General features: G+C 41.6%; 1 protein-coding gene and 1 long non-coding RNA gene across 2 annotated transcripts; one reads left to right on the top strand and one right to left on the bottom strand.

Annotated features, from left to right (window-relative positions):
• Positions 1-41,317: 41,317 nt before the first annotated feature.
• Positions 41,318-130,166, bottom strand: LOC142012130 (uncharacterized). Its single transcript, XR_012645270.1, has 3 exons — positions 130,048-130,166; positions 126,679-126,777; positions 41,318-41,378 (listed from the first exon to the last, which is right to left on the bottom strand). It is a non-coding gene; the product is annotated as an uncharacterized LOC142012130 (long non-coding RNA).
• Positions 130,167-134,652: 4,486 nt separating this feature from the next.
• LOC142012128 (profilin-1-like) lies at positions 134,653-135,075 on the top strand. The gene has a single exon (XM_074991958.1). The coding sequence runs from the start codon at positions 134,653-134,655 to the stop codon at positions 135,073-135,075; it is 423 nt and encodes a 140-aa protein (XP_074848059.1).
• Positions 135,076-144,179: the final 9,104 nt, after the last annotated feature.

The following is a 144,179-nucleotide window of genomic DNA, read 5'->3' as shown; positions in this document are numbered from 1 at the left end:
TATTTCAGCTGAAGAAATTATTTTAATGTTATACACTATTATTTCTAACTGCTTCATTCTTATTGCTACTTACCACAAAGTGATATTGACCACTGAGCTATCATGCTCAAAATTATCTTTTGGATTGAATGGAAAAACTTGGGAGCTCCATTCTCTAGTATACATCAAGTAGAAAGGTTATTGGATGAGATTATGTAAGAAGGTGGTCTGGGTGGGAAATGATTTTCCCACATCAGAAAAAATGTTCACACCAAACTGAATGAACAGTCAAAATATGAAAAATATTCATAAACTGATGATTTAGAAAAAAGAAATATCCCTGAGTCAGTTATTTCAAATGTTTTGACCTTTTTATTTGTGATTAGTAGAATTTTCAAGTTCAAAATGAAAAGTCTTTTCAAGCTAAATAAAAGGGAACGTGATATTTTGAAAATGACAAACAAATTACTTACAATTTCAGAACTTTTTTCAGAATTAGAAATGTGTCAAAAATTACTTTTTCCCCATCAACAGTTTTGGTCTCGAGAAATCATTTTTTAATGAAAAAAATTAGTTGAAATGTTGCTGATCAGCTGTACCATGTTTCATGTTGTCTACATTTGCACACTTCACAAATCTGTGGAATGAGTACAACTCTTCAAACTACTGAGAAAAAAAAACTTTAGTTTACAGTACATGTTAATGATTTCATTAAGATATTTTAATATTTTTTTCAAATAAAAACATGAACTGTGTGATACACAAGAGACAGATAATTGCAGGAAAGGGTAAAAGGAAATGCCATGAAGAAAAAGAATGCAGTCCTGGGACACCCGTCAGAAATGGCCCAGTCCTATAATATTTGCTCACTAAAATAGTCCTATTCATTTCCTTGGTTCTGCTCCAGGTATTATGTGGCTAAATGTTATTGGGTAAGGACTTAAAACTATATAACAGTCAGCATAAGAATTAATATTCACACTAGAGAGCACACACAGACACCACAAATTATTTCTTATTCTAAGTGCAGAAGACACCAATATTTCAGATACCGTAATTCGGTGGGTACTGGCAAATGCTGATAATTTAGTGGCAATAATTGCATGCATACAAAATGTAAGGTAATAGAGGTTGAATGTCTCTAATCTGGAACTCTCTCACCCAGCAAACTCTGTAATCTGGCATGATTTTAGTTGGCTGCATGACCACTTCTCATGGGTGTGGCCAAGTTTCCCATAGTCCCATAAGGTTTATTTACAACCACCAGTCCAGGCTATCAGTGTTCTGTGCTGTTATTTAGCTGTAAATTTACCTCTAAATGTCTTCTAAAAGCCCCGTAAGCAGTGGGAGTGTTGGTAATATGCAAGTAATTGTTGACCTCCCTTTGTCCTGCAAATTCTCTCATCTAGTACCAGTCAGGTGCCGAGAGTATCGAATGAGAGAAGTTCAATCTGTACTGCTAGTATATGAAGTGGCTTGAGTGACAAGAAGAATGCTTCATCTTGTTGACCTTCAGTCTAAATTTAAGCTGTTTTATATATCTTTCAAGCGGTTCACATAGTCCACTATTTTATTCTATTCCATTCACTATCTTGTTCTGCATTTATTACCACTCTAGGAGTTCAGTCTCTCTAAGGGGTTCACCCACAACCCTTTAAGAGCAATCAGAATTTTTCCATTGATTTCACCAGACTTTGGATTAGGGCCTTCTTGGTTTTGTGTAACATGTAAAAGCTATTATTATCTCCTCCCTAAAACATTCTCCAGGCATGACAAACAAGTCTACCAATCAATATCTTAAAAAGAAAAACAAACCACACACCCTGTACAGAAAATGTTCTAATTCCTCAAATGCATTATGAAATTTACTTGCAAATAGCTATTAAGTAAACTGCTCAAACTTTTTAATATGTCTCTGAATGTGACATGTCTCTGTCCCAGCATATTCATGAGGATGTGACAAACACTTCAGATTTTAGCATATGACCCATATGAGCTCAGCTGGTTTCTGCAATTTCAGAATGTTTAAAATGATCTGGTGCTACTGTGCCTCAGTAGTATGATTTTTCAAACTATGCTTCATTCTAAGCTTTAAAGAAAATGACAAATAAACTGAAGTTGCCAAAATTTAGTGGGATATTCTCCTGGCCTAATTTATCATGACCAGATCATCTAAACTCCATCTGCATGTTCACACCATGTAATGGGTAACTCTTAATGACTTTTCATAAGATGGTGGCATCATTTGTAATACTGTTATGACGCTACATATAAATCATATGCTATCAACAAGTCATTAAACAATGAGTTGTTAATAACAATGGCAAGATTCACTCTTTGTTTCAGACTAAGGCTACATCTACGTGAGAAGCCTCTGTCGACAGAAGTGACTGTCAGAAGTGACTGTCAGACTGTCAGAAGTGACTGTCAGATTTCTCAACAAAACTTCTGTCAACATTTTGCATCTACACATAAAAGCCAATCAAAAGAGAGTTGACAAAGAGCAGCCAGACTGCCGATCCCTCTCTTGACAGAACAGCTGACTGGAAGCTCTGCAAATAGGGCTGCCTGGGGAACTAGAAGCCCTGTCCGTCGACAAAAGGGCCCCAGAGCATCTACACGGCTGTTTGGTTGACAGAAAACTGTCAAGAGAGGTGTTCTACCTGAAAGAGGAGAGATATAATGGTGACAGTGGACATGCCGGGTTTTGTTGACAAACTGTCAATGAAGTGCATTTTGCATGTAGAGGTTCCACAGTTTTTAGCCCTACAAAAACCCTGATTTGCTGGGAAAAACCTCTTGTGTAGAGGTAGCCTAAGTGTAACAGTCTTTCCCAAGCAGAGGTGATAGATTTACTTTAGTTTGAACACAAAGTTATTATTGGTCACCATAAGCAACTTAATCTCATAACAGTGAAAGCAGCAGAAAATGGATCATAAACATTGAAATAATAACGCTATTCTTAAAAATCAATGATATAACCACCTGGAATTTTGAGTTCAATTCTGGTCACTCTATCCTTAAAAAAACAACAGATTAAGAAACTGAGAAACTGGTAAAGAAAAGTTCTGCAATGTATCCAATATAAAGTAAGGCTGAAGGGATTAGGATGAATCAAGACTCAAGAAAGAGGAGTGACAAGAAAGTGGTATGATTGGTTCAGACGGGGCAAATTTCTTGTTCCCATTTATCCTGTCGTGATTCAAAAAAGGGAAACAAAAACAACAACAGTCCTGTTGCACCTTATAGACTAACAGATTTATAGGAGAATAAGCTTTCCTGGGCAAAGACCCACTTCATCAGATGCATGAAGTAGAAATTCCAGAGGCAGGTATCAATATACAGGCACATAAAAAGAAGAGAGTACTAATCAAGAGGAAGGTCAGAGTTAATTAGGTTAATTCAGTAAGGGATGATGTGGCACACTCCCAGCAACTGATGTGGAGGTGTGAACACCAACACCACGCGTACACTACAGCAATATAGTTACTGTTGGAAGCTATCTTCCAACAGAATTTCTGTCTACAAATCGCAGCCACACACTGTTGACAGAGAGCAGCCAGACTGCCCAGCCGCTCTTTCAACAGAATGACCAACCACAAGCACAGCAGACAGGGCTTGCCCCATGACCTGAAAGCCCTGTCTGTCAATAGAGGGCCCCCTGAAGCATCCACATGGCTTTTTTGTTGACAGATTCTGTTGAGAAAGGAATTCTGCCTCATGGGGGAGAAGCAGAAGGCCAATGAAAAAGTGTGGAGTTTTGTCAACAGCATGTGAACAGAACACATTTTTAGAGTGGACGCTCTGTGGGTTTTGTAGACAAAACTTTCTAGTGTAGATGTAGCTCAAGAGTGGAGAAACTACTTTTATAGTTTGACAGCAAAGGGCAACAAAGAAACTGATGAAGGGAAATACTTTAACAGCATACAAAAATAATCTATGGAACTCATTTCCAGGTGATACCATTAACTTCAAGAGCTTATTGGGCTTCAAAGAAGATTAAATGTTTCTATGGCCAACAAGAATATCCAATAATAATAAATATTTTTTTTAAAAATAAGATATATAAGGCATCGTAAACTTATATTTCAGTGCATTAACCACCCTTCTCCTACAAACAGATTAACCTGTAACTAGCAACTGATACTGGACAGTTTTGGAGACAGAACACTGACCTATTTCAGTACAGCAATCTTATATCCAACTGAAATCAGTACTTTTTATGGAAAGAGGTACTGCTCCTTACAAGGAAAGGTAGAAGAATCTGGTTGACTCTGAATTATAATGATCTCCTTGGGAAGGTTGTTCCATAGGAAGATCCCCTCAGAGAATGTATTGTCCCCTACTTCATCATGGATCTGAGATCTGCAATGTCCTAGATCAGGTAGTTCACAGAATTTAGTCTTTGGCATAGTGGTGTTCTTGATACATTACTTGCTTTGAAAATGAGAATGAAGGACTTAAACTGGCATTAGAAAGCTGACAAAGGCAGTGGACAAATTGTAGCTCAGGGCCCATTGTACTCACAGTCGCTGGAACCCTGGAGCTGTTTCCTCTAACATATGGAACATGTGCAACATTTTTACATTCAGCGTCACACACAGTAAGTGACAATAGTCACGTATTACTGCAGCTAGCTCCTCAATGGGAGATATATTTGCAGCAAGCTTAAGGGGAAGAAGGGCATTTCTGGGAAATTAAACTACCTGTCAAACAGGACCCTGAGGCTTTGCACCACTTTGATAAATGGGGTCTGTGCCTCTTTCATGGAAGCTGAGGACAACGCCTTGGGTCAGAATTTCAAATCATTTCCCTTTTCCAACCAGAATCACTTCCACCTTGCCTAAGTTCAGTTTGAACCAGCTGCTCCTGATTCAAGAGCTGATTTCTTGTTGGCATTTTGACTTTTTAGAAGTAGCGGTGGTTACAACATTATCTGAGAATAATTACATAATTGAGGGTCATTGGCATGCTGGTCGCGTCTCAGTATCCCCCCCGCCCCCCGTAGAAAAATACCAACAGAAATTTGCCATTTTACACTAGATGAGGATCTGGCATTTTGGGGTTTTTTTCCCCTAGTATGTGTGGTTCATCATCATCAATAACCATGGGCTCAGCATCCATTGATGTCCGATGCATCTCTCACTATTTCCTTTCATCTTCCTTTAGCCAGTGTGGGGTGTGTTAGTTTCTGAAGATTAGCTCTGCACCAATCTACCCATTCTCTGTGGGGTCTGCCTCTCCTATTCAAACAATCCATTATGCCAAATACCAGGGTCTTGACATTTCACTTGTCATTCATTATGCAGATATACCCAAATAGCTATAGCATCCTTTGTTTAACTTTCTGCAGTAGGTTCTCTTTTGGCTGTATATTCCTATATAACTCCCCACTGATGACCTTTTGCATCCATCCTATTCTCAGGATCATTCTATAACAACTCCTCTCGAACGCCAATATCCTTCTCTGATGTGTGGTTAGGAAAATAATATTGGTCAATGTCAGTGATGCCTAATTCCATCATATGCAGCATAATATAATATGACTTATACAAATGGATTCACTGGGTCCAGAGTGACATATCATCTAAGAAATGTGTTTTTCATAGCACTTCTGAGAAAAATTGCAGTTTCATTTTAAAAAAAGCTGCTTTAAGAGATTAGCTAAGAATTGAAGAAGGCTAGCTATTGCCTGAAGATTAAGATCAACCATTTCTGATCCTTCAAATATAATTAGCAATTATAGGAACTAGCATCCTTCTCATATTCTGTACGCAACAGTTGCTTCTGCTTTTAAATTATCATGATCTTAAATATGTCGGATATAGCACTATTGTCATGTCCACTGCAATCTACACCAGTGAAACATGGAAAAACACCGCAAGAATATCATATAAGATGAACATGTTCCACCAACTATGTCTGCGTAAGATCCTTGGTGCTACCTACATTGATCGCATTACTAATGAAGAGATTCTACGAAGATGTGGTCTCCGGAGACTGCAGTATATTGTGGCAGAGCATAGATTGTGTCTTGCTGGACACATCTTGCGTCTTTCAGATAATCTTCATCCAAAGGTAGCAATGCGATGGACACCAGCTGAAGGAAAGAGAAAAAGGGGATGACCACTGAAAATGTGGGGAAGCATGGTTAAAGAAGATTTTGAGAACATTGGCATAACACGGGAAGAAGCAGAAACAGTGGCATCAGACCGGAATCTCTGGAAAGCACTTGTTGCCCATTGTGCCCAGACGCACAGGCGGACGGACCTAAGTCGAAGTCTAAATATGCCGGATAGGCACAGTCCACATGGAGGGTAGTGTACTACTTCACCACCTTTGCAGGAGCTGTGGGGGACAGTCTCTTAACCATGGTTTCCAGAGCTTTGCATTCCATACACAAGCAGAGAACTACTAGCACAGCCTGAAATGAGTTCAGTATGTGCTAGTCCATGCTGACAGCCAGTTCTGCTGGCCACTGCAGAGATTGTGAAGGAGCCATGGCTTCCTCCCTGCTCTTTTTGAGACGATGTGACGGCTCACAGTCTCAACCCAACACCTTCCTGATGAGCATGTGATCATATGAGCAATATCTGTAGCTAACGTCCCCCCTTGCCTCTCCCCAGCCTCCTATGTGCATTTTCACACCTGACAATCTGTGTGTGTACCTGCACGTGCACCGCAGGAATGAACTCTACATTCATCATCTTTAATGTTGAAAATGAAAATAGCAGCAGAAAGAGCACAAGACTGGGACTCAGTATAATTCTGTTTTATCCTGAGCTCTACTACTGACCTGCTAGGTGACTTCGGTTTCCCCATTTATACAGGTGGCTTTGTTCTTTTGTGAAGACCTTTGAGAAGTACTGAGGAAATATCACTATTACAGCAAAGCATAAATATTAGCACTACCCTCGTGCATTATTAAAAATCCCTCTCCTATCAGCAGCTATAGATTTTTTTTAAAAAATGTTATAAAACTTAATCAAATTTAGTTTAAGATGGATTTGAGCAGCTATTCATTTTTGACAGGAAATCCAACACACACATCTGAATTACAAACATGGTGTCTCTCTCTCTCTCTCTCTCTCTCTCACTGGTAACTCGATAACAAGTAGAGCATCTTCATGTCACCCTCCTATTTGTGAGTCTGTTGATGGCTGATCAGCCCAATTCTGGAGCTGCAGATCTTATCACAGAAGGGGCAGATTTTGGTAGCTGTTGGAGGGGCACAGGACAGTTTATGACGTTCTTCTCTGCCTCTCCTCGTCTGCACTGTGGTGGGACCTCTCAGATTGCACCACCTTCTCCAGGATTACTGTTCTCTACTGGGGATGGTCTTGGGCAAGGTTCTCCCAAGCGTTGACACCAATGCTGTACTTTTTCATGTGTTCCTTCAGCATGTCCTTATATCGCTTCTGCTGGCTACCAACACTCCTCTGTCCTTCCTCCAACTCAGAAAACAGAATCTCTTTTGGGAGGGGTGATCACAATCTGACTTGGAACTCACAAGACTATGAAATGTCAGCACCATTTTCAAACCAAGTGTCTCACTGTGTGAAACCTGGGATCTACAGCAACAGCAATGATCAAAATCAGTTTATGTGGGGTATTGAGAGTGGTCTGTGAATTTCACCAGTTTAGATTTAACTAAGCATTCTTTAGAGATTTAGAGCATTATTGGAGATTATTTCAAAAGCAAGCACAAAGTGATGTGCAAAGGCATCATTTTTAAAGTGTAGTATAAATTGTCATAATGCAAAAGTGCCATTTTTTTGTCTGTTGCAATCAATGCAGGAAAATCTCAAATTATATAGCCTTTTATAAATGATGTGCAATCATGATGATGTTGTCCCTTTCTGAAGAAGCAACAGGCTGTCTTTTTATTCAAGACAAATAAATCCCACCACAAAGATACTGTGAATTTTTACCCTACTTAGCAATGCTGAATGTGAACAGTCTCCTCACCTCCAATACAATATGCATGTTCACCTCTGTGATCTGATTTTTCCTTGAGTGCTCTTTTCCCCTCTGAGCCTGGTCCCTTCTAACAAGGCCTCAGATGACAATTTGCAGGGAAGGATTTAATGGATGAATGAAGGCTGTTTTATGCTCATGAATTAATCCACGAACAGATTTTGATTTTTACTGGTTTTCTTGTAGTTTTTTTTAACATATTTTAGCTCACCAAAACCCATTCTTTCACATGGCATATTCTCCATAACTTGTGTTATCTGACTGGCCACTTAAGGGATGCTTTATTATTTCTGTTGCCTGATTGGGTGAGTCCCAAATAGCTGTCAGGATTTAAACATTTTCTTTAATACTTATGCCAATTTCTATTCTCACAAAACTTTTCACAAAAAAAATTGTGCATAAGTATTTGCAGTCAGAACAAACGTGATTGTGCATTATAGCACAGTGAATCTATATTTTTAGTCTAGTCAGTGTCTGCAACACTATTACAGTAATCACACAACTCTGACTGACAAATGCCAGAAGTTCATGACTGGTATAAGCATCTGCACCACAACAGTCTTGTGCAGTTACATGAGCTAAGAAACTGACTCCACAGATTGGCCACTGAAGACTGACAACATAATAATTTTCTTGCTTTGTCTCCTGCTAGCTGATGCATTATGACAAGGAGAAAACTTTAGCCAAATGCATGTATCATATTTAGCTGTCTAAATAATCACTACTTTCCATGTTATTTAGAAAATGGGTAATTCTATGCATTTATTACTTTGGATGACAAGAGGAGTATAGAAATTTTATTTTCTTGTATGCCTACCATCTCTGGGCTCCTATAAACAATCACCACTTTAATGAAACACAATTAACAGATATCTATGTCATCAATCTAACATTTAAAACGTATCAGAAAAATATATTATTTCAACATTTCCCTACTGGATCTCCTTGTCTCACACTTCTACTCATTCAAAACCAACTTCCCAACTCTCTGCACATTCTTACTGCTGCCTCCACATTGTCACTGATATCCTTCAACAACCGTATCAGTCTGCTATCCATCCCATATAACTCCAACACTACCCAAATCACTTTCACCGAGTATCTTCATCATGCACCTAGAGAGCGCAATGGACAAAATCAAGGAAGAGATTGAAGGAATATTGGTCCATGGAATGAGAATTAACAACTTCAGGTTCATGGATGATATACTTACCAATGAGGAAGATGAAGACAAGCTAGTATAAACGGTGCAAGTTCTAAACGAGGAAGGGAAGTGGTATGGATGGATTATGAACACTGATAAAACAAGAACAATGGTATTTGGAGATATGGAAACAGGACAGAAGATCAGTATAGACAGGATCAAAGTAGAGAATGCAGAGAAGTTCACATATCGGGGGAGCAACATGATGTATGATCTAGACTGTAAGAAGGAAATATTGACTAGAAGAGCGAAAGCAAGAGTGAGTTTAAAGGTGACGGATAAGGTCTGAAAAACAAAGCGATTAGCTTAGTAATGAAGCTGAGCATCTTGAAAGAGTGTGCATTCAGCAGCATGTTGTATAGACTGAGACCTGGGTGATGATAAAATATTCGAAGAAGATACTGACATTGAAGAGCGTAGGGTGAAAATACCAAGTTCGTGATGCATATTATGGTTTCTGGTAAGAACCCTCACTTTTATGCCCAAATTTCACAGTCTGATATAAGACCTAACTAACTCACAACATGTGTCATGGTTCACAAATACAGCTAGTGTGAGGAGGAACTTACAAGCAAGGCCATAGCTTTCTCACAGTCTGGAGAAAGAGATAATAACCATAGTAACTGTGCTCCAAGGCCAAGGGCTGTGAGACAAGCCTGAGTTGCCAGGGATGAGATACCCTCCTCCCTTTCAGTATCCTCTATAAGACATTTCCCTAGTTCATTAACCCAGGGCCCCAGATACCAGAACAATGTGTTACAAATAAGTGATGTTTGTTAGGTACTCTCATTGTTTTATTTAACCCCTTCAGATATGGGCCTGTAGGTCATACCTAGTCGAACAAAGGCACCATTACTCCCATGGATGCATAAGGGGGACTAGAATCAACTTACATGTTGTTCAAACAGATGACGAAAGAAAAAAACATCTGTATATCGTTTAAAATGTTGCATGTAAATTAAGGGCGGAGTCATTGTGTAACCTTTTATATTATTGGCATATTATGCTCATCATGTCTTGCTGCCAGCACCTATCCAGGTGCTTGGGACCTCTCATCCAGTCATTTCTCACCACTCATTGATATTCTATATAATCACGTGTAACCTATTGCTTGATAACGCCATCCTTGCCACAATGGACATAGAGGCTCTGTACACTAATATTCCACATAAAGACGGATTACAAGCAATCAGGAACACCATCCCTGATGCCACCACAGCCAATCTGGTGTCTGACCTCTGTTACTTTGTTCTCACACACAATCATTTCCGTTTTGGGGACAATTTATACCTCCAGATTAGTGGAACTGCTATGGGCACCCGCATGGCCCCACAATATGCTAATATATTTATGAATGACCTGGAACAACAATTCCTCAGCTCTCGTCCCCTATTACCACTCCTCTGCTTAAGATACATTGATGACATCTTTATGATTTGGACCCATGGTACAGAGGCTCTAGAAGAATTCCACAGAGACTTTAACCACCTACACCCCACCATCAACTTATGCCTCGGTTACAACATGCAAGAGATACATTTTCTGGACACTACAGTACTAATCAAGGATGGCCTGATCAGTACAACACTGTACCAAAAACCTACTGATTGCTATACTTATCTACACCCTTCTAGTTTCCATCCTGCACACGTGACTAGATCCATTGTTTACAGTCAAGCTCTTAGGTATAATCGCATTTGCTCTGATCCAACTGACAGAGACCAAAACCTACAAGAACTTTACCAAATATTCATAAACCTGAATTACCCACCAGCTACTCCAAGATCAGCCCAAAAAAGCCAAGAACAGAACACCATGGGTCATCACATACAGCCCCCAACTCAGACCACTGCAACAAATTATTAAAGACCTACAACCTATTCTTAATCAGGATGCTACACTCCAGAAGGCCCTGGGTGACATGCCTGTTCTCTCCTACAGACAACCTCCCAACTTCATGAGGATCCTTACTAACAGCCACAGTCTACACCCCAGGCACACCAGTCCTGGAACCTTTCCCTGCAACAAAGCCCACTGCCAGCTTTGTCCACATATCTTCTCTGGAAATACCATCACTGGACCTAACCAGGTTACTCACAGAATCACGGGCACTTTCTCATGCTCCTCTACTAACATCATATATGCCATCATGTGCCAACAATGCCCAGATGCTTTGTATATTGGACAGACTTCTAATCCCTTAGACAAAGGGTCAACGGGCACAAAACAGACATCAAAACACTCTAGATCCACAAACCAGTTAGTCAACATTTTAATGGAATGGGGCATTCTGTCAATGACCTCAAGGTATGTGAGTTACTGAAAAGAAATTATCGCTCCTTTGTAGAAAGGGAAGTGGACAAACTGATATTTATATTCAAATTCGGAACATTAACACATGGTTTAAATCGTGATGTGAACTTTCTGAGTCACTATAGGGGCTCGTCTGCATACTTAACTCAATCTAATTCTTGATCTTCCCCCCCACCCCTCCACTCTCTGATTTGCTCACCTTGATTATCTTTTTCTGATTTGTCCTCCTTGCTTACTGTTTTTGGTTCTCTGTGTCTTAAATATTGAGTCTGTTCTGGTCTGGATATGGTCTGAAGAAGTGGGTCTGTCCCACGAAAGCTCACCTTATAAACTATTTTGCTAGTCTTTAAAGTGCTACTTGACTGCTTTTTGTTTTGATAATGTATAGACTAGCACGGCTTACTCTCTGTTACTATTGCTTGATAGTGCTTCATTAGCCTCGCCTGACAGGCAAGGTGGCACTCCACCAGAGCTGTGTATAATACACCCTCCTGCTTTATTTTACATGGTGTCCAAACATTGTTCCTACAATCTGGGGGCTCATCTGGGATCTAAACTTGTGACCTGCATGGGAGCCAGACACTGACATCCAAGAGAGGTGATGTAGCCAGACAAAGTCTCCCCCTTACAGGCCAGCTTGTTCGCTGCCCCCCCCGCACCGAGAAGCACACAGGGCACGGAAACGGCTGCTGACAGCACAGTCTTTGATGCCCTCATTGAGGCCCAGATGTGCTAGCTCATCGTGACCCTGAGAAGCAGAAAGTACAGATAGAAGGCTAACAGGCCTAACTGTCAACATGAGGGGGGGGGACCCTCAAGAAATCACCCCAGCTGGCATTGATCGATATGATGACCACACAACCACCCCAGAAGGGGAAGTGCCCCGCCCACACAAAAAGAATGTCCTGTACTCTCAAGTTGCTTATATCCTGTCTTACAAGTGCAAATTAAGTAAGAAATGCCCTTGTAACAAACTGGCGTCACAAAGACAGACCAGTGTGATTTGGCACCATAGATAAGAAAGAGAATACGTAACCCAGAGGGGTATAAAAGATGGGTCCAGCAGAACTCTAACTTTGAGTGCATTCCACCAACTACCTGCTGGTCGGGTCAGGTGATTGCCTCCCAAGGTCCACAACTGGGGACGCCCAACCTCGTATTCGTCTTTCCGCGGAATTGAGTGACCGATCCGGCTTGGCTACGCTGGTATCGAGAGACGCAGAGAGGGTAAGATACACCCATGCTAGGTCTCCGACTTTTTTGTGCACAGCTAAAGAATTAGAGCTCTGTACCTAGATGTCATTGTATCAAGATATCGTGTTAGATGGTAACAGATATCTTTGTATTGGATTGTAACGTAACTTGTTAACACCTGTACTTTGCTAGCATATAAGAAGTAGACAATAGCCTTTTGTAACCGCACGCTTATAACTGTAGCTTAAATAAACTTGTAACTAGTTAAGCTCTGAGCCTGACCCGGTTATCCTTTTGTCACTACAACACAGCCGGCACAACAAAAGAACTTTGACCGTTTGGTTACTACAGCCTGGCCGTGGGTGAGAGTGCTAGGAGCTGCCTGCTCTAACAGTAAAAAAACTGGGTTGCTTAGGACCCAGGGGAGTACCTCACCACACATTACCCGGCCACCGGCTAACAGGTGAGTATGTTTACTTTACCACCTCAATGGGTTAGGGATAGAAGTCTCCCTCCCTCCCTGCAGACAAATCTGGCTCCATTTTCCAAATTTAAATAAAGAGGAACCTGGACATGTGGATCCAAGCATAGGGGTCAGAATGGGTATCCATGTAAAGGGGACAAGCACAAGAGGAATGTATACCATTTAGGCTAAGGGGTGTGTTACAGAGGGACTGCAAAAGCCACCAGCGAACAATTGAGCTATACTTTAAATCCAAGACTGGCTAGCTATGCAAGGCAGCAGGCAGTGTGAACTGGAGGTCCCACTTCCTCCTTGCACGTAACATTGTAAGTCCTAATGGAGCACCCTCCCATCATGCACATAATGTATATACTCTCGAATAGCACAAGTCCCCATTGAAGGTGGCATTGTGGGTCTGTGGATAGTTAAGACCACAGCATAAGCTGTATATAGGAGGGAAAGAAAAGAAACAGAGAAAGACCCTAAGGAACACAGAGGGAAGACACACTTTCCCTAAAAAGAAAGGAAAAGAGGAGGAGACATATATCCTCAGGTTTCAACCAAGGCAATTTAACACCATGGCATCTAACAGGGAAGCGAAAGCCGACCTACAAGAGTATTTGGAGTACAAGCCCATAAGGATTTGGCAGGCAGCAGTCAAAAGGACATGCAATGCTGCCAGTGGACCAGAGGAGGAACCAATTAAATGGTGGAATAACCGGAAAAGTGGCAAAGCAGATAAGGCAGCGATAATGTTACTGAATATCATCAAATCAAAGGAGAAAGAAAAGAAAGCCTTAAGAGGTGACAACAAAGCTTTAAAAAGTAAATGTTTGCCCCAGAATGAGAAGACCAAATCCCTAGAATCACAACCTCTCAGTCTGGAGAACACCCTAAAGACAGGAGAGAGGGAATTCTCAGCCAGTACTTGCCCACCAACTGCACCACCACTCCATTATCCCTGGGAAGATTTGACAGCCATAGCCAACTCTCTCGCTCCACACCCAGCTCTATATGAGCCAGGAATTACTCCAAACCCCCTCAGAAATAATGGAGAGGAGGCACAGAAGATAACAATCATGGGGGGTCAAGTACAGTGCATGGCCCCAGTTAAAATCCAAACTAGAAAGATAAGGAATGCTGGGGAAAACGGCACAGCTGGTCGGGGATTCCATACAGAAACCACTTCAGTTTATGCTCCACTCAGCCCCTGAAAAAGCAAGCACTTCTAGCAGATCTGCCTGAACTGAAGCATAATAACAAAAACACTGAGTTTTGGGACAAACTGAATAATTTAACAGAAATACATAACTTACACAAGAAGCATACCCACACCTTGGTCAAATTTAAATGTCCCCAAGATGAACAGGACAGCCTAGCCAACCAGTGGAAATTTCGTCACTGGGTCAAGGATACCATCCCAAATCAGGAAGGGGAACCTCTAAGAACTCAAAGACAGGTGATGTAGCCAACCTCAGGGTGGCACTCTCCACAGTCTTAGCAGCCAGAACCACCAACTGGGCAGCCCTGCAGATGGTAACCCAGTAGAAAGACGAGACAGTTATGTCCTATGTGGAGAGGAAATGGAATATCTTCCATTTATGTTCTGGTCAAGATGGTATAACAACCAGAGACCATGAGTGTTCCTCCAAATCATGAAAGAAGGGATGTCCACACATCACCTGGCCATTTTGGCCCTACGTGTCTCCTTGGAGACACCTATGTGGATGTCATGAAGTGGGCTACTGACTTAGAGAGCAAAAAGAAAAAGAAAGTAGCTGCAGGCACCTCCTTATAGGATGTTATGACAGTCCATGAAGTCGGTAACCTTTCCTGTTACACTTGTGGGAAACCCAGACATTTAGCACGGGACTGCAGAGGCCCAAGGAAGCTCAAATCTTGTAGCATCTGTAAAAAGAAGGGCCACACTAAAGATGACAGCTTTCACCCTGGAGGGGGCCAGGAAGGGCAGTGGCCAAAGAAGCCCAATCACTCCAGAAGGAACAGGGTAAACCCTATCACTCCAACACCAAAGATTAGAAACAAGCCAAATAACTTCAACTACAGGAGCTACTCAAGCTCCTGATCAGCAAATAGGTATCAGCGACCTCACTGGCTGGAACCAGAGGCAACCCAAGTGAGTTTCTTTACGCATGAATGGGGGACCAGCCAGCAAAATGTTAGTAGACACTGGAGCCTCAGTTTCAATAACCAGCCAGGACCTCCCCTTACCCGCCAAACCATATGACTCAAAGGGGTGAGGGGAGGGAAACTCAAAGCTACCTTAAGCCAACCACTAGAAACAGAATTTGAAGATATGATCACTGTAAGCCAAATTTGGGTCTGCCCTGAACAAAGAGAGACAATCTGTGGTATAGATCTCCTTAAAGAACTGGGAGGACTGGTCAACCCCAGAGCCAGCAGCATGGAATAGACTTTAAGGGAACCCACACAGAAAAAGTTGGCCCAGAGTTTTGCAATAGTTGCAAGTAGTAAAGTAATAACCCCAGAGTGGAAGGAGATTCTAATAGAAACTCTCTGCTCCTTGCACTCTGAAGTTTAGGTCACGGATAAACAAGATTGTAGGCAAGTAAACATGGAGCCTGTGATCATTGAAGGCCCCACACATAAAGCCCATAGGTAGTACCCTATTGAACCAGAAGCCTTAGAGGCAGTTAAAGGTACAATCAAAGACTTGGAATCTAAAGGAGTGGTTCAGAAAATTACCTCCACAACTAATTCTCAATATGGCTTGTCCAAAAACCAGATGAAACATGGAGACCAACCACAGATTACACTCACATTAACTGAGGGACACCTAAGGCTCACCCTATTGTGGCAAGCCCAGGCACTGTCCTTAACCAGTTAAGTCCAAGCCACTCAGTATTCACAGTACTGGATGTAGCAAATGGCTTCTGGAGCATTTCCCTTGCAAGGGAAAAGCAGGAGAAATTTGCATTCACTGTTGGGGACCAGCAACATAAATGGACGCATGTGCCCCAGGGATACCCTGGCTCACCTTGTATTTTTCACAGAGCAATGGCAGAGACCATCGCGCAAGTCCCACTTGCAGGAGAAACAGTAATATTGCAGTATGTGGATGACCTGTTAATTGCCACCTATAATGAGAAAGATCACTTAAAAACCCTCAACAATCTATTCATACACCTTCAGGAAGCTGGATTCAAATTGAGCACCAAGAAGTTACACTGGCCAACAGTATTGTACCTCGGTCATGAGATATCACAGGGGGAACAAAAAGCACTTACTGAGAACAGGAAACAAACTATTCGAGAGTTAAAGGGGCCATGAATGGTTAAGGAAGTCCGGAAGATATTGGGACTCTTAAATTACTACACAATATACATACCTGTACATACTGTACATTCAGACTAAGTGGAACCCACCCAAGCCCTCACTAGGGGAGGGAAGTCTACAAATAAGCTAATGCAGTGGGAAAAAGCACAAGAGGAAACATTTAAGAAGGTAAAGCAAGCTCTAGCCTCTGTTCCTTGCCTGGATTTACCACATAGGGGAAAACCATTGCACTTGTGCTGTAACCACAGCAAGACCCAATATGCTGCAGTGTTAACTCAGCTCCATGGTGACCAACAACACCCAGGCTGCGTCTACACGTGCACGCTACTTCGAAGTAGCGGCAGTAACTTCGAAATAGCGCCCGTCACGTCTACACGTGTTGGGCGCTATTTCGAAGTTGAAATCGACGTTAGGCGGCGAGACGTCGAAGTCGCTAACCCCATGAGCGGATGGGAATAGCGCCCTACTTCGACGTTCAACATCGAAGTAGGGACGTGTAGACGATCCGCGTCCCGCAACATCGAAATAGCGGGGTCCTCCATGGCGGCCATCAGCTGGGGGGTTGAGAGATACTCTCTCTCCAGCCCTTGCGGGGCTCTGTGGTCACCGTGGGCAGCAGCCCTTAGCCCAGGGCTTCTGGCTGCTTCTGCGGCAGCTGGGGGTCCGTGCTGCATATACAGGGTCTGCAACTAGTTGTTGGCTCTGTGTATCTTGCACTGTTTAATGAAAGTGTGTCTGGGAGGGGCCCTTTAAGGGAGCGACTTGCTGTTGAGTCCGCCCCGTGACCCTGTCTGCAGCTGTGCCTGGCTCCCTTATTTCGATGTGTGCTACTTTGCCGTGTAGACGTTCCCTCGCTGTGCCTATTTCGATGTTGGGCTGAGCAACGTCGAAATTGAACATCGACGTTGCCAGCCCTGGAGGACGTGTAGACGTTATTCATCGAAATAGCCTATTTCAATGTCGCAACATCGAAATAAGCTATTTCGAAGTTGGGTGCACGTGTAGACGTAGCCCCAGTGGCACACCTGTCCACGCCGAGACTGCCTGTGTCACAGGGATTACCAGAGTGCTTGGCTGCCCCGGACTGTGCCACTTAGGCTGTAAAAGCTTGTGAACCATATGCCCTTGCAGGCAACCTGGTGCTGCATATCCCACACATGCTTATCGACCTCCTCAATACCAGGCGGCTAAAATCAGTAACAGATGCCCTCAGGAGTCAGTAGGAGTCAACGCTGGGTATGCGAAGCCCCAGTTTTTTCCATAGTAAGAGACAAAGGAGTCAATGTGGCTGAATACTTAAACACAGATGGAAAGGTACAAGAATGGCGAGTGAATAGGGAAGAGGAAGTGATGGGAAAAGTTAAGGAAGAGCCTTTAGAACAACCAGACATGGTCACGTACATAGATGGATCAAGGAAATAGGAAAATGGGGTGCCAGCCACCAGCTGGGCAGTGGTAATCCGAGACGGGACAGTGGTAGCTAGAATCTGGTCAGCTGGAAAGTTCAAAATCAGCCCTGGAGGTGGAGTTTACTTGATCTCACAGAAGCTCTCCGAGCAGGGGAAGGCAAAAGAATTACAATTTACACAGACAGCAGATATGCATTTGGGGTAGTGCATGACTATACAGATGTGCAGTCACACAGAGGATTTGTAACAACTGCCACCAAGCCCATTAATAACCTAGATGCAGTAAAGAAGCTAGCAGAAGCTGTCAAGTTACCCTCAGAATTGGCTGTGATTAAAATAAAGGCACGTCACAGAATTACAAGTGAGGAACAGAAGGGGAACTATTGGGCAGATAAGTGAGCTAAGGAAGCTGCATGGGTGACACCACTCAGGATTAGTGCAGCTACAGTAGCAGAGGAGGAGGTGACTCTAACAAAGCTATATGCAGCTATGAGTCCAGAGGAAGAAAACAGATTAGAGAAGAAAGGTTGCACGTATAAAAATCATCTTTACTGTGCACCTGGATGTAAACAGCTGGTAGCCAGAATGCGTACAGGGTTTGCTGCTCCACATCATCCACTCTCCAGCTCACCTAGGATGGAGACAAATGGAAGCCACTTTGGAGTACTGGTGGTGGCCATCCATGACAAAGGATGTTGCACTATTCCTTAAAAGGTGTAAAATATGTGCGTAAGTGAATGTGGTCCCCCTAAACAACCATCCACAACCAGAAGGTCCATGGTAGAATTTGCAAATTGATTGCAGCGGGCCGCTGCCACCAAGCCAGGGATACAAGTACATCTTGGTGATTACTGACACATTTACCAGATGGGTAGAAGCCGTCCCTGCTAAAAGCTGCATTGTTACAACAGCAGCTCATGTCCTAGTAGAAGAGATAATACCCAGATGGGGCCTGCCCTTGTCAATAGACTCAGATCAAGGCACCCACTTTATTGGGCATGCGATGAAGGAGACATGTAAAGCACTAGGAATAAAACAGAGGTTTCATACACCGTACCACCCTGAAAGCTCTGTAATGGTAGAAAGAATGAACAGGACAATGAAAGCAGCTCTAACAAAGGCATTGCTGGACACCGGAGATGGATGCATGTTGCCTGCTGTGCTCTACCACTTCTGAGGCAGCCCAAACAGAGTAACTCAGCTAATGCCTTTTGAACTAATGATAGGGACGGCAATGAGAATGCCCAGTGATGCAATCCTACTTGCTGACAGATCAGGACCATTCGCAGACAGACTACAGAATTATATTAAAGCACTGGACAAAAATTTTATGTTCAAATGTTTGCCGAGATTGGCAATTTGACTGCAAATGTTTCATTACCAATGGAGGTAACATCATCAGTGTGCAAAAAAAAAAAAAAAAACACCCTATTGCGCATTGACGATATTACCTCGATTGGTAATGAAACATTTGCTTAAATTGCCAAGCTCAGCAAACATCAAATTGAATCTCCTGAGCTACCAACTTTCTCTTCTATTTTAAAGCACTGGACAAAAAACTAAAGAGTTTATACAGCCAAGCAAATGAAAATCAAATGCAACCAGACAATAACAACAGCCTGGATAAACCAGCATTTGAAGCTGGGGATCTGGTAATGTGTCGCATTTATCCAGAAGTTAAAGGGTTCCTAAAACCACTGTGGAAAGGTCCCATGAGGGTCCTGCTAACTACAAAACTGGGGGGAAATTGGGGACATTTTGGAGGCACCCAATCAGTTGAAAATGCTTAAATCGGCAACTGCAAATACTGCAAATATGGATATGAGGCATGGGTGATAACAAAATATTCAAAGAGGATACTGACCTTCAAGAGGAGTTGTTATACAAAGATCCTGAGAATTGGATGGATGCACAAGGTCACCAATAAGGAATGATATATGAAGATGCAGCCAAAAGAGAACCTACTGCAGAAGGTGATAAATGGAAGTTAAAGCTATTCAGGCATATATGCAGAATGAACAATGAGCGAAAAGTCGAGACTCTGGTATGCAACATAATGGATGATTTGAATAGGAGAGGCAGATCCCACAGAGAATGAGCAGGTGATGTAGTAGATTGGTGAGGAGCTAGTCTACAGAAACTAAGCCACTCTGCACTGGCCGCAGGAAGATGGAAGGAGGGAACCATCAGCCACCAATGGGTGCTGATGATGATGATGATGAACATTTTCCTGCATAGCAGCATTCTTGATATTTCAAGGATAAACATATAAATGTTGCTTCCCAGTCTTAAAATCATCAGTATACTATGTAGCACTTCCCTTCTACTAATATACCTGCCATAACTAAGCATTTTGTAAATTTCAGTGGAATTGTTCCCACTTATATCTTCTCTGATTTCAATGCTGCATGTACAGTTTATTGTCTTGAATCAAAGTATATACTTACCAAGCATGTCAATTGCCACATGGAAGTCCATCAGGCAGCCGACTATACAAGTCATTAAGGACCTGCTTCGGTGTACATGGGAGGTCAACTTAGTTTTAAAACTAAAAGTCTTAGATGTACTATATTTAACTTTGTTAATGTAATAAGAAGATTTTTTAAAATTATATTTAGAGGTTATTTATGTGAGAAGAAAATCTAGTGGGTGATGCTGTTTTTCTATTCTATGTTTAAGTTCTTATACTGCATTCTCTTACTAGTCAGTCTAAGTTTGATTAGGCAAATTTCTGAAATAGTGTCAGTTAGTCTGTTGCTCAAAAATAATAGTTAGAGACTTGCTCCTGGATTACTAAACAAAAAACTGGAAACTCAATTGAAAGTATGTCTTTTCAACCGAGGAAGGAAAAAAAGTTCCTGAAGCATGCATTAAAATTTCAACATTCTGAATGGAAGCCTCAGGCAGACAATTATATATAGATGGATGGGAATAGACTACTGAAAACACATACTTATCAAAAATTGATGAGTTGCTACACATACCATAAAATATCAGTTGCACGGGTAACTTTCAGAACATGAGGAATTTCAAAACACTGACATTGCTGTGCAAAGCATAGCAATATATTATCAAAAACAAAGAAAGCTATGAAACTGGAAATACACTATGAAAAACTAAAGTTCTGATGAAAATACTGTTTTTGCTATTTCCTCAGTTTGCACTTTATTAATGTAAACTTCTGTAAAATCTGCTTATGCATAAAGATAATCACAATAATTATTTAACAGACCTTACTGCTCTGTTACAACTTAAGGCTAGTTAGTTGAACTGCAGCCACAGGGGAATCATCACAAACAATATGACATCATTTTAATTAGGAGCAAGAGAGATAGTGATTCAAATTTGTCTCAGAGATATTAGACATTTGGGAAATGGGAAGAAGATCTCTAAAGTACCTAAAGCAGGTAGAGAGGGAAAATCTGGAACAAAAGCTTTGCCTGAATAAGAACTGCAAGATCAGAACTCCAGTAACAGGCAGAAAAGAAGGAAGGTTGTATTATTACCAGTGTTTTACATACAGGAATTATGGGTTTCCTTATCTGTACAGAAGCAGCACAGAAGCAGTGTCACTAACGAACAGAACTGGGCAACATTACGCTAGGATTAAATTGCTTTGTGCATCAATGGTATATAGGAGCCGGTAGGGTTTTGCTGGTGTTCTCAGCATGTCCAGATAATAGTTTGCTCTTTTTCTTAGAAAGATAGCTCACAGAAGCATTATGATTTCAGTTGTAAGGCATGTCAGTCAAACCGCTAAAGAGTAGAGAGTTCGAAATATGTGCTGGTGAAGGGGGGAAAAGAGTAGCTCAGAACTGGTTAAGAACTCCAGAAGAACAGAAGCTCCACAGAGAGGGGAAAAACAGTGTCTGTTGCTTTCTCTTGGAGAGCAAGGGAAAACAACAGGCCTTATTTGGATATCAGTTACGTGATGATTTGGGAACATTATCACCAAAGTGCAATTAAAGTTGGGGATAATAAAATACAATTATGCCTTCCAGGAATTAAAAGGACAAGAGAACTGCACCAAATGAACCTAGGGCAAGGAGCCACCCAGACCAATGTCTCAGTCTTCCTGCATTGGTTTGTGGACCTGCAGAAGAAACAGAAGCAGAGGAAAGAAAAGAGGGGCTGAAGCTCAGGGTACGCATTCCCAGTGGCAAGATCTCTGTTCAGCGTCCTACATGCCACAGATCCCTCTCCGAATACTTGGAAAGATAGCAGAGGAAGCTTTTGCTGAGATGCAGAAGGCAACAGTGTAGTTCAGTGACAAACAGTAAGCTGGGGTTCAGTGGAGGAGAGAAGTGGCTATTGGAAACGCTACCAGCAAAACAATTTGTTTTAAGACTAATGACGAGGCATCCCAGTGACTTGGGAGTCTTACATCTTTCTCTCCTGAGAGAGGTAGCACAGTGTATACACATATGGTTGATTAATTAGTAATGGCTTTCCTGAGTTTATTCTGTGCTCTTCCCCCCTACACATTTTTGTTTCATACAATGGACTCGGTGCTTGCAAGCAGGGAAGTGCTGCCTGGCATGAGTGTCTAGGATGTATATAGGTTTCACAGGTTTCCAATAGGTGCCTAAGAGCATATTATTTACTGCATTTTCAAAAGGAAGACCTAGATAATTGAACCTGGACCTTATTGCTACCAATAGCACCTGGTAGAAGGGTTTTACAGGGATGAGAGCACAGTATCAGTGCTTAAAAATATATATATGTGATTAATCAAACTGAATTTATTAGTAGTATTTAAATGAAGCAGTTGTGTACTTTAAACTAACTATAGCACACCATTCTTTCTAGTGAACAGCGAATTTCCAGATGTTCAGGAAATGTCTAGGAACTGATTCCATACAAGTAGTTTGTAACTGACTTTGATTCCCCACCTCTTTGAAACAAACCTAACACTTCTAATTGGCCAGTGAAATGCAGAAGACTGAGTCAATGAACATGGTAAATACCATGAATGCTAATCACCCCAGTTGGTTTAGATGATTAGCTGACATCTAGTTTAGTCTTAAATTCCTGAAAGAGATGGAGTACATAGAAATAAAACTTGTACAGAAAGTATGGCCAGAAGCATCCCAATTTGTAAGTTTAAGATAGGCTTTTTGGTGATGCAATTAAGATCCAAGGGCAATAAACACATATGCATCTATTAATTAGCTTTAGAGGTGCAGGAGCACATTATGGGAGCTTATGATGTAATCTCACAGCAGTATTCATATTTCACATCATTAACCTTCACTTCTTCTCCTTGAATTCATGCTTGGTTTCTCATCATATTGACATACCCAACATCTCCAGAAGGTCAATAAGGAACTTTCCCAAATCTGTGAGCATCAGGAGAAAAAACAGAACAAGCATTCATCAATGAAATGAGCAGAAGTCTGGAAGGCCGTCCCAAATTTGCCCAAGGTATTGGATTTTACTCAGTATGCCATCATCATTCTCTAGCCAATTTACAGGTTACTGCCTTTACTCTGTTGCTCAAACCTGTAGAAACGGAGAGCACCAGTACAGAATTTCAGCCTCCTATAATATAATGTGCACCCTGCAGAGATTTCTGAACCTTTTCCTGAGGGCTCAGACTGCAACCAACAATAGAATTGAACTATTGTGCCTGGGCGTCAGTTTGATCATTTTGTAAAAATGACACAGCCTCAAATACAGAAAGATGTTTGAAAGCTTTATGGTGGACAAAAATAATGGAATATTGAAGAAGAGGTTGTCTCTCAAAGTCTTCTCTTAGACCTTTGTAACATGACTGGTGCTTGGTTTATACAAACAACTTACTCTCTCCCCAATTCTGTGCCATTATGGACCATAAATATACTAGCAATATTACTTCCAGTATCCAAAGAACTGTACTACCTCATCCCTTTTCCCCTCCCAAAAATGAGAAAAAAGAAAACACTTTCAGAGCAAAAGCACAACTGACCTTAGCAACACTGCATAGAAAAATCTCATTTTAAAGATACAAACTGTAAGAGTAATTTTGTCTTATTGCCTAAATGAAGCTTTTCTTTTTAACAATGCCTCACACCCTTGAATTGGCATTGAGATTTACTATACTCTCAGCTGTACATTAAACCCCAGCTATCTGCAGTTTTTATTCCACAAATGGTGTGGTATGAGTCATACATTTTGTAAATTTGATGTAGCCTAACAAGAAGAAGAAAACAATCAGTCACCTGCATAACTTGATTAACCCTAGATAATCATCAAAAATAGCTGTGGCAGAAACTGAAGGAAAATGCAGTTCATTTAGTCTTTCATAAATTGGTAAATGCTTGCAGTTTTAAAAGAATGACCCTTTCAAAGTAAAATAATCAAATCCATCTTGTCACTTTTCAAGAGATTTATACAAGGATGCTGATGATCTTTTAGCTGCACCATCAGCATGCTTTTGAGATCAATGCCAATGCGAATGAAATATTTTGTTTACGATTAACCTCCATTTCTCCACAAATTTGAGAGTTTTAATGCCAATAGTAGTTATGCTTCACTCTATTGATCTAGTGCTAAATTAAATAGTGAACAAAAGCAATTGCACTGTTCCATCAAAACAGCACCTATAGGGAGCCAAATTCCTTATTAAAACACAGTGTGTTGCACTGAAATAAAGGAAACTTTCATTTAAAAATGATGTTCAACAAAAGCAGAAAAAGACCTTCAAGTAGATAGATCTACTTTACAGGCACACTAGAAGCATAATAAAAGTGAAATAGCATATTGAATTCTTTTTCCCTGAAGTGAAGCCTGCAGACCCATGATTTTTCTTCTGAATGAATTTAAACATAGAACATACAAAGCAAACATTTAAAGACATATATTAGAGATGTGCTTTATTTTATATATGCTATACATAGCATATGATTACATGTATTCGTAGTGTTATTTATAAAAAAAAAATAGCTACCAGTATTTTATATATCAATGGAAAGACCATCATGAATCAGATTTTCAAGCTGTGATGGACAAGCAACTGCAAAGTTCAATTCAATAGAAAACAAGGCATTGAGTAAGATGCCTCAAGACATGTAGGAATAAAAATGCTATTCCTTAAGTGACAACCCACTTCAGACAAACACTAAAATGATCTGTGACATTTCCTGTAGGTTGAAGAATGATTAGGCTAGTTACTAATCATATTAACTCGACCTCAATCTGCACTTCATCAGTCAATGTAAATTTTGCTACTGATTCCAGAGGGACAAGATCAGGTCCTTAGAATATTGGAAATTGTTGCATACAAATTTATTCTCCTGAAAAAGCTAGTTACTTCTGTTGAAGGGCCAAACAGGTCTTATGGAACCTAAAACTAATATCCAGAAAAATCTTATTGAAAGTAGAAATCATTCATCAGTTGAAGGGTTATTGAAGCAGGAAGAGCAAAGAAGGGTCCTGTGGCACCTTACAGACTAACAAAAAAGTTTTGAGCATGAGCTTTCATGAGCACAGACTCAGAAGTGAGCCTGTGCTCACAAAAGCTCATGCTCAAAACTTTTCTGTCAGTATATAAGGTGCCACAGGACCCTTCGTTGCTGTTACTTCCAAAGGAAGTGGCCTGTGTAGAACGGCCAATGATTCAGGGACATCATTTTATTTAGGCTCTCCCAAGCCCACAAAATGATAAGCAGCATTTGGCTCTATGTACAGAATACATCAAGTACATCACTCACCATTGCTGAGCAGCTGTGACCGTCTGTACCGCCATGTTTTCCCCTTTAAAAGGGCTATGATAAATTTTGTACAAAGTATGTCGCCTGAAGTACCACTTAAACTGATAATTTGCTGATCATTAGCATCCTAATAAAATATGTGAGGCAGCATTGCATATAAAGTTATAAGATTCCTCGCTATGGTGTTACTAAGACACATGCCAAGTCTGGGTAGCCACAAACCAGTTCCTCAGAGCCAAAAGGAAAGCTGATGCCTCAGACAAGTGTTAAAAAAATTACATGGATAATAACCTAATTAAGTGACAGAAAAGAGGGTGGGGCAAAAGCCTACATTTTCGAATAGCTTGGGGTTCCACCCATCAGATTTTCTATCTCCTGAACCTCAGAGAAAAATCTCAAGAAAGAACTATAAGAAGAGAGAGTAGACACCCCAAATTACCCATCCCTTTCTCTCCACTCAAGCCATCAACAACACATGAACAAAGTCGGACTGGTAGAAGGATACTGACAGTAAAATTCAGCCAGGAAGACTCCTGAAACAAGTAGTGAGAAAAACTTTGCTTTGAAGTCACTTAGCTTGTTAAATCAGGCTTTAGCTGTGTTTTATTTTTTTCTTTTAGCCAATTTTGATTTACCAATGAGCTTGTTTTATGGTCTTATCCAAACCAGCGTACTTGAATGGAAGTATTTGGGAATCTCCATTTAAGATAAAAGGATTTGCGCATGATATTTTCTCTTACTAAAAACAAATCTGTTTACACTTGAGAGAGCCAGGCACTATCACACAGACATTTCTGGGAAAAGTCTGGGATTTGGAATTTGCTGTTGTTGCTCTGCTGTGAAATTCAAGCGTGGCTGACTATAGCACTCAGACGATACAACTGGGAGTTATTTACATGCTGAAGGTTGTTTGTGAGCAGACCAGAAGTGCAAGCTCTCCCAGCAAAGCAGTATAATAGGCACCGAAAGCTGGAGAACTGAAGGGGGACAGCTGTTCCTCATTCTAGACTGCACCCTGGGTAATGTCAGGGCAGTTATCTAGGGGCACACACAGTTGCTGTTTAACAGTACACAGCAAACCTACATAAGAATGGAGAGGAGTAAAGGAAGAAGAAAACAACATTAGAACTGGGGAAAAAGCATAACAATTACCTAATATTGAAGGAGGCCCAGCAAGCAGGGTTAACATCACTGAACTTAATAACAGAAATAATCAGACTCTGAGATATAGTACACAGTGACATACTCCCAGTAAGCATCTTAATGAACCCCAGCAAAATTGAATTTTTAATTGCCAGTAAATATTCTTTTTCTTCAGCTGAGTCTAGGTTGCTGTGAGTCCCTTTTATTCATCTTTTACACACCTCACCTACAGTTGCTATATCTGTGGCTCAAATAGCAATAGAGACTGTATGACAAAGAACCTGCAGACCTTTAGCTAACAACAATGCAGTCATTTGTCTTTTTCAATTTAAATTCTTCATACCCTTAACAGAAAGTAAATTAGTGCTGTGTCAGTGTAGGTAGAAAAAAAAACAGAAGTAGCTAAAATGCATGCTGGGAAAAGAAAAAATATGAAACTGACATATTCACTGTTTACCCTTTCTCAGGCAGCAGGAAGAGACTATAACACTTAAGTGTTTCAATAATAATATGGAAATTAATAAAGAGCATTGAGAAATGAAGTTTTGAACAGCAGAGTTCATACAGATTAATCTGTCAATTAAGATGCTGATCAACCGGTTTGAGTCCTTCCAAGGTTTAAGAAGTTCTAATCTTTTGAACACTAGATTTGACTTATTTTAGGAGTTTTGCAAATCAAGTGAGATTGATGTCCTCATAGCAGCTCCACCGGTTTGTCTTTTATCTAATTAAATAAGACAGAGTTAGCTAAATTGTATTTTCTATCTTCACTCCACAGACCAGCCACGGAAGTATAAAGCTGTCATTGATGTGCTATGAGCTCACAACTTTAGTCTATCCAAATAAATTGGACAACAATATATTTTATGGCAGTCAGAGATGCCAGCCTACAGAAGTTGCTTGAGAAGCTTAATTTAAGCACATTTCTAGGTGTTCCATTAACAAACAGCTTAACATGAACACAGATTATGCTGAATATAGAATTAATGCAGTAATAATACTTTGAGAGGTGGCCAGCAGTGAATTTTCATTCATAAGATATTAAAATTATTTAAAATTTCTACACACAATATAAAGGGAGAGTAGATATTTTTAATGCTCAGCTCCTCAACTGATGTCAATCAGCATGACATCACTGACTTCACTATTAATGATCTGGCCTGAGATCTCAGTCAGTGCTCAAATACATGCAAAAGAACACAAGAATTACCATATCATCTTGGCCCAGATTATATTACCTCGGGTTGTGCCAGTTACTATGAAACAGTGAAACCACTCCTCTCTTCCCCTGGTACCCAAACCCAGGCTCACATCTTGGGCAAGATTTTCAGTTGAAACTGCCACATTACACACAAGTGGGAGCCACTTGCTTTCATGTCTTAATGGAAGATGAGCTCTTTTGAAAGTGATGCCTCAATTGTAGCCGCAAAGCATTTGAAAATCTGTCTCTGAGCTCCTTTGAAAATGAAATGAAGTATTTTGTATATTAGTGTGCACCAATCCCTTTAAATTAAGTATATATGTTTATAAGTCTCTATAGACCGTTGCCTGTAGTTATCTTAAGTAATTTCAAAGTACCAATTAAGTTATCTTAAGTAATTTCAAAGTACCAATTATTACCAAGTTAATATACCAAGTGCATATACCAAGTTAATAACCAAGAAACACATTAGATTAAAATGGCCTTGCTTTTTACCCAACTATCTGGATTTGGAATTAATTTTTTTCCACATTCTCTCTCTCCTTTTTTTTTTTCCTTCCTTGCCTCATCTTTTTTGTCCATCTCTATGGCTATGTCTAGATCAGAGCAATTTGTCAACAGAAGTTTTTGTCAGAAGATATCTTCCAAACTGCCCAGCCACTCTATCAGCAAACCAGTCAACCAGAAGCACAGCAGACAGGGTTGCCCAGTGTTCCAAGAAGTCCTTTCTATCAACAGAAGGCCCCTCAGAATGTCCAAAATGGCTTTTTGTTGACAGATCTCTGTCAACAGAGGCATTCTTCCCCATGGTGAGCGGGGTACAGCTGTCAACAAACGTGCTGTGTTCTGTCACCTTACTGTCGACAGAACTCCCTTGGGAACCTGGACATTCCATAGGGGTTTTTTTTTTTGTTGGTTTTTTTTTTGGACAAAACAACCATTTTGCCAACAAAACCATCTAGTCTAGACATAGGCCATGTGGGTGAGTGTAAGGCTACAGGAGTCTCATTTTTCTCTCTTTTAGGACACAGTTTAGGCCCCAATGCTGAGAAATGTCTTGCCTCCAGCTTTTGAAATTTTATCCCAGCCAATCATAGCTTCAGATTCAAGTCGAGGCATGCGAAAACTACAATCATCCAAGTGTATGCACCAACCGAGGATGCTGACGAAGCTGAAAAAGACGCGTTTTTTGACGCGTACCAGTTGTGACGAAGTACCAGTTGCTGGATCGTAGAGTTAAGAAAAGCTGTTGCACTGACAAGAAAGAATGGTTAGAATGTAAAGGTGCTGAAGCACAACAGGCAGAGAAGAAATGCGACACCAAGACACTATATCATATTGTCCAGGAGTTAACAGGAGCAAGAAGCAATAGCAATACTCCCATCAAAGAAAAGAATGGAAAGATCTTACTCAGTAAAGAAGAGCAAGATGTGCGCTGGATATAACACTTCAAAGAAACACTGAATCAACCAAACCCAACCACAACTTACAACTTCAGTAACTTCAATCTCCCTGATGAGCTGGAAGTAGACCTAGACATGATCACGGTTGAGGAAACACACAGAGCGATAAAGGCGCTAAAGAACAACAAGGCTGCTGGCCTAGACCAAATTGCAGCTGAACTATTGAAGTATGGTGGAAACTCCATGGTGCAGGAACTGACAGGGCTGTTGAATGAATGTTGGAGAACAGAGTGCATCCCAGGTGAGTGGAGGTAGGGAATGATTGTCAAGTTACCAAAGAAGGGGAATGTCACTGATTGTAACAATTGGAGATGTATCACACTCCTTTCGGTCCCAGGTAAGGTCTTCTGTATTGTCCTACTCAGGAGGTTGCAGAGCATGGTGGATAAAACACTGTGTGAAGAGCAAGCCGGATTTCGCTGCGGACGATTGTGTAGTGAACAGATCTTCATGTTGCACAACATCATCGAACAGCATATCAAGTTCCAAAGGCCGCTGTTAATTAACTACATTGACTTTAAAAAGGCATTTGACAGCATTCATAGAGAATCACTACGGAACATAGTGCAAATGTATGGTATCCCATAACACTACATCAACATCTTCCGAAATCTTTATCTAAAAACTCTAGTTGCTGCATGAGGACCGATAATGGGATGACAGATTTCTTCAACATCGACTCCGGAGTGCATCAAGGGTGTGTCCTGTCTCCACTCTTGTTACTTCTGGAGGTGGACTTCATTATGAGAAAGGCGATGAGCGACACACATCTCATGGAAAGAACAGCGTTGACTCACGGATCTGGACTTTGCAGACAATATTGCACTGCTAGCAGAAACGAGTGAATGCTTGCAAGGCAAGACGAAAAATTTAGAAGCAGAAGCTGGCAAAATTGGGCTGAGGTTAAATAGTGATAAAACAAAGTTCATGTGGGTTGGGAACACTTAGACAAACACACCACTAGTGGTCGGACGTCAACCCATAGAAGTAGTACAGCGGTTCACCTATCTTGGCAGCACTCTGTCTAACAATGGAGGTGTCGAGGCAGATGTTAACTGCAGAATCGGTAAGGCGTCAGCAGTGTTCCAAAGACTGCGCCCAATTTGGTCTGCACCAACAATCGACACTGCAATAAAAGTTCGACTGTATAACACCATCGTCATGCCAGTCACCATTTATGCTAGCGAAACGTGGAAAATAACGTCAAGAGTAGCGCTCAAGCTCAATGTATTCCACCAGCAATGCTTATGAAAGATCCTGGATGTCACCTACCGTGATTGCGTTACCAATGAGGAGATACTACAAAGATGCAGGTCACGGGCACTGCAGGATATCATGACAGAGCGCAGAGTGCGGTATGCTGGACACATTCTGCGTCTGCCAGATCAACCGCACCCAAAGACTGCAATGAGACAGATACTGGCAGAGGGAAGAAGGAAGAGAGGCAGGCCACTCAAGACCTGGCGTACCACATTTAAGGAAGACTTATTAAACACTGGTATATCATGGGAGGAGGCCTAATTATTTGCAGCCGACCGAAATCGCTGGCGAGCACTTGTTGCCCAGAGTGCCCAGATGTACAGGCAGACCTAAGTAATCATAGCTTCAGTGTATGTACAGAGTACAGTGGCCCAGGTGATCTGAGAAACTGGAGTGATGCTGTTGCAAAAAAAAAAGGCAAAATGTAATTCTCATTTGTATTAAAAGGGGTGTGTTTTATCAGATATAGCTGAACTTACTTTCTTATCAGTGATAAATTCTCAGCTGAAGTAGTGTGTCCAATTTTGGGCACCATAATTTAAGAAAGATGTTAAAAAACAAAAATAAGTTTATAAAATATAACTTCTGAGGAAAGGGTGCAAGAGCTGGGTGTGATTACCTTAGGAAAGAGACGGATGAGAGGGGACATAACGATAGTCAATGATTATCATGATCTGCTGTTCTTCATGTCCACTGAGGGCAGGACAAGGAATAATTGGTTCAGTTTGTAGTAACAAAAGTCAAGCTAGATATTAGGAAAAACTGCCTAACTCTAAGGATAATTAAGCATTAGAATAGGCTAACTCGGGAACTTGTGGAATTTCCATAATCAGAGATTTTAAAAAGAATATGTTAGACAAACACCTGTGACAAATACCTTAAGTACACTTAATCCTGCCTCAGCATGGGGGGAGGAAACCTCTCGAGCCCTATCTTTCTATGATCTAATAGTCCCTTTTGGCATTAAATTCTATAACTGTTGTAGAAATATGCCAATGTAATTTGCTATTGGCTATATTCCTGGAGGAATTCTGCACCAGTGTGCATGCAGAGAATTCATGTCTGCTGCAGAAAATACATTCTGAAGTTCTGCCTTTCACCAACCAGAGACTTTTGTGACACCAGAAAAGCCAGCAGTGTGCTGCATTCATCACAACACCCTGACTGTAGAGCCAAGATAGACTAATAGCATATGAGGGAGGGGACACACTGGGCAAAAATGGGCTGCTATGGGGGGTCTCAAGAAAGTGTTCAGAAAGGCTAGTGGAGGTGCAGATTCAGACAGGCTCAGGAGCTAGTGGGGTGACAACACTGAGCTGGGGATGAATGGTAGAGGGCTTCAGGACCAAAAGGGGGGGACTGTAGAAAGGGCTTTAGGGTTCACACAGGGAGACAAACATTCTGGACTGAATGAGAGTGTTTTGGGGTCAGACAGGGTCTGCATGGGGTCACTCCCCAACTCCCTAAAATCCCTGCTGCTTCCCTCCAAAAATGCTCCACGCTTCTCTCATCTATACCCATCAACCTTCCAAGTACACTCCCAGGCTCTTCTCTCACCCTCAGTTCTTTTACTCACAACTCCCCCGAGCATTTGCACTCCCTCTGAAAGGTGCAGGAAAAACATGTCTGTATTGTAGCTTAAACAGATTACTCTGAGTTCTCCGTTCATATATCTAGGAAAGCATCTATTAGTCAAAAAATATTTCCAGAATCTTTTCTGTCTGTATTGTGGCAGGTAATATTGCCAATAGGTATGTTTAAAACGAATTACAAAAATAATTCAACCTGACATGATTATACAGGTTGAACCTCTCTTGTCTGCCAACATCTGTCATCCAGTACGATTTGAGTTAGCCAGATGTCCACTTACTATAGGTGTGGCCAAGTTTCCAGTGGTCTCATAATGTTTGCTTACAGCCACCAGTCCTGGCTCTCAATGTTCTGTGCTGTTAGTTAGCTGTAATTTACCCCAAAATGTCTTCTAAGAGCCCAGTAAACAGTGGAAGTGTTGGTCATGCTGCTACACAATACTGACCTCTGTGGTTCAACAAATACTCTGGTTCAGAACTAGCCAGGCCCCAAGGACTCTGGACTACAGAGTTTCAACATGTACTGTAATTCTGAGAAGTAAAATATGAAGAATTTTAAAATATAATGTATAGGTTTTTGTTTTATTTTTGGTAAAGAATTCCCCCAGGAGTATGACTAGATTTTAACCAGTACTAAGAGTGTGCAGAATGGAGAAACAGTCTTCCTTTACTGCTTTTTGTTTTCCTTATTCCTGTTTCTCTATTCAGACCTTGATCTAGTCTCTTAGGCATAAGTGGAGTGAGTACTTACCTACTTTTTCCCTCCCAAACACAGGTCAGCAGGGTATGGGGAGAGTTTGAGGTCCAACTAGCTAAACCAGACTTAGGCCGTGTCTACACAAGCCCAAACTTCAACATGGCCACGCAAATGACCATTTCGAAGTTTACTAATGAAGTGCTGTAATGCATATTCAGCGCTTCATTAGCATGTGGGTGGCCGCGGCACTTCGAAATTGACGCAGCTTGCCACCGCGCGTCTCGTCCAGACAGGGCTCCTTTTCGAAAAGACCCTAAGGGGACTTCGAAGTAGGTGGGGTCTTTTCAAAAAGGAGCCCCATCTGGACGAGACGTGCGGCGGCAAGCCGCGTCAATTTCAAAGTGCCGCGGCCGCCCGCATGCTAATGAAGCACTGAACATGCATTTCAGCACTTCATTAGTAAACTTTGAAATGGCCATTCGCGTGGCCATTTCGAAGTTTGGGGCTCGTGTAGACGTAGCCTTAGAGAGTTGGAGGCAGACCATAATTCATGGTTGGTGTAGGTCAGTCCATGATGTTTCTTTTTCACCCATCCTCCCTCTTTAAATTTTGGTTGCATCAGTTTCCATAAATGGAGACCAAGCAGAGCATGTAGACATTTTCTTCTGAAAAATATTTCTTGACAGTGATCAATAGGTTTTTTTTACCCACTCTGTTCTCCTTGACTAGCAATTGTATCATCAGTATGAACACCACATCACAAAGATATCCTTTTCATTTAATATGTTAAAGGCTTGCATTTTTACACAAGCAACATAATTTATTTGTGGGAAAGCAAGAGATCCAATATTAAAATAAAAATAAGACACAGATCTGTCTTAATGAGGAGTTTTATTTTCATTCAAAATCACAAAAGCTTCCTTTTGAAAAGACATTACTGCTATTTATGATTCATATATATTTATGTCAAATATATGATTTCCATTAACACGCCTAATGACCCCGCAAAAACAGGGAGGAACATTTATTTGCTCCATTATATTAAACTAGAGAAAATTTACAGAACTTCAGCAGCCAATTACTGAGGACCACATAGCAATGGTACTTGAAAATCCACAATGATCTCTCTCATCTCAAAAGCGTGCCAATAAAATGAAAGCCGTTTTTCCATGCATTGCTTGCAATTTAATAGTGTTATCCTGGATTACAGTATAGCATGGGTAGCTTTTCCTACTTCTCTGTATGATGTTAAACAATGCTCTGCCCTACCTGGGGTGTCATTACTGGATTCTAGCTGCCTTTTAAATGTAAAACTCTCTCAGACAGAGATAGAGACATAAAATTTGACCAAGACAAATATACATTTTCATTTCAAAAGAAAGACATTGTAGTGGGTCTGAAAATTCACAGCAGAACTGCTTGCAGCAACACAACCTAGAACAACTGCAGTTCCTTGCATAATTACCAGGATAATACCCCCAATATTTGTTGGCAAGTATAGGTACCTCAAGCTGAGTCCTGTCCTCTTCTTCTAATTGTAGCAAATGGGCCGTGAACAAAATTAAACACTACCTTAACATTCACAATTTCCTTCTGTCTGCCAAGCCCAAATTCCACAGCACTTCAGTGCATACTGACCAGCTTGGGGAACCAAAGAGCACTCTAGTGAAACAAGTGTGAGTGATGGGGAGTCAGGAAGACATTGACACTTGTTCTATTAATTTACACTCATGCACTGCTTGTGCTTTGCTCCTTGCCGAGAGACTCAGTTTATTTTAAGCAGCCTGGAGCCCAAGTATCAATGTAGAACCTGGTAATGAGGAACAGACAAATTAAGCTCTGCGTACTGTTAGATTATTATTTCCTTTTATCTTCATTTTAGGATTTTGATGAATAATATTTTTATTTGCTAATGTGTGCTTGGTGCTAAAGTTAAAAGTGTTCTGTGAATCTACCTAGGGAGCTCAGCCTAAGTAGGTAGAGGGGTCTTTGTTGAGTATCATTTTGGCTAAAGAGAGACACAGCATGAACACAGAAACTGTGAGAAAGGTAGAAAAAAGCAAGCAGCCAAGTCTGTAAGTAGTGTTTCTGACGCTGAAAAATATCCAGGAAGAGAGATGCTGATATCTGCCTTTTGCAAGAGAGTTGAGGCTCTACAATGATTTAAAAAACAAAAACCTAACAAAGCGCCACCACCTTCTTATTTGTTGTTATTTCTGGTTCCCCCTACATGTAGGCTATGTCTACATTTGCCCCCTTCAATGGTAATCAGGGTGATGCAAGATTACTAATGAAGTGCTGTGATGCATATGCAGCACTTCATTAGGCAAATTCTACCCCGTGGCAACACCTAAATGCCATACTTCAAAGTGCTGGCATGCCGTGTAGCACAGGCACTTCGAAGTGCCCACACTAATTTCCTAGTGCCTTTACTCCCCCAAATTCTGAAACACAGGACTTTGTACATCCAAGAAAGCAGAGACACTCTAACATTAATTTCTACCCCCATCTGAAATATTCGTCAGATCCCCAAATTTGACTAGCCACTTGTATTGACTCAGGGACAGCAAGAGCAAAAAAGCAAAGAATTCCAACAATCTTCATCCCATTTGTGAAAATCTTTGGGCAAAATTCCCATTTCTGCAAGCTCTTATTGTGAGAGAATTAGGAGCACCCCCTGTGAAGACATCTGTTGCACAGCTTCTACCAAATCCGCCCCATAAGCCATTGGAGATAACAATGGGAAAGCAACATGGTGCCTGCCGGATACTATGAGAGTAGGTGTACCTATGGCTGTTTAACAGGCAGCTTAGAGGAACCTTAAGTGGACCACGAAGCTTGAGACAAATCTTCTGGATGAAAGATATGATTGGATCTATTAACTGAGAGAGACTGAGAAACCCAAATGGATGAAGAAGAAAATCAGCTCTACAGCATGTAGGCAGTGTGGAAGGAAGGAAAATTATGTCCAATTTATTTAAAAAATATAAACCTATTAAACAGATAATACAGAGATTCTAATTTAAAGATGGATGAGAATTTCTCCCATCCTGTTACAACCTGAATGAATACTTCTGGACACTCAGTAATTTTAAGTCAAGTCATTTCTTTAGATGCCTCAATAAGAAATTAGAAACCTAAATTCAGGGTTTTCCCCCCAAAAAAATCTTTGGCTAACACTGTATAGCTGTTCTTACACTATCTTAGATAGCTCTACCCTCCATTACTGTATGCGCACCTCACAATCTTTAATATATTTATGCTCACAACAGTCTTGTGAGGTAAGAGAGTGATATTGTCCAAATTTAAGTACAGAACTGAGGCATGAATGGCAAGATTTTAAAAGATGTTTAAATACCTAAGGAGGTAGGCTGCTAAATACACTTCAAATCTTGCCCAGGGAAACTAAGTACCTTTGTCTATGTCTGGACTAGAGGGTTTTTGCCGTTTTGTTGATAAAACCGTGGGAGCATCCAGATTACCAATCACGTTCTGTTGACAGCAAGTAGACAGAATGCTGTGCTTTTTGTCAACAGCCATACCCCACATGGAAGAACATCCCTGTTGACGGTGATCAGTTGACAAAACATGGATCTGGCCATTCCAGAGGGCCTTCTGTCGATAGAAAAGGCACCCATGGTGCCATGCAGGTGCCAGGGCACCTTTTTCCACACAAAGCAGCGCTCTATGTTTCCTGCCAGTGGCCCCTCCTAAAACCACAGGGAGCCCTGTTGCAGGAAGCTGAGAGTGTTGAAGTAGCAGAACTACAGGCATCAGTCCCCTGCACCCTCGCAGCCACACCATTGGTGAGAGCCTCACAGAAGGCTGAGGAGCAGGCACCCTGAGACCACCCTGGGCCCTCAAGGGACCAGCCAGAGGGGTCCCAGGAGCCACCCCGGGACAGCAAGAGGTAGGCCCTACCCTGGACCAGGGCCAAGGCCCTGTTGAACCTGTGCGGGAAGGGGACAACCCTCTAAGACCCCAAAGCAAGATGCTGCAATGTCCTGAAATATGCCCGGATGGCTGCTGCTCTGGCCAAAAGGGGCCACACACACCCTGACGCACAGAACACATGTGGGCCAAGGTCAAGAAGCTTCAACAAGGCTATGTCTGGACCCGGGAAGTTGCCCAGTGATCCAGGGCAGAACATACCCCCTGCCCCTATGACCGTGAACTCCAAAACATCCTGGGGGTTGGGGGGGGAACACTTTGCCCCATGCCAAAGTGTGGCCACAGACCTCAAGGCTCTCCCACCACCCTCAGGAGGGGGAGGCCTCCGAGTCTCAACAACCACCAGAGCCAGACCTGGGGACTGAGGCCAGCAGCAGCCTGTCAATCATCCTGGAGCCAGTCCCCGCCAGCCAGGCCACCTCCTAGGTAGTGTGTGCCACTCAAACCCAGCAGACAGCTCCTGGACATGGGCACCAGCCTGCTACCAGCCTCATGGGCAGCCAAGAGGCACACCCATAGGCAAGAGGCAGCACACGCTCCCACAGACAGCGCTGCAAGCCACCGGTGTGGGGGGGCACTCGTGAGGGCCAGGCTGCTCCTGCCTCACCTGTCACCCATGAGAGGATCCCTCTGCAGCCAGACACCCCCTTAGCCACAAGCCATTAAGTGGGGGGAAAGGGAGGCACTGTGATCAGTCCCATATCAAAGGCACTGCAGAGCCCCCATGCAGCAGGGTCCATTTTGCAGACCACACATGGCTTTTCTCTTGGAACATCCCCATCCCTTGGCCAGAGTTTGTCATTGCTCACACTGGGGAGCAGGGCCCTAGGAGTTGCACTGTGTGAATAACTCAACATCTCTCCTTGTCTTCCTTACAACTGCACCTACACTGTCTAAGGGCCAGGCCAGCCCACCTCACCACCAGGGCAAGACCGCAGCTGGAAGGGCTATTGGGGCATCCAGGAGGACCTCCACTGGGACCATGATGCTACCCTCTGGAGGACAACAAATTACAGAGCAGCTGCTGCAGGCATACATGGAGTGTGGTCGCAGGCCTCTGACCAAATCACATCCTGATTTGATGCTGCCACCAACATCTGGCAGGACATGATGGCCCAGACACGTACTGCTGCTGCCCCTGATCCCACCCACACCAGCCATCCTGCAGGGTGTCCTGGACCTGCTCCAATGCCTGAGGGCCATGTCTGCCCCTCCTCCTTCTCAGTCCCCCATAGCTCCCCAGGCCTACTTAGATCTTGCTGCAGCCCCACCTCTTCACCCGCACCACACGCCCATATCTCCTCCTGGTCCCAACCCTAACCCAGACCCAACAGGGGCCTGGAACCCATGGCAGGACAGAATCCCAAGGCCGATGCTTCTTGGGATCCTGGTCCCCGTCAGGCTCATAGCCCCACACCCCCACTCCATGTTTTGAGCCCCTCCAACACCTCTCCTTTCCCCCAAGCTTTCCAGAAGCCCCCCTGCCCTGTGAGACCTCCTCTTGCCCCAGAAGCAGGGCTGTGAGAAGGTGGGATGGCATGGTCTCACAGTGACGGGGCTTCCCATCTCCAACCCTACCTGTCACACCCTGAACCCCAATTCCTATGGGCCCTATTTGGGCAGGACACCCCCACTACATGCAGAGACTGCAGACCAAGAATACTTTACCTCCATGAGGATGGTGCACTTCCCCATACTAACCTGGTTGCCCACAGAGCAGTAGCTGTTGGGGGTGGCAAGCTTCCAGAGGGTGACTGTAACCTGCTTCTCCGGGGTGGGTGAGGAGGGGGGTGGCAGGCCACAGCCGGGTGTTCTGTCTGCAGAAGGAGGGGGGAAGCCAGGAACAGAGCTCCGGGAATGAATCCTTCTGCATTTAGACATTCTGGAGCCATTGCTGGTTGTCCCACTGCCCTATGACCAGGTGGTCCCACCAGCTGGAAATGATGCAGTGCTGCCAGATACACCTGTGCACATGGGGAGTGGGGTGAGCACAAGTGTGACCATCCTTCAGCCAGGATAAAGTCCTCCAAGGTGATCTTGGGCTCACCCTTCATGAGGAAGAGGTGGATAGCCATCAGGAAGTGTAGCAGATCCTGAAGCACCTCTGTGTGAGGTCAGTGCAAGCAGTCCAGCCACTCAGTCAAGAGAGCAGATCACTTTTTCCACCTGCTTTGCTCTCTAGATGTGATCTGTCAACAGCAGTTTTGTTGTAAAATATCTTCCGATTTTAGATCACAACAAATTGTGCTAATCTAGACGCAGTCTTACATAAGAGAGTCTGTGGCAGAACAAGGACCTGAATCTTGTTTGCCTAGTGGTAAAGGTGAGTGCACTAACAAACAGTCCTCTTTTGAGTTCAGAACCATGCAATTATTATAACAATATTACCCCCAAGAGAGAATACAATTTTATTCTCACTGAAAACCAGTGTAATAGCTTTACAATACAATGGTCTTCATGACATCATTGTTCTGGTTAACATTTGGATTAATTGGTAAGATTTTATTGGATTTGTGGTTTATAATATTTTATATAAAATCCAAATAATAAGTATTGTAGGGGTAGCCATGTTAGTCTGTATCTGTATCTGATAAGTTCTGTGGCACCTTACAGACAAACAGAATTTTTGGAGCATTTTTGCATGCATCTGACGAAGTGGGTCTTTACCCACAAAAGCTTATACTCCAAAAATCTGTTGATCAGTAAGGTTCCACAGGACTTCTTGGCTGTGTCTACACAGGCACAAATCTTCAAAATAGCCATATTTCGAAGATTACTAATGAGGCACTGAATTGAATATTCAATTACATATTCAATTGAAAATTGAATTGAATATTCAGCGCCTCATTAGCATTAGGATGTTTCTGGCCGTGGTGCTTCAAAAGCGCCACTTTCAAAAGCACACAGCTCGGCGCGGCTACATGGGGGTCCTTTTCAAAAGGACCCTGCACCTTTCGAAATCCCCTTATTCTGATCAGTGAGTGGGATAAGGGGATTTTGAAAGGTGCAGGGTCCTTTCAAAAAAGGACCCCGTGTAGCCGTGTCAAGCTTCATGCTTTCAAAAGCGGCGCTTTTGGAGTGCCATGGCCAGAAGCATCCTAATGCTAATGAGGCGCTGAATATTCAATTCAGTGCCTCTAGTAATTTTCGAAATGGCCATTAGCATAGCTATTTCAAAGATTTGTGCCCGTCCAGACAAACCCCTTGATGTAAAGGCAAAATCATAGATACATGGGAAGGTGGCAGATACACGCTTCTGAATATCAAGCCACTTATTTGTATACTTAATCAAGAAATGGGAGCCTAAATACAGGGATGACTTTTTCTATGTCTTGACTTTTAAGAACCATCCGTTTTACTGGTGCTTTAATTCAGCAATACCTTCACTGAACATTCTAGCCATTATGTGATATCTATTTAATACTTTTCTAATTTTTCCCCTAAACTCTTCCAGTACAATAGTTATATAATTGTTTGACTGTAGGGAGGGGAAATTATAAGAGAGCAGAAAAAGACAAATGTTTTGTCAGTTCTATGACTTGTGTGATTATCCCAAATGTGACATTATTGTGCTTTAGTACAAATCATCCTCAAATAAGATTTTTCATGATCCATTTGGACCAATGCCAAATTTGCTATAATTATTGGTAGAGTGACAATCAAAAGATACTAACAAAGAAAAAAAAACGAGGATATTTAATTATTCCATTAGATCGCAGTGTTTATTTTGAGATCTATAGAGTCTAACCACTTGAAAAAGATATGTCACCTACCTCGTATTCCTTTTGTACTTCTGAGTACCTGCAGTTAGTTGTCAGTTTTTAGGTTGTTCCCTTCTCTCCCCAAAAGTGGAAGAGGAGAAGAAAAATAACCTCTAGAACGAGAAAAAAAATCAAATATTTACATATTTGAAGTTTTAATTTGATGTAAATTTTACAAACTTTTCTCCAAAAATTAATCATGAAAATTAATTACCATCTTCAAGTATAAATAACTGACAAACCTGGGAGATAAGTATAGCAATATAAAAAGCTAAGTGGTTTACTCTATCTCGCTACTGTTCCTTAATCATGACAGAATGGAGCAGCCTGCTGCCTTCAATACTTCTCCCCACACTTTCCGCAGGCAGGGTAGTTGGGTTTAATTGACTTTATGCACTCTTCTGATTTATATATTGTGCTTTTTATGTATTTTTTGTGAAACTTGGGGTCCATGGCCACCATTTTAGTATGTCGCAATTTTGAAATTGATGAACTTATCATTCAGATACCATTTTGTGAATCTTTCTTGCTGGGACTTTAATGTAGTAAATCTATATGTGTCCAAGTCTATTTTAGGCAAGAACACTCAATACCACACATTGACCACTTGAGAGGAAGTCTGTGTCCTGATTATTTGCACACACATGGTGAGTCAAGATTCATCTCAAGATACCTGCCTGATGACCACTGGGTATATTGATCCAGTTTCATTCTGTGTTCCTTGTGTCATCTCAAGACCGCTGAATGTCCCATATCTGCTAACTACTGCAGTAATAGGAGACATAAACAGCTGTATGTCATTTGTCTGTATTGTCAGTGAAAGTCATCTTCTGCAAGTAAAACATTTTATTAGCATATGTCCATAGTTCATCAAGCATATAAGGGAGCTATGCTTCATGCCCTTCTAAGGTCAAACCTCTGTTGTCTTTGTTAATTTGTTTATTCTAATAAATCAAACTTTTGTGTGCATCTTTACACTAAGATTATGTTATTTATCCAGTGCATTAACAGAAATATTTATCCCAGTCCAAACTTTAGTCTATTACAGAGTTTTAAAGTGACTGGTGAGGGATGAGATAGGTACCAGCAGCAGCCAGGATAGTTCTCCATATAGTCCCTCTGGTTCCCCCTTTTGTTCACTTATATTTGCATTAGGTATGTAAAGGGGGAACAGCTTCTCCTTCCCCTTTGCACTTCCACGCTTTTGTGCTTGGGAGGGAGGGGGTTCACTGCTTCAAACCCATTCTTCCTATGTTCTTATGAAATTGGGGGCTACAACAATCATGGTGGGGTTTTTTTTTAAAGTTCAGAAGAATTTTTTTCCCCAACCTAGCAAAACTGACAAGTTGCTATGTGAGATTCAGCTTTCATTCAGTATCTTGCAGGTCTGGTTTCCTGATTTAATCTGCAACCATCACAAACTTTGAAAAGTTCCAGTAGTTGGTGAGTTAGAAAGTGTCCAGCAGAGGTCCCTGTAAGTCTGTGAGCTATTTGAACAGAGGTCCTGGGCATAGCAATGCACTGTGAAAAGAGATGCTTCTCTCTCTCCTACCTCCAGTATGATAAAGGGAAGTCATTTATGACTTTGGCTTCCAGTGAGCGTTTCTGTAGGGACTTAAGGGTTTAAGTGCCCTTAGGATCAATCATCAGGTTTATAGTCCACAGTGCCAGAACATGTCAGTTGAATGACACAGCCATGTAGTGTAGGGTGGTTACTCCATTTGGGCAATGTTGAAATAGTTCTAGCATCCACATTTAACTTTATTACGGTGTACATGTTTTGAGTCAACATTAATTAGATGAATGTCAAAGGTGGGTACTTTTATCTTACTCTTCCTACTTTTCTCGAATAACGTTGCAAACCTCCCACCTTCAAATAAGTAGCACAGGACAAAAGAAAACATTGCAATTTGCACTTCTGTCAATTTTCCAGAGGAGGAAAAGTTCTGAGTAGTTATAAGCAGAGGAAAAAGAAAAAAAGACGACAAGAAAGGCAAAAGTGAAAGGAAGTCAAAATATAATTCAGTCGGTTGCACTCAGTGGAAATAAAGTGATGGTGGGTTGAACCAAATATTCAGCATTTTAAAAAAATAATAATCAAATGGAAAAATATGTTCCCTTTTGAGAGCTGGAAGCTGGTACTACTTTAAATGGAAAAAAGCTAGGGGTCTTCTTTATAGGAAAATAAACATTAGTGACAAATAAAACCACCAAGAAAATGCAAAGATTTATGCAAACTACAATCATCTCTACTGACTTCCCTGTAATATTTACACATGGCACAAGCCAAAACAGAGGAACCACTATGGCCTGTTGGAAACATATTATGCATAGGGCTTCAGTTTGTTAGGATTTATTTTTAGAAAAAATTAGGTTCTACCTATATAGACCTAAAAACCTCTAATTTTGGCTTTCTGATAATGTGATGAGAAGATTTGGTGTGTCTGATGGGGGGAGAGGAATTTTCCAATTTTTTGTTTAAATAGAATCTCCTTTAATTTCTATTACATATTTTAAAATTACAGAACTCTTAGTTAAAGCTTATATTCTTGTTACTGAACCCAATTTAGAGTTTAGTGCATTTTTTCCATATCATGCTTTAATACAGTACTGTTTCAAACGCCACCACATTAAAGTACCCTAGAAACCCTTTAGTGAGCACTAGCAGGGTCTACACAGACAAATTACCATGCATCATGTTAGTGCATTTTAGAAATCAATCCTGCTTTACTACCCCAGGTGGACAAGACTTTGGACACAGCCCAGCGATCAGAGATAATGCCTGCATTAAAAAAATGGTACTAGAAAACGGTGAAGTCAGTCTTTAAAAATTATGTTCATGCATTATTTTTTCCTCAGGGGTGTTTACCTGTTAAATCTAAAATATGAGAAGGTCTACATATGTTCTCCTATTCCAGTGAAGTTCATTGTGTAGAGTAAAAAACCAGAAGGGAACATAGAGCCTGGTGTTCAAAGCATTGAACTACAAGCTGCGACTTATTTGCCTAATACAGCCCACAAGTGCCCTTTCATCCCATTTCAAGCTCTCTTTTCTAAACTTGCGTTTTTGTGCAAGTCTTTGAAACTACACCTTCTGGTAGCCTCAACTGTGTATACTTTAAAACTGTTTTACCTATATTGATGAATGGATTCGTAGGGATGTCCAGTGAATGATACTGACAGAAGTGACATATCATACCAATTCATCATCTTCCTGGTTACTTTACCATTCGAATGAAAGAATACTGAGTTTTAAATATGACAAATAGCCACTGTAGTATTTAGTAACACAAGATTTGCTGCTTGGAGTGTTTAAGACTCAGTTAATTCTTGGTTTTAAGTAAAAGATTTTGTTGTTTTAAGTTTCTCAGTATTTGTGAGATGTAACAATATCTTTGTATCTGTAACACCATAATTTTCCCTGTACTTAGGAAGGATAATAACTGGTCGCTAACAGGTGTAAATCTGGAACTTAAATCCTACAATATGTCACAAAACATCTGCAGACAAAGAGTATTTTTGTTATTATGAAGATGAAAGTTAAGGCTTTCTAAACCATAGATGAAGCTATAAGCACTAAATAATTATACAGCTCTTCAAAGCTTGGGCTCTGAGCTTTGTTTGCAATTAAAATATGAGCTTCAGTGGTAACATCAGAAAGGCTGTCCAAAAATGATATCCGTGTAGACACAAATAAATTCTATTCATGCTTTCATCCTGTATCAGACCTCTCGGCTTTTCATAATTTGCAGATGGATAGCATTGTAGATACACAGATTAATTAGAGCCATGAGGAGAAATATACAGCTTTGAAATAAAAGATTGTACGCAGGTACACTGAGCTTCAAAAGAAAGATATGCAATACCAGAAAGATTGCAACTTAGGCTTTATGGACTTCAGATGATAAAGTAGTATAAAAAAATATCACCTCCCTGTATTTTTACAATCCAAGCACAAATTAAAAATTCTCTCTGTTCCTAATCAACATGCAAATTAAAAATAAATTTGCTTAAGTGAAACACAAAATGTTGAACTAAATTCAGTATTTTTTCCGGAGGGTAAACGATGACTCAGATTTTCTTCTCTGACCCCCAGTCTGTCTTACAGGGACAAAGTTAAATTAAACTAAGAAAGCTAAAGGCTCCCTTTCTATCTGTTCATTTCAAAGTTTCACAGGGTGCATCTACACTAGGAACTAACTTCGAAGTTAGGCACTACATCAAACTAGCCGACAGAAAGTCTGCACACATTTTCCCTAATTTCGAAGTTAACTTTGAAGCAGAGAGCCCAACTTCAAAGTCCTTACTCCATTCCCTAGAAAAATCATGTGGTAAATCTTCAAGGAATCCATTTTGAAGCACTTGAAGGAAAGCAATGTGGTCATGAATAGTCAACACAGATTCAAGTTATGCCTGACCAACCTGATTGCCTTCTATGATGAGGATATGGGGAAGGTGGTAGACATAACATACTTTGACTTTAGCACAGCTTTTGATATGGCCTCCCACAGTATTCTTGCCAGCAAGCTATGGTAGCATGGCTTGGATAAATAGACTGCAAGGTGGACAGAAAGCTTGTTAGGTCAATGGTTCTATGTCTGGTGGGTGGCTGATATCAAGCAGGGTACCTCAAGAGTCCATTCTGGGGCTGGTTTTGTTTAATATCTCTATTAATCAGCTGGATGATGGGATGCATTGCAACCTCATCAAAACTGTAGATGACACTAAACCAGAGAGAGAGGTTGATTCATTTGAGGATTGGGTCAAAAGTAATATAATGAGTCCTGCACTGAGAACACAAGAATCCCAAGCACTGCTACAGGTTGGGAACAGATTGGCTAAGCAGCAGTTGCGCAGAAAAGGACCTGGGCATTACAGTGAATGAGAAACCAGATATGAGCCCAGAGTGTGCCCTTCCAGCCAAGAAGGCCAATGGAATACTTGGGGGTGTGTTAGTAGAAGCATTGCCAGCAGATCTGGGGAAGTGATTACTACCCTTTATTTGGTGCTGGTGAAGCCACATCTGGAGTATTGTGTCCAATTCTGGACCCTCCTCACCCCCCATTACAGAAAGGATGTGGCCATACAGGAGAGAGTCCAGCAGAGGTGACAAAATTGATTATGGGGTTGGTGCACATGACTTACAAAGAGAAGCTGAGGTATTTGGGCTTATTTAGTCTACAGAAGAGAGAAGAGTGAGGGAGGAATTGACAGCAGCCTTCAGCTACCTGAAGGGGGATTCCAAAGAGAATGTAGCAAGGTGGTGGACTCTCCTTCCCAGAAGTCTTTAAATCTCATCTTGACAAAACTCTGGCTGGGATGATTTACTTGGTATTTTTCCTGTGTTCACCAGGGAGGTTGGACTCAATGACCTCCCAAGGTCTCATCCAACCCTATGATTCTAATATTATTGGCATTTTAGATGCAAAAAAAAATCATAATGCATTACCAATCAAACAAATTCCAAGGTGAACATTTTTGTTAAAGTGTTTTACTTATTTCAGCTACAAATATCATAGTACCTTCACTCGCAGATTATTTTCAACTTGCGAAGCAAATCTACTGCTATTATAGTAATGGGCACACAGCCTAGTTATATAAACTGGCCATTTTAATTCTCCAACATATTCATCCACCCAAGGGAATGAAAACTACTGCAATAGGATTATACAGCTTCACTATTCGAAGTCCTCTACAGATGAACAAAACCTTTCAGTGGGTATGCCATATATGTGTACATGTAATTGTGTGGCTAATAGCAGTGATCTGATTGTCTGAAGAAATTTAAGAGCCACAGTAGTGATATCCAAGGACTCTAACAACAGTGTGGCACTGAATTCCTATTGAAAATCAATGTGAATGGAACACCTAACCAACATTTCCTCTAATGTTTTTCCATCTCTGTGTGGAATAAATTTTGTTATGACATCAAGGCATGTGCAGCTGTATACCACCATGTAGTAACAAACTCTGATGGTTGGGGGCACTCCACTAATCACTTGCGTGGCATTTGGAATTCTCCTGGATGGCCGCCCAATCACTCAGCGTGGAGGAAACGCTGCACCTAACTATCGGTGCCTGTCAAAATCTTCCCCACATTATTGTCTCCTGTAGCAGAGTTGTCATTTACTGAGAGCCCCAACGGCCAAAAGTTGCTTTGCAGAGACATGGTTTGCATTCTCCCACCCTCAAGATTCCTTAAGAACTACCACAGGCTTCTCTTTCAGAGAACACTATCCCTGCCTGGGACTTGTCATCTTATTAGGGTGAATACTGTTCTGAGTAATTCTGGCACTGTATGTTAATACTTTTAAGGTATATAAGGTATCCTGGCTAAGATAATATAAGATGATAATTTGCTGCACTCGTATTTTCTTTGATCGACTAACCCTGGTTCCTTTTCATTAAAAAAATGTTTTGCTCTGTTTTTTGTCTATTTTAAGGAATTAACAAACACCATCTTTTCTTCTTCACAAAATCTGCATGAGGCAAACTGTTGTGTTAGGATGGCTCTAACTGTAGCCCAGTAGGAGCCGGAACGTTTTCCAGTGCTGCAGCTGTGCTCTACAGTTCAACAGAAATTCAAGGAAGAATAAACAAAATTCTGAACCACAGATGCACAGATAGAATAGGCAAGTGACAGACAAGGTGTGTTTGCAGACTCCTTGCCAGCTTAATTACTGAAGGTCAAACCATTAACAGCATAAACTGATAATTACTCAAGTACAATATCTCATGGACAATTAGACAGTTACATTTTTGCCAAGGTAAATGTCAAAAGTCATTGAAACAAAGTAAAAATGTTCATAGTCATCTCTGAACCATTATCTTTTTAAGGGACTGATTCAAAGTCCAGTGAAGCCAAGGACTCTTATTAGTATAATGTATAATTTAGTTCTCCCATTAGCCATTCAGGCTTTTAATTTGTTGTTTAGAGAAAGCTATTTTTTCCGGACATTTCATGGGTGCCCCTTCCAAAATGTGTGCCACACCATTTGTATGATTGTTTGCAATATTCACACATCCATCCACATGCATTATATGGGTTCTCAATTCCAGGCCAAAAATCAACCCTTGACTTCTCTACAGAAACCATCAGTTAAAACGCTTATTTTCAATAAGTACTCAGATGTGCTGAATCACAAGCTGACCTAATATCTACTACATTTCATGAATGTTCCCCAAATCATCATCAGGAAGTACATGACATAAAAAAATAGTCTATCTGATGTTTGAAATTAAAAAAAAAACCACTTCTTCTTGGAGGGAACTGAAGAAAACCTCTCACCTTTCATGGAAAAGGTAAATTTCCAATGATTTCTCTTTTCATTAATTTTTGCAATGAAGATACAATATGTTTGCACTGATGACCTGAACAATGGTACTCTACAGAAGCAAATACAAATAATAGCAAAGAAAGAGGATTTTTACACTTGCCATCTTACACAGGTCTGAAAAATGAAGCACACAACAACAGAATGTAGACCTTCAAGCCAATTCAGTGTAGAGACAGATCCCTCTTGTAACAAGCAAACAATGTATAATATAGAAAAGATGTTTGAGTCTGACAGATGTTTATTTTTACTGACAACTGCTGGTTTGGTTGGGTTAAATCCACAACTGTTATAAATCACTATAACTCCAGATCTGGCCAATTATATTCTTACACATTATGTTCGTTTACTGGCATTTTTCATGCTGGAGTTACCTTATAAATTTCTTTAAGAAGGAACAATTTGCAACGAAACCCATCATTTTCAGGGAAGAATTATAGTTCAAAACTGCAATACTGTACATTAAGAATCCACTATTCATTGTTCAAAGTATACATGCTGAACATTTTGGCACTGAGGTAAATTAGGCACAATTATATACATGGATTGAAGAGGATAATACCACCAGCTAATGACATTTACAAAGTAGATTAATTACATCACACTGAAAATGGGGTGAAAGGATTATGAAACCATTAAAAAGGATTGGTAATAAATAATCATTAATATGGGAAGTGCAATGGTATCACAAGCTAAGTAGTTGGGACACTTTTTTTTCTCTTCCCCTGTTAGCAGTAACCTGCTGTAGTGTCTGGATTTTTTAAGACTTCAATTGTTTCTCTTCACTTAAATTTATAAATTTCAGGTTGTTCACACCAGGATAGTTAAGCTTGAGGGTTTGCACAAATCAATCTCTAGGACCTAAACTTGGAGTAACATTGACACAAGGAGGAGGGGAGAGGAAAATCCGGTAAAGCAATCTCACTGGTAATCAAGGAAGAGAATCCAGGCTAAAGTGGGCTGTGTAGGCCAGGCATCAGCTGTGGGATCAGGCATTCCCGGTAGTGATTAATCATGCACTTTTACAACGTATGGAGTCCATGAAGCACACCCACTCCTGAGTCATACGATGGTATTTGTCCTTTCAGCTCTCCCACTTTGAAGTACTGAATTGAGCCACCAGAGATCATAAAAATTTAGACTTCTTTTCCTGGGAGGGTGGCGGAGGATAGGAAATGGGTGAGTGGATGGGGAAATAGGACTGTCCAAACATACTGTAAAACTGAGGCAGGAGAGGGCTTGTGATGGATTCTACATGCCCGGTGTTGAACCAGGATGTCAAGAGAGTAAATCAATATTCAGCTAGAGAGGTGCAAGGCATATTCCCAATGGAGAAACGGATCAAAAGGAGATTGATTGGTGAGGCGGCAGCAGTTGCAGGAAACAGAAGCAAAAGACACTAGTAGCAAGTGAGATGCACGTGACACCAAGAAGCAAGGATGATGATGAGATGCTGAGCTGTGTCAGGAGTGGCAACAGCTTTGTGACTGCTACTTTAGCAGCATGGACTTGGATTCCCCCAATTCATTAGCAGCTAAAAACCATAAGAAATTGGAAGACCAATCGGGACACTAAGAGATTAAGAAAAATTTGCTAAAATATCAGCCACGCCCCAAATGTCAGTCAATTATACTACTAATGTTTCAATTCCACAGAGAGTGATGCACATATTTTACATTTTGAATAGTCCCACTTGCTTCACAGTGACTTTTCACAGGGAGAGAAGAGGGACAGGTTACAGTACTTAAACACGACTAAATTTTTGCAGGATTACCATCTTTGTGTTTTAAATGGGACGAAGGAAGCTTTACAGAACCAAGATGTGTATGCATATAAACCAGTCACACTGTGATCACATTGCTGTAACTCTCGTCTTTAATCACCCAATTTCTTCCATACTGTTTTTTTTCTGAAAACTTCTATGTCAGGGTGGGGACTATCTTCTTTGGTAAAGAAGTATAAAATGTATGGGAGCTAAAAATGGAAAGACAGAACAAGCTGTATTCTAACAGATGTTAGGTGATGGGGTGGGGTATGGATTGAACCTTTTTTCCTAGTCTAGACATATCCCTTACATCCTCTGAAGTGTTTCACAATTTTGGGCACACTAATACTATCAGTTTTTTTTATCTAAGGGCAAGGGAGAGAAGTAGTTTCAACCTATATAAGCTGAAAGTACATAAATGAGAAAAAAAACAACACATTCTAAATGCAATTATTTCATTAGGAAGCAGGTGTGTTATCTATGTAGTTGGTTTTCTGCTTATAAATGAAAAGCCGAGATCAGCATAGTTAATCTCAGCAATTATTGTGATTGAACTAATTATTACTGTGTCAGGGCTACAACAATACTGCCAACCTAAGCAATCTGTGTCTCATTTATCAATACAGGAGTTGTAATACACTGATTAAAACAATGTACCAAGAAGTCCACTTCAATTTAGCAGACTTGTGCCACAAATGATCAACATTATGTTTAGCAAACAAGTCAAAAGTATGTCACAGCCACGCACAAATTCTGACAGATTACAAATGAAGTGACAAGAATCAGAAAGGTATTTAGAGGGAACTTGCCTTGTGGATAAGACATCAAAAGATTTTCTAGCATAAGAAAAATACATTGCAAGAGACAAAGGGCTAATCTTAACCTTCTTGAAATCAGACTGTCAAAGACTGGTATTATAGCTTTGCTGCGTACCTGATGTTAGCAGGAAAAGCAAGGTTCAGTTTAAGGGCTTCATCCAAAGTTCACTGAAGTCAATGGATAAATTCTGACAGATGTTAGTAGTCTTTGACTCAGGTTCCCACATATAGCTACTATTGTTATAGTATAAAAGTAAAGGTTGAACCTCTCTAACCAGACACTCTGGAGACCTGTCCAGCGCTGAACAAGATAATTTGCCAGACCACGGGTGGTTAATATTGTCTAGCAGCATTACCAACACTTTCACTGCTTACTGGGCTATTAGAAGACATTTAGGGTGCCTCTACTCTTGCATTCCTCTTTCGAAAAAGGTAGGCAAATGAGGGAAATTGAAACTGCAAGTGAGGTGCATATTTGAATATTTGGCACCTCATTTGCATATTCTTATTTCAAAAGAGCTTCTTTCGAAAGAAGAAAACCAGTTTAGATGCTGCTCTTTCAAAAGTAAACCCCATCTTCGAAAGAATCCTTCTTCCCTTTATTTAATGAGAAGGAGTCTTTCGAAGATGGGGTTTACTTACAAAAGAGTGGCATCTACACTGGTTTTCGTCCTTCGAAAGAAGCTCTTTCGAAATAAGAATATACAAACGAGGTGCCAAATATGCAAATATGCACCTCATTTGCGTTTTTGATTTCCCTCATTTGCATACCTCTTTGAAAGAGGAATGCAAGTGTAGACACACCCTTAGGGGTAAATTGCAGCTAAATAACAGCACCGAACACTGAGAGCCTGGACTGGTGACTGGACATAAACTTTATGGGACTATGGCATACTTGGCCACATGTGTGATAAGTGGTCATCCAGCTAAATAAAATCATGCCACATTACATATGTTGCCGGATGAGACAGTTCCAGATTAGAGAGTACAATAGTAGTACAATGGCATCTTATCCTGCGTGGGGCTTTGGCGCACAGCTATAGTACAAATAACTGTGAGAGATCACCCAAGATATTAAGGTTCTACTGAATAGGAAAAATGTTTCAGTCCTCTTTTCTAGCTTTATCTCATGACTGAGCCTCAAAGGACGGAAAACAAAAACTACTTTCCTATTGCTTGCTAACATAAGCAAATTATCACCTATTTTGAAGCTCACACACTACCTAGTGTTCACATAAGGATTGGTGATATATGCCTGCAGAGACTTTTCTGCTCCAGTATGATTATTCATGAGCTTCTTCTATGCACTTGTATTGATACTGACTACTTAATTTCTTAATTTGTTTCCATTTCCAGTTAAAGGATTATACACCTGCCTATGTTCTTGTCCATCATTTCACAATTCTTCCTTGTATAATATTTTATGTATGAGTGTTCCCATTTTCCTATCATACTCCATTTAAGCCTGGAATATAATGAGCCGTTATCTCCACATCATTTTGACATTCTTGTTCCCCTTATAAAAGCTTCCTTTTGTACGTAAGTATGAGTTACTCTGCAATACTGAAAACAAGCAATCCTGTGGCACTTTAAAGATTAACATTTTCTAATTAGGTAATGAGCTTTTGTGGGTAAGATGAAGAATAAATAATTCTGTTAGCCTTAATAATAATAAAGCTCATTATCTAATAAATAATTGATAGCCTTTAACATACTACAGGACTGCTTGTTTTTTGTGAAGCTTTGGACTAACTTGGCTACCCCCGGAGACTATCCTCCAATTCTGAGTTCACTACCTCATCTTTCACTCATGCTCTAAGTTTGGTCTACTGCACCAGCAGTTCGCAAATGGTGTGCTATGTTGTGGTTCCATTTTAATGGGGTTTCCAGGGCTGGTTTAAGACTTGTTGGAGTCGGAGGTTCAAACTGAAGCCTGAGCCTCACTGAAGCAGGCCAAAAACCAAGCCTCCCCGGCCAGTAGTGAAGTCATTGGGCTTCAGTTTCAGCAGCTCCTGCCCTCACCTCTAGACAACACTGAAGCTCTTGAGCTTCTGCCTCCTCCTTGGAATGGCTGGGCTCAGGCTTCAACTCTGCCCCTCTCCCACCCAAGATGGCAGGAGTCAGGGGGTTCAGGATTCTGTTCCCCACCCCCATGCTGTGTAGTAGTTTTTTGGTCAGTGCAGTAAAGTTTGAAAACCATTGATCTATTGTTTAGCTTATTTCCACTATAACTCTAAAGCTAGAGCCACACTACAGCAGAAGATCAACCTGCTGAGAGCTGATCTTCCAGGGTTTCAGTTTGCACATGCAAGAGGCGAGGAGGGGTTTCATTTCTGCTCACAAGAGGTGAGGAATAAGGAAGGTCTCTGGGAGAAATGCCGGGCAGCCCTCTTTTACAGAGCTGCCATTCTGCTTTCTGGCATCAGAGGCCAGTGCAGTGTGGCATTTCTCTGTTGACAGAGCAAGTTGTGTGTGGATGCAATCTGTTGACACACATTCTGTCGAGATTCCTCTGTCAACAGATGCTTCTAGTGCAGACATAGCCCAAGTGATTTAGAGCTGGAATGTCTGATGCTACTGCAAATACCTACAGCTGCTGCTACCAGAAAGAGCTCTGACACTAACACTAGTGCCATTCCTCATAAAATCCAAGGAAGAGAGTTAACAGAAAATAAAAACACTTGACTACAAAAAGATGACCCTCACCTCACATGCATAACAGATTTGGCTGGCACCGAGGGGTGTACTTTCAAATCAATTCAGAACAAATGCTCTGACCCTCTGACCAAATCATCAAAACAAAAAGGGTTTTCTCAGCCTTCGTAAAACAATGAAAAGAAAAAGCAGGCATATACTCAGTAATTGCTTTACCCCCTGCTGAACAGCTATAGTAAAGTGTAAATGAACATATAGTTCTTTACATATCAAAAGGCCCTTTAAGAAATGCAGCATAGCCTCATTAAACACATGGTGCACTTCCCCATTCCTGCTTAAATGCAACTATAAGCAATTTTCCTTTGTTTGCTCTTTTCTCTACCAAAAGCAACCTCAAAGCAATAAACAACAGAACAAATAATATTGCTCAGAGCAAACAAACAATCTGATTTCCCTCAGAAGAAATCAACGTCCAACTTCAAATCTAAAACAAGTCATCACCTGAGTAAGCAGAAAGTCTTCTGTCAAGTACAAATGAAAATATACTTAATTTACACAATTATCACCTTGCATTATAATCTAGTTCACACGTTATAGTTCTTCTACTTCATCTCTCAATATCCCAGTCACAGCCAGTGAAGTGTTTCCCAATTACCTACTATATATTTTAGAGTGCGTCTCTCCAGCTGTATGTCCATGCTACATTTCCTCAAGAAGTCCTCTTAAACCATGAGAGCTATGACCAGGTTATCCCATTTCCTCATGTGCTAACTGAAACCAGGGTCAGGGTTTGGTTGTGCCTGAGAAGTGGAAACGCCTGGAATCCCAGGATTTCAAGGAACATGGAAAGGGAAGGGCACCAACAAGAGGGATAAGATACTTCACCACTGGGAGAAGCATGAGCAGGGAATAGCCATACTGCAGACGGACCACTGGGGGCAGCCGCAGCAGGAAAATAGTGGCCATATGGAGACAGGGGTCTTCACCCTGACAGGAGAGGCAAGTGGCCCTATGCCCCAAACCCCACCCACACCCAGGCTCAGCAACAGTACTGTACAGGAGGATATCACTTCTCCCTGCAACTCCCCTAAACAATAAGCCCCCCAGAACACTGCAGCCATGAACCCCCATCTTGCCCTCCCTCCAGACTCATGCTCGGGACAAAAAAAACACCTTGGTTCCAGGCCAGACTCTCACTGCCCCCACCCCAGCAAGCCTCCCCAGGGCAGGGGAAAACAGCCCCAGACCTGCTACCTACCCCCCTCTTCACTGCCCCTCTGCCAGGGCCACATTTCTTTTCTGCAGCCCCAGCACCCAACTCAACACTGTTGCTGTGCCAGTGCCAGATCTCAAGTAAAAAGGCTACAGCTGGGGCCCAGTCCCCTCCCTCCCTCCACCTCCCCCCCTCACTGTTTTAGGGCTAGGGTCACAGAAAACAGATCCAGTGCCCCACTACTGCCTACGGGCCAGGGCTGGGGCCATGCAAAGCAGCTGTGGGTCTTTGTATCACTCTCAGACTTTTATTAACACAAACTTTTTTCCTTATTTTCCAAAAATGTAATTATTTGCATGAACCATATGTGTTTTTCTTTTTATGTTCAAAACAGAAAAAAAAATCTTACTGCACTTAAATACCCAAGCAATGCTGGGTCAATTTGCTATTAATTACATATTCAGCACCACTACAACTGCAAGGGAATCTCAAAAAAGGCATCAATACTAGCTGGCTTCCTACTACCATTAACTACCAATGGAAGCAGAGTGCCAAAGAGTTCTTTGCGCCTTTGAAAATATCCTTTGCAATACTTTCCTGCACAGTTTCTAGCACTCAGATATTTCAAGACAAGAGAAAGTGTTCAAATCAGCAATGCATAATATATAAAATTAACCCTAGATGTCAAAAGCCGCAGTTTAGAACAGAACTTTTCAAAAGAATGAAGCACAGGTTGTTGACAAAGGGAGTATTTTAACAATACCCATATTTGATTCATTATCTCCTATCTTAGACTGAAATTCTGCAAAGATTTATACATATGTTTCACTTAATGAACTCCAAGTAGTGCCTCTGAAAACATGTGCAAAATGAAGCACATATCTATTTTTAGAACTGGGATTCTATTGTTTAACTTCAGGTGATGCGTTATCTTCTGAAATAAGATACAAGTCAAGATGATAGATTTAAATACCCTTGAACACACTATAAGTCAATGACCATTGAACAGTTCAGCAATTAATGTATTTTCACCCACTGCACTGAAAATGCAAGCCTTAAAATTCCATATATTTAGAAGCAGATTTTACACATTTCAAAAATATCTATTCACTATACTCTTTTAAGGACCAGCCCTTGCAGCATCAAAATTTCCAATTTGGTGTGAAACTGAGTTGAAGTGGCATGAAATTAAATGTCTCATCCATGTCAGAAATGCATAGTTCTGCAATTACATATATCCTTATATCTTTTAGAGTGTGGAGTTTCATAGACATACAGCATTTGTCCAGCAAAGCAGCATAATTACAACTTTTGGCTCTTGGCTGTGGGGAATATTCTTCATACCAGGCAGGGATTTATGCTATGTAATTTTCATCAGCATTAATAGGAAGTATGCATCTCTTGCCCCACATATCAAATTAAGAATATATCAAACAAAAATAATGAGACTGAATTTAATTATGCATCACTAGGAATACCCAGCAATACATCTCTTCTGGATCAAGTTACACTGAAAATTTGAAAGACAATAAAGAACTTCCGCACTACAAGCTTATGTAGGATTTGAAAATGAAGTAGGAATTCTTACTTCCAAATGGCTGAATGCTTTGCTGAACAAAACAATCACAGAGTACATCTATATAATCAAATGATGAAGGACATTGCTCTCCAATCTGTTCACCGATCTGTAATGGAATATTGCTTTTTTAGAATGGAATGCTAAAACGTGCTCTACAGGCTTTGATTTCTACTACCAAGGTATATTTGAAATCAAAAGCATTCATTCAATTAAATTAACCCATTAATTCAGCTGCTTAAAACAAACAAGATACCAAAGCACATAGATTTCTGGTAGATTTGTGTCACCAAGGCTGTGTCTACACAGGCACAAATCTTCAAAATAGCCATATTTCGAAGATTACTAATGACGCGCTGAATTGAATATTCAGCGCCTCATTAGCATTTGGATGCTTCTGGCTGCGGCACTTCAAAAGCACTGCTTTCGAAAGTGCACGGCTCGGCGCGGCTACACAGGAGTCCTTTTCAAAAGGACCTGCCCCTTTCGAAATCCACTTATTCCGACCAGCTATCAGGATAAGGGAATTCGAAAGGTGAGGGGTCCTTTCGAAAAGGAGCCCCATGTAGCCACGCTGAGCCGCGCGCTTTCAAAAGCGGTGCTTTCGAAGCGCCGTGGCCGGAAGCGTCCTAATGCTAATGAGGCACTGAATATTCAATTCAGCGCCTCATTAGTAATCTTCGAAATGGCCATTAGCATGGCTATTTCGAAGATTTGTGCCCATGTAGACACACCCCAAGGGATATGATCACCTGAACCCTCATAGTCTGGAAGCACAACATAATAAAATTTCATGCTGTGGTGAGTTAGAATTTGCAAGACAAGGGAGGTGTAATTTGATTAATAAAATCTATAGAATCTTAATTTCATTGCTGCCACCCTCTGCAATGTGGCAAGTGTGGAACCAAGCCACCAGGTTCCTTGAAATTCTGATAATGCAAAATTGTTAGAAATGGGTCAAGTTGAGTACCATTCAAAAGTCATTTCTCCCACAAACACATGGTACAAACCTAGAATATTAAGTAGATATATATTCATGACCAGGTTTTGGCCTTTATTTAAAAAAAAATGCTAACATTTTAAGTCACACCACTTTGCTTACACAAAAAAGACACTGATCTTTTGGTAAGCCTTGGGAAGTTCACCTTGCCATGTAGGCTTAAAAAGCATTTATTCATCAAAATTATCATCAGAGGTCACTCCATCTAAAGCACCACTGCTATACATGTTCTCTCACTGATCCCACTCTGCGTAGCACTCCCACATATATGTGCAAGTCAAGATGCTGGGTGAACATTTGTAGGGTGAACATCTGGGCTTACACAAACATCTGATAAGGTAAAGGTTTGATTCAGGAGCACATTGTATTATGCACAACTGATATAATCAGTCCATCTTCCAAGATCAATCCATGCCCAGTAGTGTCCTACCCAGAGACTGTATGACTGTATTTAATGGTCCAAGTGATAGGAATATATCTCTGAGGGATATGCATCTCGCAGAGACAGTGTTTGTTATTTCTGGGAAAGTCCTCCCAGCCATCCTTAACAATTTGTTTCATATTCTATGGAGTTGTCAGAAAAATCTGTAAAAGAGCACTGTGTTAATACTTCCCAACAACTATTACTTCTCTGTTTCCACGTTGTAGGGCTTTGTCTGAACAAAGTGCACAGAAGGGAACTGGCAACAGCTGGCACTATGCCTAGCATCATAGATTTTTTCCTGATACTGCTTCTCTAACTTTGCCAAATTCAGGATACGGGTACCCTTCTTATAGCACATTAGGTGTCAGTGTTGTGTTTAACAGGCCCTCTGGTAGGAGTCTCGAAAGACTCAGCTATGAGTCCATGCACATTGTTTCTCCACCAGTGACTAAAATCATCAAGAACAAAGCAAAAACACCAAGGAATTTATAATAAATTACTTTTATGTTGCAAGTAACTATGTCATGTAACATATTTTACATAATTACATATATACTATTTGTGATGAATTCCAGAATTTATGGCTTGGATATTGACATCTTGACCAATGACTTCCTACAACTCTTTCAGCATAATACATAAAACTTGTAATACAGCTGAACCTCTTCATTTACCTGCTGATGGCAAATCGACATACAACATTATTCCACTTGCTGTAACCTTAAAACAAAACTAGTCAAGAATCCTATGCTGAGCCTGAACTGAACAGATAGCACATTAATGTCAACTGAGGGACACAATTTAACATTGTGGAGGACTGCACATTTAATGTGCCCATATTAAAGTATAATTTTAAAAGCCCTGGTTTCTATGTTTTCTTCAATAAATAGCTACACAGTTATCGAGTTTGGTACCTTTGTGTTTGCGTAAAAAAAGGATTCTCAAAGGAGTCTCCACTTGATCCATTTTGAATGGCATAAATTTATCAATATTTCCTCCAACCAGAGGATTTGGAAGTGAGAGCAAGGGAGCAAGTCTCCTATGCCATGTTGCATAGGGAAATTGTTGCAGATCAGTCAGACAGACAGCTGAGTAAGCACTCAGGCAGTGGTTCCCCCTTTCCTTCTGGCCTCATCATTCCAGAGTGAGACCCTGGCTGAGTCATATGCAGTAGGAACAGATCCCTCCTGAAGGTCTCTTCTATTTCCCTTATAGTGCTGTCATGTCAGAAGTAGAGAGGTGTGAGGTAGAGCCAAATTCACCTGTCTTTAAGTGCTAAACATATGCCAAGCAGTCTCTGTGTAAGAGGTTGCCACATCAATGGAGTGGAGCACTGTTGGGTCCATGATGGCTAGCAGCTACTTGAAAATTATGATAGCCTCCCAGGAAGGAAGTATGGAGTGGAGACACACAATCCTTGCAACTGGCAAACACCCTGCCTGGCTTCCCATATAAAGCCCACTGTCCATGGAGAGAAAAATCCCATAATTCACACTCCTCTACAGTGAAGCAAGAGACCCTGGAATACTGTTCATGAATGCCCTGTCCTTATTTTCAGCAAAACAATGTATACGCAAAATTAAGCTCATTGACTGGGGACATATTGTGTGCATCCTATGAGTGTGCATTGCATATTAACCAATACATTTTAAAAATATGCAGATTATTTACATGGAGAGGGATTTAGCGTCTTCCTCTCTCTCTCTCCCCTGTGTGTGAACAGAGGTACTGACTACCTGTGAACATTACAGATACCCCTTCAAAAGGGTAAGAATATTATTGTCATTCCAATCATTCAAGTTCAGGCAATTATACCCCAAATGCCGTGTGCAAAGTTAAGCACACACACAAATCTTGCAGGGCTCGGACCTATATTTTCATATTAGATTTTGAAGTCCCCTGAGAATGTCTTGAATTCGTTTTTTCCCCATAACCATACAAGAACAGCTTCTCTGCTAAATCTCTTGATATTTGCAGAATTTCTGGATATTAAGAACACAGTCAATGGTAATGGCAAGGGATTCACAGAAAAGAGATACTGGTTTATTAAAAGTGCAGTTTAAAAAAAACACTCTAGCTCCCCCACCTGGTTTTCTGTGATCAGACCACAGAAATCTGAGCACTTTAATAGGTCAAAGTGGGTTGACTACACCACATGTAGCCCATATGAGTCATGCAGTGCAAAATATAAAGACAATATATGGAGTATATAATACACCACATAACAAACCCAACAGAATTCATACCTGTCTAATCCCTATATGGCTGTGATCCATGGATTCATATTAAAAAAAATACATCAGACTTCAGCAAACAACTTATTTATAGACTACAACAAATCTCTCAAAAGGTGTTGCTATTCTACCTAGCATGAGTATGAAATCTCTCCTTTAAAGATAATCAGAGTACACCCTTTAATGGGGAAAAATGTATCAACTTCCACTGAAGCAATGGAAAGACCCTTTTGTCTTCAGCTTGTTCGGATCAGCCCAGAATGAACAATTGCTAATTTACTGCAGTAAAACGCATCAAATGGACTAGCTACAGCTCTAATTATTTTGTAAAATAGAAATATATTGTTAATGTAACAAAATTGGTCTTTGTTCAAAATACTTCAGCTTCAGCTCAACATGTATGTACTGTAGCAGTGTTTGACCATTACCCAGTCTCCTTTCCAGCATTACGTATTAAATATGGTTCTAAATTCTCCCTATATTTTTATAAGTTTATGCCATTATTTCAGTGCACAATTCAGTACATTCTCAAACAGCCTTTTAATTATCTAGCAGTTCAGGACACTTTCCGCTATTACAGTGCCCTCCCACCTCCCACCTTATCACAGACCTTTCACCATCTTCTATATTCACTGTCTTGTAGATATTGCCCAGAATGGGAAAATTAAAGGTAAAAGCTGTTGTCTTAGATTCTGAATATCAAGGAATAGAAAAGTTTACACAAAGACACCAAACATAGGAATTGCCTGCTGTCCTACTGGGTGCCTGAAGGCTTGGGGTTCCTTGGCTCTAACTGGGGTTCTCCTCCTAACTCCACATAGTGAAACTGCCTGTCTGAGGTTCCTGTATGAACTCTTCCATTCCCTAATATTCAAAAGTGAAGACCACGTGTCATTTTCAAATCTATTTTTGGAGGGTCAGAGCGAGGTTTCCTGGTCTGTGGAAAACTGAGAATGAACCGAAATTTTTCATTTGGAACTAAACCCAATTTCAAAACAATGAAATTCACAGCAATTCAGAAATCCTATGTTTTAGTCAGCTCTAAGGAAGCCCCCAGAAAATTTACTCTCCTGGGAATCAGGGCATTCACTTAGGATGTAGGAGTCCCAGGTTCAGTTCTCCCCCATGTCTTATTTGGGGCATGGACATGAACATCCATCCCCTACGAGTGCCCTAAACTCCAAGCTACTGATCTCTATGGGGTAGGTCTCTCTACCTCTGGTTTTGGCTAGGAATTCCACCCTGGATATGATAACCCTTCCTAACAAAAGTTTTATCAACAACTGCAATGTTTCCACAACTCATCATTTCCCTATCCCCCCAAAAATTGTTAAAAAATTCCGAAGTGGCTTTGCTCATTATCTTTACAGTGTTTGTCCCATTCATGCTACTGACTGTATGTGGTGATATAGTTGCACCAGTAGAAAAACTTAGGGCCTCACCCTACTCCTGCTGAAGCCAATGGGAGTCAACAGTATTGACTTCAATGAGTTCAGGACTGTGGTCTCAGTAATAAATATTGCTGAGAACAAAGTACATGAGGGAGGTACATACTAGAAGTACAGTAAACCCTCAAAATGCACGATTGCAAGTTGTGCTTAACCTGCATTAACGCGAGTTAAGTGCAACTCAAAATCCCGCTCTCCCTGGCCCTGGCTCAACGCTGTGCAGCCCCAGTTCAAACCCTGCCCCCGAGCCCCACTCACCACCTGTGCACAGCTTTGTCTCACCCCCCACCCTCATGCTTGGGTCCAGCTCAGCTCACCAACTGAGGATGTGTCTGGCTCACTGCCCCTGCTCACAGCTCCAGCTCAACCCCACCACCACCCTGGTTCAACGCCCCCCCACCACACCCACGCACAGACCCCGTTTGACCACCCCACCCAGCCTGGTTCACCACCCAAGCACAGCTCAGGCTCACCACCCCCATGCATGGCTCTAGCTCAATTCGCCCCCTCAGTGCCCCCTGCAGCCCTAACCCACCCCATTTTAAGCCCCCTGCCTCCCTCTCATGGCCCCAGCTCACTGTCAGGCTTAACCCTTCCCAGCTGCACCCCCACCCCCACCCCCGCCCCCCAGCTCCAGGACTTACCTTTTGAAAGGAGCGCCAAGTGCTCCTGCTGCTTCCCCAGCTGCAGAACGTGCGTAATGCTGGGGAAAAAAACCACCCCTGATTTATGTGATATTCGAGTTGCGTGAGGGTACATGGGAATGGAAACCTTGCATAATCGAGGCACTACTGTACCTCTATGAGTTCTTCCTTTATTTGGAGTTCTAGGAACTAAATTCACCCCCCTTCCCTAACTGCAGGAGATTCCAAGTCTGTAGGACACAGAGATGGAGAAAATATGTTTCAGTGGACTGGTATCCATTTAATCTGTAACTATCTCAAATCCACATGAACCTTCACACTCTGCATTACCATACTGAATAGTGACTAGCAAAGCAAAACTTCATTTATTCGGCAGTTCTGCACCACACACTAGCTTCTGATGATAGAAAATAACTTTGTGATTAAGTCAATGGGGAAAATGGCTGAAAAATTACTGACATGTAAAACCTATATGAGATATTGGCAAAACTGATGACTCAGAAGCGTTTGGCTGGAAATACTGGTGATCTAATTTCTGAGAAAAATGAAGGTGAAAACATTGTATAGTTAAGCAAAGAAAATAAGCTTCGCTGTAATGGGGGAGGAAATCCATATAACCCAGATTAAGTAACTCATAAACACATGCAATTATAGATCCTGCAAATGAGAGAATTATAAACATGAGTGTGACACCAGGAAATTAGAAATAAATTAGATTTCCCTCATTGCTCTAATATTTTAGGAAACTGATTCATGTGATAAGAATTGGTATTAATGTGGACAGCTCTCATTTATTCAAGACTTTTGTTTCTTATAAATTCTTCAGATCATAGGAGAAGAGGGAAACATAAGAGATGGAGGCAAGAGGGCAGTTTCAATCTTAAACACCGTTTTCAAAGACAAACAGAATATTGAGGAAAAATTAGCATAGGAGTCACAGTAATGAAAGTAAAGAAATTGGTTTTCAGCAAAACTTAGAGCAAAGCAATAGCACAAAAAATACTGCAGTTTGGGAAATGATTTGCCATTGCAATGATTCATTTCTAGCCTACAATAGTTACTATTTCCCTGCTTTACAATAATACAATCATTACATGCTGAATTTAGAGAAAAGTTAGCCACTGAATTTTATATAAATATCCAAGAATCACTTTTCGTCTCACCTTGCAGGCTACATCAGTATGATATTCAGTAGACCCACAGGATATTAGCATACAACAATAATAAATTGTGGACAACAGTCCTATTATTATTATTGTCCTATTAACAAAAGAATAAATTATTTACCAATGACAAGTGATTATTACATAATATCTTAAACTAGATTCGCATCCCACTGAAGTTGATACTAAAACTCTCTGGCTTAGATAGGTTTAGTATCATATCTACAGATCCTACTACTGCAAAGTTGAAACAGTTCATCTAAGTTCTAACCTTTGTCCATTGACACACAATGCTGTCCATAAGAAGCCCAAGTCTCCTGAGCTAACAACAGGAACAAGGCACTGGAGCATTCTGATCTGGTAGCATTTTGCAACTAGTATTCATGATGACTCTTTAAAACACGAGGTGGTCGAGAACTAGAATATTAAATTCAGTAAGATGACATGTGGACAAAATAAGCAGATCTTCAAGCTAAACAATACAGATTAGAAGTTAACTCCACAAAAACTACAACTGTTAGAAACCTTTCTTTTCAGAAGAGCAAAAATTAAATGTACCTTCTTTACAAAAGTGGTTTTCCAGGTATAAAATAATAAACTAATATACAAATATTTAAATCCGTATTTAATCTTTCATTTGAAGAGTCTGGTTTCAGACAAAACTCAGCTCCAGGGACCTGCTTTTCAAATAACTGAAGTGGAAAGCTAATCTCAGTAAGCTGTGAAAGCAACTGCCTGTACACACACAAGAAATTATTTTTCCCCCATATATAATGGCATGTACCTATGGAGAGTGGGTGAACAATTGTTATTTTTGTAGAAATCAAAAGAAATATAAAAGATTTGCCATTCTTCATTTTAATTATGACATATCACTAACATTACTCAAGTGAGCAGTCCCAGAATGATTTAGACTTGAAGATCCAGAGACAGCTGCCTACCCCAAGAACTGTTCTTGTTTTAGTGCCCTCAAATGCATATTTACACTTGTGTAGAGTTGCAAGGATGATATACATAGGCTATAGTAAAGAAAATATAATCCTGACAGTCATAAAAAGACATTGTTAAAATCATAGACTATGTTCATCCTTGGGATACGCTAGAGACGAAAACCTAGTTCTCTTGAAGTCAATAAAGAAACGTATTTACTTCAACAGGGCCAGAATGTCATGCCAGGATTTCTTCAAACAATTTTACATATTAATTCTGTTCCATTCAAGGATAAATAAACAACATTCAGATATGTCAACAAAAAACAAGGAGAGCAAACCATCCAGCAACAGAAAAAATATTATGAGTATCAGATACTTATTTCAAAAACATGAGCTTCCTTCTGCAGCAAGAACAGGTTAAGACCTTCCCCCTCCCAAAAAGCCATGTTACCTGTACACAATACAGCCAGCGGTAATGGGTGTACCCAGCTCATTAGCTAGCAAAAGGCAGAGTGTAATTTCCATATATCTACCTTATAAGTTCTTTATGATGAAAAAATTCCGATTTATACAGAAGAATCCAATTAGCTGTACATAAAATGACATGTCTGTGGCCATGTCCACCTTATAGAGAAATACTCACTCTGAAAAATGCTTTTAGTTGGTTACTCATTAATATCTTCTGCCAGTTCATGAATCCTTCCCTTAAAGCTGCTGTTAGATAATGGGATTGTTTTAATCAAATTTAGTGCAGTAAAACCAAAGTTCAAACACTCTCTCTTAGGGTACAAAAACTAAATGCTAATCTTCTGCTGTATGAGGTATTTTGACTTTTTCACTTTTGAGGTTTTTCGACTTTTGTCCTCAGAGTAAAGAAAAGGACAAGGAGGTGGTTTTTGCTTTGTTTTGATTGTTCTTCTTTCCCAATTTGGTTGCATTTTATTGTTAGCAAAACTGGTAATTAAATAAGACTTTAATCAACAAATCCTTAAAAATCCACAACCAAAAAAGGGTTAAATTTGCTGAATAAATTGTTAGTTATTAATAGTTCCATAACAGGATGCGTCCACTAGCTTGAAGTGCCAAGGCCCAAAACTAGCCAGCTCTTCAATTATTAGGTCCAGCAGGGAAGGGTCAGCACCTGAGAGTGCGTCACTAGAAAAAGCTGCAGGAAAGAGGTTGACTCCTGTGACTGGTTTTCAAGTAGAGATACATGCACAGCAAATAAAGAGGCTTGAGTCAGCCAGAATAGTTCTATTTTCCGTTAAACTAATAAACTGTGCACTAACAGAAGTCCTGAAAGAGACGTTGGTGTGGCATTCATCCCATTGGGATGACAAAAGGAGGTCAGCAGTCCTGTAAGTAATAACAATGGCCAGCAAAATTAGAACAAATGACTGTGCACCGGCAGGAGGAAAGGTCATTACAAGTTTGAGCTACACATTTATTTAAACAAATGACTGCACAGAGTATGGAGCCATAGCTTGGTGACTGATACCCACTCTATTAGCTTCCCTCCATTTGCATTGTCTGTCAGTGTGTCCCTTTGCAAGGAACTGAAATCATGGTCGTGATGGTAGGATTTGGAAATGTAAGCAAAGTGGGGGCTGGCTGGTTAACTGATGAAAGTTCACAGGTCATCAGTGGCTCATAGGTCATCAGGTAATCAGTGTAACTATTTCACTCTTTATTGCCTCCATTCCATAACGGAATTTAGAACAGGTATCACAATAATGAAAGCCGGAAAGCCAATAGTCATCCCGTACTGTTTGTTGTGGTTATAAATTATGACTGCATAGCTGAAACTGAAAGTTATGTATCAGAAATAGAGTGCATCTCCTGAAACAAGATCCTATATATCATCCTTCAAGTTTTTTAAATATGCTTCTATTTAAATATGTTTATAAATATATTTCTTTTCACCACCACCATCCCTTCACCACTGAAACACAATGTAATGAGAATCATCCCAGTCACAGGGTTTACAGGCCATGTTCTGAAAAGGGACCTAATTGGAAGAGAGGTCTTTTGACCCAACTGTCCCTTACAATGCATGCCTTTTTTATTTTCATTTCACTTCCCAGTACTCATGGCAGATGTCACAAGAAGGAAACTTCTATAGCTCCTCTTTAATCCACAGCCAATACTAAATTTTTACAGTCACAAAATACTTCACCTCTTTGTTTTCCAGGAACTATCTGTGAGTGGTCAGAGAATATGCTGGAAGTTATTCCACAGTCTCTGTTTTGGCTATTTTTGATCACTATAGGCCTACAGAGTTCAATAATATAGCCATGGAAGGCCCCACTGAATTTCATCAGAAGCCAAAGCTTAGCAGTAGGTCTTTCCAGCAGAGCTACAGATGCTTGTCAGAAAACTGAATGAGTTGCACCTGACATGTCCAGACAACATAAATGATTTGTACCAAATTTTTTGTAAATTAGTTCAGGCAACTGCTAACAAATCAATTTCTAAAGCCTATCTGCAACAGCATACCCCCATGTGTTTGTCAAAAGAAATTAAACAGTATCAGAACTTCACATCTGCTGGTAATGAACAGCCAACCATTACTAAGAGCTTTCAATCACTTGATCAAATCAGGTCTGATCAATGGAGAGAGTGTACTGTCTCACAAGAATTAACTTTATCCTAGCTGAAAAAGCCTAGCAGACCATCCGAAGATTTTCTGGCATTGGCAAAAAGAAATTTCCACTAATCACAACTGCTATCATGTTCCAAATACAGGCTTATGGCTATACACAGAACTTGGATAAATCTCTCAGCCAAGAGGTTAAAGTCTGAGATTACAGAGAGGTGGCAGGCTCCTAGTATGGATTCAGAGAGTGCAAAAGATCAGGCCATAAAATGTATGGGGGGAAAAAAAAAGCTTTAGGGCTGGATTTAAGCTATACAGAGTTCCTACTAACTCTTGGACCAACAGCAAAAAGCTGTCTGCTTTGGCTCCTCAAGTGATGTTTCCAGGACATGTACATCTCAAATATCTGGACACATCTATTCTGAAATCAGGAATAACAGTGCAAGATCCCAAGAACTACTTGATCCTCCTTTGTATCACACACAAGCTTATGGAGAGACTGTTTGTGATGTACATCAATGAAATTACCAAATCACAACTGTGCTTTGTTCAGGCTATCCAAGATCGAATCATTCACTTAACAAAAGACGTTGAAGATTCCTTTGGGAAGGACAAGAAAATTGGCACCATTTTGATGGGTCAGCTGCATATGATATGTTCTGGTAATGTAGTGTTGACAACCAAGTTGCTGTTCCCTGTTTGCCTATTGAGGAAACTATAACAAATCAAAGCTTTGTCTTGCATGCTGGAGACAAAGAGACTGCATGAGTGTCCCACAAGGGTCCATTCTAGTTCCTCTCCTTTTCAGAAAATATAATTATAACCCACTGCAATGGTTTACACTCACAGTCAAAGTGCCACTTGCTGGCTGTCATACAATTCAGCTCTTTCAGTGCTGGAGTGCCCTCCCCTGATGATGTTTCACCTGTTGTTACAATTCTATCAGTCTCCACCATGTTCCTGACAGACTGTGGCACCCCTTTCCCTCTGGTAATGCCCACTCTGGGGTCCCTCCCCTTCAGGGAACCAACTACCCTCCCCCTGCAGTCTACAGCTCACCTCACTGACCCACTACAGTCCTGAGTTTCTGCCCTTCCCTACAGGGAAAACTGTAGTCTGAATTTGCCACTCATCATTGGCAAGGGGGTGGATCTACTGCATAATTCCCTCCCCATCCACCACCCACTACACTTGTACTGTCTCAAGCCCCTGTCTCAGGGCTTCAGTCAGAAAACTAGGCAGATCAGAATTCTGTTGGCTCCTCCTGAATTTCCCAGGCACTGCTCTGTTCATGGTATCCACCTAGGTATAGGCAGGGAATCCTTCTCCTTCCAGCCTAGGAGGGAAACTTGCAGCACATTTTATACAGCTCAGGCTGGACCCTGATTGGCGGCCTTAAATGTTCTTCCTATTGGCACCTACAACAGTCCTCTCCTGGGGCTCTTTTTTTAACTCCTTATATCCCAGTGTGGGGCAACTGCCCCATCACACCCACAAACAACTGAGGCTCGTAAGTATCTGATAATGTATCTGATAAGTACCTGATAATGCCTGTCTTGCTGATGTGGCTGATAATTTACACCGTATCTAAGGGTCAGTCAACCAAGAGATGAATGATATCAGCACTAACTTTAGTCAGTGAGGATCTGTGTTATGTGATTAAGACAGTGCCCACAGCCTTTCAACTGAACAACTGCCTAGCCAATGGAACCTTGACCGCCTGTGTTGAGGATTGGTCCCTCCTTTTCCAGCCAGTGGTCTCTTATTTATACAAACTGGACCACAGTCTAAATCCCATTTTGATGAAAAGCCATCACCCTCAAAACGTCGTAGAAGGGTATGATGGACTGAACCATTCTACTCAACATAAAGCTGATCATATGTCCAGTAGATGCAAATAAGGAAACTTCAGACAAGATCTGTCTGCGTCGAGAAGAAAATACCAGCGCCTGCAGTTCCTGCTGACATAGCACAATTGATTTCACAACCTCCTTTTCACATGACTATCCATAGACTTACGTCCAGTGTTGCCAGCCCAATTCCACTTTTGGATGACCAAAATACCAGGGCCTCGTCCTCACAGAGTAGCAGCAACTCTGGGATAGAGACACAAACACGCTAAAAAAATCTTCAGAAGCCCTGATTTACATCCACGTGGTTGTAACCTGGGACACAGATCCTAGACTGGGCTTGATAGGCTGCTGAGTGAAAGGTCCATGACCTTTAACTTCACCATTGTGCCTGCTGGCCAGCAATGCAGATGGTCGAACACCTGGGGCAGGAATGCATGATTGGAGTGTGGGCTGCAGCACCTTTTCACCTTAGATGATACAGCAGCTGGATGGCTGAAAACACAGACATTGACTTGTGACAGATACAAAATCAGAAGACAGAACTGTCTATGAAATATTGCACTCTGATATGGGAAACTACAAAAGCAAAGAGGTACTGTCAAGGCTGTTCTCTATCTGGCACTCTGAGTACAGAAGGTGAGGGCTTGCAAGAGACCTAAAAAATACCTTGCCCCTATAGGCTTCTGCTTAAAAGCTTCCCAAGATCACAGATTCCCTGCCCTTAAGATGTATCTGCTACCACCTAACTACAAAAAGCCCTTTAAGAACCCAGGAAGACATACTTTTGCTGTCTTCCTGTGAGGTAAACCCCAAGCTCTTAACCCTCCTTTATGAAAGAGATTGAAAACAAACTGCAATTCCTTAACAGCTGACCTCTCAGTCATAGGTGCATGCACACAGAACCTCCTCTAGGATGCAGGAATCCAAATCATAGCCTTAACAAGGTGGTATTAAAAACAAAAGAAGACGTATTTGTTAAGTATACTTGGTTGCTAGAGCAACTACAAAAGGGGGTTAAAACCCAGAGAAGTACTTCCCCAAGATTCAGCCAGCCTGAGAAGTTGCAAAATTTAAAAAACCCAGACTGATCATGTTTGGCTAAACTTCTTTCTACGTATCTGTTATTCCAGGACTCCTCTGGAGACACAGATATTACTGAAAACTTCCAAGCCAGGTTCCAGATTTAACCCATCTCAGTTTCCCTCTTCTGGCCAAACAAAGGACTCCCCTTCCAGACAATGCTTCCACTCAAAAATCCCCCTCTCACTTCACATTGGCTCACCCAGATGCTTGCCAACACAGGACTTCCTATCTCTGAGTTTAATCCTTTACAGGTAATTTAGTCTGAATACTGGAGTGTCTACAAAATAAGGTAGTAGCCCTCCCATCTCTTACAGAAGCAATTGTGGAAAATCATAAAATTTCCATAATAAAAATGATAGTGGAGCTTAAAAGAAAAAAATAATAAATATGCATAGTTGGCTGACAGATGACAAAACGTTACAGCCAAATATCTGAATGACATAAAAACAAAGAATTGAGAGGAACTTAATTTAGAACATAGAACTATAAATAGGAATAGCTGGGTGAAATTAAGATATGGAAAATATAGGCTTAGTATCAGGAAGAATATCTCTATATTCTATATATGTAAATTAGGTGGTCATGGGATAGGAGGAAAGGTCCTTTCATGGATCGGGAATTGGTTAAAAGACAGAAAACAAAGGGTTGGAATAAATGGTAAATTTTCACAATGGAGGCGGGTAACTAGTGGTGTTCCCCAGGGCTCAGTCCTGGGACCGATCCTGTTCAACTTGTTCATCAATGATCTAGAAAATGAGGTAAGCAGTGAGGTGGCAAAGTTTGCAGATGACACCAAGTTGTTCAGGACAGTCAAAAGCAAAAGGGATTGTGAAGAACTACAAAAAGATCTCAGCAAACTGAGTGATTGGGCAGCAAAATGGCAAATGAAATTTAATGTGGGTAAGTGTAAGGTAATGCATGTTGGAAAAAATAACCCAAATTACACGTACTACATGATGGGGTCAAATTTAGCTACGACAGATCAGGAAAGGGATCTTGGAGTTATAGTGGATAGTTCTCTGAAGACATCCGCGCAGTGTGCAGCGGCAGTTAGTAAGGCAAATAAGATGTTAGGAATTATTAAAAAAGGGATCGATAATAAGACAAAAGATATCATACTTCCCCTATATAAAACTATGGTACGCCCACATCTCGAGTACTGCGTGCAGATGTGGTCTCCTCACCTCAAAAAAGATATATTGGCATTAGAAAAGGTCCAGAAAAGGGCGACTAAGATGATTAGGGGCTTGGAAAGGGTCCCATATGGGGAGAGGCTAGAGAGACTGGGACTTTTCAGTTTGGAAAAAAGGCGATTGAGGGGCGATATGATAGAGGTATATAAAATCATGAATGGTGTGGAGAAAGTGAATATAGAAAAATTATTTACCTTTTCCCATAATACAAGAACTAGGGGACACCAAATGAAATTGATGGGTAGTAGGTTCAAAACTAATAAAAGGAAATTTTTCTTCACACAGCGCACAGTCGACCTGTGGAACTCCTTGCCCGAGGAGGCTGTGAAGGCCAGGACTCTATTAGGGTTTAAAAAAGAGCTTGATAAATTTTTGCAGGTTAGGTCCATAAATGGCTATTAGCCAGGGATAAAGTATGGTGCCCTAGCCTTCATAACAAGGGCAGGAGATGGATGGCAGGAGATAAATCACTTGATCATTGTCTTCTGTTCTCCTTCTCTGGGGCACCTGGCATTGGCCACCGTCGGCAGATGGGATGCTGGGCTTGATGGACCTTTGGTCTGACCCAGTATGGCCATTCTTATGTTCTTCAATATCAGTATTTATCAAGTTGTGAAATAGTTTTGAAAGGAGAGTTGGACAAGTTCCTCCTTCATGAGACAAATTTGTAGACAAGACTAGAAAATATACTAGTGGGGGCGGGGGGAGAGACTCAGCACTGTCTTAACAGACTACATGATCTAAGAAATCCAATTTATCAGTAAGTTTTCCTGCTCTGTTAAGATCACACAGTAATGAAAAGATGAGCTGTGTCTTAGAAACCATTGGCACTGAGAGAACATTCAAAAATAAAAAAAAGAGGTCTGAAGGCAGTGCACAAATTATTTTGGGTGGACTCTTCAATGGAGACCCTTCCATCCAAGTTATGGTATGTGTTCTAGCAGCAAGGAAAATCATTTAGGAAAAAAAAATCCAAACCTTAATTCAAAAAGATAAAATTGGTTAGAAAATTTCAACTGCCTCCCTCCTTTTTCCATATGAAACCTCTTGTCACTTAACTTAATAGACACATGCAATAAGCAATTTTCTTCCCCCTTCTCCCTACACTTCACTCCCCCCAGCTCATTTGTCAGTTTTCATTCCTTTTTTATTTGTTTTCTATCTCTCTGTTTAGATGTTCATCATGCTAGTTCACTCTTTCCATATTTGATGAAGTGGGTCTGTCCCACGAAAGCTCATTACTTAATAAATTCTTTTATAAGTCTTCAAAATGCTACATGACTGCTTTTTTGTTCTCTTAGTGTAGACAGAGTAAACCACAAAGGCTGGGTCTACACAGCGCGGCTTTCCCAGAAGTCCATGATAATGAGCAGCCTCGAAATTGCAAATGGCTGCTCATTAAACATGGTACCATGGCTCATTAGCGTAGCTGCATGAGAGGTCGGTGTCGGTAGAGGGGGTGCCAGCAGTAAAGAGGCTGTGTGGATGTGCCCCTGCTGGCAAAAACCCGTCTGTCATCACACCCTTATGCCTGAATTCTTTTTTCAGGCATAAGGGTGTGGCGACAGAGGGTCTTTTTGCCAGCAGAGGGAATGTCCATAAGGCCTCTGTACCGCCAGCACCCCCTCTGCTGACACCGAGCTCTAGCACAACTATTCTAGTCAGCCGCAGGACCATGCTAATGAGCAGCCATTTGCAATTTCGAGGCTGCTCATTCGCATGGACCTGCTGAGAAAACCACGCCATGTAGACCCCGATGAACAAAAGATATTTCATGAAAAATTTGCCTTGGATTTAACAACAAGCTAATGGAACGTAAAGAAAGGATGTAACATTAAGCCAACATTGAGTTGGGCTCATTGTGATTCTATTTCAGATGTAATTTACTAAAAAAAATCTCCTCAGAATATGTTATAAGGACAAATATTCTAACAACTTAATCCAGCAGCTGTTAAGTATTTATTATAGTCCTGGGCTCCCAAACTACAGTATATTCAGAGGTTTCCCATATCTTAATACCTTCCTGACTCATTGCCAGTTTTAAATTATGTATTTGCAAGGAACAAAACAAAAAATGGGGGGAAAAACAGCAGCTGAGAGAAAATAGGAATCTAGTTGCCTTCTCCCTGAAAATGTCCAATACATTGTACTTACAACAAAGCCTGTTCAAGTTAAATTTAGATGCCAAGAACTGATACAATACCAAATTAAAGTTGTTGGACAAATCAATACATATAACATGGGAACACTTCAGATTATGTTGTCTCCAATAAGCATTTAATCTGCATGTTCACAATGGTAATTGTTAGTTAATTAAATGTCAATTGATTAGTCAAAGAGCCCTTATTGATACTTGTAATGTAGTTAACTCAGAAACATCAGAGCCAAAGGAGCGGAATTCTGGGTCACATCTACTCAAATATGCTACAGGCAGAGTATTCCTGAAATTGCATTTTACTTCTTAGCAATAGGAGAGTTACAGAAATTACCTACTTTTACCAGCTACTCTAGCATAGTACCAGCACTGCTCTTCACAAGCCTGATGCAGAGCACTGGCCTGTGCTTTAAATTACCTTTATATTTCTTGGCTTAGGATCCAAGTGTATAATTTAAACACATCATTGCTCCATCTCACAGTATGATAGGACTCTCTGATCTGTGCCAAGAGACCTTACTGTGTTTGTTCTATTTAGTCAGTTGATTTCCCTCAATCTATGCATAAAACCCTGCAAACATCCTCAGAGCAACCATTATGTTGACTTTCATAGCATGTGAATTATTTTTCTGGCATTGGTCATCATTGCTGTCTTTTCATATCTAGAGATACATTGAAGAAAGGTAACTTATGAAAGGAAGAGAGAAAGAGACACAGATAGGAGACAAAGGTAAAAAAAAAACAAGTTTGGTGATTATCAATAGCTTAGGTAATAGTGCTGTAAAGGAGAACTTTGGGATGTTCAACCACTGAGAGACAGTCACTGGCAGAGGACAGTCCTCATGGGATTAACTTCATCCGACTAGGAAATGGAAAAAAGACTTCTAGGAATATGAAGTAGACAGAAGATGCTCAGCCTGATTTTAATATGAAACAGGAGGAAAATCAAGAAAGAGAAGATATAGTAATGGAGAGAGGAACAGAAGATGCTAGGAAAACACACATCAAGAGGAAAGATAAAATTGAAGTAACTAGAACTACAGATATAGGAAGTGTGGTAAGGACCCCTCTTTCCCGGGCCAGTGTTTGGGCCAACATCCTTCTCTCCACAGCAGTTTGGGCTCACAGCCGGTTTCTGGGGTAGGGAGCCCAGTCACTCCTTCTGAGACTACCTCCCCTGCTTTCTCTACTCTACAACTGTTTGTGCTCTGTATGTCATTTCCACTTGGAAATGTCTCTCCTGTCTCCTGTCTCCTGTCTCTGTCTCTCCTTCTCTCCCTCTCCTTCCTAACTGGGGAGGCTTTTAAAGGCTTCCAGCAGACCTGAAGTGGATTCAGCTAACCCCAATCTGCCAGGACGAGAACACTGCCAGCTTCTCCTACTTGTCCTTGCAGCCCTCCAACCTTAATCAGAAGGCCTTTCATCCTTTTTTGGGTTGCCTTTTCCCTTATCTGGAGAAGCCCTATTGTCTGACCTTGTCACAGAAGTGAAACCAGGGACAACAGAAACATGACTGAATACCAGCCATCATGAAGATCTTGAAGGGTACATGCTGGTGAGAAAAGACAAAAATCAAGGTAAAGGTGGTAGAGTAACATCATATATTTATGATGACAGACTATAAAGAAATGAGCACAGATAGAATGGATAAGATAAAGTCTGTTTTGGTCAAAATAACTTTGGGAAAGGAAGCAAACAGAGGGTCTTCTAGGATGGAGCTTGGGGTATGTTACAGACTACAATGATCTGATTTAGATATGGATAGAGACCTTTAATGTTTTTAACTAAAAACACAATTGTGGAAATTTTGAAATTTTGGGAGATATTAAATTCCCAGATATAGCTTGGATGAGAAGTTCTACCAATTATATTAGAGACCAAATTCTCCTGGATAGGATAGCTGACAAATTTCTTCACCAAACAGGCACTGAACTAACAAGAGCTGATACCATTTTAGATTTGTCATTGTTGAGCAGCAGACATCACAGAAGAACTTGTAGGCAAGGATCCCTCTATTTCTTTCTGTCCGTGGGCAGGATAAATTTGGTATGTTCACCGACACATGTGGATGTGTACCACCAGCAGGAACACGACAGCTCTGCGTGGCTGTGGGTGCTATGCTAATCCACTCAATGGCACGTGACTCTCTCTTGGGCAGCAGATGAACACAGGTCTGCAATTAGTGTCCTTGACTAGTTTATTAATTGTTTTATGAACAGGACATATGAAAATGCATTTCAATCATTCCCCCCTCCCCCACCACACATACACATTAAATGTAGTAAGAGCCGATTCTGGCTGTAGATACTGCCCTCTGTTATGTAACAACTGTAAACCTAACCCATGTCAGACTGGAGGCAGGAATAAAAACCTGAAATTCCATATCAGTATTCCTCTGTATTCTAAAACTCCTACCTCTTTTTCATAAGAGGTATTCAATTGTAAATGTACACTTCATAGATGCTAATTCTTTTTCCTCTCTTTTTTCCCTCCCCTCAGATTTGGAAGAAAACAACCAAATTAAGAAATAAGAACTGAGTCCTAGCAAAAGGCGACTGGCAGCTTACTTCTCAACAGAAAGTTATAATTCAGGCTTATTAACTTCATAATCATTGCATGTCTAAACTACTTGGGAATGATAAGCAAAATCTGTCTCTGTCAGAGCTGAAGGATAAAAGCTTTCTATGAGTCACCATACTCTGTATAATGAATGTGCAATGGAATTCAAAGTTATTCATTCAACTGGGTAAATAATGAACATTTTATAGACACAACAAATGCCATAAGATTATGACTACACAAAATAAAGCGTTATACACTGATAAATCAGAGTGAATTTAATTATATCCATAGAATTCCATGGGTTCCTTCTCTTATATGTGGTCAAGTCACTTATGCACCTTGTAAAATATTATCAATTATTTCTATTTCCATAATTCATGGTAACCTTGGTGTTAATGATTGCAATTTAACTCTCCATTTAAAAGTCAGTGATAAATATTTCTTAAATAAAAGAATACCAAATTTAACAAGCATACCAGATTCATAGACTGCCCACAGGCAACAATTTAACTGTGATTTAAGTTCAAACATACATAATAGAATTGATTTGCATCTCCTTGGGAAAAAATGGCACTCGTGAATGGCACATCATCAAAATATGATTTATTTGACACATTTTTGTATGTAGGATATCAAAAATGTGACAATAAGACTGTCTTGCTGTTTAATTTCAAATGTCATGGAAGTCTGTCCCCTTCAGAAGCTGAAACAGACAGCAGATCCACAGTAGATATTCATTAATTTATAATAAGAACTTGCATTTACTGAACAATGTAAGCATTTGAAATCCCATTGTTTGTGTTTTGTATCACGTTATTCCTTAATAGTCTTACAAAAAATTGAAAACATTTAACAACTCCAGCTTAGTCTTTCTTGAATTAAACCTAATCCTCTGAACCAAAATTTCCAGACCCTCATTCCACCCTTAGATATAGCATTCTATTTTACAGAGAGCTAAACTATTTCAGAAATAAAGTTTGTGCAATAACAGAAAATAAAATACGTAGAACAGTGCAAAAAGGCAGAACATCATGCAGCCAACTGGGATACTATGATAGCAATATCAAAAGTCTCAGCAGAGCCACACAGCAGAATTCCGAGACCTGACCATTGCAGGCTCTAGTAAAATAATAAAATGCAGCAATAAATCCATATCACAGTTGGCAGAAGAAGCCACTTTCCTTTATTGATAAATACATTTTAAAAAATAGGAAAAGAGTTCCTGGTTTATTTAAAGAAAGGTAAAGATATACAGAAAGCAAAACCTGTAGATAAATAACAACATGCAAACCAACAAAAAACTAGCACCAAAGAAATATAGTAGATGAACTTCAGATATTCGTGACCATGAGGTATAGTTAAACCTGAGTCCAGATTCAGAGAATTAGCATAATGGATCAGTATTGTCTATATCTCTCCAGTTTCATTTAAAAGTAACCAAAATTGAACTAATGCAAAAGTAAATGAAAGGGGAAAAAATCAATTGGCCCCTCATCCTCCCAATTATAAAATAATTGAAATTTAAAAACAGAGAAGTTCATTATTAAATAAAAATAAACACAAGATTGTAGAGCTACTGCTAATATTCAGAAAGCAGTACTTACGTCATTTAAGAAACATACCCATAGCACAAATTATAACTACAGCTAGAACACAACCAGAAACAGAGATTAACAGCCCTACACTTTGGAAATCTACAGATTTCACAGCACCTCTCCATTTATATTAAAATAAACTGAATGCACAGCAGGTATGTGTGAAAGAGAACTGTTTGCAGATAGTGAATCTGCGAAGTTAGACCTTGGATTCACATTTAACATATTAGTCTAATCTATGTGATTCAGCATGGTATCTAGATACCAATTACTAGTACTACATTTTATACACTGTCCTAGACAGACCATATTCTTTACTTCACCCTGAGTGGCTTGTAAAGGACTGAGAAAACCTGCCAAATAATTATCACTGTCACTATCCTTAAAAGTTGTGTGGGAAAAGCCATCTTACATTTTGCATTGAAAAAAGGAAAAATATTAACTCATCCTGATCCTCTCCTTACTGAAAAGAGCTTGTCCAAAGCCCTTACGACCTTTAGTACATTGATCCTATCAACCACATTATTGTTAGCTGGAAGTATTGTGAAAGGTGATCTCTAGAATACTCGATACCATGAGCTAATGAGGATTTTGAAGGAACAGGATCTTGGTCTAGTTCTGAAAATGTTTGGAAAGTCAAATACTTGTGCAATAAGCTCTGCCCTGTCTGGGACAGATAGGAGACAGGACACTCTGCTGGGCCCATCTTTGCATCTTATCACTTCTACTAAACTCTGGCTATGTCTACACTAGCCCAAAACTTCGAAATGGCCATGCAAATGGCCAGTTCGAAGTTTACTAATGAACTGCTGAAATGCATATTCAGCACCTCATTAGAATGTCAGCAGCCACTTCGAAACTGATGTGGCTTGTCCAGACGGGACTCCTTTACAAAAAGACCCCAGCAACTTCGAAATCCCCTTATTCCTATCTGCTGATAGGAATAAGGGGATTTTGAATTAGCCGGGGTCCTTTCGAAAAGGACCCGTCTGGACAAGCCACGCAGTGGTGAGTCGCATCAATTTCAAAGTGCTGTGGCTGCCAACATTCTAATGAGGTGCTGCATATGTATTTCAGCGCTTCATTAGTACACTTCGAAATGGCCATTTGCATGGCCGTTTTGAAGTTTTGGGCTATTCTCTGTGTATAACAGTCCTGCCTAGTGCATGACAAGATCCATGTTGGAAACTAGAAGGCTCAATATTTTTCCCCCTCCAAATGCAGGTGGTAAAAAGTGTTTGGAGCTGGTGCTTTAAACAGAGTCTCCAACTGTTCGTGGGGCTGAGTCCAGGGTGACTCCAACACAACATTTTAAAGATAGTCTGCTAGACTGTGGAATTCTCCACTACCACCACCTAAAAGCATTATGTTACTCACAGTCAACCAGATATTTTTCATTCCAATGGAAAAAAATACATAATGCTCACAGAAAACACTAATAAAATTCTCTTTAAATCATATAAAACCCTATCTTGAATATTTTATACATTCCTAAATTATGTTTTAACAAATCTCCTGAGTCTTTTCATAGGGTTTTGTAGGAAAGAATCTCATTCACCTTGTGCAGTAGCTGAGATTCTTTGAGATGTGTGTGCCCTGCGCCTCAATCACAGAATTTCAACAGCAGTATCTGGCTGGGCTGTACAGGAGCTCTTCATATCTTGTGACAATTGCAGCAGTTGATTAAGGCTGTGCGGCTGTCCCTGACCCATTCAGTTTGCTCTCTACTGCAGGGGACTAATTAGAAACTAATTAGACATCTTGAAGAACCTCAGTTACTGTACAAAATGAATAACCACCTCTTCTTCTTCAAGTGATGTCCCTTTGTGTGATCCACATTGTGTGACTGTAGAGCAGAGCCCCTCACATGGAAGGAGAGGTTCAGAGTTAATTCTGAATGACTAACAGAACCACACCCCAAATGAGTATTAGAAGCTGCGGCCTGGTCAATGACATAGGGTTGTATGAACGTGAGGGATGCTGTCCACGTAGCTGCTATCTTTAATAGGCACATCATTCAAGAAGGCTACCAATCAGGCTACTGCACTTGTATAACATGTTTTGACCCACGAGGGGGTTTGTAGCCCATGTTGATGGTTGTACAGCTGGAGGCAGACCAAAATTCATCTGGGAAGAAAGACATGACTTCTCCTTTGTAGCATTCCTTGAAGAAGAGGCACAGTTTAAAAGTTTTTTCAGAATTGGTTGCTAGATAAAAGGCTAGTGCCCCTTCTGATATACAAGTTATGTGGAATGTCACCTCTTGCCTGTCTTTATGAAGCTTAGCAAAATGTTGGAAGATGGATGTGTCAGTGAAGGTGGAATGAAGAAGAGACTTTAGGCAAAAATTTGGGGTAGGGTCTCAGGGTGGCCCAAATCTTAAGAAAAAATATTTATGGTGGATCTGCCATAGGACCCCAATATATTGCATATGGTGGGTTTGCCCCAATTTCTCCAATATGCCTTACTGACATGATGGCTACTAGAAAAGTTGGATGTCCCTGATGACTCACAGAGACTTTGCTGTAGCACTGTCGATGCCAATTAAGCACAGAAAGTCAGGAAATCCTTCTCTTTGGAGATGCATATTTGGTAGGAAGAGTGGCAGCTCACTTCTTTGCAGGTGGTTTAGGAGAAAAGTGCTACTCACATGAAGCTGGGAGTAGATCGGTCAGAAGCTGCCTTCCATGATGTATCACTGGGAAAGTCTGCATTCCTAGGTGCAAGGCAGGACAGAGGGACTTCTCCATGAGAAGAAGCTGAAGTTTTTGGTCCCTTGCCTTCTCTGTGCAGGTCCTCAGATTATGGGCAATGAGTATACTTCGGGGCTGCACGTACACGAGCATGTTCTTTTAAAAAGAACGGGCCTTTTCTGAAAGAACCCACAGAGTGTCCACACACCTAATGCACCGTTTCACAATCTGACATCAAAAGAACGCAGCACTTTTTCTGGCAGCCCTCTGCCTCTCCCAGATGAGGAAAATCTCCTTTTTCAGAAAGATACTTTCAGAAACGCCGTGGCTACACTAGCTCCCACCTTTCGAAAGGGGGATGCTAATGAGGCACTGCCATAAATATGCAGCACCTCATTAGCATAATGGCAGCCACGCATGCTTCAAAAGTGCTGCTTTCGAAACACACGCTGCTCATGTAGACAGGGGACTTTCGAAAGAACCCCCCAGATTTCAAAAGCACCTTCCCAAAACCAAATTTAATTTAATTTTTAAGGGGTTAAGACCTTCTAGCTTTCTTATCTAGTTAATTAATTGTACTGATAACGCTAACCCAACATACGTAGAGAAAAACTGCTAACAAGCACGTCTAAGATGAAAGCAAAGTATTAAGTAGTCTCCAGATCTGAAGATGTGGGTCTGTCCCAGTAAAGCTCATCACCTAATAAATAATATTTTTAGTCTTTAAGGTACTACAGGACTGCTTTGTTTGTTCTGAAAGGCAAAAGGAAGTGAAATCTCAGCAGGAGTGTTGACTCAGACAAAGGGTGGTTGAGAAGGATCTGAGTTAGTGGGGGAGAGGCCTGCGCAGTGGTAGTCAACTGCTGTAACAGGCACAAGACAGGGAAAGTGCATGTGCAGCCCTGCCAGGTACTGCTGTCAGCATTCTCTGACTAGAAACACAAGAGTTTACAATCACCTGAAGTGGGGCACCCACTTGAACATCAATCAAAGAATTACTTGTGGCAGCACTTAGGAAAATTCACTATATCAGTTGGCATACTTCACATTTGGAAAATTATCTGAAGAAACATAAGGGCTAGACAGTTATGTTTTAATGAAAGCTACAGAAGCTCTGCAGCGGACTGCTGAGCTGCTGCAAGTTATTTCTCTCACTTTCTTTTTTTCTGTTAAATGACAAAGGCAAAATCGATGACAGCCCTTGACACCATGACAAATAACTGGCCATAAGTAACAGCCTGGGAAAGGGAAAATCACAGCTGTCCCACATTCAAATCAGATCCCCAGAGTTCCTCTTCTACTGCTTTTGCGTTATTTTTGCAGCCTCTCCTTTGTGGATCATCCTACTGACGCATGTTCCACAGAGAAGGGGCTGTACTCTTGATAACTGAAATCTGCCCCTTCTGCTCCAGTTGTCACAAAGACCTCTATCTCATAATTCTTCCTCAGTTCCCCACAAGGTCCTGTGGTCAGTGCTTCAGCTTGCAAGAGAACTTCAAACTGCTCATAACACAATCATACACTCTAACATAGGCTTGGGTTGATATGAATAATTGGACATGCATGAAGCATTGTTTATTGGAATAAAGGACTAGGGAGATAAATAGCTCAACAGAGGCAAGAAACTGTCTGTACTAGCAAAATTGAGGGGAAATGCATACAGAACCACTGAAATGGAAAAGATGGCCAACAATAAGGTTAGTCAGGAATGTAAAGATGAGATAAAAAGTAAGCCATACGTCACCAGTAGGTGGACAGAGCATATCCTACAGAGAGTGGGTCTTAGAAAGTACCCAAGACAGTCCAAAAATGTGATGGAATGTTTAGTAAATACAATGTAATATGTAAATGTATACAAAGGAAGAGATTTTCAAAATAACTTTGGACGTGTGGTATGCCTTATACCCACTCACTATGCTTTAAGTCTGACCAACTCAGCATAGCTGCATACCAAGTAAAGGAACTTGAATGACAAGACTGGAGTCAAATTGTTTTCTTGGGGAACTAAGTGGAAGAGGTCTTGGGGAACACCTACTTACATGAATTTGGTCTATATCCATAAATCATTAGAGAGCCCCTAATCCAAGTCTCCATTCAATACTTTCACTTGCTGTGGCTTCTGGAAAAAATACAGTTTAATAATTCAAAATTATGCAAACATTCATCAGCAAAGTATGCTTTTTAATCATACTAAGTGAACAGCAGTTTTGTTCAAGGTTTGGTGTGAGATTTTGCAGCTGTTTAACCCCAAAATCAAAGTATAATTAGACGATGTGAAGACACATGAATCAAAACAGAGTAAAAGTTTTATGAAATCCACCATGATTCTAAATTGTCAGGTTTTGGCTTTAGCTATAAGCTAAACTAGAAGTCAGAAGGAAAAATAAATCCATCATCTAGATGAATATGGCTACGTCTACACGTGCCCCAAACTTCGAAATGGCCACGCAAATGGCCATTTCGAAGTTTACTAATGAAGCGCTGAAATGCATATTCAGCACTTCATTAGCATGCAGGCGGCAGCGGCGCTTCGAAATTAACACGGCTTGCTGCCGCGTACTTCAGGGCATGAGCTCATGAGAATAAGGGGACTTCGAAGTAGGCAGGGTCCTTTCGAAAAGGAGCCCTGTCTGGACGAGACGCGCGGCGGGAAGCCGCGTCAATTTCGAAGCGCCGCTGCCGCCCGCATGCTAATGAAGCACTGAATATGCATTTCAGCGCTTCATTAGTAAACTTCGAAATGGCCATTTGCGTGGCCATTTCAAAGTTTGGGGCATGTGTAGACACGGCCTGTAAGTGTGAAGAGAGGGAAGGTTATAGGCAAGTGATAGTTTAAACCTTCAGGGCTTGACAACAGTTGCCCCCAACTTCAAAAGGGTCACGTTAATCAGGGTGATGGGAGATTACTAATGAAGTGCTGCGGTGAATATGCAACATTTCATTAGGTTAATTGTCACCTGCAAGTGTGAAACTTTGAAATGCCAGCATGCATGCAGCCACAGGCACTTCAAATTTTGGGGAATAAAGGCACTTCGAAGGCTACACACATGCCAGCACTTTGAAGCTGCCATGGGGGAGAATTAGCCTAATGTAAGTGCTGCATATTCACGGCTGTTAGCCGGTGGCCGGGTAATGTGCGGTGAGGTACTCCCCTGGGTCCTAAACAACCCAGTTTTTTACTGTTAGAGCAGGCAGCTCCTAGCACTCTCACCCACGGCCAGGCTGTAGTAACCAAACGGTTAAAGTTCTTTTTGTTGTGCTGGCTATGTTGCAGTGACAAAAGGATAACCGGGTCAGGCTTAGAGCTTAACTAGTTACAAGTTTATTAAGCTACAGTTTTAAGAGTGTGGTTACAAAGGCTATTGTTTACTTCTTATATGCTAGCAAAGTACAGGTGTTAACAAGTTACGTTACAATCCAATACAAAGATATCTGTTACCATCTAACACAATGATATCTTGACACAACGACATCTAGTTACTGAGCTCTAATTCTTTAGCTGTGCACAAAAAAGTCAGAGACCTAGCATGGGTGTATCTCACCCTCTCTGCGTCCCTCGATACCAGCGTAGCCAAGTCGGATCGGTCACTCAATTCCGCGGAAAGACGAATACGAAGTTGGGCGTCCCCAGTTGTGGACCTTGGGAGGCAATCACCTGACCCGACCAGCAGGTAGTTGGTGGAATGCACTCAAAGTTAGAGTTCTGCTGGACCCATCTTTTATACCCCTTTTTGGGTTACGTATTCTCTTTCTTATGTAAGGTACCAAATCACACTGGTCTGTCTTTTGTGATGCCAGTTTGTTACAAGGGCATTTCTTACTTAATTTGCACTTGTAAGACAGGAGATAAGCAATTTGAGAGTGCAGGACATTCTTTTTGTGTGGGCGGGGCACTTCCCCTTCTGGGATGGTTGTGTGGTCATCATATCCATCAATGCCAGCTGGGGTGATTTCTTGAGGGTCCCCACCCCATGTTGATAGTTTGGCCTGTTAGCCTTCTATCTGTACTTTTCTGCTCCTCAGGGTCATGATAAGCTAGCACATCTGGGCCTCAATGAGGGCATCAAAGACTATGCTGTCAGCAGCCATTTCCGTGCCCTGTGTGCTCCACAGTGGGGGGGCACAGTGAGCAAGCTGGCTTGTAAGGGGGAGACTTTGTCTGGCTACAACGGCACAGCACTTCATTAGTAATCTCCCATCACCCTGATTAACATGCCCCCTTCGAAGTTGGGGGCAAGTGTAGACCCAGCCTCAGTTAGGAAGTTCCAAGTTTGAAAGAGATCATGTGATGGGTGGTGTAGGATACAAACATACTCAGTACTTTTCTTGGCTGTTCAGGAAGAAAAATAATTTTGTTTTAGGAAAAAATAGTTTGTGAGCAATATAAAAGAAAGTGGCACACAGTCCAGCAATCAAAACTACCATTTCTTCTCAAGTCTTTAGTCTTGCAGTCTAGGGCTATGTCTGCACTACACGATAAAGTTGATTTTAAGCAGGTAGCTCAGTTTTCCAATGTTGCTGTATTCACTGTGAATGCCTTTAGGTCAATTTGAGGGACCACTAAGGTTGATATTATTCCACGAACCATGTGAGTCAGTGTAGCGCCAAGTTTGAATGCTAGTGTGAAAATGGCATTTATTTAAATTGACATTATTGGCCTCCAGTGGTGTCCCATATGTATTCCACAATACCCCACGGTTGTGTGCTCTGGCCGCTTCCATCTGTGTTGTGCTCCAGGTGTGCATGAAGTAGGTAACAGGAAGTCTGCAAATCTGAATTCGGCACCAGGAAGCCTGGGAAACTCTCAGTACCCCTACAAATCAGAGCAGCCTTTAAAAATTCCTCAGACCGAGCCTTCCTTTGCCCAGGCTTGCCTCATCATTACTCAGTTCTATATCCTGTTACCTAACCTAGGATTTCACTCCTTAACTGTTAGTAGTCAGGTGGGGTCTTTTCATGTTCTCATCATCATTCTTTCCACAAACATATCATTCATGTGTTGACAAGTCATTTTTAAACACATTCTACCCAGGTATTAGCATATTTGACTGAAAGAAGTGAAGCTTGGAATCAGAACTGTGGATGCATGCTTAAGTAAATTGCTAGCTCCAGGTAGTGGTCTCATATCCACATTCCCCAGGGCTCAGGAAAATAGTAATAAGTGGTGCCAGTACAAAATTGCAAACAATGCAACCACAAATACACAAGCTCTGTGGTTTACTAAGTTTGGAAATGAAGTACTGTTGAAATAAATGTTTTCTTAAAATTTGGAAAGAGCCCAAATGTGTCATCTATGAGAAGTGAAACAAAAAAATCTGAGTTTTACTACTCCATTTTTCCCCCAAATTGGCAAGGAGGAACCAAAGCCTTCAAGGCACCCAAAACTGGTTCTTTAACACCACAAAAGCACATAAAAACCATATACTGTATACTGCCCTTGTGTGAACCCATATTCTCATTTTGAATAGCTCTAAAGGAGAAAGACTCCTTGCACATAACTCTCTTCAACATGTACAAATAGTCTGTTTGGTGTTTTTGTGCAGAGGTTATGGGTGGTGCATATTAACACACAGAGTAGGTTTCCCCTCGTCATGCTTGTTAATGCTCTTCCATAACAGTAGAAATGACACCTATTGAAGAGCCTTATGAAAAGGCAATTTAGGATGGCAAAATTTGAGCCTCATCTCTGGCTGCATTCTATGTTGTGCACTGCAAGCTCATATTTGTCCCTAATCTTTTTCTACTTAGTTATAATTATGTTAAATTCAGGAAAAAAATGAATGCCTGAAGAGAGTTAGAAACCAAGCACACACAACACCATTCTCAATGTAAATGTCTAGATATTTATCACATGGTTACTTATAATATTGACCCCCACCCCCCAAAAAAAACATATCACCACTTTTGATCATCTGGCTTTCCTAAAGAGGAACTAACTGCACAGAACCTGGTCCAGACATTTTTAAAATATTGTTGTTTTTTTTTTCTTTGAAAGGTGTCCTTCCTGAGATACACATGGCTGGAGTCTGAGCTTAGTGATGTGATTACGCAATGTCACATGGTATCAAACCAGCTCAAGTGCTCATGGTTAGATATGCAACTGCTGCTTTTGAAAGATAAGTCGCTGGTTTGCAATAATTTACGTGAACTCAAGTTCAGGCCTTTATTGAGCTATTTTGTAAAATTATCCCTACGTATACTTTGCCATGCGACCACAGGTTGAACTTCTCTGGTCTGAGACTCTCTGGGATCTGGTAATATCATGGCCTGGCAGGACTACAACTGTTGCCGAACCAGAGAGCCCCTGGACCAAAGAGCCGCAGCAGCACTGGTTACCCTCACTGGCAGGCTGGGAGATGAGCCCTGTCAGTAGCCCCATGGCCTGAAGCCCAGCCAGTGAGCCAGGAGCAGAGCTCCATCAACAGCCTGGGCAAAGGCTGCAGGGCTGGTGGGCAGAAGGCCCCCTGTTCCCCCCACACCATCCCCGTCGGAGAGCCAGGAGGCCTGACCAATTCCTTGTGTGCGACTAGTCCAGACCAGAGAAGTCCAAACTATATTTAGAAATTGAAGGCAGGAAAAATTAAATATTATTGAATATTCAGTTGTGAAATTTTTCATACACAAAAGCAAGGTGGATGGGCGCAGATGTTTGAATGTGCATTTCAGAGTGTGGTGGATACATAAGGTGAACTTATTTTGAATTCAGCTGAAAACTTGGTCTGTCATCCATTTTGGCTAATTCCGAAAGGGATGCTAAATATGATACTGCTCGATATTTTAGATTTGTACAAGAAATATTATCCAACATTCCTCCAAGAACACTGACATAGTGTGCCACTCTCACTGCTTCCTATTAAGCCATTCATGTAAAACTTTTGCAAAATCAAACAGGGCATCAAAAATTGACAAGTAGACTCATAATTATAAGGAAGGAATTCAATCTTATAGCACTGGGCTCCCTATGTGACATTCCAGCTGCTAAAAGCTTCTGGACTTGGTTTTGTGCCATTCAAACAGGATCGTGAATACTCTAACTTTCCACCGTTCTCAAAGACCTGAACTGCTACTTAGCAAAATACTCCAGAATTAGTTTTCAAAGAAAAAAAAGTAGTATTTTTAAATTGAGCTGCAGGATATACAGATATGGTCAAAATCCACACTAGAGAAATATATTAAGCTTTAAATTTTATACATTTAATGCAAATTCTTTGAATTCTTCAAATTAAATGAAAAGAAGGGAGACCTGAAAAATAACTGGAGGAAGGATCTCTTGTAAATTCATTAAAATCACTTTAATATCATGTAAAAAGAAATCCCACCATGGACAGCTCAGGAAAAATCTGTTTTGCTATAATAAGTTAAGGCAAAAATAATTCTATATTTGCCTCTTAGATCAAAGGATTCCAAAGAGTATAATGAATCACTCACCCACAACTGCAATAGAATATGACAGATTCTGTGTTACAAGCAATATCATTTTTCCATTCTTACCTTGACTCTTCTCACAGAAATGAAAAGCTCTACCACAGGGGAAAGCTAATGGTAGAGAGGGTGTTGTGGGGGAGGGAACGGGTTTCCTGAAAAAATAACAGCTTGCTAGTAGAATGAGCAAAATCATGTTGTCACATGAATATACCGATGTTGATAACCATGTTATTCTTTTGCAGGTGAACATTCATGAGGCAAGTACTATTCTTCTTTTCTACCCCTCTTTTACTAATTCCAGTGAAGTTATTTTTAGCAAGTAGAAAGATCTCTTTACAGATACTTTTACCAAATCTGTGTCTTATCATGTTTGTTCTTTAAACTAAACATCTGCATGTTTTTTCTTAAAAGTCTTTTGAACCAAATTTTCAAATCATAGTGAAGTACAAATCCATGCACGATACACTTTCATATGCCTAATTTATGCACGCAAATATATTATTTATATGTCAATTGATAATCTTCTTAACAACCTTTATGCTTTGTCTCAGAGCAGCACAACATTTTATTTGCTGGATTAGTATTAACATTTGGACTTTTTAACACGATTAATTTACTTCAAATATTGGAAGTTGACAGGAGTTAAAAGTCTTTCAATCTCATTCCAAGCCCTGGAAAAGGAACCTACAAATATACCTAAAGACAGTGACAGTTATGAAGCGTGGGAAAACTTTATTTTGGTGCCATAAACCTGCTTTTGATTTGATGGATGGCCCCAAATTAGTGCTATAGTACTTTAATTACTTCGATTGCTAGTGCTGTATCATTTTAATTGTTCTCCAAGGAAGTAGACACAGATGAAGTTAAAATTAAAAGTAATATAAAAACATAGAATCTCTTAAGGATCATATTCTTAACTCTTTACTTAGATTATGCAGCACCTTACTCTACAAAGAGTACTACTAAAGTCAATGGGACCACTTGTGGAAATGCTACTCAAGGGGAGTACAGGTATCAGATATGCTTTTTAATTGTCCCTAGGCAAATACATGTTTGTGTCTTTTTACAGACAAAGATTTAAAAAAAAAATCAGGTCCTTATCCTGAATCCCTTACATGACTACTTACTGATGTCAGTGGGAATCACACAGTTAATTCGCCTTATACTTACAGTCAAATGCACCAGGCAAACTGGCTGAAACTATAGTAACGAACAAAATTATCAGTTATGTAGATGAACACAATATGTTGGGGAAGACTCAACATGGCTTTTGTACAGCGAAATCATGATGTACCAATCCATTAAAAACCCTTGAGGGTGATATCAAGTACAACAGTGATCCAGTGGCTAAAATGCTTGGATTGTCAAAAAGACTTTGCCACGATTCCTCAGCAAAGGCTGTTAAGCAAGCTAAGTAGTTAGGGAATAAGAGGAAAGCCGCCTTATAAAAAGATAGGAAACAAATGGCAAAAACTGTCAGTTTTCACAATGGAGAGAGGTAAATAGGCTATCCAAGGATCAGTACTGCTGTTCAACATAAAAGATAACTTAAATACAGTAAATTCTTTGATAGCCAGCAGCTGACCAGGGGGTTGAAAGACTTTCAAATATTCTGTATAATAGAGAGGTATACCTAGGAATGCCTAACACTTAAAAAATTAGCTATTAAGAAACAAAAAAAATACGCATAGTACATTGTAGACCAACAGTATCATTGTACACTACAAACTTATACTGTATTTGCTGTATTTATTTGTATTTTTACTATACTGTACTTAAGGAAAAGATAATTCAAATTTACTTATGGTTAAAATGCTGGTTATTTGAGAATTCTGGGAGCTTGAATGCCAGATATGAAAGCATTTACTGTAATCTGGCAAAAGGAGTCAAATTACTCAGTACAGTGAACTCCAAAGATAACTGCACAAAGAGATAGCAAGGAATCTCCTGAAAGTGAGAAAAGTGCAACAGAATGGCAGTGGTAACTCCAAAAAACAATCCCAGCTACATATACAAAATGAAGTCTAAATTAGCTTTTATGAACAAAACATGTCATCACGCACAGTACTCTGACAGCACCCACTCAATGTGCAGGGGTAATCAAAAAAAAAAGCTAATAAAACATTAAGAACCATTAGGAAAGTGAAAGGAAAAATTATAGAAAATATGACACTGTATATACTATTAGGACACCCACAGCTTGACTACTGCATACAGTTCTTGTTGCTCCATATTAGAGCTGGAAGTAGTACAGAAAACAAATATAATTAGGAGTGTGAAAAAGCTTCCACATAATGAGAGTTTACAAAGAGTAGGCGTGTTTAATTTGGAAAAGAGAGGACTAAGGGAGGTTATGATCGACGTCTATAGACCTATGATGGATGTGAAGAAAGGGAATAAGAAAGTGATATTTATCCCGTCATATAACAAGAACCAAGGATCACATAATGAGGTTAACTGGTGGCAGGTTTAAACAAACAATGAAGTACTTTTTTCAAACTACTCAGTATTAAACAACAGAACTCATTACCAGATTTTGTAGAGTTCAAAAGCATAACTGGGATCCAAAACGAATGAGATGAATTCATAGAGGACAGGTTCACCAATGCCTATGGACAAAAATGGTCAGGGAGACAATCCAATGCTATTGGTGTCCCTAAATCTCTGACTGACAGGAGCAGTGACTGGACAACAAGGGATTCACAATAGGTCCCCTAAGCTGCGTCTACACGTGCACGCTACTTCGAAGTAGCGGCACCAACTTCGAAATAGCGCCCGTCGCGTCTACACGCGTCGAGCGCTATTTCGAAGTTAACTTCGACGTTAGGCGGCGAGATGTCGAAGTCGCTAACCTCATGAGGAGATAGGAATAGCGCCCTACTTCGACGTTCAACGTGGAAGTAGGGACCGTGTAGACGATCCGCGTCCCGCAACGTCGAAATTGCTGGGTCCTCCATGGCGGCCATCAGCTGGGGGGTTGAGAGATGCTCTCTCTCCAGCCCCTGCGGGGCTCTATGGTCACCGTGGGCAGCAGCCCTTAGCCCAGGGCTTCTGGCTGCTTCTGCGGCAGCTGGGGATCTATGCTGCAGGCACAGGGTCTGCAACCAGTTGTCAGCTCTGTATATCTTGTGTTGTTTAGTGCAACTGTGTCTGGGAGGGGCCCTTTAAGGGAGCGGCTGGCTGTTGAGTCCGCCCTGTGACCCTGTCTGCAGCTGTGCCTGGCATCCCTATTTCGATGTGTGCTACTTTGACGTGTAGACGTTCCCTCGCTGCGCCTATTTCGATGTTGGGCTGAGCAACGTCGAAGTTGAACATCGACGTTGCCGGCCCTGGAGGACGTGTAGACGTTATTCATCGAAATAGACTATTTCGATGTTAGCTGCACGTGTAGACGTAGCCCTAGTGTATTCATGCCCTTTGAAGCAACTGGCAGTGGTGTAGTACTCTGTACACCAAAGCAACTCCCTGTGACTCTCATATTCAGCAATCTAATATCATTATAGCTGCGTCTACACGTGCACGCTACTTCGAAGTAGCGGCACTAACTTCGAAATAGCGCCCGTCGCGGCTACACACGTCGGGCGCTATTTTGAAGTTAACTTCAACGTTAGGCGGCGAGACGTCGAAGTCGCTAACCTCATGAGGAGATAGGAATAGCGCCCTACTTCGACGTTCAACGTCGAAGTAGGGACAGTGTAGACGATCCGCGTCCCGCAACGTTGAAATTGCCGGGTCCTCCATGGCGGCCATCAGCTGGGCGGTTGAGAGACGCTCTCTCCAGCCCCTCAGCTCACTGGTGGCCGCGTGGAGCGGCCCCTTAAAGGTCTCCTCCCCAGCCCTGACTGCAGGAAGCTGAGGCAACGTACAGGCTGCAGCCTGCAGACGCGGGCAGCCTGCACAGCCCTCAGCCCCTGACAGCGGCGATGGCTGCCCAGCAGCCCCCCAAGCGCCCCCAGGGGACCCCCCCCAAGGGCAGCCAGGGCAGCCAGAAGACCTGCCAGTCTGGGAAGCGGCAGCGGGGCCCCTCCTGGACGGAGGCCGAGCTGCGGGACCTGCTGGGGCTCTGGAGCGAGGAGGAGATGCTCCAGGTAATGGGGAGCAAGAGGCGGAACGCGGATGCGTTCGCCCGGCTGGCCGACGGCCTGGCTTCCCGGGGTCACCCTGCCCGCACTCCTGACCACGTCAGGAGTAAGGTCAAGGAGCTCCGGCAGGGTTACTCCCGGGCCCGGGATGCGGCCAGCCGATCTGGGGCCGTCCCCATCACTTGCCCCTTTTACAGGGAGCTCAGGGACATCCTGGACTCCCGGCACACCTCCTCCCCTCCGGCCACCCTTGACACCTCGGCTGACGAGCCCCAGCAGGCCCTGCAGCCGGAGTCCGACCCGGAGGCAAGCCCCGCACCCCGGGGGCGCCCCCCGGAGGCCATCCCCGGGACATCGCGGCAGGAGGAGGAGGAGGATGGGGGGGGGCTCCTCCTCTGCAGAATCCAGCCTGCAGATACTCCTCCTGCCATCCCAGAGCAGCAGCAGGGCCTCCGACCCCCGGGGATCTCCGGACCGTGGGAGCGGACCCACAGGTAGGTACCCCTCTCTGGTGGACACCCCGGGGCTTGAGGGGCGGGGGTAACAGAGATGTGTCCAGGGCCCCCCACACGCTCACATGGCCATGGCCCCAAGGACACCAGGGCCATGGCCCTCACACCACTGCAGCCATCAGCCCCTGCCCCCCACCACCCTGCATGACAGTGCCATGCCCCATCCCCGGGCCAGGGGGGAGCGAAACCTCGAGGGGCCCCCGGGAGGAGGGGGTGGGACACCCCGCAGCAGCAGCATGTGATGGAGTGGGGGGAGTGCAAAAGGGAGACTCAGGCTACATATGAGCCACAAGAGCCGAGGAGCTCCCAGGGCCAAAGGAGGATCCTGGCGCTACAGCTGGCAGGTGACACCTCTGCCCTGAGCAAACAGGAGGGAGGAGCGGAGCTGGCTTGGAATTGGGGGGCGAGGGCGGGGGCCACAGGTAGAGGCTAGGGGAAGGGAGAGCTGGTAGGCAGCCAGCCAGAGGAGGGGGAAAGCTGCATCCCAGAGGGGCCCCCCTTGGGGTCTTCTCCCCACGACGGGTTGGAAGGACTGTCTCTTCCGACAGCTGGTGATGTCACTCCTGCCAGAAACTGGCCATCTGTGGCCTAAGAAAGCTCTCCTGCTCTCAGACCCTGCGGGGTGAAGTGAGAGTCGCTCCCACCAGGGGACGGGGTGCAGGGCAGGGGGACCCCTGAACCCCATCCATCACAGCAGCATCTCCCGGGGACGGGGGACCTGCAGCACAGGGCGGGGGGCACAAACGCCACGGCTCGGGGCCCACACTAACGCCTGTCTCCATTCTTCTTTCCCCCCTCCTCTCCTGTGTCCTGCACCTGCACCTGCACCATCCGAAGGACCGGAAGAGAGCGCCGGCGAGGCCTCGGTTGTCCCGGAGAGCCCTCTGGGACCCTCGCTCCAGGGCAGCCCCTTGGTGGAGGAACGACCGGCCCCGTGGAGGGCAAGACGGCGGACCCCGCGCCTACTACCGCCGGCGGCAACGGACCCCCAGCTGCTGGCCATCCTCCGCCGGCAGCTGGAGGTGTTGGAGCAGCACCTCCAGCTGCAGGAGCGGGCGCTGGCCTGGCGCCAGGAGGCATGGGGGGCCTATATGCAGACATTCAACCGGCTGGTTGACTACCTGGCCCCCCATGCCGTGCCGGCCGAGCCACCGCCTGCCCTGCCCACTCCTGCAGCCCCACCACCAGCTGCTCCAGCCGTCGCCGGGCCGTCCGCCGTCGCCCCACCACCTCCCCGCGAGGGCCACAGCGCAGAGGGACCCCTGGAGCCACCCGAGACTCGCCGGCGCCGATACCTTCCGGTGCAGCCCGCTCCCACCCAGCCGCGGACCAGACTGCAGGCACGGTGGGGCTCCCGGCCGGGCACGGCCAGTGCTGGGCTGTAGGGGCGAGGGGCCCGGGACGTGGCGCCCCCCTTGTTGTACATAGTTTGGACTGCTTTATTTTGGTGCCCCCGTTTGCCCCGTCCCCCCTCCTGTAAATAGTTCTCCCCGTTCTCCTCCCTGCTTTTCTTTTTTGTGGATGGCGCACACTTTTATTTGCTTTGTGGTTGTATTGTTTTATTTGTGCCCATCTTGATTTGGTTGAACGTTTGTCCCTCCTTTTTGGTTTGTGTGTCACATATTTATTTATTTACAAAAAAAAAAAAAAATTTCGTCAAGACAAAAAAAACGTTTACGTTCACCCACAAGTTCGTGCTGTCATTTCTCCAGGACAAGTGGGGGGGGGCGGTGGGGTGCTCCATGGTGTGGGCGTTGGGCCAGGAGTGTGGGGGAGGAAGGGGTGGGCAGTAGGGGACCTGGGCAGAGTTCACCCCGCGGCCTGTTGGTCTAAGTGGGCCCGCAGGGCCTCCCGGATCCAGGTCCCCTCTGGGTCCACCTGCCAACTGGGGGCAGCAGGTGGCTGCACGTGTGCCCTGCCGGCCTCCGCGGCCCAGCCCTGAAGAAAGGTCTCCCCCTTGCTCTCCACGAGGTTGTGCAGGGCGCAGCAGGCACCCACAATCTGGGGGATGTTGTTGCGGCTGGCATCCAGGCAGGTCAGGAGACATCTCCAGCGTCCCTTGAGGCGGCCAAATGAGCGCTCCACCACGGTTCAGGCGCTCGTTGAAGCGCTCCTGGCTAGCGGAGAGGTGGCCCGTGTAGGGGTGCATGAGCCACGGCCGGAGGGGGTAGGCCGCATCTGCAATGACGCAGAAGGGCATGGTGGTGTCCCCCAGAAGGATCTCCCGCTGGGGGATGTAGGTCCCCGCCTCCAGCCGGCGGCACAGGCCCGAGTTCCGAAAAACCCGGGTGTCGTGGGTGCTGCCAGGCCAGCCCACGTAAATGTCCTGGAAACGTCCCCAGCTGTCCACCAAGGCCTGCAGGACGACTGAATGGTAGCCCTTCCGATTGAGGTATCGTCCTCCACTGTGGTGCGGGGCGCGGATGGGGATGTGAGTCCCATCCAGAGCCCCAAAGCAGTTGGGGAAGCCCAGGGTGGCAAAGGCGGCGACAGTGGCATGTGGGTCCCCCAGCCTCACGAGCCTGTGCAGGAGCATGGCGTTGATGGCACGCACGACCTGCAGAGAAAGCACATGGGACAGCCCCAATGAGGGGTGAGCAGGGTGTGCGTGGCCCTGCCCTGCCCTGGCCCCCCTGCCCTGGCCTGGCCTCCCCCTGTGGGTTCTCTTACCTCCATGAAGACAGCCCCGACGGTGGCCTTTCCGACACCAAACTGCTGTCCCACGGATCGGTAGCTGTCGGGAGTGGCCAGCTTCCAGACAGCGATGCCAACCCGTTTCTCCACAGGGAGGGCACGCCGCATGGCAGTGTCCCGGTGTCTGAGTGCGGGGGTGAGCCACTGGCACAGCTCCAGGAATGTCTGGCGGGTCATCCTGAAGTTCCTGAGCCAGTGGTCGTCGTCCCACTTCCCAAGCACCAGCCGCTCCCACCAGTCGGTGCTGGTGGGGTAGCTCCACAGCCGCCGGCGTGTGAGGCGGGGGGTGGAGCAGGGTGCTGCAGGGGTAGGGGTTGAGCCCAGCTGCCCTAGGGGCATCTCCTCCCCTGGGGAAAGAAGGTAGTCAGCTGTCTCCCACATGGCATGAGCCAGGGCAAGCCCTGCTCCTGCCGGGAGGGCTGGGTGGACCTCTAGCTGCTGCTGCTGCTGCTGCTGCTGCTGCTGGGGGTCCATGACTGCGGCGCCCAGGGTCTGTGTGCCTATATGGCTCCTCAGACCGCGTGCTGTGCAGGCTGAGTGTATGTGGGAGGGGCCCATTAAGGGAGCAACTAGCTGTTGCCCCGGAAGCGCTAGTCCGCCCGTTGACCCTGTCTGCAGCTGTGCCTGGCATCCCTATTTCCATGTGTGCTACTTTGACGTGTAGACATTCCCTTGCTGCGCCTATTTCGATGTTGGGCTGAACAACGTCGAAGTTGAACATCGACGTTGCCGGCCCTGGAGGACGTGTAGACGTTATTCATCGAAATAGACTATTTCGATGCTGGGTGCACGTGTAGACGTAGCCTATGATAGTTTCAATACCAAGTATGCTATATGACATATCACATGAAAATTCATTATTCCACCCAATTGTGCATATTGCTAATGTGTAGGAAGTTATGAAATATTGTTGTAAGATTGTTACTTTTGTCCTTCACCACAAATGACCAAAAATAAAATTATTTTATATAAGGGACTGGTAAGAGGGAACTTGCCCATGATCTAGAAGAAACTCTGTGGCTCAGTTGAAGTTCATGAAATTGATGCAGAAGTAACTAGTGAGATTTTTTGGCCTACGTTACAACGTAGGTCAGCTTAAATGTTCATAATGTTCTTTATGACCTTAAAAAAAAAAAAACTAAGAATCACAAAGTATGTGTCTTTGCCTGTACAGTCGTACAGCAACTTGTTACTACGGACATCTATTTAAGATAAAATACTTAAATATTTGTCAGGTAACTGCAAAGTGTAAATGTGTGGAAAGTATTTTTTCCATTGCTTAAAAAGGAAATAATGGGAACACTTGGCGGTCAATATATTTCAAATGGGTAATATGAATCAATAATAAGTACGATAGCACCATTTCTCTGAATTGCAGATGTTCATTTAAAAGCAGTGCATTTAAAAGAGAAGCTATCTTCAAAAAATTAGATTCAGATAACCTCTGCAGAGAGAATTTACAAAAATAAAATTACTTAAGCATGCATATAAATGGACATGGACAGCATTCTTTGAAAAAATGCACTCATATTTCAAAATGCTTCAGACCCCTGCTGTGAAAATGAACTTTTGGGTCATTCCAGCACTTCAAAGAAGAGGAATGATTACATTTGGAATTGGTTCACTTAATGTACTCCATCAAATGTTTAACACTTATGGTAGCTCAAAGCTCCTTTTACCTTATTTATGGTAAAACAGAGGGAGACCATAAAACAAATGAACTGCAGATTATTTGACTCCAATGAGTTATTAGAAATGTCATGGGGATCATTATACTGATTATAATTGATGGGACTGGGTCCATAGTCACAACACTGTCACATTTACAAAACAAAGAGCTAAGCTATGTCTACAACAGGGAAAATATGTCAATTGCTGATATGCAATTCTAGCTACAGCAACTGCATAGCCAGAATCACCATATCTGCAATTGACTTACCTGGTCATCCTCACTTACGAAGTTCAATGGAAGAGTTTCTCCCATCAGTTTCCCTTAATCCTCATGTCTCAAAAGAAGTAGAAAGGTCAGTGCCAACTCCTGATAGGTCAATTTCACACATGCACATCAGATGCATGAAATTGAACCTGGAAGATAGACCATGAAAGGATCAATATTCCAGGCTAGTGTAGACACTGCCTTAGACTCCCAACTAGGTAACTCCAGAGCAAAGTAACTTAAGGAAATAGAAATACTCTAGTTTACACTAGTATAACTTGATATCAGAATGTGATACAGGGTTCCTCACTAAACGGAGGAAGAAAAAGTGATCATAATTTAGTATCAATGCATCTGCAAGTGATTTAAACATGGTGTTTTAATAAAAAGTAAGAACCAGATTTTTCTCTCATTTACACGAGGACTAACTATTGAAATGAAAGTGGATGCAATGGTGTAAACCCTATATGACATGAGAATCAGGCTATCACTTTAGGTTAATCTTTTAGAAAGGATTACTTCAGATATCAGAAAATACATTGAGCATTCATCAATTTAAAACAAAGGCTGTGTCTAGACTATGAGGTAAAATCAAATTTAAAGGAGTTAGCTCAACATTAAAATGTCACTGTCTTCCCTGTAAATGTCATTAGCTCGATTTAGTCTGTCCTAATATCAATAACAAAATGTTAATATTAACAGATGAGTATACCATAATTACGAATTTAAAATCTCCAATAAAGGCTGGTGTGGAAGCACCATGCCCTTAATTTGAATTTATTAGCCTCCACAAGTGTCCCATATGTATGTCACAAGGCTACATGCTGCACCTAGCTCCTTGCTAGGAGCTGGGAAACTGACCAGGGCTGCTGTGTTGTCAGTTTCCCAGGTCCCACACCTTACAGAAACCAGGAAATTGACCAGGGCTACTGTGCTGCCAGTTTCCCAGAACCGGCAGCTTTTTTGGAGCTGGGAAATTGACCAGGTCTGCTGTGTTGTCAGTTTCCCAGGTCCTCTAAGATGCAGGGACATGGGAAACTGACAGGACTGCTACACTTGGCTCCCAACTCGGAATGCAGTGCTGAGACACCTGCTGGATAGGTTTCCACAACGCACTGCTCTAACAGTCAGTGTTTGGTAATTTCAGTGTGGAAGAAATAAGTTGAATTTTTGGGAGCCTGTGAGAAGTGAGGATACTCAAAATCAAATTTAAAAAAAATCAATTTTAATAAATTTGAGTTTATTTTGTAGTGTAGATGTATCCTAAGTTTACATGTTGTTCCTCACATATACTAGTTGACTTATTTTCCTACCAAAGGGCATGTGTTATTTTGTGAAATAGGTCCAAACTGGGCAATGCCCTCAAATAATGACATGACAATATTTAATTATTACTATAAATATCACAATAGCATTTACCATGATTAACTCAATCAGTATTAATACTGAGGTAATAAACACATCTATAGGATCTTTATTATTTCAGCATTAATTAACTGAATCTTTATTTTGAAGGAAAGTAATTTATTAGGTGATGAGCTTTTGTCAGACAGACCCAGTTTTTCAGATCTGGAAAATTCTGATAAATGAAAACTCAGATGAAGACAATTTAACAGAAAAATATGAAAAATTAAATAACTGGCTAATCGGCTACATCGGACAGAACAGGGAAAGGGGAAAGAAAATTACTTAGCACAAGTGTTTATTAAGTTAAGGTCACTACAAACATCAAAGATGAGGAAACCATCCCATATGCATTACAAGGACAGTTTCCTCATCTTTGATATTCGTAGTGACCTCAGGCAGCCCACTGGAAAATCATCTCTAGAAATGCACAGACCTCTACCAAAGTCTATATGAGGTGACTTCTGGTGAAGTGTAGCCATATTAGATGGTGGACACAAGTTACATAGGCTGCTTCTACATTCGCCCCCTTTTACTCCGATCTAGTTCTGTGAGAGTAAGGGAATATTGAAGTAGGGTGCTTATTTTGAAGCTGACCCCTTCTACACTGTCAATTTGCAATTCAAAATCTGCATATTGAATTCACACAGCTGCCAACATGCTAATGATGCATGGAATATGCATATTAGCACCTCATTAGCCTGCTTCAAATTGGCTCATTACCATGCCACATCTGACAGGAGGGAGGGAGGGGAGTGTAGAAGCAACCATAGACTCAGATGCTAAAATCTAAAGGGATTATATTGAACATCTAACTTTGACCTCCTGCACATCAAAGGCCCAGGAACCTCACCTTCCATTCCCTCTTGGACCTCCCACTCCTGAACCTCCCCACCAGAGAGACACCCCACCCCCAGTCCACTGATGCACCTTCCCTGCCTTCCAGACCTCCCACTCTCAGTCCTCTGCTATACCTTTCTTCCTGGCCAGACATCCACTCCCAGATCATGCCAGCACCCTACCTCCCACCCAGACCCGTACCCTCATCTCCATACCCATCCTAGTCTCTGGCAGCCACCTCCCGCATAGTAAACTCCTCATTTTTGGCCTCTACTAATCCTGGGAGCCCAAAAAGTTAATTTGGCCTTCAGGAAGCCCTGAAGCTTAGTCCTCCCTGCCTCTTCTCCCCTCTCCAACCGCCGCTGTGGGGCGTAAGTGCCAGGGGAGTGAGGTACCTCAGTTGGAGACCACATCAATGAGGATTTTTTTTTCTTGCTGTTGTAAGACTGCTACTTTTAAATCTGTTACTGAGCATCCAGGGAGACTGAAGTGTCCTCCTACAAGTCTTTGTATGTTACCGTTCTTGATGTCTGATTTATGTCCACTTATTCTTTTATGTAGAGACTGTCCAGTTTGGCCAATGTAAATTGCAGTGGGGCATTGCTGATGACATATGATGACATATATTATATTAGTAGATGCGCTAGTGAAAGAGCTCCTGATGGTGGGGTTGATGTGATTTGGATTACTTCAGAACTTGGATGTTTAAAAGGGCCTGATCTGCAGAAAAAGGGGATTGGAACCAGTGTGCCCTATAAGCTGTGTGCTTGTGTGGTCGCTCAGGAGACATTAAAAAGCCACCCAGAGGATTAGCAGAACACCCACAACTAGGTTTTCTGAACCTGGATGGAAAGGATTAGAGGGAATATCAGTTGGCTCTCTCTAAAAAACCAGTCACCTGTCAGATGTCTCACGTTGGGCATTCATATATGAAGATACCTAAAAACATTAATCGCTTCTGCAAATTTATCCTAAGTCATCAAATAAAGGGGTTGATTTTGTCCTTTATAAAAAGTTTCAGTGTGCACATAATATATTCCAACAACCTAATCAACCAGCATCAGTTTCAACATCCAGAGCAAGGAAAAACTCTTGTAGAAATTAATGGTGTGGTATCAAGCAATGCACCATTTTTGGAGTGCAAAATATTCCCTGTTCTAAGGTTGTTCAGTGTCACAAAGTGTTCAATGTCAAAACATTGCTATGTTTTTGTTGTAGTTTCAGGTACTGACTTCTCTGTCGTTAGGGACACTATATTAAAGAAATACATTGTGGTGACTTGAATCGTGATAATTTGAAAAGTTCTCCTGCTAATTTTCTAGACAATTTCAATAACTAGCAAAGAGATGTTTTGTTTCTATTCCCAACAACATTTTGTTGAAAATAGATATTGTCTTGAATGTTTAACATAAGAATAACACCTTGCATTTTTCCGTTAGAAGTTTTTGACATTAACAACAACACAATTCTGCCATCTTTGCACTCACTGACTAATTCTTCTTCCTTGAGTAGTCTCACCGGACTGTCCAAAACAAGGAAGGGTGATAGAATCATATCCTACTGTTAAAATTTAACCTCTCGAGGGAACATTTAATTTTTAAAATTTTGTGTAAAAAATATATTTGGTTTAAATCATCAGTGTTATCTGGGAAACCCATTAGTGGAAGGTTGTTCCTTTTGCTTCAGTTAACCAGATCATCCAATTTAGCAGTCAGCAAACATTTCCCTGTGGATGTCATCTTCTTAAAGTTTCTAGAAACATTTCTTGCACCTTCGCTTTACTAATTTTGTGTACCCCTTCTAAAATTTTCTTACCTCCTTAATCCATGTATTCAAATATTGTCTCATGTCTCTTAAGTTTACTCTGTGGATTATGCATATTGTTTCTTTATTGTCCTAGATAATTAGTTTTAACTGCAGACTTCTGTTATTTTCCCTAGACACCAATTTCTTTAGATTATCATTTTTTCTAGGCAGTGTTGCCAGATAAAATGGATGAACATGAAACAATGTCAAAATGTGGTCCCTGAAAAGTCAGAATTTGAAAGATGAGCATCTGATTATTTAAGTGTATTTCCAGCACTACTTGAAAGGGGAGTTACCATCCCTTATTACTGAGATTGGTATCAAATCTTGCAGAGGAAAAAATACATTGTGTTGATGAATTAATTAGGATTGAAATTGTTTCAAAACAGGTAAGTCTTCACATTCTGAGTAACAATTTAAAATAAGCCTCATTTAAGAGGCACTTTCGTATGAAGTGCTCATAAGCCATTTTTCCTTTATCTTACACAGTGCTCAGTCTGTTATTTTATGACATCGAGAAAAACCTCTTCTCCACATTCCTCATTAAGATGTAATACCATTCTGCTCACCAGCAGCTCATTACTCTGTGTAAATCAATGACTATGCTATTTACTGTGAAAAATGTTCTGTGGGTTTAAAAAAGGATATGCTACATAGTAAAGAAAGCCTTCATCTAAGGGAACATGGATGCTAGAAGTCAAGCTCACTACCACTGACAAGATGAGACAGAACAATTGGTTCAGTCAGCATTTCTCTCTGTGTAATATGTATTTAGTGGCAGCACTTACAGAATTACATAAATTCCAGCAAGTAATAAAGGTAAAGTCATTATGAGGTTAAGTGTGACAGTATTCCTCCAGGGTTAGAGGCCTGCATTACCATGTTTATCTACCCATATTAAACCAACACTTCAAATCAGATTCTCAGTTCATATGAATTGGCAAAGCTTTATCTAATTCAATGTCACCTTTACTCTACTACAAACTGACCAAAATTAAGAGTCTTTTGACATTTAGCATTATTGTGCTTTGGTGCGTGATACTAAAAAGCAAAGGTTCCCAAAATGTAGCTTGCAGAGAATTTACTGGTAATCTCCAAGGGAATGCCAGTTCATATGATGGTGGTTCCTCCTCCTTTTTCTAAATATTTACATGAGTCTTTTCATTTCCAAGACAAGAATGGATAATGTGAAAGCAACTCATTCCAACGAAATCCCAGCCTAGTGCCAACAGAGTTTATTGCAGATATCACTGTGGTGTACCACACTTCAGAGAGATTTGACAATTGCTACTTCAGCTCACTGGGTCCCAGTTCCAACCACATGGAAGTCTATCAGAGTCATGCTATTCACTTAAACAGGGAACAGAAGCATGCTTCAAAAACAGTATCAGCAAAAGATGGCTAACACTGGAGAGGAAGCATATTTTTCTCATCGTTTACCTGTTTTACATTTGCAGAGGACTTTTGCACTATACAATTCACTCCTTTCGTGAATGTCTCTGGAAAAAATATCAAAATATTGTCAAAGGGTTCATCAAATGTTTCCTAATCATTTTAAATGCCATCTGACTTTCCGTTGCATGAATTTATAAAGAGGTTTAAAGTACTAAATCTGTAATGATTATGATTAGTAATTTGCATGCTAACTTAATAATCGAGGCAGTCATAAATCAAAAAAACAGAAATAAAGTAGTTAAGCAAAGGGTGTTTTCCCCCCATCTGACAGGAAACACTAGATAAAATAACAGTGGGTTATTTTGTTTGTTTGTTTTTTTACATAAATAAAGATATTTTTATTGGATCTGCTTCTGGGGAATGTTTAATATGCCACATCTACAGATTTGAGTAATGCGATCTAAAATTCATAATAATCAATTACAGTAGAAGTCTGAATTATTTCTTGCCATAGAAATACAAAGTTTGTTTTAAAACAAACCATCAACTCAGACTATAGAATAAGTGTAGTAAAACCAATAGATATTGCTGATTGTGACTGAAAATTACAATACAGAGGAATGAAGGAGATCTTGTTCAAATGGTTGCAGATTTAATTAAAACATTAAATTATTATTGGAATAAAGGTCATAATAATAAAATGTAATTGAAGGGAGTACATTAGCATGTACCCCCAGGTACCCTTTCTACTTCAAGTTGCACATTACATATTTGACATTTAAAGAGGAATGGGTACCATTTTATCTGGATGGATGAACTAAGATGATAAGAATGGTTATACATGATACAACTTAAGAGCCCAATTTTTCAAAAATTCATTTGCTTTTTGCATAGGTGCAACAAACTGTTTTATGTCTCCAAATAAGAATATTCACCTTCTTATTTATTGAGCTTCATGGACAAGTGCAGAGAGCAGTATACTAATATACTCAGTCTGACAAATGTATAACTTATACGCCTGGCTTAAGAGTATAGTTGTCAGATTCTGGTTACATTTATGGTATCACATAGCATTTATCACTATGCTTCTCTCTCTTACTGCAGAGTAAGGGAAGCAAACAGTGCATAGTAATGGAACGATCAAAAGCAGCAAACAGAATATATATCCAGGCACTGTTGCTCAGCGGAGACTGATAATGCTGCCACAAGACCTCTGGAACCAGTGGTACTCTTGCTAAGGATTTCCTTTTTTAAGAAGATACAGAAATAAAGGAACTCTGAAGGGTTCTCCTCTTCACTTGTCCCAATATTCACTACATTCAATACAGTTGGGAAATTTTTTTTAAAATAGTTTGCATAGCTTTATACTTCATACATTAGGCCAAATTTTTGTTTGGGGACAGAAAAGATGGTTTTGTGCAGAATTCTCTTGGGGAAAAATCAGAGATCAGTACATATAGGAGACTTGAAAACAGAACACTTGGAATGCTAAGCAGGGATTCAGTAACATAACATGTCAATGAATTAATAATAAGGGTTGAAAGGCTTCATTCATGTGTCCACTGATTAAGTCGATTTGTGCTATTCTCTGACTATATATAGACTACTGTAGAGGGAAGTGTTAGTTTATACAATTTATGCCCTGTCACAAAGAAAATGCCCACAGCTTTCTGGAAGAGGTCATTGATGCATCAAGCTGCTAAGCTGATGTTAGATCTGGAGCTTCTTTGAGGTGGCTTGCTTACTCTTTAGTTTATTAGTTGAAGAGAAAGGAGCAGTTTCACTGATCATGTTTTGGCTCCTCTAGCTTGCTGAGCTGATGTCAAAGCTCAGACTCAGCACATCTCTTGGTGGGCAGATATCAAGAGACAGGTTTGTTTAATGTCACTAATTCAGATTCTCTGTTTGCTGATCAGACACCTGCATACATGTTTCTGTGGTGTCTCAGCCTATATTAACAGGTCCTTGTGGTTACTGCTTATCATCTCAATCTTACAGGGCTGATCTGAGGACAAAGGTCCCATATCTTAGTGACTCAGCAATGGTGCACCAAAGTCATACTAACTCACGTAACATCTCTAAGAGATCTTGTTAATTGTGATGTATTTATTTGGACTATCTGGTGTTTCTGTATTTTGTAAAGGATGTTGAATAAAATGTTTAGTTGTGTTAGTAACACTGTAGTGTTTATTAGTGGCCTTTGTAGTTACAGAAACACTGTGTAAACCATGGATTTTCTATTAAATGCAAAACTGTCCCTTTTATTTAGCATATGTGCTTAGTTCAAATCTTCTATGGGGGGGAGGTGTCAGCTAAATTTCCCCCACCATCCAAGATATAACTATAGCATCCCAAGAGTATCCATACATTAGAACACACCAGTTTAAACCATCTTTTGGAAGTAGGGAGAAAAGCTATTCTTGGCAATATTCAGAAAAGAGTTAGTTCTAACAAAGAAGGGTGGGACATCCCTCCCGTCTCACCCTGTTAATTCATTTGGGCTGCATCTACACTTGCAAGTACATTCGAGAAATACAGCTTTCTTTCAAAAGAGCGCACAGCGTGAATGAAGAGCTGTCGAGGGGTCTGCCCCCACCCCTCTCAAGCCCAGGGGGATGCAACAGCCAGGGTACTCAATGGATGGTTCCAAGAAGAGGTCCAGGGATGCCTGTGCAGAGCTGGTGGTGCTGGGGGTTGTGGAGTCCAGGGCAATGACCAGCATACCTGGCTCAACTCGGGATCCAATGGAGGCGCCTCCTGGGGTGGTTTCAGCGAGCTGGTGGGCTCCAGAGAGGCACTCTCTGACTGGGGAGACGGTTCCCTAGTGTCCATGGGGACGACGGTGCTGGAGGCTCAGTCCTTGCCCCCCCATGCAGGTGATCTAGCTCCTTGTAGTATGGGCAGGTGGCAAGCCTTGCCCCGACCACCATCGTGCATCCCAGGCCTGCACATTACCCTAGTAGAGCTCTTTCACCTTTGCCTGCACCTGCTTGAGGGTACGGGCAGGGTGGCCGTGCTCCAACAGGGTTTCGGCCATCTGTCCACAGCCTGGGACGTTATGGCATTTAGCAGTGGGTTCCAGGACCACCGCCTCTTTGGCCCAGAGGCCCAGCAGGTCTTTAATTTCAAGGGCAGACCAGGAGGAGGCCAGCTTCCAGCCACCCCTTCTGGAGGCCTGGGATCTCTCCCTTGAGCCGTGGGAGGGCATGGGACAGTCTCCAGCTGCCTGGGGCATTTTTTTCTACACAGGGAGTGGCTGCCAGGGTCTGCCTGCAGCCGCATGCAGCAGGCCTGTAGCCACACATCCTGCTCCCCACCTGGGGCTGCGACCCCTTAAACGTGGCCAGAGGCAGAGACAATAGAGTTGCACCTGGGTGAGGGGGAAGGGTACCTCCTGGCGCCAGCCAGCTAGCACCATGGGGTAGTTGTTCTGTCGATAAAATGGGATCTGAGCATCTATATGGCAATTCTCTCAACAGAATACTGTGGACAGAGTTATTGTGCATGATCTGAGAGACATATAAACCCTGCCAGCTGAAGCACTGGGTTTTGTCGACAAACTCTCGACAGAGCATATTAATCGTGTAGACACTCGACAAGTGTTGTCAACAAAAGGCTTCTGTCCACAGAGGGTGCCTGCGAAAACCCAGCTGTTATGTGTATTTGCAATAAGAGCTCTCTTCTGCTTCCTTTTATGTCTATGGCAACTTTACATGGACTTTTATGGGAGCCAATGAATGACTTTGCATGTATTATTTAAGTCTATATTGTGAAGAACCACCAGTAAGACCACAGTCACTTTTTAAAAGTGGTCCTATTCATTTGAGCCCTGCACATGTGCAGCTGTTTAAGTCAACTCTCAAAAGACATACTGCATTGTGACTAGATAGCAAAACACTTAGTCCCCTAAAATGATACTCCACTGTACCAATTAGCAGTTTAAAATCTTCATCTTTATTTCAGATAGAGCTGCTTAAATAGTTTGTAATGAACAATTTTCCTGATGAATGTTTGCTTTAAAAAAACAGATCATTTTCCATTAACAAAATGTGATTCTCCTGAATTAAAAAATAAAAAATACAAATAATTGTGTTCGGAAGTAGTTCACTACAAATATTCAAAAGTCACAGTACTTCATCTAGACATACAAAACATTCTCTAGGAGAAGGAGCAAAATCTTATAATCTGTCTTTACAGTGCAAATACTTAAAACTATAGGTCTAATTTCCTTTTTAGGTCATATTGTACAAAACTGACAAAAATCCCCATTCTAGTGGTTGTTCTCACCACTAAAGTCATTTGTTAGAATGTACATAGACCCCAACCCAAATAAATTGAAGCAAATCTAAAAATTTGAAGTATCATAAAAGATGCTTCCAGTATTCATCTAACTACAGTCACAAACAACTAATTCACACAATGTTGTTACAAACACAAGTCAAAGAACGAGAATAAAGACAGGATATGGTCTAATAATCTTTTTTGCCTTTTGGTGAATTAATGACTGATTTGGGAGGTCTTGCAGCAAGTCAGATTCCACTGTTGGAGAGAAACTTATGACCTAGTAAGGTATTATTTTTTTTAATTACACTATAGCCTGGATCCATAAAAGGTACTTAAATGTCTATGTTTCAAGTTTAAATTGCCCCTGTGCTCCACAAAACTTCCATTTGGTTGCCACCTAATCCTACAGGTGCTTAAACTTACTCAGCACTTATATTTTTGCCATGGAAGTTCCATAAGCATGTTTCAGCATCTGAGTGTACATACTGCTGCCTAACACAATTTACAAACTGGGGAACAGAAATGCTTTTCTATCCAAGCCACCTGCAGGGCCCAGTCCAGTAGGCTTGCTGATAACACTCTGCAGATTTATCACAGTATATTACCTCGAGAGCTACTAAGGCACCTGGTTCAAAAAAACAAACAGATTTAGAAACATTTTCAAAAAGGTCAAGAACGTTCTTATTTCAGGCTTTCTATAAACAGCTATACTTGTTTTTCAAAGCATTTTGTGATGTTTTTAAGAACCAAAAGTTTCTTCCTTTATCTCCCTCTTCTACCTTTCCTTTATTCCTCCACCCCCACACCAAAATGGGGGAGGAGGGGGAAAAAAAGAAAGAAGGATAAGACCATGGAAACAAAGAATGGAAAAGGTTTGATGTCTTTGAGAAGAAATTTGTGAAATGAAAAAAAACTTCATTTTTCAAAATAACTGATAAAAAATATCATTTAAAAATTTAATGAGTTGTACTTGGCACCCTACTAGATACCACAGCACAGTCAGACACTTCAGAAACACATAAAACTGCTATTCAAGAGAGTGATTTTTTTTCAGGTATGTTTGGTTTTAGGATGGTTCTCTTGTCATATCACGTCTTAATACTGCCTTTTAATTTCAGTCTGTCACAACTGATGTCACAGTGCAACATATGAGTACTTCAGGTTTGCTAGACGTAGAACTATGAAGTACAATATGTTAAAGAAAACGAACACTTTGCAGCAAACAATTCAGTACATTAGAAGTAGTAGATTCCCTCTGAACTGCCTAGCCTAAGCATTCAAATCAGCGTATCATTTGGAATAACAGCAGATTTTATTTTTTTTTAGAAAAAGTTCTTTAATGTGCAGATTGTTCATGTCACAGGATGTAGCAATACCGTCATTCTCAATTGACATTAAAAATGTATCAAGTTCTTCTAAAAATTAGTTTCCTTGTTAATAGAAAATATAAATGAAAATAATTCTTCTATCTACTGAGTCGACTGTAAAAAATTATGGCCCACATTCTCAATTATTACTACTAAATATAGGAAATGTTTTACAGTAACAGATAAATTAATTTAATTTTATAATTTTCATCACATTCTTTCAAGATTTCAGGTATCATGGTTAATTTTCTTCTTTAAAACTATGTAGGAAATCCAGATACATTTTCTGGAAATAACTATTTGCGCAATGAAAGATCAATATATTATACATCCTTTGACATATGTTGATTCAAATTCTAGGCACTACCATGATCACATTTGTTTCATTTAAAGATTCAGCTTTCTTCCCTTGTAAAAGACTTTCCATAGCCTGCCATCCTTCTTTTGGTGTAACATGTAAAACCACGGTGTAAACCATAAAAGTCTGGGTATTTTGGTAAATGCCTCTTCCCCAAAACATCTGTAGGTGTCAGTAATATCCCATTCATTTACTGGAGAGATAAATCTAAGACCAGGACACCTTTTCAAGGATGAAAAGTGTCAGAAGGGTAGCCAAATTAGTCTGTATCTTCAAAAACAAGAAGTCCTGTGGCACCTTATGGACTAACAGATATTTTGGAGCATAAGTTTTCATGGGCAAAGACCCACGTTGTCACCTGATGCACGTGTATGCATCTGACAAAGTGGGTCTTTGCCCAAGAAAGGTGCCACAGGACTTCTTGCTGTTTTTCTAGGATGGTCCTTTATATCAGCTATCCTACAAGAAATGTCTCAAGTGTCTTTTCAATACTGCTGGTGTTCTAATTAAGGGCAACAGAATATACTTACTTTCTCTCTCTCTCTCTCTTTCTCACACACACACACACACACACTCCCCTTGTTCTTGTATTCTTATAAAATACTGTTTATGAGATTAGACATCTGTAAGAAGGAGACAACATAAGTTGCTGAAGTTTCACACAAGATCAAAGCAAGGTTAGGTGCTCAAAAAAGTTTTCATCTTTCAGCATGTTATGGTTACGTTCACAATTAATTCACTTTAGAAAAAGGTTCTTTATAAAAATCAAAATCTACATTAAAATGTGATATTGCAAAAATATTTTAAAATGCTCTTTAACTAATACATGACATGCACTCTTGTAAACACAACCTTACCAGATGTTAGAGTACATCAACGCTTACACCAGTGTTTGCAGAATACAGTTATTTGCCAAAATGGCTGAACAATACATCATCTTGAACTAGTGCACTCAGAAACCTGCAGTAGTTCCTAAGAACTTGGGGAAGTTTCAAGTCCTTCTGCACCCCCTGAAGACATCTTCCATAAACTAATGCTGTTCTAGAAACTGTGGGAGATACCACCCAAGCGAAATGGGGGAGGGATAGGAACTGCACTGAAGTGAATGGTTACAGTACCTGGTTATTACTCTAATTCAATACCGAGGATTAAAACTACAACCAGTTCAATTCTCACAACCCAATGAAGGCTTTCTGGCAATTCGTTCATGAAACCATGATGCTTTTCATGCAAAAGTGACCTTTCCCACTTGTAGAACAAGTGGTTGCTCAGCAGTTGATCTGGTTATTGCTGTTTACCTAGACGTTTTGCAAAAGTGCTAGCACCGATAATATCAGCTGGCACTTCGTTGCTCCCTAGGCAATGACTGGAAATTTAACTTACATGTCTTGTCACTGACCTGTGGCAACGAGTTTCACAGGTCCAAAACTAGTAGTTCTAGGTAGCTGCAACCTCTGATATTTTTATAAGAAGCAGCCAGTAACAAATGGCATCTTGCTAGTTTTTATTTACAGACCACCTTTGGAGAGAAAGGGATAGTTATATTTAAAAAAAAATATATTGCAATTTATTTGTGCTGAAATCAGGGACCCAATAGGAATGACTTTTGTGGACCACAAAGATTAGCTGTGTTTGGTCCACTGCAACACAATTCTAGCAATATTATCTTAAACAGACATACTACAGAGTAATGAAAAGTAGTGGAAGATCCTAGGGAAAACTTGGACACAATTGTGAGAATTTATATGCAGGTTACTCAAAGTGACTGAGTGAGTAAGCAAATTGCTCCAAATATAACCATATGTTCTATTGGGAGAAAGTCACTCAAAAGCCCAACCAATGAAGGATTCTGGAGAAGATTCTGCTCAAGAAGCAGCACATTAGTTACCTAGCCTAGCCATGACCTATATCACTCCGGGGCCTGTGGTGACTTGCTTTTGGCTCCTAAGAGAATGTGAGAATTATAGGCAACTTGCACATCCCTCTGCTTCTGAACTTACTAATTCAAGTTCATCGGCGGGAATCCAAGTGGCATATCTAGACCAATATCTAAAGTAATAGGCCAAAGCTTGCTGTCTTAATATATGAGTAGTCTCACTGAAGTGACTAACGGAAGATTTATTCTTTCAAACTCCGGCTCATGAAGCTGGCATGAGGCTGAAGAATATTTAAGAAAACAGATGTAAAATTTAACCTTGTAAATTGATACTTCTGTATTTAGATTTGAAATTGCAATTGTTTCCTGTATTAGTAGGTTCCCTGACATATGAAATGACCTCCTGAATTGATTCTTAAAACTACTCTTTGAAATAACAGTCACCTCTTTGACACTATCAAGGAAAAACAAATTCTAAAACCTGCACATTAAAGATTGCTAGGCTAAGGTAAAGAAGGGGGTGCCAGATGATAACTATTTACAGAAATGTTTTTCCAATACACATATATAATCATTGCATATATTTGATTTTATGCTTCTTCCCCCCTGCATCCCTGTGACATCATTTTAGATTCTCTTTTGAAGATGTTTGTACCACAACTTGCACAACTGGTCTCACCCCTTGCTACGGTCTCTGTGCTATTGCAGCGGCCTGGTTCCCATCTCGCCCCCAATTTGGGTTACACGGGGTGGGAGGAAAGCAAAACTTGCGTAACTCAAGGGTTTACTGTATCAGATAAGCCATTAACCTTTAGTTTTAGAATAAAAGAAGCACAGAAGTGTATAAGATGATTATTGCTTGAAGTGGCCAACCATTGTCTCAGGAAACTGGGAATTTGAGAAAAAACACAACCAAACAAAAATACATAAACAAAAACGACTGGAGTTTATGCTTAAATCACATATCGTTACAGTAGACCCTCTATTTAATGGGCTAATGGGAGGGAGTGGTGTCTGTTAAAACCAAAAGTCCATTAAATCAAGGGTATACTCCCCACCCACCATCACCAGGCTCCCCCAGCCCCAAAAAGCCCATGACACACCAAAGGAGCCGTCACCACTGGAGGAGCAGCCAAGCCCACTGCCACGACTGGAGCTTCAAAGCCCGACATTGAGGGGCTGGAGGATTCCTGCCACAGAGCTGAAGAGACCCCAACGTGTGCCGCTGAAAGAGCCGCCACTGCAGCCTCCATGCATTCCTCCCACCAGGGGTGGGACACATATGAAAATGTGTGGGAGGAGCGTGTGGCAGCCCAGGCTGTCATGGGGGATTGTGCCATGGCAGACCTGGTAAGTCCTTCCCCTTTTTTTGTGGATGGCAGGCTTTAGGATTTTATGGACCCCGGTTAAGCCAGCTTCAGGAATAAAGGGGGGGTGGGGAAGCTGGCAGACGTCCATTGTTCCCGAAGGCTGCTAAATCAGGGTCCATAAAGTCAAGGGCTTGTCAGGGATTTTTCATCCCTTGGGCATAATCGTCCCCGTGGGCCAGGGGAAACAAGCCTTAGGCCTTTAATATCATTACAGGGGCAGGTAGACTTTAAAAGGTGCATAGGCTGCCAGTTAGCAGCCCCTGTAACAGTCACTCTGTGTCGGTTGGTTTTACCGGTAACCTGAACTCACAGACATTTCAAAATTATGAATTTAAAAATCCAGGCTCCTCATTGGACAGAGGTGAGGTAGCTCCTGGAGAAGGACCTGGTTGAAAACAGGCCCCTCAAAACGTACATATGCTAATGAACTAATGAATAATACATGAGAACAGGGAATATAAGGCAGCGCCCCGCAGCGCTCGGGGTCACTTGTCACTGTTCACTCAGCGCTGAGAGAAGACTTTGTGAAGAGCTCCTGTTCCCTGAAGATTTCAACCTGCAATTCCGCATCCGCCCAGCAGAGTCCGCTCTGCTGAGGCATAGCTGAATCACACTAACACACTAAGGCTACGTCTACACGTGCAGCCAACATCGAAATAGCTTATTTCGATGTTGCAACATCGAAATAGTCTATTACGATGAATAACATCTACACGTCCTCCAGGGCCAGCAACGTCGATGTTCAACTTCGACGTTGCTCAGCCCAACATCGAAATAGGCGCAGCGAGGGAACGTCTACACGTCAAAGGAGCACACATCGAAATAGGGATGCCAGGCACAGCTGCAGACAGGGTCACAGGGCGGACTCAACAGCCAGCCGCTCCCTTAAAGGGCCCCTCCCAGACACAGTTGCACTAAACAACACAAGATCCTCAGAGCTGACAACTGGTTGCAGACCCTGTGCCTGCAGCATAGATCCCCAGCTGCCGCAGAAGCAGCCAGAAGCCCTGGGCTAAGGGCTGCTGCCCACGGTGACCATAGAGCCCCGCAGGGGCTGGAGAGAGAGCATCTCTCAACCCCCCAGCTGATGGCCGCCATGGAGGACCCAGCAATTTCGACGTTGCGGGACGCGGATCGTCTACACGGTCCCTACTTCGACGTTGAACATCGAAGTAGGGCGCTATTCCTATCTCCTCATGAGGTTAGCGACTTCGACGTCTCGCCGCCTAATGTCGAAGTTAACTTCGAAATAGTGCCCGACGCGTGTAGACGCGACGGGCGCTATTTCGAAGTTGGTGCCGCTACTTCGAAGTAGCGTGCACGTGTAGACGCAGCTTAAAAGAGCTAAGGCAGTTTTCGCTCTGAGGTAAATTGGGTGAGAGGCGAACTGGCCTCACCCTTAGGGTGGGGTACTGCGTTCTCACCCCTTAGTACCCAAAGCCTGCCAAAATCACTGCGGCACCCCCAATCTCGCCGCCAACGAACGGATCAAGAGCGGATTTGGAGTGGGTCGAACTGGCCTCACCCATAGGGTGGGGTACTGCGTCCACTCCAATTGAGGCTTAAGATCTGCCACCACCGCAGCACCAATGCTCTCGCTGCCAACCCCTTGACTTTCCTTCACCGGACGTGACCACCTCATCAGACTCAACTACCAGACAGGACCAAACGGACACGTAAAACCCCCCACGCCCTAAAATACTAACTGTACAGCTTAAATCGGGCTGTGTGGGTATACTCAACAAACTGTGACTAAAAGCCAACTGAAAACTATGGCTCGGGGCTGCACATTTGGTTAACAAGCCCATAGTTTGTTAGTTAGTTGTTTATTATTATACTCTTTCTCTCTATAACTCCTTTTTCCCTCTTTCTCTCTTTTCCCCTCCTCTCCAATCCCCACTGAACAACCCAGTTGGGAAGGAACCTTGATAGGTTGGTCCTCAAGGTATCCAATAGGGTGGCCTAACTAGTCACCCAGGGTATATAGGGGTAAAAAAAATACTAATATATATATATCCCTATAGCCCGGAGAAAAAGAAAAACTCACCAAGTCCTTTATCCTTGTGTTTAGCAAGGAAAGTCTCATACAGACTTCTTCAATGGGATCCTTAATGATATTTATTGTAAGTGTTTAAGATATAGTTAAAAGTAGATAAGTTAGCATATAGCCCTGTAAGTTTAGTTTGTATACTGTGTTGTATGTTTGTAAGTTACTGTTTTTGTTAATAAATATAATCATTATTTAATCCAACCTTCCTCTCTGTATCTCACCCTTGCCCTCAACAAACAAGCCAGCTCCTAACCTACCAGGGATTAGCTTCTCCCCAGTCTCTCCCCACTTACACTGCACTGCGCTCTAGGCCCCCTGCCGGAGGTGGGTGGGGTCGGTTTGCTGAGGAGCGGAGCGGCCTTTGCCAGTCGGCGGGCTTCCTGCCGTCTCCTCTTTGCCCTCGTCTGAGGCCCCGTGGGGATCCGGACGGACTGCTGGTGCGGGGTCAGCGGGGGGTTTATCGCCCGCGATTCTGCCCGCACTGTCAGGGCTTACTGTACAGAAATATAAAAATACATACAGGGGCCATCATGCTCACAGCTGTCATTAAACGACACCTGAGAACTGAAAGATTCTTCCATAGCAGGTTCCAAACATTTTATTCACTCTATTCAGATGAAAGTCACATGAAAAGTGTGTGTTGAGGTATAATAGACTCACTCCTTTTTATATAGACACCTGTAAATAAACATATAAGCTTAATACAGCTGTAGCTAAAATTGTGCACAGCTCTACTCCTTTAGCAGATGTTCGAAAACCAACAAGCAGCAGAATCAGTAGAGTTTGCAGAGCAACATGGGTCAGAATGTTCAAGGGAAACATGCCAGCTGCATAACATGGAGCTGTGCTATTGAGAGTCATCATAATTGGGTCTGTGTCCTCTTGGTTTCAGTGAGCAAGCCATACCTGTCACTGCTCACCTCCCTTCTCCATTGCACTGGCAGGTGAACAGTTCTCCCAATATATAGCAATGATGACAACAGCTCATGAAAAAGAATAAATAATCCCTAACTCTCCTTTGTAAGAGCGTAAATCATCTCACCATTAAGACACTTGTCATTTAACCCACAAGAAGTTTCACCGACTTCTGTAGCTATTTAGTATTTCATAAAATAAGTGTAATTTTTCCATTAGAATATATTTATCATTGTCTTTGTTTTTTCCAAGCAAACTGGTATGACCTCAACTGTAAATATTTATTCAATTTACTTAAAGGGGTAAAAGTTTGTTTACAACATGAATTTAGTTACATATGTGATATGACAATTTATATTCCTAAAGTACAACATGAAAGGAAATTGGACCTGTCATACATACATCAATTTCATTACCCTGACCAAGCAGCTAGACAAAATTATTATTGCAAAGGTGTGCGTAGGCCTGCTGACGGGAGTGGGGTGGAGAGGACAGGAACAAAGGGGGCAAGTGCATAGGGGCCCCAGGCTGCTGCTGACACCATCGCTGCTATAGCCATACTCTGGTGCTTTTAAATAGGGGTGCTGTAGCAGTGTGGTAGGAGTGTGGGAAGCCCCAGAGCTTGGATACAGAGAGCTGCAGGGTGGGAGGAGGACCCAGAGGTTGTAACCATGTCAGAGAGTGGGGAAGGGAGAGCCAGCCAGAGAACGGAGGGGGGCAGGCTGGGAAGAGAAAGAGGGACTGGGGCAGAGTCTGGGGTAGAGCTGGACACAGGACTGCAGGGAGTGAGGGTTGAGGGGGTGAACAAAACAGGCTGGAAAGAGAAAAGCAGGAGGGGGTGGGGCAGAGATAGGCAGGAACAGCTGGGGAAAAGGAGCCAAGCTCAGGGGAAGGCAATACAGGACTTCTGGGGGAGCAGGGGGTCACAGAGGGGAAGGTGCCAAGCTGGGCACAGGAACACTGGAGGGCAGAGCAGGCAGGGGGTTGCTATGAGGACAGAGAGGGGAAGGGGCTGAGCTGGCTACAGAATTTCTGGGGGCGGGGGGCAGGGGTTGACAATGCGGGAAGGAGCTGAGCTGGCCACAGTAACATTGGGGCAGAGTTGTGCAGGGCTGACAGGGGTGGCCAGAGAGGGAAGAAGGGTGATGGGAGCACCTCCAGGCAGGTGGGTGATGGGGCTGCAACCAACCACAGGGTCCTCTTACTGAGCAGTGGCTCTCGCAGTTTCTCTGGGTGGGGGTAGCTTGTGGCTCTGTCCAAGAGAGGGAGACATGGGGTCCATTCATCATGCTGCCCTGGGCCTAGAATTCCTGTCAGTGAGTGTGGCTACATACCAGCCTTTAAGCCCCTAAATTTGCAGATCACATTAAGGCTCCCTGCAAGGTTGATATACTGGTGTAGGTCAGCACTTCTGCCTTTTACTGTCCCAGTCTGTAGGAAGCCAGAAGCTACTGGTTGCATACAACCTTCTATGCTCTGAGCCTGTGTCTAGACTGTAGGCTTCCATCAAAAAAACTTCTGTCACAAGTTTTGTCAACAGACCGCACATCCAGGCTTCAGATCTGTCAGAAGAGATCTGCCAGTTGGGAGCATTCTGTTGACATTCCCATGTTTCTCATTCCATGAGGAAGATGGGATGTCTCAACAGAGGGGTGTTTTCCAACTTTTCACTCCAGGTGGATGGGCCAGATGTCAAAAAAGCCTCTCCCAACAGAACTGTGGGCAAAAGATATGCAAATACATTGTGCAATTTGCATATCTTTTGCTGACAGTTCTCAGCAACCTAGACACAGCCTCAATTGTGTATACTAAGAATAGAGAAATGGAAAAATGCAGATATGATACCAACAAGGCCCTTTAGACATTAATTTCTGCCACCTGTGCTCATACAGCTTCCATAAGGCCCAATAGGATGCCTTCATATGAATTAGATAAAGAAGAATAAAAATCTTTCCCCCAGCTCACACAACAGTAGCATAGGTACTACGGAATAGAGGTGGGCAAAAATTAATCATTTTTTATTTTTTGCTGTTTCAATGGCATCAAAACAAAAACTAATTCACATCCAACTTGGTTTAGTTTAAAAAAAAAAGTCTCAAGGAAGAAACATATTTTGCTTCCTTGTATGAACTTTTCTTCATATAAAATTTTCCTTTTTAAAGAAACGCTGGAAAATGTTTAAAATCAACATGAAATGTTCCATTTCAGATCAAACAAAACATTTCTTTCAGCCTGAAACATATTTTCTTCAACTCTTTGATTTGCCAAAGTTAGTATTTCTAGTAATTCTTGATGAACCAAAAAGTGTGTTATTCACATAGCTCTACTTTCAGACCACATTTAGCCTAATGGCTCATGCACCAGCACTCTCTTCTCTCATGCCAAGTATTGTCTCTTTCTGCCTTTCTTCCTCACCAAAAATTTAAGAGCATCTATAAGCACCAAATTCAATTGTATTTTGTAAGTAAAGCTACCACCGACCATATCTAAACAGCATATTGGGGAAAAGATGAAACCTCTGTGTAGCTGATCACCATCTCTAGAACACCCCGTCACGGATAGGTGTTTTTCCAGCAGCATTGTTTCATTTTCTTCATAAGATTACTGTCAATAAACCACTCTTAACCAAAATCCTTAAAACATCATCTCCCTCTGCTGGAGTCTAGTTTATTTAATAGAGTCCAGCTCCTAAAGCAAGGGCCATTTTGCACACCCTTACGTTTAGGTTGCCACAGCCCTCTTTCTAGGCCTATACTTTCCTGTTAACCCAAGTTTAGACAATGATAAAAATGGGTCATGTTTAAAAATGGTGTTTTACAATTTGGGTGACCGAGGTGCAAAGAGAAAGAGGCTGAACCCATACTATGAAAAAGAGAGCTTAACTAGTACTTCTGATAAAGTGAAAGGGAAAAATCTGTTTCTGAAGGAATACAAAACCTATTTTTCATTCCTATTCTCTTTTAAATACGTTACTATTAATTGTAAACTTGTCTGATACTTTGTCTATTTTCTCCTAGTAACCTTACGTTTGTTGTGCTCTTTGAAATCAGAGATTACCTATTGGAAGAAATATATGCTCATTCTGTTTTCTGGTCCCCGCTCTGTCGCGTACTTAGTAAGGTGCTTAAGAGCAAGCGTAACTTCAAGATCATAACTATTCTCCTTTTTGGGACTGGCTTGCTTAAGCACTTTTCTAAAGTAGGGTCTAAAACCCTGCTGCCAATTGATCTTACTGCCTTGAAATCTGATACAACTTATTTTTTAAGGGGTGAAGTTAGCACCTGTGAAAATCAGGCATCTGATGAAGTGAGTCTGTGCTCATGAAAGCTCATGCTCAAAACTTTTCTGTTAGTCTATAAGGGGCCACAGGACCCTTCTGTGCTGCCTCTTATTTGGATGCTTATGGATAGATTTAAACACAGGCTTCAATATCCACACTTGAAAGTGTTGCCCAAAGTAGATTGATTAAATACCTTAAAGTGAAATTTGGCCTTGCTGAAATCAACAGCCAAGTTCCCACTGACATTGATGGAGTCTGGATTTTGTATCAAAAGAATATTTCTCCTTACCCTGGGCCTGAGCCCCAGCCCACTGAAATCAACAGAAAGACTCCACTTACTTCAGTGAGTTTTGAATCCAGCCCTTGAGGTTCACTTATCGAAGAATAACTGTATTTTAAAATATAGCCGATTGACATGACTGACATAAATATCACATACCAGACAAATCAACAATAGGTTGCATTCCTAATAATTAATTTGAAACAGGGTTGTTGCTGCTTTTTTTATAATTTTACATTATTAAAAAATAGGCATGCTGTGTAGGACCCATCAGGATTCAGGAAATGGAAATATCTGGATTCAGATCTACTTCTTCCCAAATGTCCTGTGGTATATTATTCCACCTTTTAAGATAGCTTGTTAAAGCATAACTAATCAAAGCATGTCAACTATAAATTTAAAATCAGGGGTTTTTTTTAAACCTTTTTTGACTATGCATCAAAATTGCAGATGGAATTCCAAGACTGAAAAGTAAACAGTAATGTACATTGGAGAAAATATCCAAACCACTCAAACAAAACTTGGAGTCAACATGTATAGCTCTCAGAAAACTTCATAAGCAGTCAGAAATGTCAGCATGTGTCTGGAATTATTAGGATAAGGATAAAAATAGGACAAATTCTCATAATGCTGCTATACACATCTAATGCATACACTCCAGTTCTGGTAAGCTCATATGCTGGCAGTAGAACTGGAAGAGGTGAAAAAAAAGAGCAACAAAGATAAGGAATGGCTTCCATATGGAGAGAAAAGAAAGATTAGGGCTGTCCAGCTTCAAAAAGAGATATCAAGGGGGATTCTGATTAAAGTTTATGGAAACATGAATGGTGTGGAAAAAGTGGAGAAAACAGTTAATTACTTTTCATATAACTAAAAAAAAAAAAAAAAAACCAGAAGACCAAACAATGAAATTAATGGGCAGCAGGATTAATGGAAACAAAGGCATATTTATTTCAAGGCACTCAGAAATACCCAGTGGAATTCAATGTAATAAGCTGTTGTGACAGTTGAAAGTAGAGTGGGCTCACAATAAAACTTAATCAGTTCATGGACAATAGACTTAATAACTGCTGTCAGCCAAGATGGCAAGGGATGCCTCATAGTTGAAATAAGCATCTGATTCAAAAAGCTGGGAAGGGAAGACATGGATGAATCTCTCCAATTTTGCCCAAATCTGCATACTGCTACTGAAACTCTGCTATGAGAAGACTAGATGCTTGGTTGGACACAACATAGGTCTTACCCAATATAACAGTTCTTGCGTTTAAAAGTTCAAACAGTATTGAAAGAATAGCAATGAGGAGCAGGAAAATATGTATCACTATCATGAAATAAGTAGTGTTTTGTTCTTCACATACACAGATATTCAAGCAGCAATTTAATGATAAAAAATTTATTATGACCCTTTTGAAATCTTACAGCAAATAAGCTCCCCCTAACACATAAGTAGTGCTGCCTCCTCATTTAGGAGAGACAGAAATCAATACAGAGTTGCTACCAAGTTCTAAATTGCAAAGTTATAAAAGATGTGCATCAGGAGAACCTGTAAAATAATACAACCTCCTATGTCCCCGGGGATTTTATTTCTTCCTACATATAACTGTCAACAAAAATACTGGCGACTCATTTTAAGCATTCTGATACTATAACAAAACCATTCATAACCGTACAGCAGAATCTGTAGTCAGCATTCCCATTATAACCTCTGGCTTCACTGGGTTTACTATTTGGTCATGAGTGCTTGTGCTGCACTCAAGCAATTGAAACAAACAAATAATAAAAAGAACAATTTGCAATTATGTTAAAGACTAAGGACAAAGCAAACAGAAGTTTGAACACACATGTAACTTAAACATAGCTCTTCATTTTTCCAATAAAATATGAAGGGCAGTTTTTTCTTTTTTTTTTCAAAACAAAGACCAACCCACAACAAAACCAAAATGTTACGTATATTTTCACGGCAACAGGTCTATATAATTCATGAAGTTATTTACTGTCATCGAGAATGAAATAGTTGTATTGAACAAGGTCTGTAGAGGGCACTTTTCTCCAAACCCAAGCATTTCTGTATGGACACAGGCTGTGACCACACAAGCCCCTCCTTTCAGAAGGGGCACTGTAATGAGGGATTTTGGCAGATGCTAATTGGAGACACACATCTCCTAGAACTGAAAGGGACCTTAGGAGGTCATCTAGTCCAGACCCCTGCCCCCTCGACAGGACCAAGCACCATCCCTGACATCTATTTGCTCCAATCCCTGAATGGCCTCCTCAAGGATTGAACTCACAACACTGGGTTTAGCAGGCCAAAGCTCAAACCACTGAAATATGAGGCACTTCCATGAATATACAGCACCTCATTAGCATAATGGCTGCTGCATGCACTTTGAAAGTGCCATGTTCGAAACGCACGCCTCCTGTGTAGCTGGAGGCCTTTTGATATGACCTCTATTTCGAAAGCCCCTTCTTCCCAAAACCAAATGGGAAGAAGGGCTTTTGAAATGAGGGGGTCATTTCAAAAGGCCCTCAGCTACACAGGTGGCATGCGTTTTGAACGCAGCACTTTCGAAGCACGCACGGCTGCCATTATGTTAACGAGGCACTGCATATTCATGGCAGCACCTCATCAGAATCTGCCCAAATCCCTCATTACCACACCCCTTCCAAAAGGAGGGGCTAGTGTGGCCAAAGCCATAGAAATTAACTAGGGTCTTGATCTTCTATTGGTGAAAATGAGTACAGCTCCGCAAAGGCCCAAAGAACTATGCCAATTTATAGCAGTCAAAAACCTGTCCTTATATCTATCTCAATTTTTCTATTGTACTTGTGATATAATATTCATATCAAACATTTTCATAAGGCACATAGAATGTGTCATAACTCAGATATGCTCGATGCCAGATGGCATGTGTAACATATGATTGGAAAGGTTGCATTTCTCTGAATACGTTTATCCCATTTGCATGCATATATCATTTTTGTAGGTTACGTTAGGAATTTTGTAACCTGTAGATCTGTAATTCACTATTTGTTTCTTTGGACTGCATTCACTGCTGAAAATTCAGGCACACCAATGAAAGAGGTCACCATGCTGATGACCCATAAGCAAGAGACAGTGAACTGTAAAAGAACCTTCCTGAGGACATGTGGGTCAGCCTTTGAAGAATGGCTAGAGATGTGTGTCCTGACGCTAGAACCCATCTTCAATTCTGTAATTTTTCAAGAGGCTGGGAGGGAGTCAACCTATGGAATGAAGGATTTATGTAAACCTTACTTAAAGGTGGGGAGTGAGGTAATCTTAGTCATCAGTTTCCCCGGGAATTCCATCCATAATGACTGCTGAAATATCTAAGGCTGAATAGGGGCAAAAAGAGAACCAGACTGGAAGAACATCCAGTCTGTGCAGAATTTATTAGAACTATATCTAGGCCCCTTAGTGTACTAAGCTGAATTTGCATTGTCTGTTTTATTTTACTTAGTTACAGACCTTATTCTGTGTGCTCTCTCATGACCACTTAAATCTTACCTTTTCACACTTAAATCATTTTTACTTATTAAGAAACCCAGTGTGCAGGGCAGAGGGGACAAGGAGTCTGCATATGTCTTTTTACACTGAGAAAGGGACCAATTTTCATGAGCTTATACAGCATGAGAAAGATTTATCTGGAGTTCAGCTCCCAGAAGAGCTGTGTATCAAAGTGCTGTTCCTCACTGTACTGTCTGCCATCTCTGTTACTACTAGAGGAGTGTGGCCCTTCCCTGTGTCTGGGCTGGAGGAAGAGGAGAGTCAAGCTCAGTAAGACAAGACTGCAGGGTACCAAAGCTATTACAGGACAAGCAGTCTTAGTATTATTTCAGCACATCAGATAACAATCCCAAGGAGGTAAACAATCCATCACAGTACTTATCACCTTCATACAGCACAGGGAAAAGTACAGAGGAGAGTCGATGGAGTTACCACTGCATCAATGCCTCCACAGGAGTAACGTCTGAGCACCACAGGGCAGAGCAAAGGGGTCATCATGCTAACATGATAATTGAATTAGAAACCACAAAGCCATTAAAGAGCAGTGTCCCAGGTTCCAGTTTGTGAGGAATTTTACTTCCATATGCACCATAAAATCCGTAGAGGAATAAAAACACAATCCAAAAGATCCATTTTGTTAAAATGTATTGAAAGAAAATTCACCTTAAAAGAGCTGATATAGTGGCTGTGTGAGTGGAGACTTGACACTTGTTTTTAAGAGAAAATTCAGATATTTATCCAAACTTTTTTCTGAACATTTCCAGAACAAAGAGTTTTGAAGATATCACAAGAACAGTCTGGTTGTAAAGTTTCCTGTAATTCCCAGTTTCAAACTGTGCAAAAACATCTTAGTTACAATATTTGCATTTTCACTCCTTGCTCAAACAACAACAACAAAAATCAAAGTGAATGGATATAGGCTTTCAAATCACATCATTTTCATGTTAGACTTATGCTTTCAATATCATTGACTCTCACAATTCGGTGTTTTTCTTAAAACCCCTACTCCTGCAGTCACAAAAACTCATATTCTTAAATAATCATGTTTAAAAGAAAAAGGTTTCCAAAAGGTGGCAGAGAAATGCTTTAAAATGTGACTTTTCAATCCTCAATAACCAAACTGCAAAAAATCCAACATTTATTTTTCTGAAAAGTCTCACAATTTTTAATCCATCTTGTAACGTTCCGGCTCGATGTGTGTGCGTGCCTCTGTGAGGCAGTGATTGGCAATATTGTACTTCATCAGCATAAGAGGGCCTCACCCCATGTGCCCAATCCTGACACTGGTATATACACAGGATCAGTGAAAGTACAGCAAACATTAAAACAAGGCTTTGCTTGTATTTAGTGGTCCAATGTAGCATTCTTCAAACCATGTTCTATTTAGTTACGTGCAGAGGTTACAATACCTTTGCCAGGACATCAAAGCAGCAGATACTGTCAGATTTTAAGGCTGCTCAATAATATGAAAAATAAGTATATAAAAGTGGGCTTCAATTATACCAATCACACTGACACAGGAATGGAAGGCACCCGGGCCTATAGGTAACTCTGACAATAAATTAACATTGCAAAATTAAATTAGTGGTACCAATAATGGTAATTCCAAAGGCTAACGCTATGATTTCTGGTCACAAAGGCTTTGAGGATTTCATTTAAAGGTCACAGAAGGTCAGCTGAAGCCTTAAAAATGTATGTCAATGAACTATTTCTATAGTAATTGAGGGTGAAATTGTACAGACACCACAACATGAGACAAGATTCCCATGCAGCACAAGCAGAGGTAGCAGTTAGTTCTATTTCTCTAGAAAGTGTGTAGGGAAAAAGTGAAGGGTGAACCCTGGTTAGTGAATCTGTAAAATGAGTGTATTCACTGTCCATTGCCCACAAATCCTTTGGTTTTGGATTGCTCAAGCATAACCCTCGTCATTGCTGTAAGGAGGGAGTGCAATAGTGGCATTTTCCAGTTAACCAGGGCCTTATGCCCTACTTCAAAGTTGGGGGAAGGATTCTTCCTTTATCTCTGCATTATAACCAGAAGTGCCCAGAAGTCTTTCAGGAGATCAGATGATAAAAGTTAAACCACACAAGGTAAAAAACCACACCCACCATGAGGATAACAGTGATACAAAGAGTGAACAAGATGTGTGCTCAGAAATTACATACTGACAACACTTTATCAAAGGATATTTTAGCTTTATTTCAGCCTTGCTGATCCTTGTTTAAATCATGAACACCCCCTCTACACCCCCCAGTCACTTGGAACCTAAGTTGGACTTGCCCTAGCATTTTGATCATCCTAAGCAGTTATATCCTTGGGAAACAAATATTCATCCCACTAAACTCAACAGGAATTTTTCTATGGGACCATAATTCATTTTTATTGCAGAATTTATGTGGTTTTAGGCAGTTTAGCTTTTAGGTCTATGGAAGCACTTAGGTCCTAGTGAAGAAAATAGAAAAGTTCCCATTGACACAAGGAGAGTTTGATCACCCCTCCAGAAGTATAGTCTGCAAGTAAGTTTTTGTCCCATTGCGCCTTCTCTCTCAGTTCACTTTTATGCATGTTTTGTTCTCCACCTGCTCCAATTCTCATGTAACTACCTTCTGCCCCTTTCCTCTCTGCATGCAGAGTAGCTATATCTGTTGTCAGTCCCAGGACATTAGACAGATATAGTGGGTAAGGTAATTTATTTTATTGGACCAACCTCTGTTGGTGAGAAAGACAAGCTTTCAAGCCACAGAGCACTCACCTTGTCTCTTTCTTCATACTAAATTTTACATTTGTATTTCTAGACCGTTCATTCTTTTTTCACCATGCCAGCACTACTTCATTACATTGTCTGGTGACAAACACGTCAAGAGATGAGAATGATAAGCTCCAAAGGAAAAAACGGCATCTCTCCTGTCAGGATCTTACAGGTCAATCAAAATGTAAAAGAAAATATCTTCTGTTTTCAGAGCAATCAGCTCTTTTGTAATGTATTATAATAAGAACACTGACATAAACCCTGAGGGAAGTGTTGACATAATGTAAATCCACTCCACGCTTCATTTAACAGACAGAAAATCATTATGTTTACTGTACTCTCCAATACATGAAGAAACAGCATCCTGAAAACAGCCATAGGACAGGACACACCACTGTTCTTACTCACAAATGAAATTCTAATCAAAGGTGCATTTGGAATGGGCAGAAAGTAAGAAACAAAAATCATTTCATTTCCAGCCTTGCTAAAATACGGTATACAAGCAAATCCTTCCTATAGCAAAACTCCCAATAATTTAGCACTCCTTGACAGTTGTCTACAATTGGGGTGTCCTGTATGAAAGGATTAGCGAGTAAAAATCTCTTCCGCATTCCACACTTAGTGTTTTGTGGTGCATTGGCTGTTACTGAAAATTGCAGATAAAGTAATAACAAACATACTGAGGCTGGGGCTGATTTGAAAAACAACTAGAGAAAACTACAACTGTATTTGTGTGCAGGATTATGGCTGAAGATATAACCTTGTCAGTGCAGACAGAAAGAAAGCAGCAGCCAATTTAGCAGTATGAAACCAGTATGCCTAACAAGCACGTACTGGGGGACTAGCCTTCCTGCCACTTGTGTTACCATAACTACACTCTATTTTTAGCTTGATAAATCAATCTGAGTTAGCACAAGTACGTCTTTTTGAGCCGGCAATCTCACCACCAGACAATCTGCAGTTCATAGGCTCTCCCACCGCAAGAGAAGATCTGGGCTCTGTGATATCAGTTGCTGACAGAATCACAGTGATAATATTTATCTATTTGCTTTGCTAGTGTGCGTTCATAACTGACTTTTTAATTATTTTATTTATTATTTCTAAAATGATAAACTTCTTACAAACATGTTCTGTGAATTATCAAGTCACTAAAAACAAATAAATAGAATCAACTTGGTTCGAAAGGCCTGATCCAAAATCCATGAGTTTCCTTGGAAGGTCCCCACTGACCATAAATGGATTTAAATCAGGACCAAAATTTCACTTGAAGTAATTAGCATTATATAGGACAACTAAAATAATTTCACTTCAGCCTATCACAGTTGTAATGTACACTAGAGAGCTATGCTGAAACTTGTATTTTTAATCACACACATTCCAGTTAAATTGGATATGAATGGACAACCAAACAACCAGAGGTCTAGAAAAAGAAGGTTCAGCTCCCATAAATAAAAAAAACTCTCCAGATCACAGAATTTTAATACACATAAATGCTCACATGGAAATAAAACAGAATTGCTAATCTATTCACCAGATTATTAAGTGAAAATACTACAAAATTAGGACCCTACTGATACAGGTAAATACAATAGTATTGCTCGCTAGATTAAGTCATTTTAAAACAAACAATACTAGAAATCCATTTGTATGGCAGTTAAATTCTAAATAATTGAACAAGATTATTCACCACAAAAGGGAAACATGTCCTATTCCAGAACAGAAATGCAATGCAAAAAAAGAAAAAAATGAACTGAATAAAAATAAAATTCATTCAGTTCTGCAAAATCAAATTACTTGATTTTAATCTGAACCATTCAACTTCTCTTCAGTAGAAACCCCTACCATGACTATTCAAAACTTGTACCAGTTTTTCATAATCGAAAAATACCTTTACAGATGCATAACAAAACTAAGATATGCTGTCAAAGGTAATCATGAAGAAATCGTCTCAGGGTGCAAAAATTGTAATTCTTTCTACGTTGTCGGATTTAAGCCCTTTTTCAGGGAAGCAGTTATGCACATTACTTTAAGTATATGTACTATTAAAGTTAATCAGACAATACAGGTGCTTGAAGTTATGAATGCATTGAAGTGTCTTGCAAAATAAGGGCCATTACCAGAGGAAATAAATACAGACTCACTATTACAACATTACAGGAAATCATCTTTTATTATCCAGCCTGTATTGATCATGAAGATGGATGATTTATTTTGCCCAGAGGAATGAGCATTAAACTGGCTTCTGGACACACACAGGCAATCCCTCCCTTGAAGAACTTACATCATCATGCCTTTGCTTTGGAATCAGAATACGACATCCAGCTTCTACTGCTAGAGGCTGCCATATGCCAAGTTCTGACATTAATAACAAACACCCTGGGCTTAATAGCTCTATTGCACCATGAAAGGAAATTCATAGCTGCCTGTGTACATAGCTGCATAACATTTTTATGCCTGTTCACAAATTTGCGCTCTTGGACACAAAGCCTTTTAACATTTTGTACTCCCAAAATTGATCCAAAAGATTGGTTCAGGAGAAGGCATGGGAAAACACAGTTTGATTTATATGGGTTTCTTTCCAACCCAACATCTGATGAGTTTAACCCTAAGTATGAGTTGAGGATCATCTTGTGAATGACCTTAAAGGTACAATGGTAACTAGCGCATGTGTGTGTGTGTATCTGCATGAGTAAGCCTTACGTACTGAATAAAATACAAATCCTGACCTGAAATCAGAATTTCCTTTTGGGCTTTTCTAAGGTGCTCATAACTATGGCATTTGCACACTTTGCACCCCTTATTTTTACATCACGCCTTGGAGTCACAGGCAGACTCTATATTCAAAAACTGAAAAACAAACAATGGTCACCTTTTAAAAGTTTGGTTTAAGTGACTTGCCCAGGATCACAATTCTATTACCAAGCCCAGGAAACATCTAATTTCTGGGGCCGCATTCAACTGCCTTAGCATGAGACCAACCTTATTCTGTTTTCAGTCTTTGCCTCATTCACGGTATACATTCCACAACTTCTTCAGGGTGACCTTCAGACAACACCACCAATTCTCTCCCATGTAGATCTATTTTGTGCATGGAATAAAGAAAGGGTTCTCACTAGAGCTAGGTGAAAACGGGATTTTGTTTTCAATTTCTTTTCCCGTTCCAAAAGATAAAAAAAACAAAACATTTAAAATTTTCTCTTAAAATAAAACTGAAAGAAACATTTCTGGGTTAATCAAAATCTTTTGATATAATTGGGGAAGCTTAAAAGTTGTATCTAAAAATCAATCAATTTTGTCTTGAAAAGATGTTTCAAAATGCGCTGTTACGTTCAGAAAATGTTGGAAGGGCTGGCTTGATATTATCAAAGTGTTTTATTTATTCTAAATGACACTCTTGAAATAAACATTCATTTTGACATAAACAGCATTTTTCACTGAAAAGCCATTTCAACCAAAAAGTTTCCAAACAGTGAGGAGAATAAGCAGCACGTGGTCAGGTACTGAAAATGTGTATCAGAATACATACACAAAAAAGCAAAACAAATTAAGCTTACATAGGTGGTTTCATTAATTAACTTCCATTTTGACTTCTCTTTACCCTTTTCTTCTTGCTTTCTCATTCTGTTTTGGTATTTTTGCTTCTCTTCCCATTCTCTTTTTTTTCCAGAACCAATTCCTCCTCCTTCTCTGAGCTTTCCTCTTATTTCTTCCCAGTGAGACATGCTAACCTCTCTCTCTGATTCCCTTAGCTCAGTGAGGCAAACCAAGACACTGCTTGAGAACCCCTGCCCTAGAAGAAAGAGTCATAAAGTGTAGGCAGTAACAAGAAGCTAACATCAGAATGGTTGGAACTTGGTCAAGCCACTATTTCTGGCACGAACATAGAGGCCACATCTACTCTAGCAAGTTATTTCAGAAAATCCATCCCTTTTTCGAAAAAAACATGCAGAGCGTCTACACGCAAAATGCACTCTTTGATTCGAAACTGAAAGAACATAGCTATTCTTCCACTCCTGGATCAAGAATAATGCCTCCTTTCGAAAACTTCCTTTGAAAAAAACCACATGTAGAGGATCCACAGGCCTTTTTTCAAAAGAGCAGTGCTGATGGTGCCAGATTTTTAGATCCCTGGCCAGTCCTTTTGAAAGAAGTGTGTGCTGTGTGGATGCTCTCTATCAAAAGAGCAGATCCATCTTTCAATCCACTTTTTCGTGTGGGGACATGCTCTTTCAAAAGAAGTACTTCTGAAGAGCTCTACTGGAAGAACGTCTTTTGAAAGATCATTGTAGTGCAGACATGGCCAGAGAGAAAGAGGCTTTCTGCAGGAATGGGCTGTGATTCTTACTGGTTTTCTGATCCCATACAGAGGACTGGATGGAGAAGCAGGGTGCACCTGCTTTAAGACACGTGCCCTGAGAGTTCTTAATGAAGGACTGGGGCCTGACTTTATATACTGCATTCCCAGTGGTCCATTGGTGACAATGGGATAGAATAATCCAACAAGTATGTTTGACTTCATGGAACTAGTCGCATGGCTAAAGTTAAAGAAAGTGTGTTTGTAGGATCAGAGCTATCTTCAACCAAACTATTCAGTGTCTCTTCCATGCAATTTACACATCTGTAATACATGCATGACACAAATTTGAGTAAAACTCCTCAAAACTGTTTCAGAACCTAATTACCATTGAGATCAATGAGAGTCAGACACCCAAAGGGCTGTCAGGATCTGGGCCTTCCTTCCTTACACTGTTTTCTAAATACTCCCTGATTTCTACAAAACAAAAAAGCAGTCCTGTAGCACTCTAAGGACTAACAAAATAATTTATTAAGTGATAAGCTTTCGCAAGGCAGATCCACTTCTTCAGATCTGGAAACAGAAGAAATCTCATCACCTAATAAATTATTTTGTTAGTCTTTAAAGTTCTACATGACTGCATTTTTGTTTTGTGAAGATACAGACTAATACAGCTACCCCCTGTGACTACCCTCTGATCTCTGAATGAGAGCTGCTCTTTAATTGTACAATATAATTACTATTATTATCATTGTTGTTATTATTATTCTGGTTGTGATTATTAAATCATTTTGACATACCCCTTACAACTGCTATAAATGCTGAGCTGATGTTTATTCAGCTATTTAAACCTTTTCAAAGATACTGTTTGTTAACAGCGCAGGGGCTTGCACATTACATAGTCTTCGGGAATGATTTTTTTTCCATTATTTTCAGAGTAATGAAAGAATACAATTCCATTATGTAAAGTCAATTTAACTTAATAAGGCCAAAAGAGGGGAGTGCTTAACTAGCCATGATGCAGGTGATACAAAATCCCATCTTTATGTTGCACAATTCAAAGAGACAAATGGACATTACTTAAGTTAATGCACAATTGCAAGAGATTTTATGCATTGTTCCTTCATGTCTAAGTAATCCTGAAAAAAGGGTGCTCCGAACCCAGATATTTAACCAACTTTAAGACCCGTGAGGTCGCTACTAAGCAGCATAGGGTTACAAAATGGAACTTGAAAGGAAAAAGGCAACCCCAACCTTTTCAGAAGCCATCAATTTCTACAAACCAATTCAAACCCATCCCATGGATTTACATGATGGCTTCTGTGCATTCATAACACAAGCAGTTAACAGTTTCTAAAATTTTAGATATATGTTAATCCATAGGAATAAACAGGGAAAAGATTTACGATTTCATACCTCAGATAAAATGTTGTGGATAGAAGGATTTAAATATTAACTTTGGGGTTTTTTAAACCCACCTCTGAACATTCTGATTTCACTAAACCATCTCTGCATTTGAAATTATCACCTCACAGAACACCTTCTTAAAAAGGACCTGTAGAAGTCAGAGATACCAACAGCCTGGCTTTACGCTGGAAAGGTCACATTTTTGAATTCTAATCACCACTACCATTGCCCATTTCTAACTTCTCTCAGATTAAGGCCTCAGTCGCATCATGGGTCTCAAATCTGCAGGGATGAGCAGTCCAATCAACCTCCAGGGAACTACTCGGTGTGTTAAAGTGAAAGCACGTTCCCTCTCCACCCAGAAATAGGGGCTTGGCCCGTTAGCTGCTTGCCAGCTCCTCCCTTGTACGCCCACTCTTCTAGGGCCCGGACTTTCATAGGGAATACCCCTCAAAAGAAATAAAACACTGGCGGAGTCCCATAGTTTACTAACACAAGGACCTGGCCCACTTTGCAGGTAATAAAACAAGAGGGTTGTGTGATCGACCTGAAACCGACAAGAAATGTACACCTGGGTGGGGAGGCAGGAGCCCTCCGCCCTGGTACTTCTTATGCATGGGGGGAAAGCTCTTTCCTCAGCAACTTACCGGTCCCTGATCCTGGGCACCCCCACCCATGGGGCTCAGCGCTCCTCCTCCAACGGGGCACCGCGCCGCGCCCTGCCCTGCAACTGCTCTTTCCCTCCCGGGAGGCTGCTAAGGGCAGGGGCTCGAAATCACCTCACTCCCTGAGCTCCGCCTGCAGGGGCAGCTGACCCGCGTCTGCGCTGGCGCACGGAAGGGGAGGGGGGCTCGCCGCAGGTGCCCTCAGCCAGCCCTGCAGCGGCCCCTGGGGAAGGGAGCAGCTCCGCGCCGTGCAAGCCGATCTCAGTATGATTCGGGCATTGCACTGCAGTGTGGGGCAAGGCTGCAAGACGCCTGCCTGGTCCCGGAGCGCGGCGCTGTACACAAGGACACGCTTCTGTCCTTCTTGCTGTATCACTAGTTTGACTTCACGTGTTAAGCAGCTTTTAAGAATACGCTTCTCTGCTGACGCTGAGCTCCCCCCAAAGCAGTGCTCTGCTCCTACAGTACGGAGCTCGCCAAAGGTGAATTTCACAACGTTAAACCATTAGGCACCCTCTAATCTGGCTCCTCCCTCACACTAAAACCTGCCCAGAACCCTCTCCCCAACCGCGGTCTTCTCCCAGCCTTTTTCCACTCAGATGCACAAATCCCCACTGGCTCGCCACCTCCAGTTCCCTACCACACGCCTGAAACCATGGAAGTGTGACAAAGATGATCATCCCAAAGAGGAGAAGTGCAAATGCCAGTGCAATTTCACTCAGTGTCCTCCCGTGTAAGAATAGTGTCAATGTTCCACCCATGGCAAAATAAGTAAATTAGTCTGCCGTTCTGTGGGACTTTCAATAATTTAGGAAATGAGAATTTGATGTAAAAATATATGGCTCAGATATCAGAGCTCTACTGTATAAGTACAATGAAATAGGCTTTATCCCTTTCCTTTTCATTAATTATTACATTATTTTTATTATTTGTAGGAAGTTGTAAACATTTTAGAGAAAATTTGAAGTCCTTCTTGACACCCACATTTTCAAATTGTCATAAATCAAGAAGCCATCCAGTTCACTTCAGATTGGTAGAACAATTCTACCTCTTCCCCTCATCTGAGTTTAGTAATTCTGCAGCTAATATGATAATAGGCTTATTATTAGAATTCAGTTCTAACTGTAACTATATACTAGATGCTGTAAATCTAAAATGAACATTCAGAAATATAAGCTTCCTTATGTTTGGATTTTTTTTTGTTATTATTGTGTTAGTTTAGCTTTATTTGTTTGTAATGAGGATTTTCCCTGAACTGATTATCCCTTAAAAGCTCACAAAAACCCAAAGCACCTTCGTAAACAGTCCCTAGCCCAGGGAAAGCTTCAGATCAAGTCGTAACGTGTTGCTTGTTAACTGCCTCCTGCACACCTGTGTTGCTCAGACTCTTTAAAAGGCTTGTAGGCTTGATAGTCTGCAAGCAGTATTTTGCCTTTTATTGATGCAGGTAAGTGTTAGTGCAAGGGTGGATGAGTTAATAGAATTTTTTTTTAAAGTTTTCTTAAAGTTTAATAACTTTTTCATAGAGCATGACCCCATGGTGAAAAAGAAGCTCATTCAGGAAAAGTGAAAGTTTGCTGATTAATAGCAAAGGAACAGAGGTAAGTAGGTAGGGGAATTGTAATACACAAGAGTTATTGGTTACTCTTTCAGGTTGATGGGTCTTTCTTAATTTTTCTTTCTGTAGATTAGTACTCACTTTATTGTAGTAACAGAGCTCTAATATGTTAAGGTTTTTTTTTTTTTAATAAAACACGATGTTCCCCTTCTAGGGTTTGAGTGTCTTTTGTCAACAATTTAAATGGCTGTTTATATAAATATCTAGGAAACTTATTGGTATCAACTTGAGGTTTGTTTATCTGTATACAATGAGTCTCATCGTAGTGTTAAGGAGGTGGTGGTGGTGGTGGTGGTGGTTAGGTTTTTTGTTTGTTTGTTTGTCTTGGGGTTTCAAGCACTAGTTCTTGAATGCATATGACCATATCTGTCTTTAATCTTGAAATACAAGTATGCAGGTCTTGTAGATCTGAAAGAAGACTAAAGTAAAACTGAGGAATCAAAAGGAACCCTAGAGGATACAAGTAATTCTGGTAATCTGTGTGGTTAGTAGACCTTAGTCATGACAATATTATAACAAAACCACATGGGAACAGCTGGCTTCTACATAACTATTTACTATGTACACACCCACAAGGCTGAGACTTGCTGCAGCTGTAGTTGATTTCTAAAACATAAAATAACGAGCCCTCCCTGGTGAAGGAAGGGAAATAATAAACAAGTAGAGTGGTGGTTTACAAAACTCATGGTGTGTGTTCTGGTTGTGTATTTAATCTAGGAACTTTTAAACTCAAAATGGAGGAGTAGGGCTGGGGAGAAGGGCTAGGAAAGGATGGAAGGCAGGTGGAATGAAGGTGAGTTAAAAAGAATTGGTGAGCTTCTGAGGCTGTCTGTCTGTAAGAGTGACCAGATCAGGAAAGAGTGTCTAGAGTCAAACCACTTTTTTTTTTTTTTTTTTTTTTTTTTTTTAAAAAAAAGCCTTTGTCAGTAGGGGCTGACAAACTCCTGAGTCTCTTCCCACCTGCTTCATGTTTGTGCAGGTGTCTTCCCTTCCCCCTGCTCCCCAGCTTCTGAAAATGCCTTGAGTATGCAACTGCTTAAAATTCCCATTTGCCCAGTACCAGTTCTAGGGACTGACATGTAACAGCAGGATTCTAGTCAGGTCTCAAAGAGCAAAAATAGCTTTCCTATTTCAGGATGAAGTTTATACTTTTTAACCACTAATGCTGAGAATGATGTGCATCTTATGTCAATAAATGTAAAACTGCATCTTGTATGTAAATGTAACTACTGACCTGAAACTGCATAGGTAAGTCCTAAAACCTATATAGGGCTGTCTATTAAGCCAATCTATTTTGTGCTTCCTAACTTCACACATCATGGAGAAATGTGTAAACTAACATCTACCGCTATTTTAATTAAACTATAATCATGAGTGGTTATAATTTTGGCTCAAGTGCTTATTGAAAGCCAGCATCAAGTTGCCTTTTTACCACAGCTGTAATAAGATCTCTGAAGGAAGTAAATAGTCCACCACCTGTTGGGTCTTGCCCCTTTAAAATAACTCTCTTTTCCTGCATATTTGTAAACAGTAATTTGCTCTAATTCATTAATCAGCTTTTTGAGTTAAGATGCTGAGGCTGTAAGGTTTTCCAAAAAAAAAAACTTCTCATGGGCAAAGCTACTCTAAAGCAGCTTCAAACAAAGAAGAGATATCTACCTCTTAAATGGAGCAGGTATCAACTTATGTTGCACACAGGTTTTTCTCCTCCCCCACCCCTTGGAAAAATATCTACTATATATAATAGCATCCACCTTCAATACTTGTTGAGAAATCAAGGATTGTAGACTGGACCATTCTGGAAATAGCTACTTACTGCTTGTCATGCATGACTGCCAAATTCTGGGAGGTCCTTTCAGTATCTCTGATAAATGAGCCACCATCACCAGATTCCATCCAAGTTTTCTTTCCAAAAACTCTGATCCCAAATCATGCCCACAATGGGTGCTAAAGAAACATACAGGAATCAGCACTTGATTTGCAGAGTGCAGGCTCTTGAGACAGGATGTGCCAAGTGAGCATACCAAAAAAAAAAAACCTGCTGGAGAAACAGGAAATTTTCTTCAAGTATTTGTTTCTTGAGGGTTTTTACCCATCAGCTTTTGAAATAAAAGCATTATCATCTGGTTACATGCTGTGGCTATTTCTACTGCTTGGTAACTCATCTATGTTGGTCAGCTATTGATGTCTAAGCTGTTGTGTGTGGCATTAATGTTAGTCTTGAGCATGTGGTGTGTGGTTATTTATATCCCCTCAAGGGGTGGGAAGAATAAGAAATGGGAAATGCTCTTCTGAGTGAGCTTCTGAAGCTTGTGGCATGAGAGAATGTGATGTAAAAGGAGGGGCACAGTTGTGAGGGGTTTTTTTGGGAGGAGAAAGACCAGCTAAGATTTTTTTTTTGGGTGTGTTTGGGGGGTGGGCGGGGAATGGGAAAGCAAAACAGTTGGGATGATTGACAGAACACTGGGTGGCAAAAGTGTCAGGGCAGCTGTCTCGTATGGATCCAGGGGGAACTCCTGTGCAGGGTTGTCATGGAGGATTAAGAAGTCTCCTGCATGCCCCTCTGTAGCTGAGGTGGAGTTTGACCAAAATTTTAGTGGCCTACACAAGGACTTTTCAAGAGGAAGTGACTGAAGTTGTATGTGAGCTGGCTGTAAAATAAAGGGAGGCAGACCTACTAGTAATGTGCATGGCTGTGGTTCCACAGGCTCGAGGGTCTGGACAAACTTAAGAGGAAGACATCCCATAAGTGACAGTGCCATAGGTTTGTCCTCTAAATAGCTAGTACTGGCTGGATGGAATGCTGCACTAGAAAGACTCCTGGCTCAATCAAGCATGGCCGTGCTTACTTCCTCATTGGAAGCCTTCATGAGGAAAGAGGGATCAGTACAAAGGGATTTTTTTCTAAAGATGTGTGGTAGGTGAGACTGACAGATACTTGCTTTCTTCTCAGACAGCACTTAAGAGTTATGGCTGGCTGGAAATCCTATATTGACCACCTGATGGCTGATGGGACATGCCAGGATGCTGCTATTGTTGGTTACAAGGAAGTCCCTTCTGTGTGGGCAGCTGTACCTGGCAGGATCTTTGCAGGCATCTCTCCTGCGGAGATGAGTGTGTTACTGGGGAAGGATCGCTCACCACTCTTTGTCAATGGACTGACTCTGGGAGGCCAGAAGTGCTCCGTGATCAGAGATGGTCTAATGATGGATGGAGAATTCACCATGGACCTGAGAACAAAGAGTATTAAAGGAGAACCCACATTCAACATTGCCATCTCCCGAACAGCCAAAACTCTAGTTGTGCTCATGGGCAAAGAGGGAATCCATGGAGGAAATGTTAACAAGAAATGTTTTGACATGGCTTGCTATTTACGAAGTGCAGGGTATTGATGCTCCAGCTGTCCATTATGTGATGCTACTAATGAATGATCATGTTAAAGACTAACTCCTATCTTGCACAAAGGAAGAAGAAGAATTGGTTAGCTTACTGCTGCAAACACTAGCTTTGAGTTGGCTTTTCAAAAGTGTGTAATGTGAAAATGGGCTTAAAAAATAAAAAAAAATCCACTACAGTGGCTGTTTCAAGGGGGCAGACAGTCCCCTCAAATGAGGGGTCACAAACCTAACAGTTGGAGCTGGCTAGCTTATTGCATTGTTTTGGGTCTGACAATGGAGCAGAATCAACAAACTGTTGGTCCAGTTGTAGGGTAGTCCTCTTAAAAGCCTGGTTCTTTGCCAGCTCATCAGGCTGCTGCAGAGTCTGAGCTTCTAATAATCCAAGAATTAGATAGCCCATGGGACAGGGATGCCAGGGTCCGTTCCTCTGAAGCTGTACCATGCCTGCTGCCTTACCTTTCTAAGGTCTATGGCTGCAAAGCAGGGCTGCAATTTCAGAGCTTCCAAAACACTCTTGGCAGCCACCTGGAGACACTGAATCCAGCCCACGTTACTGGGGACTTCAGGCTGCCTGGTGGTCAGGAGCCTGGAGGACCTGGGATGAGCTACAACTATCTGACTTGAGGGAGCATCCCTACCGTCTTTCTGGAAGTTCAGGGATCTCCTGCCCTGGAGTAGCTTGCATGTAGGCTTGTCCAAGAGCTGCAGCCCCTGGAAGGCAGAAAAGTTAAGGGACCTTCTGAGTCTTGTGGCTGCTCAGGCGGAGAAAGACCTGAGGGGTAGCTGTATTTAGTCTGTATCTGCAAAATGAGAAGTCCTGTGGCACCTTATAGATGGCGGGGGGGGGGGGGGGTTAGCATAAGCTTTCATGGGCAAAGACCCCCTTCATAAGATACATGTGACATGCATCTCTTGGCCCATAAGCTTATGCTGCACCCCCCCCCCCAAAAAAAAAAGTCTAAGGTGCCACAGGACTTCTGGTGGTTGGAGGGGGGTGTTACTTGGTAGACCAACTTAGGGAGTAATGGGGACCAAGGCAAACTTATCCTGTTCTCTCTCAAGCAAGAAATCCTCATGACTAGAGGTCCACAGATTTTTTTTTTCCCTCAAATGGGGGCTCTTAGAAATACTCAATGCAGATTGTGTGCCATTAACACTCATTGTTTTGAATGATGGATATGGAGCCTTAGCTATTTGACTAGCACCATTGTTGCCAAGTAGAGAAATTAAGATCTGAAATATTGGGACACAGTCTGAGCAGCTCTGCTCCATTCTAGATTATCATGAAAATTCCTAAAAGAGGAGTCATTCAGGTGAGCTGCATAAGGATCCAGAGCTGTTAGGCCTGTAATTGATATTTAACTTGTCTAGAAGATACAATTGCTGCTGACAAAGGCCATGATTTGGTGGGGGAGGGAGGTGAAGTAGTGAGTAAAGTGCTTGGGTGATAACTACTAAAACAGTAATAAAATGGCTAAACCCGTAATTCACCTGTCTCCCAGTTTTGACAGAGCTTTGCTGGAAAAGCTCTCAAATTCAGGCAGAAAATTTCTGCTCCAAAGAAGACTGAAACCAACCACCTCCCTCAACTAGCCAATAGCCTGATGATAAAGGCTTAGGGGTGTGGGAATTCCTCTTCCTACGTCTGCTCTTATGAATGGGGTTAGTGCCCTAATTGTCAAGCCATGGCTGATCTGTGGTGGCTCCTTGGCTCTCTTCTCATGTGCAAAACAAACTTTATTTGGGGAGAATAGGAAACCCTTTTTTCAGTCAGCCCTAGTAACTGAGGACAAGTCAGTTAAGAGTGGCTTTGTGTTTTTTTTTTAAGGTGGGCTCTAGTGAACACACTGCTAAAGGTATCTTATACGATAAAACTTCTTGGCTCCTACTAATCTGGTGGAGGATGGCAATCACAAAGTGCTGACCAGACAAGGGGAGGAAAGAAGAGGGCAAAAATCCTACTGAATCTTACTTTGTATCTTCTGTTTAACATCTGAAGCAATAGTTCCCAAACTGTGCAGTGGGAGATGTGTGTGCACATGATGCAGTGGGACTTGGGTTCCAGCCTGCCTCCTCCCCTGTGCTTATGCATAACTTTACTGCACCATGACCTTCTCCTCTGTCAGTAAAGCTTGAACCCCTCACTGAAGGGTGAATGTGCCTCCACTTCAAAGTGTTGCTATTAGTGATTTCATAACAGAATATTGTGGCCTGTTGTGATGCAGGAATTACTTCCAAAGGTCTGTGGCCAGTGTCATGGACTAATACTTTTCCATAAAGTGTGTGTGTACATATATACAGGACATTCATTATCAGAGTTTAGAATAATGAAAACTAGGGGGGGCTTTTTGCTGAAAATTTCACACAAGCTGTCAGTTACTTTTCATAAAGCAGTAGAGAGCTGGTTTTGTGCATTAACAACTTAATCTTTCTTTACATGAGTAAAGTATCACTAATTAATATAAAGTGGATCTTTTTCCAAAGGGAAAAAGATGGCTTTTTCTTGGGGTGGCCTTTTATAATTTTAAAGCATGGACCTATCATCTCTCCCCTACCCAGGGGCCTAGACACTGGCATCAGGTCAGCATCTCCAAGCTGATCTAGTCCAGGGCTGTTGAAAACAGTCACTTGCTGGCTTTCTAGTCCTTTAAAAGAGAGATGCCCTTTTAGCAAGCCAGCTGATGTGGCTCCCAGCACCTCATTTTAGTGATGACACCTCTAGACACACCTTGTTTCAGATTTTCATACCTGGATGAAGTGCAGGTGCAATTCATGAGTTATTTTAACACAAAGAAACAAGTGGGGGAGGAGAGTATTGTGGGAGGCTGCCCCATTGCCACGGACCAGGCTCCCTAGAAGATAACACTGCGCAATGGTATGAGAAGGTTTGGAACCTTCTCTACATTTTATAGCACAGTGAAACTGGAAAAACTGGCCTTATTGATGCAGGGACCCAAAGTAGCCTGTCAACCTCTAAAGGGAAATAGTGCCCAATGGAACACTTACTGTACAGTGCCCATCACAGTACCATAGGTCTTGCTTGTGCACTAATGCAGGAGATAAGACTGCTTGTAACTGAACTTAGTTGCAGTGACTTCCATTCAGTGCCTAATCCCCAAATACAACACTTGAGAAGCTTATACTAGGGAATCACAACTTCCAGCCATGGAATGAATAGTGTAATATTGCTAAGGTTAGTCTCACTTTGTGGGGCACACAAGCTAATTGGATTTAAAAAAAAATACTCCTCTACTTGATACTTTGAAAATCTTTCTGAATGGCATTTTGATAATTTACTGAATCAACTATTGTTTTTGCATTTCAAGGTAAATCTCTCCTCAAATGCAGAGAAGAGAAGTAGATGAGCTTTAAGGATAATTGATTTCATTACTAAAAGAGCCTACTATGCACCAAAATCTTATTGTTTTTAATGGTGGGGAGAATTAATTGGCTGGAGCTTGCCCTCTTTATACTACCAGGCCAGCTGCCAAACAACATTCCTGTTGCCAAATCTAGAAGGTGCTGAACACTGATTAAAATGAATACAGAAAAAATACAGCTGAGACAGGTGCCCAAAATGTATAAATGGACAGTTCCTGACATCTGTTACACAGCAGGAAAATTTCCTATGTTTTTAAAGGGTTGATTTGTTCATTATACAAGGAAAATCTAATTGTTTAAACCTAATTCATTATCCAACTACTCACCCTGCTCATGTGCTTTAAGTGGTGTGTGGTTTTTGGTTTGTTTATTTCTTCTGTTCCCTGAAAAAATCAGGCATTATACCCACAGACTACATCCACACTAGAAGCATAAGTCTGCCTAAGTTACTTTTGGAAGAGATGTTCCAACAAAACTTCTATCAACAGATCACATAAAAGCAGCTAGATCTTTTGACTCTCTCAGGCAAAAGGTGCCCCCCCCCACCCGAGCATCTACACAGCTTCTTTGTTGACAGCTTCTAGCAACAAAACACCTTTTGTGTGTAGATGCTCAGAGTTTTGTCTGCAAAACCCTCTAATGTCAATGCACCCACAGCCTATAGTTACACAGACCCAAATGGCTGGCAGCAGTCTCTAAATGGACAGTCTCCAAAATGCAAATAAAATAATTGGACATAAAAGATTGCTACCAAAAGGTGGTGTGCAGGTGGGGGGTGGGTTTGCTAGCAGAACCACATTTATGCAGTTTTTTGTGCTGGCAGTAGTCTGCTAGTGAGTAAATATGCAAATGAGCATTCATTTGCATACTGCTGCCGGTGGTTCAGGTCAGTGTAACCATAGTCAAAGTGTACAAGTTATGTTAATGGTAGCTTAAATATTTAGAGGCAAAAAAATGTAATTGCTATAAATGTTACATAATTTACTTTGCCAGCCAACATTTTCCAATTATTCCACATTCTCCATCATGCAGATTTTATATAGCAGATAAAAAATAAAGTACTAGTTTTTATTCTAAAGGCACTTTGCATAACTACCTTTTCATTTTAATGCTGACTGAACCTTTCTGTTCAAAAAGGTTTTCCATGACCAAAATAGGTCAGAGAAAAGTTGAAACCATTTTAAAACCAATTTAGTATATATTTAATAGGTGCCATCTTAGGTGACATCTAAGGGGCCTAAACAGGATTCTTCCAAGAGAGTGGAATAAGCAGATACAACTTTAACCGAACAGCCAGACTACCTTGGAGACCAAAACAGATGCATTCTCTGCAGATTGCCACTTTGTGCAACTACAGGTTCACGAGTGGCTTACATATACTTATATTAACCAGACTTTAAGTCCTGATTCTGCAAGTCACAATGCATGGGTGGGTCTGTACAACCACACAGATTACTCTCTAATTTAAGAAGCACAGTAGTCTGCCCACATGTTTTTGCCAGCAGCACTGCGGCATGAACCAGAAAAAGTCTGCTATAGTGCAAAATACCCTGGATCACTGTTGTGGGCAAACAGGTACCAGTATAACATCCTTGAGTAATGTTTTGTTACCTCTGAGAACCATCAGAAATTGGTTGTGAAAATTTTTCTTTAAGCAGAAATCCCCTTTTGACTTACGTTTCCACTTAGACATTTTGAAAGATGAGTAATACAGGCTATGCACTAATATTCTTTCCCTGTTGATTCTTTTTCTCTGTTTGCTTGCTTGTTGGAGGTACTGGTCCAAAGCCAAGCAAGGTCAGCTGGAGTCAGTGGAAAGATTCTCATGGACACAGGGTCAGGTCCTTAAATAATCACAACTGCTTGAAAATAGATCAAATGGAAATGTAATCTGTGGCTCTTGTGATTTGGGATCATTCTAATGCTTTGCATGCTTCTTGTCATAGCATGCTTAAAAACTACCACTGGGAAAAAGAGCCAGGTGCTCTCTGAATTAGTATTGTGACCAATGACTGCATGTCATTGCTATGGGTAGTATTGCGGTTGTGTCAATTTATTTTACCTTCACAATGAAGCATATTTGGAAACTGGGGACATATCTTAAGCAGGCTTTCTCTTCTTCTGGCTTGGAAATATTTTGAAGTGTTAGTAAGAAAAAGGAGCACATTTGACTGAAGAAGGAAAATCTCTTAGGCAGTCTGAATTTCCAGAAAGAAAAATCTCTTAATAAAACTTATTTGAAAGAGAGAGCACTGTTTGAAAATTAGATGTTAAACAAGAAAAGTTTCTAAAACTAAAAGATGTTTTAACTCTCTCAGGAGCCAAAAGCAGGACAGGTTTTTCTGATACCAACTGGTGATGCAAAATGGATTATCATGTCATGCTGCTAAATCCTGCCTGCTGGTGTCAAGGGGATTAAATAAAAGTAAAGAGCCTGAGGTGTTAACTTCTGGATTATGGGCTTTTAAAAAAAATGTCACTTTGCTCAATGAAGAGAAGAAAATAAAATGAAGTTTGCTGCTATCACTGGGGAAAAAATAGCACACATGATAGAGAAGCAGAAGTGCCTATATCAGGTAAAGAAGTGCAGACATCCTTTCTGCCTTCCTACCCTGAGAATAAAAATACAAAAACTTTAAGGGAGACCAAAGCAAGTGGTTGACATGGCAGTCACCTGTTCTTTTATTGTTATACAATGTGCAAACTCTAACGAAGTAAAGAAGTAGAGATGACTGTCAAAACCCTTCTCTAGCTTAATATATTGAGTAGTCACATAGCCACAGAATGAGACAGAAAGGAGCAAAGTGAAAGAGAACTTTAAAATAATGAAGAAGAGAATAAATTAGTAGCAGACTTGACAAATACATACAGTTCTGGGCTCCATATTATGGTATGTCAGAGTTACCACTGCATCACGTCCCACAACACTTTTTCTCTCTTCCTGTGCACCATTATGGGGATCATATACTGGCGTGCCCATCTTCTCTCTGTCTTGAAATCAACAGGCACATGCACTTGCTTTGGGATCTTTTTGTAGCACTCTGCTTGTGTCAGCTGCTGCCCGCAGCTGGGATTTAGCCAAATCCCGCTTCTGGGGAATTTCTGACTGAACCCCATTATGGAACCTAGACTTGGGTCAGTTTGCCTTAGGTTTTATCTCAGAGTCTAATCTACTTCCCACATGCATCTCCCAGGTGGAATGAGAGACCCAGATCCCTGGTATTGTAGTCCAAATGGTAAGGTTGTGTAGGTTCTTCTCATAGAATTGTTCTAGTCTAGTAGGTCATTCAGGCTAGAGACTTTCTCCCCGTTTGCAGAGCTATTTTCTCATCTGGGTTGTATTTTCCTACAATTGCATTGGGCAAACAGGACATTCTAGTTATAAGACATTAGGGTTTTGAAAACTCTTGGTTTTTTATTTTAACTTTCCCAAACTGCATATAAGCTGTCCTGAGTGAGTTACTTTGGCTGTGGCCACACTAGCCCCTCCTTTCAGAAGGTTCGTGGTAATGAGGGATTTTAGCAGATGCTAATGAGGCACCACCATAAATATGCAGCACTTCATTTAAATAATGGCAGCCAGGTGTGCTTCAAAAGCACTGCTTTCAAAATGCTCACTGCCTGTGTAGCTGGGGGCCTTTCAAAATGACCCACTGATTTCAAAAGCCCTTCTTCCCATTTGGGTTTAGGAAGAAGGAGCTCTCAAAATTAGGTGGTCATTTTGAAAGGGTGGCACTTTTGAATCGCCTGTGGCTGCCGTTGTGCTAATGAGGTGCAGTATATTGATTGCAATGCCTCTTTAGCATCTGCCAAAGTGCCTCATTACCATGATTCTTCCAAAAAGAGGGGCTAGTGTGGCTACAGCCTTTCTGTTTTTTATAGAGGGGTAGTCTTGTTTAATTCATAAATTAGTTCAATTTCATCAATTAAATCTGAGTTAACCTCTTTTATGGGCAGCTTCAGCATAGGAACTTGGATCATTATCTTTTGGTTATCGTCTCCTGACTCAGTTTTATCTGACTATGTGTCTCTAGCAGTGAGCTCTAGTAAGGGAATGAGACAGTAGAGTCCAGAGGGCAAATCTGATTGAAATTTCAAGCTTTTTCAAAGGCAGTAAAATAATAATCTGTATCTTCTCCCTATCTCTTAAACTGGAGCGGTCATTTAGAAACTGTGCTCCCTTCAGAGTTGGTAGTCCACCGCCTCTCCTCTCTTTACTATAGTCTGGAGAGTTCTGTACCTCCATTTCTTGATTTCCAAATGACAATTTCACGGCTGTTCTTCAGATTTCTAGTGCTTGGCTTGCTCAGCTCAGGGCTGTCCTTTTCAAAGCCAGCCAGCGGCTGATGCTCCAGTTTCAAATTCTGCTCCTTCACCTGATGCCTCCATCCTCTCCCCTACGTTTTTACCCTTCCAGTTCTTCAGCTGGAAAACTGGGTCTTCAGGCTGCTCCAACTACTGCACACACTGTAGTGGTCCTCTTTGGCCACACCTGGCACCATTGAAATATCTGGCTCTCCAGCTCCCCTGAGTGATTGAACTCATTGGGGAGTGGACCTTGTTTCTTTGCCTGGTCATTTTCGAAGAGTAGGTCGACCAGATGTATTTTGAACTTTTTACATTTTATGTCTTTAAAAACCACTAATCTGTTTTTTCAGGTAACTGATATCTCATTTCCCTTACCTATCTTTTATTTTCCCTCTGCTCAAAAGAACTTGAACCACTTTTTCCCTGCTTTTTCTTTTGACTGTGCCTGTTGCTGCTATCACAAAATGCTATTGTGATATTCAGAATCCCACTAAATTAGCATATATGCATAGGGTGTGCTATGCCTCCAACCTTTAAATAATCTTGCTGGGAGTGTATCCTCCTCAGTGATAGGTGTGGATCCTCCACGCCCCTCACAGAGAGGAACTAGCTTGTGGTTTTGTTATGCCAAGCTTCTGCACCTCTATTTCTTGATATGTCTCCATCTGCAAGTCCAAAAGACTTTGGGGACTTACCCTGTTGAACTATGCGACTATAAGATGTTTGTAACAGCATCAAATAATCCTCTGAAAACAAAATTTTTTTTTAGTCACCTGAAATATGGTATTTAGGGAGGTTGGTAACGCGGAGGGCAGTGCTATAAAGCACACTGAACGATTTGTGTGCACTAGGGGAAATTGAGGTACGACACAAAATTTAAATTTTATTTTTTTTTTTTTTATGCCCTCGAGACACTCAGCCACACCCCTAGAGATGCTAGCAGAGTGCCTCACTGGATTTTACCCCGCAACCCAGCGCGGTGTGCATGGTGGTTGATTGCAACGGGGTTTACAGGGTTGTGGTAAGAATCCACAGAAATGGTGCAGAAACTGTCTGACCCTGGAAAAACAAGTGAGGCCCTTTAGGGTGACAAACACAAAGAAGTTTATTAAAGGGCAAAGAAAACACACATGAGGATAAACCTAAAATAACAGACTAAAGATTTCCCTTTTCTCTACTAGCATCTAGCACAGGGTTTATCTATTCACAACACTGGCCCTTGAATTGTGTAACGCTGCAATAAGCAGCACCCTCAGAATGTCCCTTTACTTACAGCGCATCCCAGGAATCCCATGTCGTCTTCGCTGAGTGCTGCAAAGGGGAAAGTTATTAATGCACATTATTTCACAGTCCTCTTTTACAGAGGTGCCAGTTAACGGCTATAAGTAGTATATGACCTGTTATGGGGT

This window comes from Carettochelys insculpta, chromosome 4 (assembly GCF_033958435.1).
Source record: "Carettochelys insculpta isolate YL-2023 chromosome 4, ASM3395843v1, whole genome shotgun sequence".
Lineage (NCBI taxonomy): Eukaryota > Metazoa > Chordata > Testudines > Carettochelyidae > Carettochelys > Carettochelys insculpta.
The sequence above is the reverse complement of the archived record's forward strand: the minus strand, read 5'-3'. Positions and strand labels throughout refer to the sequence as shown.

What these genes read in the sequence shown, in the direction of transcription:
- LOC142012128 (XM_074991958.1), top strand. Translation starts at nt 134,653, where the DNA reads ATGGCTGGCTGGAAATCCTATATTGACCACCTGATGGCTGATGGGACA.